Raw genomic sequence first — 126,940 nt, 5'->3', positions numbered from 1 at the left:
ACCCCTAATGTAGTGTATCTCCTCATTTGCGATTGTGATCAGATGTATGTTGGCTGTACCACCCGCCCGGTACGATTACGTATTCAGGAACATATATCCAGATGTAAAAATCCAAGTTTGGACCTCCCACTGTATGAACATCTTAGGACTAGACATGTCTCTGACAGACCCTTTCGATTTTCTGTTCTGGAAGTTGTTCCGAGACCGGGTTTTCACAATCGGTTCCTCCTCCAGGCTGAAACTAGGTGGATCATTAGGCTTCGGTCCATGATCCCACATGGCCTTAATAATCATTTGGAACTCTCCTCTTTTTTATGATCCTCCCTCCCCGCTCTTCCCTGGGTGGTTAGCCCTTTTCCAGCCCTTTTCCAGCCTTCTCCTCCCCTCCCCCTCCCCTTTCTCCTCCTCCCCCCCCTTTTCCTCCCCTTCCTCTGGTTAGTGGTTGTAACCATCACTACTGAATAATATCTTGTATATAAAACTGTTACTTACCTTGTGTAAATTTACTTGCTGTGCTGTGTCTTTAAAAAGAATGCGTGTATGTTATTATGGTCCCAACCTGATATATTTAAGCGTTTGTATTGCCCCACCCCCTATACTCCGCATATGTTGGATAAATTCCTGGGAGTTTAAAACTGTGATTTATGATGTAAGTACTACTTGAATGTCTTCTTGTTATAGTTTTTTTCTCATATAGCGATGCATATTATTGCTTTTGTGTTACTCCTTAGATATTATGGCCTGATGAAAGACGTTATTAGGTCTGAAACGAGAAAAAGAGAACAATCTGGCCGGCTTACGCTCGTTGCCTCAGCTCTCCGTTCCCGCTTACCTTACAGCGGCTCCTACAAGCGTTGGATTGAGACGGCTTGTTGTGTTTGGCCTCAGGGCTTAATTAATTTGCTCCCGCTCATGTCACAGCGGCTTTTGTCTCGGCTCTCCGTTCCCGCTTACCTTACAGCGGCTCTTACAAGCGTTGGATTGAGACGGCTTGTTGTGTCTGGCTTCAGTGCTTAATTAATTCGTTCCCGCTCATCTCATAGCGGCTTTTTTTCAAGCGTCGGACCGGGACGTCTTGCTGTTTTCTGCCTCAAGTTGCTTTTATTGGCTTACCTTCAGCGGCTTCTACACTCTTTGGATCGGGACAACTTGTTGGACCACGGCAGTTACACACGTCTGCTGGGGCCACCGCCCCCTTTTTTCATGTAACTGGGGACTATATCAGCTATAGCTATTATTGGCAATAATATTGTATATTTATTGTTTTCTGGATTTAATGTTCCTTGTATTTTTGTATTACACACTAAACTTACAGGAAGTGGTTAAATTGCCTTGAATATTTTCCGCCTGGGGTGAGCTTTCTTTTGGTGTGTTGCGTGGTTGTACTGCAGTTTAGCTCTTCACCCCCCTTGTAATTTTTAGGTTCAGGTAGCCGGCATAAGGTTGACTCAGCCTTCCATCCTTCAGAGGTCGGTAAAATGAGTACCCAGGTTCCTGGGGGTAAAGTGTAGATGACTGTGGAAGGCAATGGCAAACCACCCCATTAAAAAGTCTGCCAAGAAAATGTGATGTGACATCCCCCCACCCCATGGGTCAGTAATGACTTGGTGCTTGCACAGGGGAATACCTTTACCTTTTCTTTTAGTAGAAGGTATGACATGGCTTTTGGTTCTGGAAGCTGCTGCGAATAGATTCTACAGTTATCTGGTTGCATACCTACCAGTTTCCCATAGAAATGTCATAAACATATACCTCTTAGCTTTCACAGCCTTTTAACCCCGCTGGTCACAGTTTTTCCCATAGGTATTTGCAGATTTAGGATTACTTCATGCATCTGTTGAAGTGGACTGCAGCTCACAAAAGCTTATGCCACAATAAATGTATTAGTCTTTGAAGACCCCTTTTCATTTTTCTGCAACAGACTAACAGAGCTACCCCTCTGGAATCATAAAGACAGGAGCATAGCAACAACTTACACTACCATCCTAAGAAGATTTATTCCAGTCTAAGCCCATTGAAATTAATGGCGTAATTCTTCTTAGGATTGCACTGTTAGTCATTCAGTAATCATTTATGCTAAATTTCAGAGCTTGAGGGGAGAAAGCAGAAAAAACATCCCTTTCTTTTCTAAGCAAAGTCTGCTGTCCTAGGAAACCATTGAACCAGCAGAAGGATCCAGCACCCATCACTGAATTTAAGGAGTTCTTTCATCAAACATTATCTCTGAAGAGAATGAGTGGACAGAGGACCAAGGACAGGGCAGCTTGGGGAGAGCATCCCATTCTCAGAGACTTCCACTAGCTGCTGTAGCACAGTGGTTATGTGGTTTGGCTGCGAATCACTTAATCAACTCCCACTACTGCCAGGAGCCTTCAGTAAGCCCCTCCTCTCAGCCCCAGTCCCCCAGCGGTCTTGTGGGGATAATCATAACACTAACTTCTTCACTGCTCTGGGTAAGGCACTAATCTGTCTAGAAGAGCAGCATATAAGCACAGTTATTATTATTACTACTCCTACTCATAAACAGAAACCAGTCTTTGAGTATTTGGGAACATTAAAATGAAAACATTGAAACTGGAGAAAAATTTTCTTCAACTGCAGGTGCAGAAAGGGGAGAGGATGAGCTCATGCAATGCAAGCACCACAACCCATAGCAGAAATAATAAGATAACCAATTAAAAGCACTAATCGCACATATTTGCATGAAGCACTGAAGGAGTCATTTATGGGAAGTATTATAAGGGTGCCAAAAATAGAGAGTCAAAGGGGAAGTTATTCCTGGCTTCAGGCTCCACCTATACCGTGGGCTCAATGTCACCACTAACACGGCCTTTCTAAGCAGACTTACGCCCTTCTTGGTCCATTCAAGTCAATGGGCTTAGAAGGGTGTAACTTTTCTTAGACTGAACGGGAAGCCTAAGTTTTAGTTCTTCAGCTGTTTAAGGGGCCTGGTTCTTCAACAGTTGGGCCTAACAGCAACCTATCTTACGCGGATGTTTTGGGAGTTGAACACAGTGAAAAACACTTTGCTAATTAACATGTTATACAAAACAGTAATAATGGACTATATTGTAACTGAACAAAATAATTATGGCAAGGGGGTGCTTCCATGCCCCCATTTCACAGCCAAATAGTTCTCACATCTCCAAGCCCTCTCAGCACTTGAGCTCAACGGTTTTCAAGACTGAACATAAGAAACCACTACCAAAGCTCCTTCTTTGCCTACAAGGCTGATTACTGGCTTCAAAGCTCTGCTCAGAGCCCCCTTCAAATCTCCCTGGTTCCTCAGCACAGACGATACAAATACATTCTGTCTTTTAAAAATGCATTTTCCCCTGTCTGAAACTGCCCCACCAAGTGTTCTGGATACAATGCTATTTCTCTAGTCCTCTAACATAATGCACCAGTGCCTTATAATTTCCATCTCTTAAAATAATCCCATCATACACTGCTGTGTAATCAATGTGACAGGATCCTTGTTCAGGAAAAAAAGTCATTTGCTGAGTAACAAACTCATTCGTCCTCTGAAGGGTTATCCGACTTCAGCACACTAAACAGGGACACAGAGATGGAGGTCAATTTAACCTATTTTTCCCTGCACCACTTAATATTTCTAATAGCCTCTATATATTATGTTTTGCCTTATGGGTAGCATTTTCTACAGGGTGGTTCTCTTTATCGTTAGAGCAACAGAAGTCAGCACAGTACAAATACATACACTCAAACAGGGTGGTAGGTGAAGACAGAGAAGGAAAGAAACTGATCTGCGGTCAATTTCCGTTGTTCTCCCAAGGATTTCATTTGGGACTACACTAAGTATCCTTCCGTTGCCTAGTCCATTGTATTTATTTATTTGCAGGCATAAATCAAGCACTCCATATTTAGTTTCTATCAAACAGATGCCTCACAGACGTTGCAAGTCAGCACTGTAAAACCAGGGATTTAATTGTTCGTGCAAACCTTTCTCTGAAGTTAAACACCTGCATCCATCATTGTTCATATACCTCCTGACTTTTTTTAAAAAAAACACAAAACCAGTTAGCTCTCAGAAATTTTTTTTAAAAGGCATCAAAAGCACGACTTAAAGGCGGTGCTTTACAAACCAGGCCTAATACGATCACCGTTCATTTTCCTCTCCCAATTCCTATAGTCCTTCCCTATGGAATCGAAGAGACTGCCATTTCTCAGGAAAGCCAGTGCAACATGCCCTTTACTTGCAACCCTCCCACTGAAATCAGCAGTGCCACAAAGCCCTTGACGATGCTGAACAATGCCACGTGAGAGTTCAACACTTGCAGGAAACGGAGACCTAAAAAGGGCCGGGAAGAGAGGAGACAACAGTCCGGATGACAAAGCAAGATTAACACTACAGGCCTGGAGAAGGAAACCAACACTTTTAGGCTGGCAAGAAAAGGAGGTCTCCCCTCAAACACGGAAGCCCTCCCCCCGCGATTTCCTTTCTGATGCCCCCGGCTTGCAGGTAATGATGCTGAATCATTATCAGTACCAGGCTGGGCTCTTGAACGGGTCTCTCCCCTTGGCTATCACCCGCCTCTAGTAACGCAGCATCAGTTCCACCCTCAGCCCATTTGCAAGACGCAGGCAGAGAGGGTCTGGCGAGAAGACATCCATCCCTTACAGTTTGATATGCACGCTGGAAGGGCAAGCTCCGAGGGCGGTGGAAAGGACGGCTTGCGCCAGTTTACCTGCAGTCCAAGGCAGCCGCGCGTCCCCCGAGGCTGTGATTCCCTCAGCTAAACAACTGCCAGTCAAAGAAGGCAAACTCGCCTCGCCTGTCGCACCCGTCCCCGACCCTTTCCCCTGCACCAGCAGCAGCAGCAGCACCTGCTCCGGAGCTCGCCAAGCCTGAACACACGGGCAGGGGGAGTGTTGCAGCAGAGCAGGCAGGCCGGAACGAACCACTACTGGACGGGCGGCAGGGAGGACAACTGCAACGGGGGGCGAGACGCGGGCAGGCAGACGCCCACTCTCTCGCGCAAAGCGAAACGGGGTGACAGGAGGGGAGTGGGCGAAGAAGAGCGTTAGGCCGCAGGCTGGTGGGTCTGCCAAGGGGGGAGAAGCTCTTCTCCCCGGATCCCCCTCCCCTCTTTCCCCCGGGAAATGGACAGCCCCGCCTCGAAAGCCTCTGCCGGTGCTCGCCCGGAGAAGGCGAATGGCTCTGCGCTCCCTTCTGAACTGGTTCGCACCGCGCAGGCAGGGGAACGGCTTCGCCCGCACACACGGTCATTCTCGGCGCGTCATCCTCAATGGGTTTAAAAGCCCCACCGATTTCCTGCCACAGTAAGCGCTCGTTAGGGTTGCCGCTCAGCTGCGCGTGTGGACGAGGCGTTCCGATTACTCACCCGAATAAGTCTGATTCGCTGTTCTCCGGCTAATGTCTCTGCTCCCTCCCTCGCACGGTGACGCCCTTACACCCAGATAGTAAAATCTTTCAAAGACCTGTCGGTGGTGAAAAGTGAAATGCTTCCTCTAACACACGCACCGCAACAATCTTTTAAGGCATATTAACTTGCCAACCTCCAGGTGCGGCCTGGACTACAGAGATCCGTTTCCCTGGAGAAAAGGGCCGCTTTAGAGAGGCAATCTCTTACTGGCATCACGTCACTTCTGAGCCGCCTACCTCACTGGACCCCCCCCCCCCAGATCTTCAGGGATTCCCCAAGCCGGAGATGGCAACCATGTAACAAGTAGATATTTAAAATATGCATTTTCCATTGCAAATATGGAAATATAATGGTAGTTTTTCTGCATTAATTAGTATGCAATATAATGCTCTTAAGTGTATGATGACAAAGAACCTAACTTTACTCTCAAACACCAAACTTTTTATTCCCAAATCCAGGGGTAATTTCGTAGAAAAAGAGCTGGAGGAACTCATTAGCATAACTCATTAACATATGCCACCCTCCTTGACATCACCAGAAGTGTGTCATTAGCATAACTGATTTGCATATGCCTCACCCCCTGACATCACCTATCCTGGAGTTTTGGACCCTGGCTATTCAGGGATGAAATTGGGCCCAAAATGGCAAAAAGGTGCTGATAATGGCTGAAAAAGGGCCCAAAATGTTCAGGATCGGGCCGCTGCTGAGTGGGAGAGTGATCTACCACCCATCAGAGGCCTGATCCAGGCCGTTTTGGCCCCAATCCAGGCTGAAACGGGCCCAAAATGGCCAAGAGTCAGGTGGGCGGGGCCACCTGACTTGTGACCTCTTTGGGGAACTGCCGGAACTGCGTTCCTGCGCGTTCCCCCTCGAAATGAGCCCTGCCCAAATCTATTCCATGGACAACTAGCAAACACTCCCCTGCCCCATTCCACATATAGGTAATTGTAGTAGAAAATCACAACACAAGACATCAGAGGGAACCTCTTGTGCTTCCCATATCACCTCCCTTCTTACACTCCAGCAATATAATGGGTCTCACCGTGGTCCCAAATCAAAACAGCCTTGTACGCCAAATATCTAATGAACTTGCCCTCCCTCCACTAGTTTCTGTTCACGCACACAGGGCTATAAGAGAATTGTCAATCAGCCTGCTGCTAAAATGAAAGGGCAGTAACAAGTGAGAAACAAGCGTGTACCTTCTTCTGCTCTCTCCTGCTTTCCATATTGATTCTTTATTTTGAGCAATGAATGGCATGAGAACAATATTGAAGATGAGAAAAATGAGCATAAATATAATATGATGAGAATGGAAAGGTCAAGCAAAATTGGGTCACTTTCCACTTATGTTTAATCTAGACTCTTAGAATAGATCATTAAGTTTGTCTTCTATTTGCAGGTGCAGAAGGGGCTTTTAGTTTTTTTCACTGATAATTTTATTAGACAAGCCCTAAGGCATAATCATTTGTTAGGATTTTGAGTCTTAGATTTGGCATTCCTTAGTTTTTCCTGCAAATTATATTTAAATTGGATTAAAAAATAATAATACACATCTCTCTTATTATAACCATACATTATTAAACCATATGCATTACAAAAGTCCAGTCCAGTAAGCCATGCTGTAGTGTTACAGTATGACTTGGTAGGGAGACAACAGGAGAAGGGGGTTCCTAGCAAAATCATCACATCTGCCCTTTTGCAAAGGTGCAACAGGAAAAGGGTAGAGGAGCAGAGAGTTGGGGCAATGGCTCCGGTGAGTGGCCCAGGAATAGTGCGGGGGGCGGGGTGGGCTTTCCTGCCCACTCCTATGCTGCTTGCTGCTGCTACCACTATAATGGAGGCATGATTGCATGTTCCATTTGGGAGAAGCCATACTACGGATTCTCTTGGTGTGCCACTTATTCTGCTGCTCCACTATCTCTTTGTGTGAGGTAGCAGTGATGAAAGGCCCGGTCTTGTTGTTCTTGGGAATTTCAATATATACACCAAGACTACTCCTAGCTGGCATGGCTCAGGACCATTTTATGTCAAACAAAGTATGCATAAGGATGCGTACTCAGTTTTGGACAAGAAGATCTGGATGTGGAGGAGCTTTCAGTGGTTCCTTTGTCATGATTAAATGCCCAAGTGGTGGAGAAGCCCCACTGACCCATGGGCAGTGCTCCATCTTGCCCTCCAAGGCTTCTAGGCACTAATGGCTAGCTGATCCCCACCCAACCCCATGCCACTATTCTGGCTTTTCCTGTCCTCAGGTGTTTTCTCTCTCTGTTCTTCGGTACACCACTGCCACCACCTGGCCTTTGTAGGAATTGCCCACTGAGAGGGCCAGGGCTCCCAGCTCCCCTTTCCTGCATTGCCATTATGAGGCCCCACCTCATGCCTGCATCTCATGCTACCCAGTGTCTGGTTACCACAGGGATTGCTTACTGCACTTATGCACCACTGGGGGATTAGCAATTTGCTAGCTGACTGCCCCCCCCCTTCTCCTGGTACACATTTTAAAATAGCATGTTCAAACAGTGGAGGTTTAGGTGGTACAGAGAAAAACTATCAGCGTTAAAAATTATAAAACATTTATTAAAATGAAAGTAGCACAGCAAGAGATTCAGCAAGGGACCCAAAAGAAATGTGTAAACATGTGATTCCTCTGCCCTTCACTCTATACATGCCCTAGCATCTTTTGTTCTAAGACAGGCTTTTAAACTTAAAAGTTAATGTTCTGAAATCTTCCCATTACATTGGAGTCTTTGTTCCTGCCTGCAGCCCTTCACATGGCAATGGCGGCCATCAGCAGGCAGTTAGGGTAAGAGCACTTTCTCCCTAGGTGAAAACAGCCAAAGAGAGCTTCCCTCTCCATGCCAAAGGCTTTTATTATCTCTGTTTGCCCACCTCCTTACGAGTCAAAGAAACCTTTCCTGAAATCTCCAGGAAGAGATTTTCTAGCATAGGGGTTCCCAATATGAGGCCCATGGATGCCATGGTGTTTGCCAAGACCTTTCTTGACACCTGTCAAGTGCTCTTAGAAAATGGGTGGGGCCAGATAGGGTTTTTGCCAGCAGGGCCTTTGATTTTCCCTGGGAGATCTGATTGGCTTTGCAGATTTTGGGCACCTGCCACCACAGCATAAGGATCTAGTTAGCACCAGAAAACAGATGGACCTGAGCTTGGGGGAATTTACAGTTGTCACTGCTGGTGGTAGGATTGCAAACCTTTAGATAGTGACTGGATATCTACTGGAATGACAACTGATCTTCAGGTCATGGAGATCAGTTTCCCTGGAGAAAGTGGCTGTTTTGAAGGGTGAGATTGTACCTCGCTGAGGCCCCTTCCCTCCCCAAACTCCACTTTATCCAGGATCCACCTCCATAATCTCCAGAAATTTTCCAAGACAGAGCTGGCAACCCTAGCTGGTGGTCCTGTTGAAGTCTTGGTTGATCTTTGGAATGAGGAAATGGCCTGAGCCATTAACATGTTCTCTCCTAAACTCATTGGTTCAGCTCCCTCTTGTATTGTTTGCCCAAGCATTTGTTTAGTGGTTTTGCTTAGATATGACTGTAATTTGTGATACTGCTAATCTATTGCAATATTGTCTCAGCTATTTTATTGCTATTTTTATCATCTTTGCTGATTGTTTTGTTGTGATTGATTTAGTCACTGTTCCTGCTGTTTTAACATTCAATTATTTATCTAATTATTTTATTGCTGCTGGATTTAGTTTCATTTTAGTGTTCTGCTGTTTTTATTTTTATTCATGTTGTTTTATTGAGTTTTAAAATAGTGTTTTATTGTTACTGTAAACAGTAGAAGGAGGCTTATTGTGATCAACTCTCAGGGAGAAGGGGAAGAGGTCATAATAGCCCACAGTCAACTTTTATAAATGCTTTGCAAATAGAATGGAAAGTTCTCAGCAGTGGAGTCATTCCTAGAAAAAAAATTAAAATCTTCCCTAGATTATTTTGATGATCCAAATATTCTTCAACTTGTCTCAAATATTCCATCTTTGGGAACAGTTGGGAACACCAAAGCTTCTTTGGCCTAACTTGAAATTCTGGTGTTAAATGTTAAGGCCCTAAATGGTTTGGGATCAAGGTACCACAACTACTGCTGGTCTGCTGTAAGTTTTCCTGGAAAAGCTCATGATAACAAGAAAGAAAACCAGTGCAGTTTCTTAAGTATTAAAATTATTTTAAAAATATTTCAATATAATTTAACACAATTGTATACTTGTATTTGTCTTCCCATACTACCACTCTTTCCCCCACCCTTCCCATGTTTCTTTCTAGAAATCTATTAGCAGCATACAACTCAAATTTTCATATGCTATCATATATGAACTATGAAAACAGGAGCAAAAATAATATGTTTTAGATTTGTATGCATATCACTGCATTTGAATTCTATTAGTCTCCTCCCAGATGGTCAAGAAATAGATGCCATGTCCTCTTAAAAGGTTCCAGTGTATCCCATTTTATATACCATCTGCTTGTTGGCTTCCAGCGCTTAACATATTAAATTATGATGGATTCATCATAAATATTAAATATTAGTAGATGCAGAAGTCATTTGGGTATATCTTTAGCTCTGAATTAGCCTACTTAAAGACTCCATCTATGAACAAAATGGATTGTAAATTGACAAGCACCTCTTAATATTGAAAGAAAACTTCTGTTTGGGGGAGGGGGTGTGTCCTTTTCTGCTTAGGTCCACCTGCTTTAAGGATGCTTTCCTGTGTTTTGAGACCTCCGAAGGCCTATCCTCACCTTGCCCTTCCCTCCTCCTAGGTTCGGGGGTCTAGTGGTTGAGAGGCTCACAAGCCTGTGAGGTTCTGGTTTCTTTAACCTTTCTGGATCCTTGGATAGGTAACTATGAATCTGCATCAACTTGTTTGCTAGGAAACTGAGCTATTTACTAGAAAGGCAGGAGGGTGTTAGGACAGCAAGTAGTGTATTAATATTCACAGTTGGTGACATACATTAATCTTGCTCTCATATGTGTGACCTTTTGTTTCAAGTGTATTTACAATGCATAATGATTTATGGTTCCTCTCGCCACTACCCGATGTGTCTTATACTGGGGACTTGTTTAGAACTGTACTGTACATTTGTGTCTTATTTGCTTAGGCGCTGCCTGTTTATGCATCCTATATAATTTGGGGAAGCCATATACATCTTTCTGATGGTTTTGTATTCATGCCTTTTCATATATATACATGCACCATATAGTTTGCTTTTGTAGTGTATTATGCAATAGTGCCTTCTAATAAACCGTTTAATCTGTATCAGTAACACTTCAGAGTCTGTGTCTTCCTACTACCAATTGCATACTAACCAGGGTGATAGGAATCCATAAGAACACTTCCTGCTTCCAGGGATCAAATTAACAGGAGTATCTTTTAAGAAGAAACATGACGAAATCACATCTGGCAAGTACCTGAGGCCTCAAGAAAGTTCAAAGCTTTAAACATCAGATTAATAAAAAAAAAATTCTCAACGATTTTTGTAGAGCACTTGTTGTGGAATGAAAGTTCAACACTTATTTGGAAATAGAACATTCCACTCATCTGTGATTACATTTCTCTGGAGTTTCCCCCTCCCCGCATAAACAGCCCTCTAGCTGTTGACCATAACAGAGATGCACATGGGAGGCACAGGTAATATCTTATTGAAAATATACCACATTTAAAATCCTGAACTTTTTAAAAAAATGACCATGGTTACATGCCTCTAAAAACGGTTAAATATTTCAGTAATTCATGATGATTAGTTTTACAAAGAACCAGCCATCCATTTCCTGTTTTGTATTATAAGGAATAATGAAGAATCTGATCTCTACAGAGCAGTCACATTTGGAAACTCCTTCATCAGCATCCAACTAGGTCTACTGGAGTATAACTGACTTGGATTATCAAGTGACACATGGATGCCTGACTGATTTCCCTGAACTGCCACCACAGAACATGCAAGCATATATGAAGAGTCTCTTCAACCACTCTCATTGCAGTTATTTCTCAGAACTCTACATGTTTACAATGAATCAATCATTTCCTATAGCCAGAGCTCCCCAGTGTTTTCTATTATGCTCTCTGAGTAATATCTAATTTTCAGTACATAAAACTATATTTAGCAGTTGAAAAAATACAGAAACAAATCTGGTATACTTTTTAAAAGCAGAGTATATTTCCCTTCATATAGTGGAAGTAAACTCCAAAAGCACAAAGCAAATAGCATCTGAACAAACCAAACCACTCTATCATTTATACTAAGTGAGTACTCACAGTCTGATTCAAGCAACTCTGAAATGACCTAACCTTTCCCATCAGGTTCAATTCCCAGCTTTGTCAGAGGCCACATGTAGGTTCACTGATGTTTACAAAAGTTGTCCTAGGCAACCAAACAGAACATGAAGATTTAAAGGGACCACTTCCAAACTAGATATTATCTTCTCCAAATATTATTTTACCGCATGTCCCTTTCTTTAGAAAACTGTTACAGGAAATAGATGCCATGAAAACAAACCAACTAACCACAAATTCTTCTCCTTCTTCCTCTCTTGAAAAAGAAAAAAAACCAACCCAAGTTCCATGTACAGGTCAAATATCTTAGTATGATGTTACTTTTCAAAAATAGCTAGCTTGGAACCATACTTTAGAACTGTCATAATTCATTTTCTAAGTATTTTTTAATTCCTCCTCCTTCCAGCTTAATGCAGTACCTCCACCTCTCTTCCACAGTTGTGAATTCTCTCAGGGCATTCCTGAATTATTTATCTTTTTATTACTGTTATTTTGTAATCATGCTATTACAATTATAATCTGTGAAATAAAATGGTGAGCACAAACTTTGGCTTGCTACAAAGTGAAAAAGAGTACCCACACACTCAGAGCCACCAAGAACTGATTATTAACTTTATCTTTAAGTGCCCAGAGAGAAGTGGCCAGCCATTAGAAAATAGAAAGTAACAAATGGGGGAATCACAAAGATTTGCGGGGGGGGCATCTAATTTTCCCCTCCCCTGCCATGTCCTCTTTCCATGTCCCTCACCCTCGCCCCCTGGTACTGCTTCCTTCTCACCTTCCCATCTACCTTTGTCTGCCCTCTTCACCTTTCCCCTGACCCTACTAACAGCCTCTCCCCTATGGCCCTGTTGTTTGGTGCTGGCTGAGCCAGGCCCAGTTGCATGGTCTTGTGGGAAGTAATTCACTTTTCCGTATATTCCCTTCCCCACACTATTTTTCCCTCCTCCTGGCAGCCCCTACGTGCTCACTTTTCATTACGTCCTTCACTCCTTCAAACCCACTTAAAAACTTATTTTTCTGCCCCCCCCCCAATTTTCATCTATATTTATTAATTTACTTCATTTATATTCTGCCTTTCTCCACAATGGGAGCTCAAAGCAACTTACATCATTCTCCTTCCTCCATATTATCCTCACAACAACCCTGAGAGGTAGGTTAGGCTGAGAGTCTGTGACCCAGTGAGCTTCTACAGCAAGTGATGATTCAAACCTGGGTCACCCACATCCTACTTTGAAACTCTACCCACTGTTCTACACCGGCCTGTGTAGGGGGGCACTGCTGTTCAACAGTAGCAAGCAGCAGAATCCGGGTGTGTTATGCAAGTCGTGTGATTGCTTCTGGGTCTGGATCCAATAAAGTCTCCTTCAAAGACCAAAATAGCCCTGGAAAGGGCTGTGCCCCCTCGCCCTGCATTTTACTGGCAGAAACCAAGCCTGGAATACTGACTAAACTGTTACAATTGTTTAGCAACAGCCACTGAAGGCATCTGGTTAAAGCTACAGATGCTCCTTTTATCTTTTTTTTAAAAAAAATATTTTTAATTTAGTTTTCAGATTTTTCTGCAAACCTGGCACATTTTTCAGGTGTGTAGGAAGATCTGTCTTGTCCATTCACGGCCCCCATCTCTAGATTATATACTCTAGATTAATATACTAATAGCCAACTGGCCCACTGATAGGGTTGCCAGCTCCAAGTTGGGACATTCCTGGAGATCTAGGGGGTGAAACCTAGAGAAACCTGGAGAAAGTGGGGTTTGGGGAGGGAAAGGACCTTGGCATGGCATAATTCCATAGAGTCCATCCCCCAAAACAGCCATTTTCTCCAGGTGAACTGATCTCTGTGGCCTGGAGACCAGTTGTAATTCCAGGAGATCTCCAGCCACTACCTGGAGGCTGGCAGCCCTACCCACTGATCACGGCCACTTGGCTATTAGTATATTAGATTAACTAGGCTGTAAGCAAAGGAATTAAAGGGAGGAAAGCAGAACTTTTGGTGTGGGGGACTAGGTTCGATAGACTTTAGAATCTTGCCTGTGGGAATAGATTTTTAGTGGGGAAATAAGATGCTGTCTCAGATGCTTCATGGAGCCACTTGCAGATGAAAGTGGAAAAGGAATCCCGCAGCAGCACAAAAGAGCTACAGTAAGAAATCACTCCTAGGATGTCGATCTCTATGTTTCACAGTTCATATGCATTTAGAAAACCAGATCAGCCCCCTCTAGTGACAAATATTTCCTGTAATGATGCACATACAAAGGTCACATTCAGGATAAAGGCTTTATTTAATACTACATATTGCATATGATACCATATATGTGAACAGACTACCATACCTGCTTGGAAATCCACTAAAGGCAACAAAGAATGGGCAATATGGGTCCAGAATCAAAAGTACTGTAACTCCTAGTGGACAGATAATTATCACAGAAAAAAAGACTATAGAAGTCTAACCATATTTGCTTCAAGCTACAGTTGAAATTTTACTGATTTATCCACATAATCAGTTTCAGGGTCAGAAAAATAAATAAATAATGATGATCCTTTTTGATGGAGGACTATATATGGGTAGCATTTTAGTTTACTGAATTTTGTTCTATGCTGTTTTTATGCACCTGCCTTGTACTTATGGATAGCTTTAATACTGATAATTATTGTTCATAGGGCTCCTAACAGAATAGGCATGAAGAAAGATGTCCTGGCTCATTAATAAAAGCTTAATTTGTGGAAATGGACAGCTGAAGCTTTTCTTGGCATTGAAGTAATTTATGTTTTTAGGCAGAAAAGTGCATATTGCAAAGGAGGCACAAAACTAGCTCACCACTGGCTGGGAACCCATACAGCCAAGTTGTCAGAGTGGCTTTGATGCACTTGGATTGTAATCTGCATAAACCAGAAGTAGTTTATTATGGCATGAGTTTTCATAGACACCAAGCTGTATCAGATATTGTGCTGGAGGTGTTGACAGACACACCCAGAAATGATCTGATATAAAGTAAATCTAAAGGATATAACAACTGAACACTACTGGTTAGGATTACCAGATCTGGGTTGGGAAATTTCTGGAGATTTGGGGATGGAACATGGGGAGAGACCTCAGCAGGGTATAATGCTATAATCTAAACCTCCAAAGCAGCCATTTTGTCCAGGGCAATTGATCCCTATCATCTGGAGACCAGCTATAATTCCAGGAGATCTTCAGGCCCCACCTGAAGGTTGGCAGCTATAATAGTGGTTGTCACCTATGGATCACAACTCAGACCAGCCAATCATGGCTAATGATACCCCTCTTTCCCACGCCTTGGGTGGCAGACCTTTCCTTGTTTACAGACACACACATACACACCCCAAACTGAATAAATAACCTAAAGCAGCTTCTCACCAACAACCAACAACAAACACAGGAACCAAACCCTGCAAAAAACCCAGATGCCAACTTTGTCCCCACATATATATGGGCTATATTATTATAAGCTATAAAAAAGGCCAGCTATATCATGTTGGGTTCACCAGTTGCTTATCCTCAAAAGTAATGTATGCTATCATGATTCAACAGTGCCCTTCTGCTCCCTACACTGGACAACATGAAAGAACTATTGGGCACAAAGCTGATATTAAATATAACTCCTATGGGCATACACTCCATGCAACTGATGAAGTGAGTTCTGATTCCCAAAAACTGATGTTGAAATAAAGTTTGTTAGTCTTTAAGGTGCCGCTGGGCTTCTGACTGTCAGTCTCTCATTTCTTTTGATTGTGAGGCTAGCATCAAATTAAGGCATGTTAAACAATACTCAGGTTCCATTAGAAATGTAAACAATTTTTGCCCCTTCTGGTGTTAGCATAGCTAGCATGGCACACAGGATTACAGATCTGTACAGCTGAGTTACATATGCTAGGAGTGGCATGCAAGCATTTATGGGGTGGGTCTCACTACCACTGTAAGACAGTGACTAACATGGCTGTTCTCCCAGAATTCCGATCCACCTGGTCACTGCAAGTCAATTAACACAGCATGTACACTGCCTGCATTCAGGCTAGATTAAAATATGTTCCTAGTAGACATGTTCACATTTTTTTGTTATTCACTTACTTATCTATTATTTCTTTTTTTAAAAGATTGTGCTCTCTTCTGCCTTTTGGCTCAACAAGACCTTCAAGATAGCTTACAATAACCATGTAAGCCATGGTGATTTTTTTTACACATTATCATTCAAGCAAGTTTCTGGAGTGTGCAAAATGATAGTCTGTTTTTGTGACAAATTATTCACGTGACTTTTTCTCCTCTTCCAGCCTATTTAGAACCCTGACAAGAAACAAAGAGGCTTGCCCCAAGCACAACTGTTGTGTAATTTGGCCCTCTGAGTCCTTGGGGACAGGAAGATTTGAGTAAGCTGCTCTATGCTCTGAGCACAAGCAAGCATCTCTCATACCCCAGCATAAATTATTTACTCTGTTCCATTTTCCTATCATTTGAAGCTGCTCTAGTACTCACTGATCTCTCTCTCTCTCTGGAAAGCACCATATATCCATCTAAGAAAGATGAAAGAGATTATTTATGTTCCTCATCAGTGGCCAGAGAAGATAACAATTTCTAAATATCTTAAAACAAACCAAGCCTTTCTTGCAGTAGGAGAACTTGGAAATCGTCTTATCAGAGGACTATCTTTTTTAGATTCTTACTGTGGTTTACTTTCTTGTATTTGGGGAGGTGTAACATTTACTCATTTCCTAGATCTTCAGGGTAGCTCTTTTTTAAAGTATGAAGGGTATTACCTAAAATTGTATTTGTATACATTATACTAGTATTACCCTGAAAAACAGCCAGTATCTCACAGTGCTTCACTTCTAAGAATATAAGGAGAAATATGCTTTGGTGTGAGCTTATCTAGGTCATGGGTTAAAGTAAAAATGGGCATCTGTTTTCCTAGCAAATGAGACTAAGTGGCAGAAGGCATTAATAATTTATGTGCTTAGACCATCGATTCTGACTCTTTCTTCAGTCAGTTGTGCCATACTGCTTATGAGGAAGAATGTATTATGCTGCTTATATACATGCATGCAGTTTATCTTCTATAGCAGCAATGCCATTCAAACCCATTCTTTCTCTGTAGGGCACAGTTTACAGTTTGTTTTTTAAACCAGGATGTAATTAAGGAAAAGTATCAGCACACTTGATTTTAAATGAGAGGCTGTTATTTGCTGGCAAGCTAGTTTAGACTTGCTGCTGCTTGTTTGAGCTCTGGCAAAAAACAAAGTATACTTTTTAGTGCGGTATAAATAATCCAATGTATTCATTTTAAATATTCTAATGCTGTTCTGTTAATGACTTCATGGCATTTTGTTTTTATAATGTTTTACTTCAACAGTTACCTCAAGCAGGAGAAGCGGCATAGAAATGTCTGAAATTAAATAAATCAACAGGCAGCCAAATAATGAATAGTAAACTTTTTCTTATGCCCCATCATGGACTACCATGCCAGTAGTAGAAACTTAACATGGTACCTCAAAAGTCTGTGTAAAACAAAACATGGTCACAATAATCCGTGTACAATGTGTTGTTGAATTGTAGGAGTAAAGCAATAATATATTTTTTTCAATGTCAAGCTAGAAAGCCCCATGGTAGTTGAGAAACTACAGGTGAGGAGAAAGAAGTCACAAGGATTTGGGGCAGGCGGAGAAAGCCAGTCATGTTGGAAATGTCTGGAAATACAATTTGTGTATTCTTCTCAGAAAAGAGAATAACATTTTTTTTAAAAAAAGTTAGAAGTACAGAGGGAAAGGAAACCAAAATTGAGAGAATTTGCAACAAATGTAGATTTTTTTGTCTGAATTTTCTAGTGGGTAAAGAATTTGGTACTATTACGAGATAAAATCATGCAAGCACAGACTGGGGCCAAACCTCCTGAAGATGTGCTATTGAGTTTGACTGTAAAGTACAAGAAAAAACATTTGGTGAAAGGAAGTTCCCAGAGAAGATGCAGCAAAAAGGATAAAACAAGGACACCGAGCAGTGAACATACACAATTCTCGGTGTAGATGTAATATATAGTGCAAGAGGTCGTATAATGTAGGCTTGGATCTTATGGTACTGTTCCCCTTATTCTTCTTTCCAGCTGCTATTGGAGGTTTCCACTTCACCCCTTGCTTCTTCTGCTCGTACTTCCACAGGCATAAGTACACCTTGAGATACAATGTTAGCCGGGAAACCATTCAAAAATACAGAGTTTCAACTCTCTACATTAGGGTAGTTTTTAAACAACAGTTCCACAGAGATGGCTTCTCCCAGGCAAAGATAAAATTAACAAACCCTCTCCCCACCACTTTTCTCTCTCTCCCATCCTGTCCCTTCTCTTCCTCCACCAACACCCGCCAAAGGTGGAGCTTCACTGCTGTGCTTCACAGGGCATCAGAAACCTCAATTTACAACTTCAAAAAAAGGGGGCTGGGGAGGAGAGAAAGTGAGCGAAAGACAGAGAGCCTTTCTTTGTGCAAAAAAGGGATGGAGGGGAGAGGAGGAGGAAGGGGAGAAATGCACCACTCACCATGGCGCCCACCTAGATCTGCAGCACTGCGGAGGTGGCGAAGAAGGCCACGCATCCAGCCAAGGGCTAGCCACAGCCTCACAGCCAGCAAAGCGCTCTCTCTGTCTCTCTCTCTCTCTATCTCTGTCTTTTGGACAGAGATAGCAGGGACTGGTCCTCAGAGGGTTTGTTAATTTCATCTTCACCTCCAAGGAGCCATCTCTGCCAGCTCTGTCTTTTAAAACTACCCTCCTGTGGAAAGATGAAACTGTCAAAGCCTTTGAACTATGCTTCCTGGCTAACATTGCTTCTCTCTACACTTGAGCTTCCTCGTGTAAGAAATCTTGTGTAGAGACCTCATGCCTCAGAAAGTACTAATGGAAGAGGAAGTGAGTGCTACAGCAGAGGGAAATCTCTGCAGTGGCTGGAGAGTAGCATGAGGGGAAGAATATTATAGGATCCAAGCCGTATTTTTTATGCATAGCTTGATTTTTCCAAGAGACTTAAAATGCAATCATATGCAGAGTTACTCTGGTTTAAGCCCATTGTTTTCACTGGGCGTAGACTGGAGTGACTGTATACAGTTGCTCTCCAAGATTGCATTATTTAAGCATGCTTGAGGGAAATCCCCACTGCATACAGAATACTTGTTCTGAATAAACATTTATGTATTTAAAATGTTCTTCCTTAGCCGTAGGCTTTTGAAATGGTTTCCAATATATATCATAAAATCACAATACAATAAAACCTTAAAACCATTCTTGAAAACAGTGTATCACAGTATCAACACTAATGCATCTTAAAAGCCAGCAGCAGTGTAAAAAGATTTTAAAAACCAATACATTCACCAGACAAAATGTCTCACCTGTTTCCTGATCTGCTGCAGTGAAGAAGGTATTCCAGAGGCAAGGAGCCAGCTCAGAAAAGGTACCTGCCCTCTTTGACTTTCAAAGAGGAGTTTTGTTTTAGAATTTTGCTATCTCAGGTAGCAATCCACTCACTTCTGACGGTCACTTGAAGCAGGGCCTCTGATAAGAGGACAGCTCCTGTATCTGGACTGCAGGTCGACAGGTTTAGGAATACAGCTCCCAACCCTGGATGGAGCATTGTTGGCGCTGATGCTGACAGTGAAGAGCCTGGGCGTGGATGCTTCCCTGTCAATGGAGGCCCAGCTCATGGCAGTTGCCAGGTCTGCATTTTACTAGCTTCGGCAGTTCAGGCAGCTTGTTCCCAATCCTTACCTCTCAACAAGCGACCTGGCTACAGTGATCCAAACAACGGTCATCTCTAGATTAGACTACTGTAACTCACTCTACACAGGGCTGCCCTTGAAGTAGATCTGGAAATTACAGCTGGTCCACAATGCAGCAGCACGTATCCTCACCGGGACTCCAGTCAGGGCAATTATTAGACCTGTCTGGTGCCAGCTTCACTGGCTCCCAGTTGAGTTCCAGGTCAAGTTTAAGGTACTGACTATGACGTTTAAAGCCCTAAATGGACTGAGACCTACATACCTGCGGAACCATCTTTCGCTGTATGTTCCCTGGAGGACTCTTTGTTCAGCTGATCACTATCTTCTGGTGGTCCCTGGCCCTGAGGAGGTTCACCTAGTTTCAACTATGGCCAAGTGAAACTCTCTTTCCATCAAGACCAGGGCACTGTGGAACTTATTACAGTTCCCCTGGGCCTTTAAGATGATGATGTTCCACCAGGCCTATGGTAGTGGCTGAGGTCTGGGCAGGCTATCTGGTCAGACTCTCTGCTGTGGCCTTTGGTCCACTCAGACACCTATACCTGCCTGACCTACCCTCTTTGACTTTCAAAGAGTTTTGTTTTAGAATTTTGCTGCTGCTGAATATGGTCTTGTAGTTTTAAATTGTACATTATATTTTGTATTGTGTTCTTAATTCTATATTATATTTATTGTTACTGTTTTTAACAATGTTGTTATCTGCCCTGAGCCTCTTCACAGGGAGGGCGGGTTAGAAATTTAGTAAATTAAATTAAATTAATTCATGCCGTCTTTCAAGTACCCTGGCCTCAAGCCATTGAAACCTTTAGAGATCATAACCAGCACTTTGAATCGTACCCAGAAGCAAACAGGCAACAGTGGAACTTCTTTAAAACTCATAACATAATCCATAGTGAATAATATCTGTCAGCATTTTATACTAACTGAAACTTCCAAACTGTTTTCAAATATAACTCCACATCAAACACATTGCAACTATCTTGTCTATTATAGAAGTGAGCAGCACATGGACATGGTGCCTAAAATGTAATTCTCAGGAAGACTGTAGCTAGCGCACCAACCAAATTCAAGCAAAGATGCTTCATGCCACAGCAGCAAAGCGAGTCACTCTTTCAAAAACAGATCAAGTCTCACCCTGAAGCTGTACTTCATTTGGCATACAATTATATGCAGAGTAGACACCTTAATTCCTGACTGGCAATGTTATCAGCAACAGCACCACCACCACCACGTCTGGACTGCTCTTCAGTTTATTGGTCCTCATTCAGTTATCAGCTCTACACAACAAATCAGAACATCCGTCATCTCACCTGATTCCAACGAAAAGGAATATCAGAGGTGAGTGCCATTAGCACATCAATGACACTTTATTCTAAATGGCTAGATGATCTCTTCTATCCTTGTTGTTGGTCTGCCTCTCTCACTGAGAGCCAAGGTGGATTGTAGTAGTTTCATTTAGATGTTAAATAGTATAGAGAAAAGAAAGAACCTAGCAGAACTCCATTGCATAAAGCCCAGTCTCTCAGTAGCAACTGAGAATAAGATGATCTCATATTCCTATTATCTTCACAAAGGACCTAGGATGCAGTAGAGTCTACAGAACTATATAAACTACTAGGAAATGTCCCCTGTGAATACAATGGGAATTTCCTCAGAGTAAACATTCCGAAGATGCATGCTTGACTTAGAAGTAAAATGCTCTTAACCACCACTAGCACGGCAACTCATTTTCTGTGGATTTCCTTACAAGCACTTGTCACCAATTCAAAATGGAGGGCGGGGGGGGGGGGGAGATCAGGTAGTAGCAACTGGTATGACTTGCTCTGTCCATGTGATAGAACTTCCTTCCCTTATCACTGCTGTAGCATCTAAAGGGCTCCTAAAGCAGTCTTTGGTCTTGCTTCTAAGGGGACACAAGGGCAGGCTATGTAACTATTTGGAAAGGAAAGAGCCTCTCTGAATGTAACACTGGTGCCTTAAACCATATGCTGTATTAGAAGATGGTTTGTTGCTAAGGACTGCATTTCTGCAATTGAACTAGGAGCAAGCTCAGCTTCTAGGAACAACATTTTCAACAATGACAACCATTTATTGACTTGCTGGAACCAGACAGATCAAGATGGGTAGCCATGTTAGTCTGTCTGTAGCAGCAGAAAAGAGCAAGAGTCTAGTAGGGTTTCTGAAGAAATGACCTGTGACTCACGAAAGCTCATACCCTACCACAAATTTTGTTAGTCTTATAGGTGCTACTGGACTCTTGCTCTTTTCTACTGGAATCAGACAAATTACAAGCAGGTAACAAGCAAGGACTTACAGGGGGCATTTCATTTTCCCCACCCCAACTATTTCTTCTTTCCATTCCCTGAACTTCCCCATCACCATTCTCCTTTTCCTTCTTTCCACCCATCAGTCAACCTACCTTTATTTGCCCTCTCCCCCTTCAGTCTTCCCTCCTTCCCTTCCCCTAGCAACCTTTCCCTGGAAAAACTACTGTCCCCTTTCACAGTGCCAGCTGCCAGGCCAGACCCAGTTGCTTTGTGGAGAACCCACAAGGTCTTGCAGGGGGAGACCTCATTTTCTACTGTATCCCCCCTCCCCATGCTATTTCCCTCTTCCTGGCAACACCCATATCCTAAGCTTCTCTTGCTTTCTTTTCACCCACCAAATAATCTACCTTTTATCTACCCCCCCCCATTCAGCTATATTTATTATTTATTTACTTCATTTAAACTGCTCCCTTCTTCCCAAAGGGGACCCAAAACAGCTTACATCATTCTCTCCTCCATTTTCTCCTCATAATAACCTTGTGATAGTTTAGGCTGACCACATGTGACTGGACCACAGTTACCCAGTGAACTTCCATGGCAGTGATTTGAACCTGGGTTTCCCAGATCCTGTTTGGAAACTCTAACCATTACACAACACTGGCTTTTGGGGGTGATTGCTGTTGAATAGTAGCAAGCAGCCAGGCCTGGGTGAGTCAGGCAAGTTTCATGGCATCAAGTTTCTGGTCACTGCTGCCAGGTCTGGGTCCAATGAGTCCTCTCTCAAAAGCCAAACAGCCCTTTCCCCTCTCTCTGCTTACTAACAGATACCAAGGCTTGAAATCTGACAATGATGTTGTGGTGGCCTAGCAATGGTCACTGAGGGCATTTGTTTCTTAAAGCTACAGATGTGCTTCTATTAATTGGAGTAGTTAACTTCCATTTTTTAAAACTTCCAATCCCCTCTCCTCCCGATTTCAGATTTTTCTGTAAACCTGGGGCATTTTTCAGGTTTGTAGAGAAATCTGTCTGGTCTGTTCATGGCACTAGTTCCAGATTTAAGTATCCATAAATATGACCATGTTGAGAATTAGATATATTGATAAGATTGCCCCAGGGGCCCAATCTGGGGGATGGGGGGTCATGGGGAGCACGCTGAGGAAATTTGCTCTGGAGCACTTCTGTGTCTCACCAGAAATGACACTGTTCCCAAAGTGATGCAGAAGTGGACCCAACTAGTGCTGGGGCCCAATTTTAATCAAATCATCCCCCTACAGGGGCCTTCATTTCCTTGTCACGCCTAGAATGATATCATTCCTGGCACAACAAGGAAGTGTTCCGGATTATGCAGGAGCACCCTGCGGGGCTCCCAGGCCTTTCCCCAGAACCCCCCCCCCCGCCTGCCCGCCAGGAAAGTAGTGGCAGGGGGATGGAGGCTGGGAGCAGAGGATTTCCATTGGGAGTAGAGGATTCTCACTGTGGAACAGGATCCCTATATATTGATTATACAGCAAGAAGTATAACAATGGCCATTTCCACACAGCTTACCTTATTCTGCAAAACAGCAAAATCTCGTGAGAAGACGCTGTTATTGCACAAGAAGACGCGATAACAGTGTCTTCTCGCAAGATTTTGCACGAGATTTCGCTATTTTGCAGAATAAGGTAAGCTGTGTGGAAACAGCCAATGTAATTAATAGATTAAAAGGCACATTTTTTAAAAAAATCATGTTTGTTTTGTTGGTATAAATTTTCTAGTTCATAAAAAAATGAAAAGTAAACTTGTACCATGATATCCACAGATATTTACCAAAAGCATTAATCCCCAGCATGCACACCATAAACTGCATAAGAAATGGTAGTTTACATAGAATCTAACTGCTACTGGAATATTAAATCCAGGAGAACAAAAAAAAAAGACTGCCAAAGTTGAGACACAGCTCCCCAAAACTGTCTTTTAGTGCTGCCTTCAGGGTCACAACACAAATCACACACACCCTAGACACTGTAACCAAGCTTTTGTATTTCCCATTAAGAAGCTGATAAAATGGTACTTGGACAGATGTGGGCTGTTCTTCCAAGGTGAGTTCAAGTACAAATAAGTAATTCTAATGTTTCTTCAAACAAGATCATACCCTTGTTTCCCATATTAATTAAACTGGAAAATGAATGATCCAGTGTTGTGCAGTACTCACAATCATGAAAATGGAATCGAATCTCTACTGTGCCCATAAGCATGCACTCCCAGAATTAAGTCTACAGGAAAGAGTAAATAAATTACTTGAATTTGCGATGTTAAACATAAAGGGCCACTGCAAATTCTATTTAACTCAAAGTGAATTTCTTTCTGAGGATCTCACTGCCCTGCAGTGAAACCCTGCTGCAGATAAAAAGAAGGCAAAAAATTACGGATGCACAGCAGTGAAAAAAATGTACTTTGCATATACTTAAAGCCACTCCTGCTATTTTGGCAAGAGCTTCAATCTGCATCAACAGGCATATGCATCTTTCTGTAAGTGTATTTATTTAAAAGACCTACTGAGTGCAGTGGGACTTACTTCCAAGTAGGGATCCAATCATATGTAGGAATGAGGAGCAGTGCAGTTTGATGGTTAAGGTGTTGGGAGAGAACCAGGCTTGAATCCCCACTCTGTCATGAAGCTCACTGAGTTCTTTGGGGGCCATCTCTTAGCCTAACCTACCTTATGGAGTTATTGCAAGGATAAAATATAGGAGAGGGGAACAGTGTAGTCACCATGAGCTCATTAGAGGAAGAGAAGGCAAAACTGATAGCTGGATAGGCATAAATCATGTCACTAAAGTCAGTAAGACTTTACACCAGACTCTAAATATGCATAGGATTGAAGCTCCTTGGCCCAACAACACCCATGCTTACTGAAAAGGAAATTTCCTTTTGAATTCTATGGGAATTGCGCCAAAGCAAATTCCAAGTGATTTTATCAATATTTACTCAGAAGTAAATCCATCTGGATTCAGTGAGATTCACCAAGATTCCAACGGTTTTTTATACATGTTAGCGCAGGAGTTAGTGAGTGAACGTACTGAGGGCTTATTCTCAAGTAAGTGTGTGTAGGATCGAGACCTCTGTCAGCCTGAGCGCTAACCATAACGGTAGGCAGGCAACTATTTGGGATGGATTAACCCAGCGGGGAAGGGCGTCTGTCATCTTGTGCGTCTGCGGCGTCGTAGGGATTTCTTTCATCTTCCCCCGGGTTAAAAAAAATTATAAAATTAATCAACTTAATCTGAAAACCCTCATCTGCTTTTGTGAGGAGACAAGACAGTCAGGAGCTGGGAGAGAAGCAGCGGCAGAGGGACGTCGAAGAAGGAGGCGCTTCAGCAGCCGTCATTTCCGCCGTGTGTGAAGCGGGGAAGGAGGGGGGCTAGGCAGGCTGGCAAGCGCTTCTCCTCTAGTGCTGAGGCCGCCCGGAGACCCAGAGCGGGGAGAGCGCGCGCAGAAGCCGAGGGAGAAGAGCGAGCGCGGAGGGGAGGGAGGCCGTCGGCCGGACCGCCGAGTCCCGCTTGACACGCACTCGGGATTCCCGCCCTTCCCCGCTGGACGGACGGAGCGACCCGACCTCCCCCCGCTTGCCCCGGCCCGGCCATGGGGAACGCAGCCACCGCCAAGAAGGGCAACGAGATCGAGAGCGGTGAGTGAGGGAGGGAAGGGGCACGAGAGGGCCAGCGGCGGCCCTTGGCTCCGCCGCCGGCGGCACTTGAGGGAGGCTGACGGCTGCCCTCCCCCCGTCCTCCTTCTCGAGGTGCACCGGGACGGCCAATGGCAGGCCCTGCGGCCTAGCTGAGCGGGCTGCGGCACTGACTGAGCAGTCTCCCCTCCCTCCTTCTCCTGGCCGGCCGGTGCAGGCCCGGTAGCCGGAGGCTGTGGCCGGACCGACGCCGAGGTCCTGACAGTTTTGCGGGCCTGCTGAGCACTGGGGAGCCGCTGCATCTCCCTCCAGCGCCGGGCTTTAGAAGTAAGCGGCTTAATCCGCCTCTGCCAGGCTCAGAGCAGCTGCAGAAGCGACGAAGAAGCCTTGGTGCCCCTTGGTTCACCTGTGACAGCACTTGAAACCTCTTCTTTTGCTCCAGTCTCCCACTCCCCACTTAGGTTGTCCCACTGGAAGAGGTACTGGATTAAAGCGGGCAGGCACGGTTTCCTCCTTAGTTTCATCTCATCGGTCTTGGTTTCTTTTTACAAACTCACTGGGCTTTCAAAAGGAGCTGTATTTACTAACCTTGGTGTCAAGGCAAAGAGAGCTGCAGAATGATGCAAACTGCTCTGTGATTGATATGGTACATGTGTGTTTCCTTCTCTTTTTCTCCACCTCCCAGTGGTGCCACAAAACAGTTCCTTAACTTTTCCCATGTGATAAATTCACCAACTAGGGGGTGGGGTGGGTAGATGGGAGCTCCTATTCCCAGCTTTTGTAAGACAGTGTTCTTTCAGCATTGTCCTGTTGTGAAAAAGTGCATATGAATTGTTTTATCTCTTTGTGCAAGAAAAATATTAAGAGTTAACTCTTATTTCATGCCAGGCAGTGTAATACTAGAAGATTAGTCATACATGATTTTTGTGGGGGCACTCTAAAGATAGTTGATATAATTTTTGACAAGTTTGTCTATTTCACTGTACCAGCATTCTTTAAAAAATGCAGAATATATTTTGTGTGTTATTGAAAATAAAGTTTGAAAGCTAAAACATGTTTTTTCCAGCTTTTTGCAATTTACCTGTATATCATTTTTGTATGTGAGGTTAGGAATACTGCAGCAGTCTCAAATACGGATGTGTTTTATACCTACAGCCAACTCCAGTGCCATTACTTTGGCCAGGCTTACACATGCAAAAGAATGAGGTGGTAAAATGGCCTGCAGGTGTTGGATTCCCATTTTGAATATCATTTTATGTTAAAAAAATACCATGCAGATAGAAAGCTACACTAGTAGGTAGAAAGATGTTGCCCTTGTCTTGCTTGCTGGTCTAGTTTTCTGTTTGCAGGGAATTCTTGGCATAGGGGAACATAGTGATCCTTCACCTGTCGTCTGATGTAGTCCATTCTCTTACCTCATTTTCCCTTCTTTTGCATGTATGAATCATGTCTTAGACTTGACAAGAATAAGAGTAGAATGTAAGATTCCAGTCTTGGTAGTAAAGTAACTCATTTTCATGTCATATTTTTATCTTACAATGAATTGTAATGTTTGGATTTAAAACTAGTTTTGACACTAATAATTTCATATTTTCTTTATTAGTTATTTTTGTAGTTTAGACAATTATTGTATTTAACTGTAAAGATTGTTATGGATGCAGAAAAGAATAGGCTTTGTTGTTAAGAGGTGGTTGGATTTATTACCTGGTTAAATAAATTCCTTTGGCTTGTCATAATAATGAAGGCTTGCAGCAATGTCCAAGAAAATCCAGAGAGGATGGCATGTATGAAAATTCTGAATTAGAGTAGATTTACCTTAGAGGACATAAATTCTTCATTGTACTTGATTTCAATGTATCATTAACCATCCATGGTGATTCAGAACCAAAGTGAGGTGTAAAGTACCTAGGGAGATAAACATTAAAAAGATAGGGATACCACACTGTAGCATTTGTCTGCTTTCCATGTCTCTTGCAGGTGTCTGATTTACAGAATCCCATGCATCTGAGCTGCTTGCAGTCCTCCACTCTGAGCAGATCCTGTGGGGCTCTATTATAGCATCTCTTTTCTGTCACATCATCTTCTTACATGGTACATCAGTGGTTCTAATCTGCTGCTGTACAGCAGACCAATCTCTTGAAACCAGGGATTTTTCTTGTCTTAGAGTATTGAGCAATGTTGTTTGTTCAGGGCCCCAAGCTGAGCTCCACTCCAACTTGTTTTGCTGGAAAAAAATGTATGCTTAGGATTTGGAAGATGGGCTGGATACTCAAGGTATTGAAGGTCCTTAGCTTGAGATGAACTGCCTGTCACATCACAATATGCCCCTGACAGCACTAGGAACAGATGTGAAATCTGGAGCCAAGAAAGGAGTCGTTAAACTTCCTTTCAAATATCTTAAAGAGTCTTGTATATGATTGCTGTACACCATGTTATCCATTCACGCAGATAGTTACAATTGTGACCTCTTAGAAATGTTCATAATGTGCCTGGTTATTCTGGCCTACAGCTAATATGCATCACATTCTCTCCCCTCCTGGTAAACCCACAGTTACATATGATTTACAATGTTTAGTGCACAAGCGGACCTGTGACTTTTTAGAATATGTAATAACTGCAGTCTTTAACTGCTCTATGCTGGTGGTTGAAGTGTCAGATATTAAGTTGTTAGCTGGGTCCAGTATATGGCTTCCCTGGTAATAATGTGGCTTGGAAGTCCTATGCAGCACATGTGTGGTTCAATAGCAGCACAACTCCTAGGTGGTACCCATGTGATCTCTCATATATGTAGGTTGAGAGTTTGGAAAGCAAAGCATATGTGATCTGTCTAGGAAGGAGGTCCTTGAGAACCTTCCCTGGTAAGTCAGGAAAAGGGAGAGGAAATGTTAGAGTTGGAGTTCTTTGGAAGAGAGTGGAACTGAGATTCTCACCAAGTTGAAGACTTCTGAGTATGATTTACAGGCTTTGGAATATAAGCTACTCCTGCTATATGATACAGTGATTGTTGATTACAGGTTGCAGGGAGTGCTATAGAGTGCTGTAGTTGAAGGACCTCACTGAGGAGAGAACTCATAATATATAATACATAAGATAAGTTTACACCGTATGTATTAGGCGTAAGGGCTTTGAATAAGTTCTATAGACTGAGAACAGAAGAAGCCAGTGATGACATCAAAGGAAATTAATGTTGATTATTGTGCCCTTGATATAGTAATGCAGCTTCTATTGAAAACAGTAATTGTGTATGCCAAGGGCATTCTGCAGTACCTTGAAAGACAATTAAGGGTAACCTAACACTGTTTATTTAGTAGATTTATGTAATGTATCAGGATGCTTATTGTAACAGTGATCAGTAAATTTCAGATAGGTAGCCATGTTGGTCTGCTGTAGAACAGCAGGATTTGAGTCTGGTGGCACTTTAGAGACCAACAAGATTTTCAGGATATAAATTTTCAAGAGTAAAATCTCCCTTCTTCAGATAGTGATCAGTAAGGTATATGCAATATAATTGTTGATCTTAACACAATTTTGTAAAACTTCAGTTCATTTTATACATACCGTAAGTGATGCTGAGCTTTTAGCCAGAATTATTCGAGTTACCAATGATGCATTTACTATAGCTACAGGTAATATAGTAATAATATTAGCAGTAGATGAATAAAATACAAATCCTTTTATGCACTACTATACCCAGAGGTACCCAGTTTCCTGGGGGTAAAGTGTAGATGACTGGGGAAGGCAATGGCAAACCACCCCGTAAAAAGTCTGCCAAGAAAACATTGTGATGCGATATCCCCCCATGGGTCAGCAATGAATTACTTGGTGCTTTCACAGGGGACTACTTTTACCTTTACCTACCCAGAGGTGTTTACTGTGCTGCTTAAGGTACTGTCCATTACATTTTCAACTTGGATTGATTATCAAGAAAGTACATCTTAAATTGTGATTGGCGCCCTGCAACTGCATACAACATCTAGTTGCTGTGGTGGAACTTAACATCCTAAACATCTTTGTGTGAAAGCCAGTGTCAGCCTGCTTCTGTAAGTGTATTGTTTTCTTTCTTTGCAAGTTCACAGTAGTTTGGATCAAAGCTAGTGGCATTATCTACAAGCGCTGAATAAAGTCTAAACTTAGTATATATCAGGGAATGTTTTAGAAAGGAGCCATCCTAATAGAAATGGGAAATGTCATAAATTGTAAATTACATGACATGTGACAGTTGTTTTAAAAAAATAAGGGAATTAGAGTAGATGTTCACTATTTGGAGAAAAAGCTATGCATGCCGTTCAAGAATACAAATTTCCTTATGTAGGTGGCTTTAGTATGCGCCATATTTTAAAACTGGAAGTTGGGCCAAAACTAATGGGTTGGATCTTGCAGCTTTTCATCTGGTGCAGGATTTAGGCTGGAATCATTTAACTTTCTAAAAGGCTGTGTCTGGGATTATAGGAACCAAGTAGGTTAAAAAAAGCCGCATAGGATGGAGCTGCAGTATGAAAATAATTGGCAAAATTGTTCTGGCATCAGGTAGGATCCATCCCAATATTTGTTCATGCACATTTTATTTGATATACAGACTAAAAGTAATATTTGTAGTATTACCCAGCCCCCTGCTTAGCCTGCTGTGCTCCTCTTTATACATAGAAAGCTCTCTATTAAGGCATACTAAAGGTCCATTGAGTCCAGCATCCTGTTTCCCACAATGGCCAGCCACTTCGGGGAAGCCCACTATCTCTGCATGAAGGCTGTAGTCCTCCCCTGCTGTTGCCCGCTAAAACACCTGATATTCAGGAGTGTTGACAGATTAATTTGTATAGTTCCCTAAAGCAATCTATGTTAGTAGTCCTCACTGCAGTTTTCTGGCAGTGAATTCCGTAAGTTAATTATGTGTTGGGTGAAGAGTTTCTTTTGTTCTGAAACTGCTGCCTGTCACTTTCATTAAATGATCTAAGTTCTAGTATTATAGAAGAGGGAGAAAAAAGTTCTCCATCTCCATACATGCATGACCTTATACACTTTTTACAAATGTCTGTACATCAGCTTGTCTTGTTTGTATCCTAAAATACCGTGAATGATTTTGCCTTTCTTTGTAGGAATAGTGCAGGGCTATCCTTCCTGTAGTTGTTGCAAATAGCTACTCAAAGGAAGCAGAGTCAGCACTATCTATAACTCGGTTTTCTTGTTGTTACTAGAGGAGGTAGCCAAACAGATGTCATTCAGGGAGGGCAAGTGAAAATAGGATGTTAATGCTAAACGATGGTTGATACTGTGTTTAGGGATGTCAGAAGACCCCTATGGCTATAGTGTGTGTAATCCTTAGGGAAGTAGGAAATGGTTGTGCACATACAACTGTGTGTTGTGTATTTTAGGCACAGATGATTGGCTTGCTTTTGCAAACCCCACACCTAGTACACAAAGCTGTTGGAATGGGAGTTATAAGTAGGACAGACTTACTTAACAGAAATGGTCATCAGATACGTCTGTATTTTAGAACAGAAACACTAGCTAGACTTCACCAAGTTTATTCCTGTTACAGTCCTGCCTCAAACCCATTTTAGAGATAATTAAAACATACATGAGATGGCAGCATATTATGGTGGGCTTATTTTTAAAGAGAAAAATAGGAATAGGAAGTTTGATATATCCACAGAAAGGCTTCTCATCTCCTTGTATATCCAATATAAACTCCTTATCAGTTACATACTCTCAGCCTAACAAACCACATTGCTGTGGTTTGCACTTTCCCTACAGATGAGGACAGCAAGCCATGGTTTGTTTGTAAGCCTGACTTGGTGGGGTAATACAAACTTTTTCTTGCTGTTTTAGTAGAATGCAGACTGTCTTGCTGATAAATTGAAGTAATTAAAATCATAGTGCAGGGGGTGAAGGAGTGCCTGACCATGATAATAATATAATAATAACATTTGATATATATCAATTTTGATATATATATATATAAATTGATATCAAAATTGATATCAATTTTAACTGTTCACCGCCCAGAGCCCCTGGGATGGGCGGTATATAAATTGAATAAATAAATAAATAAATACTGCCCTTCAGGACAACTTAACACCCACTCAGCGGTTTACAAAGTATGTTGTTATTATCCCCACAACAAAACACCCTGTGAGGTGGGTGGGCCTGAGAGAGCTCCTAGAAGCTGCGACTGACCCAAGGTCACCCAGCTGGCTTCAAGTGGAAGAGTGAGGAATCAAACCTGGTTCTCCAGATTAGAGTCCCACGCTCGTGAGTTTGTTGTGTATGTTAGGGCTTGACAAATGGTAAATGCCATATTGCCACGGTGACTTGAAATTTGATCATGGTGACTGCTGCTTTATGTGAATGCAAACCCTGCATTTTTATTGTCTGCTGATTTGGCTGGTGCTCCTTATGACAGCTCTTGTTCATTCCCCCTCCCTGGCTGTAACCTGACGGACTTGTCTAGCTTCAAAAAGTTTAGCCCTACCCCAACTGTGAGAATGATGCAGAGTTATCCAAAGCTAGCAGCGTTTCCTCCCCCTCTGCTGCCCGTTACTGCAAGTGAGGGAGAGTGGACAGGAGCTGTTGGAGCAGCAGCAACCAGCCTATGAGATAATGCTCCTTTAAATGCAAACTCTTCATCTTGGAGCTTGACTGCCAACAGCTTTTGCCCATTGCCCAAAGCCATAATCTGAGGTGGATTCTGCTAGCTTTAGAAGGCTTTGCCCTAGCCTGAATGGGGCGGGTTAGATATTCATGGCATGAAAAGCATAATATCACATTAATATTGCATTAATGCACCTTAAATACTAGTTGCTGGAAGCTTGAAGAGGTGTATATCTTGAGAATGGCTCCAGTGAAATCTTAACAGCCTCCTGGACATATTTGTAAATTTACCTCCGAATCCTTTTTGATAGGTTACTGAACAATTCTGCAGCATTTCATAACTGGGTGTTAGAAGTTAGCTTTTTGTTGTGGTGATGATACTGTTTCGTAGTATTAATAAAATTTTGAGAAACTTTGAGAGCTAAGATTAGATTTTGTAGAAGCAGTAAGAGTTCCAACTAGAAAAACTATGCAAATACAGATTTTTGTTCTCTTAGACCATTGAATAAGCATGATATTAACAGGAATAACAGAATTTTAATGTGAGGCTTGTAAATAGACTGACAAGAATATTCAGTTTACCAGGCAGAAAAACATCTTGTTGGAAAACTGATATACTTGTTTTTCCCTAGGTTATTAAAGTTCCACAAAGGACAAACATGTTGCTAGATAGGCTAGGAAAAACTTCTATGTTCTAGTGTGATGACTTTTGTGAAAACATTTGCAAGTATGTATAAATATATATCCAAAAATACCATACTTGTAGCTTAGTGTAAAAAAAAAATTCTTTCAAAAGACTGCCAAAACTATAAATTGTAGTTAGTAAACAGTTTTTGAGTTTATCAGACTGTAATTAATCTGTCCTGACCTGGTTAACCCAGACTAGCCTAAACTTGTCAGATTTTGGAAGGTAAGCAGAGTCATCCCTGATTAATGCTTGGACAGGAGACTATCAAGAAAGTCTAGAGTTGGTATGCAGAGGCAGACAATGGCAAACCACCTCTGAATGTTTCTTGCCTTGAAAACCCTATGGGGGCGGGTCACCATAAATTGTCCGTAACTTGATGGCACTTTACAGACACACAATTAATCTGAAATGCTTTTGCTTACAAGCCATATTGATGTCAATCAAACAATTTATCATGGAAGCAGATTTGCAGAGGAGAAGTACATTGATATAAGGTAGCAGAGGATATTATATTCATTACTGAAGCTGTATCTCCCCGTTTAGTCTACCGGGTCAAGAGAGGGAGGGTTGCTGAATGCAGGTATTGTTTTTGATTATTCTGTAATTTTTTTTCAGTGCAACTGTGACCTCTAAAATTTCAAACAAGGCAGCAACTAAGAGTGTCAGTGATTAAGTGATTCTTTTACATCACATCAACATAGTCTTGGTGAAGATTTACCTTAGTATATAGTCTTCCATGCTCTGAATTCATTAAATTTGAAATTATTCATTGCCCTTTAGAGTAACTTTGAGACAGTCCTAGGCTACATTCAGATGTTACAGTGATCTGCAATTTATTAAATAGAGGTGAGGCAGAACATTTTCTAGTGCTTTATTTTTCCATAGATTATTTTTCTAAAGGTTAATTGTTTCCTAGAACTAGTAACAGCCATTTGTGTTATAACTTTTTCTAATCAAGCATTTCAGTTCAAGCATTTCACTTGTAGTAATATTAAAATATTAAGTTGGATTGTGATCAGCTGGAAGACCAAATGTCTCTTTTCAGAAGTCAGTTCTTTTTTATCTACTTTTGGTATTATATAAGAGACTTGGTTAAGACTTTCTGGTATATATTGCTTCAAAAGGGGGAGAATGAGAGGAGAACAAGAGGCGGGTTGGCCTGCCTCATTTCATCTGCCCTTAATATTTCTGAATTGGAAGTGGTGGCCTCTTTTGACCTGACTTTGGCTGTTTTGATGTGATAGATATCTCTTTCACAATAATATCAACTTATATCCCCCTAACTCAGAATCAACATATTCCGACCGCTTACTGGCCCTCTTTTTTGGAAATTTACAATAATTTTCCCATTGGTTCCATAATTATTCAATCCTTATTGTAGGTGTAGGTATGTTAGAATTGGTCAAGACAGTGAGTGTCTCATCTGAAAACGGCTAGATTGTGGGCTAGAGGAAACCATTTCCCTTATTTTTATAATCAATTGGTTCTCCAAAGATAAGAGAGTTAATGCTGCAGGTCTTAAATTGTTTGATTTTTTTTTCCATGCAAAGATGGTTGGTTATTTTAAATGGGCAAACTGAAATTGTTGGAATAGGCGATTTTACTTTCTTTGGTCACAAGGGGGCCAGTTTGATTATTTTTATCATTACAGTAGATCATTTCAATCTTGTTGAGAGAGTTAATGTGGAAGAATATATGGGGGGGGAGAATTTCACTCAGCCTTTGCACCCCTGTGAATATCTATTTGTGTTATAAGCGTTTGTTCCATCTAACTGATAAGAGGGCATTTACACGCTGCATTTGATGGTCTTCCACTGTTGAGGAGGTAGTAATTAAGCCGGTTTACTTTGAAGAATTCTGGGAAAGGGAGAGAGAACTCTTTATGAGTAACCTAAAGAACAATTTTAATACTCCTTTATATTCTTTATTTAATATCTTTGAACCTTTATATACCAAGCCATACTCAGACTTTTAAGATGTCGAAAGACAAAATAGCTGGTTTGATGGTGAGTGCAAATTCCTAAAGCAGGCAATTCATCTCAGACATCGTGAATGTAAAAGGAATAATACACTGGGAATTATAAAGGAATTGCTGAGCCTTAAAGGCCAATATAGGAACACATTAAACAGAAAAAGAGAGAGAGGAAACGTACAGGATATGGGGCCTTTTGATTTCCACAATAAATAACAACGATTCTAGACTCCTTTGGTCATTGTCCTCTAGAAATTTAGACAGAAAACTACCTCCCTCTTTCTGTATTTCTGCTTTGGGATGGGTGTTATTTTTCAAGGAGATATTCTCCTCTGAAAATCCAGCCGACCACCCCACCCCCGAGCAGGCTATCAGTAAGATGGAAGTTATTTCCAAGATTATGCATTTACACTCAGGGCAAGTCCCAGGTTTGAACTTAGTGCCTAATAACTTGTTTAAGGCTAACCCAGCATGATGGGCTACGATTTTAGCTCCAGTTCCCCCCCCCCCGAGAAGATTCCCCCAACTTGAAAACATTCTATCATTGTTCCAATTTTTAAGAAAGGTTCTATGTCAGATCCAGCAAATTATCATCCAATTAGTCTTGTCTCATCAGCGGTAAAGCTGTATACCTCATATATATATCTCAAATTAGGGGAATGGATATCCCTAAACAGTATCCTTGGGTGGGAACAAATTGGCTTCAGGAAGGGCTTTGCACCCCAAGACTATTGTCTGTTCTTAACCCACTTAATCAAAAAAAATACACCTCCCCACCTAGAGGTAAACTGTACGTCATATTTATAGATCTTAAAGAGAGCTTCTGACACCATACCTAGGAACAGACTGTGGGGAAAACTGGAATGCACTTCAGTTGACAAAATATTGCTTCGGCTAATAAAAAAAAAATCTTTATCCCCCTTGTGTGGCTGAAGTCTGCTGTGGAGAAAAGGGAGAACTTATGGAATGTATTCATCTTAACAAAGGAGTGAAGCAAGGTTGTCTCTTAACACATGTACTTTTTAATTTGTGTTTGAATGACCTTGCAACAGCCCTTTTTTCAGCAGAATTCTATCCTATGTAATTATCCTCAAAGGCACTAACTTTATTCCTCTATGCAGATGATGCCATTATGTCCCAAACTCAGGTTGGATTGAGAAGACTTTTAAGTTGCCTTTCAAAATACTGTGAACATGAAGAACTCAAGATTAGCTATTCAAAATCGAAGGTTATGGTCTTCTCCAAAGCCAAGAAAATTACCCCCTCAGTCTGGAGAATTGATGGTGTTCAATTAGAACAAGTCTCTAAATTCCCTTACCTGGGCATAGTCTTTGATCCCCTCCTTAACTGGCAATCTCATCTTAAATTTGTAACAAATAAAATTAAACCTTTGGTATCATCAACCAAATGCTTATTTTTTTTTCCAAGGGAGGCAAATATTATCCCAGGAGGTCTGCATGTATTTCATATGAAAATCATTCTACAACTCCTTTATGGAGTTTCAATATGGATTCTCCAAGTAAATAAGAATTTAGATTATCTACTTTGCCGTTTTCTGCGATGCATCACAGGGACCTCAAAATGTATAGCTGGGATAAGTGTAAGATTAGAACTGAGTCAGGGTTCTGTTGAAGCCAAAGCATGGCTGCATGTGTTCAAACATAGGGTAAAGGTTTTCTTCTCCACAAAGAAGGATGGTCTGCTTTACGAGCTAAAACAGGATCAATACTATTCCCATCAGATGCAAAAAATAGACAAGGAACTAAACAGTCTCGATCTAGTAAAGGATGATATACTGAGACTTGGGAAAAGTGAATCTTCACTAATTATCAAGAAATGTATAAAAGATCCAGATTACTCTAGCTCAGTTATACAATCTCAAAGAGTATGCTCCACCCAGTTCTTTGGCATCCTACCATCTCCAATAATCCCAGCCTACATTAAACGCCTAACAGTTCCTCACTGTTGCAGAGCATTTATGCTTGCACATCTGAATGCTCCTCTTTCAGCAGTTTTGTATGGAAGATACTGCAAAATGCCTTACTCAGATAGACTTTGCCAATGTTACTTGAAAAAAGTCGTATGATCCGTATGATATTGGAATGCCCTCACTACAATTTTTACCATGAATCGTGAGTTGCTCCTATTTTAACTAAACTACTTCCTACTGTATCAAAAGATAACATAGTTTCTTATTTGCTGGTGGATAAAGACTCAAGGATCATGCTGGCTTTGGCCAAGTACAGGGGTGGCCACACTTGCTTAATATAAGAGCCACATAGAATAAACCTGAGATGTTTGAGAGCCACAAGACATGATGCATTGAAGTGACTTCAGAGGAAGAGGCGGGTTTGGGGTAGTGCCTTGAAAGTGACATCACAGGAACGGGTGGGGTTTTGGCACAGTATGCTGGAAGTGACATCATCAGAAGGGGTGGAGCTTGGGAAGGACTACCACTTGACCTTTGATCTGGAAGTGTCATCACAAAAAGTGATGTTATCCTTGCAAGGCACCACCTCCAAAGTATTCTGGCTCCACCCCCAAAGACCCCAGGTATTTTTTTGAGTTGGACTTGGCAACCTCAATGTTTTATTGGAAATACATGGAGAGAAAGAAGGAAGGAAAAAAGGAAAGGGAGGGAAAGACATGGAAAGACAGAAAGAAAGACATGGAAAGAAGGAAGGAAAAGACAAAAAAAGAAAGAAGATATGGAAAGAAGGAAAGCTGAAAAAAGGAAAGAAAGACAAGGAAGGAAGGCATGGAAAGATATAGAAAGGAAGGAAGGAAGGAAAGTAATACATGAAAGGAAGGAAGGAAGACATGGAAAGATATGAAATGAAGTAAAGAGAAAGGAAGGAAGGGAAAGATTTGGAAAGGTATGAAAAGATATGGAAAGAAGTAAAGCAGAAGGAAGGAAGACATGGGAAGGAAGGTATGGAAAGGTATGGAAGGAAGGAAGGCTTGGAAAGATGGAAAGAAGTAGGAAGGAAGGAAGAAATGGAAAGAAAGAAATGTAAAGAAGGAAGGATGAAAGGAAGGAAGAAATCAGGGAACGAAGGATCACAAAAGTGGAGCCACACAATCTTAAAGCAAGCACATGTCCTCTGAAAGAAACGCACTCCCTGCTCCTCTATCCCAGCTGTCCTGCACACACTTATGGGTGAGCCAGTCCGTGCAACAAATGGGGCTTCCACCCATGCAAAAGCATTTCGGCGCAGGCTGCGTTTCATGCCATGAGCAGCTCTCGCCAGCTGCACACTTGCCTACTTAAGACTGGAAGTCCTGAGCCTCCTCTGCCTTGGCCACTTCCTCACCGCTTCTTCGCTCCTCCCTTTTCCCTCCCCCACCCCAAGTGTCCTTCCCGGGCACTCACTGCAAGCATGGGGCTGGCAAAGCTCAGTGCCTGCAGAGGAGCACCCAGCATGGCAAGGGAGTGTGAACTGTTCTTGGCCCTGGCCCGCCCCTTCCTTGCTCCAGCATTGGGAAAGAAAGGAGAAGCACACTAGGTGCATAGGTCGGGAGAGCGGCTGGTCCACTCTGCCCCTTAAAGGAGCCTGGGGGAGGAGTGAACTTGCAAGCCTCCGGGAGCCACCAAATAAGGCTTGAAGAGCCGCATGCGGCTCGTGAGCCACCATTTGGCCACCCCTGGCCAAGTATCTCCACTGTATTTTCCTTAATAAAGATTTCTTATCCACCGTTCAAGATCACTGGATCAAAGAATCTTGAAAGAAAAGGAAAAGAAAGTTCAAGTATTTATTGCTATTGGGACATAAAGTATAACCTCTGGGAAGTGGAATGTGAGTCAGTTGTACATTTGTCTTATCTTTGTTCCATACAAAGCCTTTAACTGTTCCTAAAACTTATTTTCTGTAAATGAATCTTTGGTGGTTGTTCTGTTCCATCTGTGGGTCATCAAATCAAAAGTCCTGTGGGAAAGGAGTATCTAATCATATTATTAAGTGCCACATTATTAGGGTCACAAATAAAAGCCCTTTAGGGGACACAAAGCTACATGCTACCATTCAGTTAACAAAAATCCCTTCCTTGTTATTGATATTGTGGTGGCTGGGTTTGAAACAGAGGGGAAGGAGATGCCAGAATGAAAGGGGGAGGGGAATAGGACAGTATTCAGTTCTGGGAGCCTTTACATCAGGTCTTCTCCCTCTGAGGCGGAGGACATCTTGGGTGATTCCCACCATCCAATCAGGGAGGCAGGAACTAACTTTCTTCCTCTTCCTGTCTAGCCTGTGGGACCACCCTCTCTTCAGTTCTGTTCCTGCCTCCAGGGAGAGCAGTTCTGCAGCAGACTAGCTCTGCTGCCCTTTTTTCTCTTTATCTCTTATTTATCTTTCTTCTTCCTCAAATCATTCTTTACCTTACTCCTTACTTACTTCATTACCTTACTCTCCTCCCATTTCCTCTTCTTTTACTCCTCTTGCCAAAGAATGAAAAGAAGAGGACGAGATGGTCTCTAGAGAGTCATCGGACTCTGAGGAAAGCTTCATGGAGAAGAATTTGGGCTGTTCCCACGGAGAGCCATCCTTCCGGTGGCGGGAACAGGCCCAGCCAGCACCAGCATGCCTCTGAGGCTGTATGGGTTCCCTGGCAAGGAGAATATGGGCTGTTCCCATGGAGTGCCGTCCTACCGATGGCGGGAACAGGCCCAGCCGGCACCAACATGCCTCTGAGGCTGTATGTGTTCCCCGGCAAGGAAATGGCCTTGGAAGAGACGCAGGCCTCTCAACAGCCCCGTCTTCCACAGAGGGAGCTTGTTCAAACAGCGTGCCTCAGCCAGCCAGCTGAGAACAGCGCCACCTGGTGGAGCTCAATTTTGGCGGGAAACAACGCAACGCACTTGCCAATCTCCTGGCAGGAGAAACATGGCTGAAACATAATCCAGACACCCAGAGCTCCAGCCGACAAGCCCAGGAGGGCCACGTAAGTGTTCCCCCGAGCGTGTTATATCTCCAGAATTCCTGTCAGCAATTAGACTGACTGTGAGGGAGGAAATCCTGTTACTTTACCAGTCAGAAGCACCTTGGCCCTATAAAGATTCCAGGAATCTCCTCAGCCCTGGCTCCATGTGAATGTGCCCATGCCAATCTCCTGGCTGGAGATTTTACAGCAGGCCTTTCCCCTTTGGATTTAGCCCTGCTTTTACAACAGGATCTAGCCCTGCCTTTCCCTGTCAGATGGGTAATGTATAAAGGGTGCAATTTTGCCGGTGTCTTTGAACCTTTTAACTCTTAAGACTAACCAGGAGAGAGGAAATAGTGGTGTGGTGTCTACCTCCTCCTCCCTCCATGAGTAAGGCTGTAGCTCTGTGGAAGAGCTTCTGCTTTGTATGCAAAAGATCCAGGTTTGTTCCCCATTAACTCCAGTTTAAGAGTTTAGGTAGATGAGGAGAAAAACCTCTTTCTGAGACCCTGGTGACCTGCTGCCAGTCTGAGGAGATAACACTGACCGATGGTCTGTGTCAGAATAAGGCAGTTTGCAACGTTTATCAGTCAGGGATCCCCACGGAGCAGGGGGATCGCCCTCAGATAGAGTTTGTAATGACAGGGAGAAGGATGAATTCCTTCAGATGTGGCAAAGGAAGAAATATCCCTACCAGAGCAGTCAGTCCAGCTGTCAGAATCTGAGGTCTACCAGAATTTACACCTAAGACATTCTCAGCCTTAGAGCTGTAAAAATTAGCCTTGGGGGAGTAGGACCCTTAGACTGGGAATACCAAATCCAGCCCAGGGAAACGAGTCACTTCCTCGTGAAGGTTCCTCAGAAAAGGTCCTCCCATTTCCAGAATATTTGTGGAGAAGGTTCAAGGCTGAGTGTTCTACACCATAAGCCAATTAATAATCCTCAAACTTGGTCCCCCCAAAAAACTGTACTTACTACCTTTCTTTGCTATGAGTTGTTGCAGGTACCTGCGATGGAACCTCCAGTGGCTACTCTTCAGTCATCTGGGCTCTGGTCAGAAGATGGGTAAGGATCAGTCAGAGACCACTTAGACAAGAAGAGAGAGGCCATGCTAACAAGAGCTCACGAGGCCATGACCATGGCTATTAAGGCTACAGCTATTGTCTCTATTGCCTCAAGAGTGTCAGAAGTATGGATCTGGAAACTGATCCAACTCCTCCTGTACAACAATAGCTGCCCCCATTGAAGGGGCAAACAGAAATGTAAGGGTCAATACCTTCAAGGCAGACATCATCCTGGATACATTTACCTTTTTCTTCTAGGATTATGGTCTTGACAGCAGTGACAAGCTGGCACACTTGAGTAAGAGCATGGCCAGCAGATTCACACTCTAAAAATATCATCCTGGCTTACCTCTTTCAGAGAGACAAGCTATTTGGGGGTGCCCTGGGAAAGATCTAGATTGAGACCTAGGACAGAAGAATGTGTTGCCAAAAACACTCAAACAATCTGAGAGGAGATCCATTGGACCTCAGCCTTTTATTCATAACACGCACTACTAAGGTCCAGACAAGATTCCAAATGGCCATCCTGAGGTTAATCTAGGCAACCCTTTAATAAGGGGGGTCTTTTTAAGACCACACTTGTAGTATAGCGGTTAAATAACTGAACAGTGATGCAGTCCTCTGCAGGTTTACTTCTCACTGCTGCCATGAACTTTCCATATGGTCCTGGATAAACCAGTCCTCTCAGTCCCAGCTCTCCAGCTGTATTGTGGGGATAATGCTTACCTTTTCCCAAGATCAAACAGACAGTTCTCCACACGGGGAAAGAGATCAACTTTAATACCCAGATCTCTAAGACAGAACTTGCTAGCTGTCCCGTGAGAGGCCAACTACTCTTTACCATCAAGCTTAGGTTGACAAGCAGGCAGGCCTTACACATAGTCTCACAAGGCTATTCCATACAATTTGAAAGCTGCCCTCCAGAAAGGGGTCTACTCAATCTTCTTCTCAGTCCCTAAAAAGAATAGGGACTGGAGGGTGTTATTAGACCTCAAGTTTTTTGAACAAGTTTATCAAATTATATCACTTCTGAGTGGAGACTCTGGGCTCCGTCGCAGTGACTAATCAATCAGAAGAACACATGACATCTACAGATCTCACAGAGACATACCTCCATGTACCAATTCTGACAGCCCATCAAAATTATCTAAGATTTTATGTTTAAAAAAAAAATTAAAATTAAAAATAAAAATTGGCAGTTCTGAGCCATCCTGTTTTGGCCTGTCCGTCACACCGAGAGTATTTACAAAATTCATGATCAACCTCATCATATGTTTCAGAGACAGGGGGTATTCATGTTCACTTGTACCCAGATGATCTCCTGATCGGTTCAAGAGAAAATCTCACCACAACACTCAATTCACCATTCAGTCCCTACAAGCTTGAACACCTGGGTTAGATCACAGTCACCAAAAGGGTTTTTTCTATCCCTCACCAAAGAAAAGGTCAGGAAGACCAAACTGCTGACTGAGACTGTCATCAGAGTGCATAATCACTTCTCACAACACTACTGAAACTGATGGGTTGGCTAGTTGCTACCTACAATGCAATACCTTTGGGGTCGTCTATAGGCAAGACCACTTCAGACCTTTCTTAGATCTCATTAACAACAGATCATGGAGAAGACAGATCTTCCCATTCAGATACCACTTCAGATCAAAACCCATCTGAGCTAAGGTCACCAACCCAATACAAAGCAAAAGATTCATGATCCCTCGAGAACAACAAATATTTACAGGTGTAAGAATCAGGTTAGGCATGTCTCCCTATCAATGACGTAGGAAGGGGAGCAATTTGTCTGGCCCTGCTCCAGTTCAGAGCTCTGTATGGACAAGGTTGCAGACAAAATATATATAAACAAGCAGGGGGGATTCAAGACCTTGAAGTGACACAGGTGGCAGCAAGGATACTTACCTGGGAGGATGGTCATCTAGCTTCAATCAGAACTGTACACATCAAAGGCATATCCAATGCCCGGGCAGACTGGCTGAGGGGAGAACGGGAATAGTCCCTTAAGAAACATCTCATAACATTGCACTTCACAACACCTCATGAACCTGTGTGCGCCCCAACACAGCCATCAACTACCGGGGCACATGGCAAGATTTGTTCTACTCACAAGCAGATGCCCTGACATTGCAGTGGCCATTAGGCCTCCTCTATGTATTACTACCCTTACTAGTAACAGACCATGCCTTTCCACCCTCCAACAGATGGTGATATTTCCACCTTTTACCCTACTGACCTCTTCGGTCAAGTTACAGCAGGGACCAATTTGGCTCCCTCATTTAGACTTACTCTGCTTAACCGTGTGGAAATAGAAAGGAACGCCTTCCTAAGATGGGAATATTTCTGAGAGGTGACCAACACTCTCCTAGCATTCAGAAAACAGTTTATGCTCAGAATTTACAACTCTTATTGGGAAGCCCTCACTCAGTAGACATTTTACACAGCCCTGACCAAGCATCCATTTGAACCAGTCAAGGATGTTCCCCTGAGAAGGCTGAGAATGAAGACTATTTTCCTTATTATGTTCGCGTCTGACAGAAGATTTAGTCAGACCTGAACTCTGTATCTTTCCCATTATTAAGGTGATGCCTCGTACTGTCTTCCAAAACCGTATTCCAAACTGCATAGTTTGCAAGAGATAAGGCTACCATATTTATACCTGTACCCTAAATAGACGAGGGAGAGGCTCTGACACAACCTAGATGTCAGAAGGAGGATTAAGGCCTCTGCTCCGAATAGTGCAAATTAGAAAGTCAGTCTTACTGTTCTTAAATATATCTCATCTCAGTTTAGGGAAGAAAATGTCTTCAGCAGCAGTAGATGCCAATAGCAAAACATACACTATCGAAACTCCTAAAAACTCTTCGCAGAGGTTCCTTGTGGAATACCAGCTCACTCTTTGAGCAATGCTACTACCAGTGCAGCGTTACACGGGAACACTTTTGTAGAAGAAGGCTACAAGTTTGTCAGTCTTGACCTTATTAAGATGCTACAAATCGAATCTATATGATTCAGCGGACACCGACTGTAGTGGAAAAGTACTGCAGTGCATGATCATGGACGAAGACCACATCCCACCCAGAAACTGGAAACTGCTTTGGGAGCACCCAAGATGTCCTCCGCCTCAGAGGGAGAACGGACCTTTGGACACTTACCGTGAAGGGTCCTTCTCCTCTGAGGAAAGGAGGACATCTTGCCCTCCCCGGGTCTCCGTCCTTCTCTACCCTGCTGCCTCATTCTTATACCTCCTCCGGGTTATGCTTTATTTACAGTACATGTTAATGCAACAGGTGTTTTTTCTCTCAGTATTAACAGTTGCTGAATGATAAATTCAATGTTACTGCTTTGTGGAGTCACCTGAACTGAAGAGAGGGTGGTCCCACAGGCTAGACAGGAAGAGGAAGAAAGTTAGTTCCTGCCTCCCTGATTGGATGGTGGGAATCACCCAAGATGTCCTCCTTTCCTCAGAGGAGAAGGACCCTTCACGGTAAGTGTCCAAAGGTCCGTTTCCCTCAGCCCATCCTCCTTATCCCTCCTCCTTACCCCTTCAGATCAGGGCTACACCACAAAGTCATTGGCAGCCCAAACCATGTACAATATACAAATAATATAATAAAAGTGGAGACAGCCAGGTGCTAACCATCACAATACTTTAAAAAATATTTGCTAAGTAAAAAATCAACATGGTAAACCAGACCCTGCTCTGTTTCGGCACTGAATAGTTTTTTGGAAAAATTTTCAGTTCAGAAAACCAACATCACTCTTATTAAACCATTGTTTTTGCAGTAAACTCTTTTAGTTACAAATCCTGGTTTGTGTACTAACCTTGATTTGTTTGGGGGTTTTTTTTGGTCTCATCTCCACTTCCAAGCAGAAGAGACAACCCCCCTATCCTGCCATCTCTGTGGTCAGGAAGCTGCAAGATCAGCAGCTATGTGCTGCTCTACAGACTCTGGTTTGTGAATTCAGCTGTGTCAACAAACCAGAGGGTTGAATAATGGAAAATCTCTAATGGGAGGGATTTCCAGTAGCACACAGGGTCTTCCTCAGTCTCCATTGCAACCCCAAACACCATGGGATCCCATATGAACAGGATAAGGGGAGCAGTTGGAAGTCTGCAGCAGAAGGGGAAAAAACTGGTGAAATTTTACACTTGGATCCAGTTAGTACAAACTAGGAAACTTTGTTTATCTATTTATATCCTGTTTTTCTTCCCCTGTGGATAAATAAAGCCAATTCCAGCATCATTCTCCCCTCATCAGTCTTGTCCTCACAACAACACCCTCTACCCCCACCCCATGAGATAAGTTGGGTTGAGATAGTATGACTCATCCAAGATCCACCCAGGAAGCTTTCTTAGCAGAATGGGAATTTGAACCTAGCTATCCCAGATCCTAGTCTTACATTCTAACCACTACACTGACTTTCTAAGAAACCAATCTTAGTTTGGTACCAACCAACCAACCACATCCCATTTGCTTGAATGCCTGCATTCAGGCATCAAAACTATGTGGGGTTTAATCAAACCATAGTTTAAAAATGCTGATCTAGCTATACCAGTTCAAAATAGAGGATCCCAGATTAGATCCAGGAAGCTGGATACCGATGGGTCAGATTAAACCAAGTTTATTCAGTTTAATCTAGCAAATGCTGCAGGCTGGCTTCTCCAAGCTTCCTGTCCCCTTCCTAGGTATAGTGGGAAGAAGGCAAGACTGTCTTCCTCAGCCTATGCCTTCATGGCTCTCCATGGTCCTAGCTCCCACCATCCCCGTGCTGTTGTCCTGCCATGGAGCTTGCCTTGGCTCTTCAAGCCACTTTGTGCCACTGCCCTCTCGCTAGCTGCTGTTTTGCCTATGTTACTTGCTTTTCTGTGAGAGGGCTCTGGATTCCCATCCTGCCTCCACCTCTGAACTTCAAAAGAGCTCTTCAAGCCACCACTGGCTACCTTTTAAACTCCACAGATTGTCCAGCAAGCCTCACCCCCACACTTCAGTTTAGGATTCTCTGGTTTGACAGTGAGGTTCTCTGTTTTGATATTGGTTCCCTTGCAGTAGTTTGGTTGTGTTGAGCTTTGTTAGCTTAGCTTGTATTGGAACTGGCTTTTGGACAGGGGCTGCCTTTATTTAAGGTTTCTCTTTGCCTGGAAAGCCTTAGAAATGCTTCCCCCATAGGAAACAGTGGAGAATGGCTGGAAGCACCTTGTTTGGGGGCCCATAGAATTGGACCCCTGGGTCCAATTTTCCTGAAACTTGGGGGTATTTAGTGGACAGAAAGGAGTAGGTTCCCTGAAAATTTAGTGAAAGTTACTAAATGCCCTTCTTTCTAGCCCCTGGATAGTTTCCCCCACAGGGAATAATAGCCAGATAAATTTGGAGTTCTCTAATCTTACCAAATTGGATTAGAGAATCTGACCTGGATTTCAGGGGCACCAAATTTTTATGATATTCCTGATACTCAGATCTGGACTGAGCCAAAAAATTTTTTTGTTGCACACCCCTACTTAAGATTCTGATCCTCCAAATCTGTAGAATCATCTGTTCCTATTTATTAATATTGTCTAGTTGCTAAATGTTTATGAACTGTAGATCTTGGACTGCAAAAAATTAAATTCCTAATCTCTAGCTATAAGTATCTAAGTATGAAGGCTTCTGCGACTTTACCAGACATAGTTTTAGCTTTGTTCTTGAAGTACTACTTCTGGTGTCATTTGAATGCTGGTGGCAAGTAACAAGGACATTAGTCTAAAATGTAACCATCTGGGTGAACTCTTACTTTGGGATACCCAAACTCAAGATGCACATAGTAAAGAGCATCATATTGCTCTTTACTATAACTTCCATCAGTATCATGGGAACAAGAACAATTCCACATTCGGAAGTAACTACGTGCAAATATTGTTTGCATGAGTACATTTTAGGACTAGCATATCCAAATTGTCTTGATGATCATATTGCTCGCTTTATGTAGTTGTTTTGTATTTTCTCATATTGTAGTGCTTCAGTTTAATTTCTGCTGTTATCCAGTCTTTTGAGGCTATTCAAGGTAACTTAAAATGAGCTGTTTAGACAGTGCAGTGGAAGCATATATTTGGTGCTTCTGCTGAAATGAATGGGATGTGCCTTCAAGGAAAGATGTCTAGGGTTATGTTTTAAGACTCCTCAGAACCGAAATAAATCTAGTTTCCCACTACTTGCCATTTTTTTGGATAGCAGCCAGAGTCTACACTGAAGCTTTAGGATGCAGAAAATACATACGTATCTGTCAGAAGTCATATGCATAGAATAGTATGTAATCCAAGTAGTATTACGTGAGTTTAGCTCTATAAATAAATGTGTGTACTGAAGCACAAAGATACCTACTGTACCCATTTAGGCTGAAGTCATTGTATGTAGAGATTGTATTATAGTTGTGCAAATAATAGCTTACACATGTGGTGTTACAATGGACTCTCCTTATTCCATGCAAAACAGTAAAAGTAAAAAATTAGGTTACTTGATGGCAAGCTAATTGATTAATTTGTTTATTTCAAAGATGTGGAACTGCCAGATTTGAGCCAAGTGGCACCTTAGAGACCAACAAGATTTTCAGACTGTAAACTTTTGAGAGTCAGAGCTCCCTTCTTCAAGTGGCTGGGAGCTTTGATTCTTGAATGCTTACACTCTGAAAATCTTGTTGATCTCTAAGGTGCTACTGGACTCAAATCCTGCTGTTCTACTGCAGTGCAGACCAACTCAGCTACCCACCTAACTTACCTGAATGTGCACACAAATATGCTTGCTTTGAAAGTTAAGGTTGGTTTGCTGGTGAAATATTATCAATTGTCTGGTAATACTTTGACTGTGGCGCAATATTCCAAGAATGCCAGGGTGTAGGTAACAGCTTACCTTTTAAATTTTGTTACGGTTATTTGTTAGCAAGTGCAGGAGTAAGAGTCACTTGTATTTAACCCTATGGGTAGTAAGTGCCAAACATCTCTTCTGGCCACCTGCTGTAAATTGGCTCAGAGGCCTTTTAAAAACTGGTTTTTGTTTAATAGTTCCTATTACTTTGCTTTGTGTATTAATTTCATTTTTTAAAAAAAGAATGGTAACTAAATTGGACTTGATTTTCTTGGATAGAAGCTAAAAGAAAGAGAATTCAACAACTTATTTTTTTTAATGGAACTTGCATAATGGTGGCTGCATTCCTAACTACAAACAAACAAAAACAGACTTTTGAAACAATATTTTTTCAAATCACAGGCTATAACTTGTGGTTGTGTGTGTTTTGCTTCCAGATCATGGATTAATCCTGGTTTGGATGCAACTGAACAAACCATAGTTTGATTCAATCCATGACTTGTCCTCATATGTGAATGAACTGTAATAATTCATTTCATTTTTTTAGAAGTTGTATTTACAATAAGTCAGCTTTTTATAATTAACATAAAATCAATTCTGGTGATTTAAGTTTTTTGTTTGATTAAAATTTCAGATAAAGTTAATGCTGGACAAGTATTGGACTGGTCAGTTGACTATCTTGGGCGTTCAAATGGGCAGCACTAAGCAATGACAGCCCCTTTGAGCAAATGCTTTATTGTGTGGCTTGTAGATTTAAAATAGAACTTCATATAAAACAAAGACTCTTCATCCTTGTCTGCACTGCTTCAAGGGTGATCTGGAATGAAAAGGGGTTAAGTAGTGCGTTCATGTATAGTGCAGCACACTGTGTCCTTGTGCCATCCCTTCCCTGCTCTCTGTGCCCCGTACTTTGCCTATTCCTTTCTGTATTATAATGTAATTTGCTTAATCTAATGATTTTTCTTTTAGTTGGACTGTTCTGTCTGTTTTACTCCTTATCTAAATGATAATAATTTTTTGGAAACTTAACAGTTGCACAGTTTTGAAGCTTTCATGGGAGATTTAAAGTAAGCAGCTAGAACTAAGCACATTCCACCTTCCACCAGCTAAGTTAACCCCAACATAACAGCCTATTGAGGCAAAAAGCAAGCAAGTTGAATGCTTGTTATGAGAAGGCTAGCAGAAGCAGGTGGCAGAACACAACTATTTTGTCAACAGTATAAATTTCTCTCACACAGATGTAATATGTATTCAAAACCCTAGGAGATGCCATATTGCTTTGTGTTTAACATTTTAGCATAAAAACTGTTGGTTTGGATCCTATGTTTGCTTCAACTTGTGTAGTACAGTCCTCCGTTATACGAACAGAAAGCACATAGCATCAATGGGCCACTCTATACAAGCAAAAGGATTTTTTGGATCCTTGCTATTAAGTTAGTGATGAAAGTAAAGCACATCACTTGCTGAGAAAGACAAAAGATTCTTTCATGGCGGGGGAAAAAACTCTAGGCGGTGTCCTGAAAGCTTTTCTATCCTTTGATATTTCCCATTATTCGTAAGAGAAATAATGCAGATAATTAAATTGGGAGGAGTTAGGAGAAAAGTAAATGAATTCGATCCTAAGAATCTGGAATAGTATTTCACTTTCAGACAAGTTTTGTATCCTTTCGTCTGCTGCTTCCCTTGAAAAATCAGAAGTAAAAGTTGGGGCACCTGTAGAATGGCTTTGCTTGTGGCACATATAGCTACAGCTTGAGAAAGCTAATAATGGACAACACCCCACCACCCCCCGTCCTCAGCAGAAGTTCTTTCCGCTTGTGGAAGCAGTACTTTGGCTTCAACCTAGCCTCTTCATAAATGTTAAATGTTAAAAAAGTATGTTTCCTGTAGTAGAACTACATATTGTGCATTATTATGTTTCTAAAGTTATAAGCATGAACACTTAATTACTGACGGCTGCTTCCAGTTGATTTTAGAGATCTTCAGTATATCCATGTGGCTTTAACTACTTTTCCCTGGAGGATTTTTCTCTTGGAGGAGAATAACATTCTTTCAAGTGCCTCAATATTTACAGTGCCTCTCAATTGATTTGTTTCTATTTATTGTGCACAGTTATATAGTAAGTGGCTATTTAAAGTCTTCGCTTCAGCTTCTCACTAGGATTTGTGTGGGTGGGCACTTGAACACTACTTTAGGAAGTTTCATGTTAGCACGGCAACCCAGCCACTGATGTCAAATTTGGGTTTAATATTGGCATATGAAACTCAAGGGTAGACTGTGTTTACCATGTTCTAGCGTTCTCTTCAAGTGTTCACATCTGTCATCATAATACCTTTTAAATATGGAAGTGTTCTAAACATTATGGAAATATGCAATGGAACGTTATAACACAGAAATCAAGTGGAATTTTTATAACTGCTGGCTCAAGAAGCTTGACTGGATTAAACAACACAGTAGTGGTTTGTGCTGCAGCTGCATCTGAAACAGCATCATACAGTCCAATCCTAGCCATGATTGTTCAGAAGCAAGCCCCACTGACACAATAGCAAATACGGCAAAATCACACGCACCTGTACCTGTCAGTAGAAAACAGTTCTCCGTATAGTTGTTATAAGAGTTAATGTTACTTTCAGTTAGTAGAAGGGATGGCTTCATGATGTAGTAAATTAGTGTGCAAATTTTTGCTTAGTTTGCTTTTAATCTGGTAGCTTTTTCAGAATCTGACTTTCCCAACACAGAGTTGTTATCCTAGAAAGCCAAGCTGTTACAAGTGGAATAGTGTGGTTGGTTGGTTGGTCGGTTGGTTGGTTGGTTTCAATTTTTATTCCACCTTCCCCGAGAACTGAGTACCCCCGAGGGGGGGGGTCAGTTCTCCCAAAGTGATTGTTTCGCTTTCCTTCACCCATGTCTTGAGTAGTAGTTGAAATCTTTACACCTTCACATCACATTCCAATAAAAGGTTTCATTGGTTCTTAGCTCTATTTCATTTACCTATCACGTATATTTTTTAAAAGAAATGTACATGGTTTTGTAATAGAGTCTCTGGAAAGTTAAATGCCAGAAATTGCCCATCTGATATTTCTTTCTGTTTTTACCATAGTAATGGAAGAAACAAGGAAAGCATTGTAGATAGAAGGAACTTTGCAGTGGAGCTGTTTGTAAGATATGTTCAGAAATGTTGAAAAATTGATAGCTTGCACAGCGGCAACCTAAACTTGGTGAGTTTGAAGGTTGTCTTTGTCAGGTTAAAGAGTTCATTATTTTGATTCTAGAGAGTTAATAACAGAAAGAAGAGTGTATACTGTACTTTGATATCACCGGCAAATAAGTCAGAAAAGTTGTTAACTTTTCTGTTCATAAGTATCTGTATTAGTCAGTGTAGTGCATTGGTTGCATGAATGGGGGAGGGGAAGCAGCTTTTAATTCATGAAAACTTCTTTCCTTGTCTTCTGGAAACAGTTGTCAGCCATATGCAGCCAAGCAAGTGACTATTTACAAGCTTGCATGTTTGGCTATTTCTCTTGTTTGTCTAACCTATTAGTGATATTTCAACTGTAGTTGAATCCACCTGCATGGCTTTCATATTAGACTGAATTTGTCTAATGTTTTTATCTTATTAACAACACCACAAAGAACAACTGGTGTGATTTATAGGTTAAGGGGAATCTGGGGGAAAAATGGAAACAGCAGAGAAATGAGAAGGGAAGGAAAACCATTGTGGAGAGAACAGACAGATGAACAAAAAGAGCAGGAAAAAACACTCCTGGATTTCATAGACAATACTTTTTAAATACTCTTTAAGTTATTGGCTTATCTCAGTGGATAGCTCCCCCCCTCCCCCGTGTTTTAAGTCTGTGCCTCCAAAAGGTCATGAATTAGCTAGTGATCTGAAGTACATATTTTGGCCTGCTTTCTGTGCTGTGGTAAGCACCCATCTTAGAGTTTAATTAAATGGAATTAATTTCATAAGGTATCAGTTTAAATTCCACTGAGCCCTTGATGTCTGTCATAAAATAGGCACTAATTCAAGGTGCCTTCCCCCAGCCACTCAAAGAATCATTTATCTGCCTGCTATTTAAAAAAAACTGTCCCTTGGCAAAAATGATATGGCCAACTATCGCCTAGTCTCTAGTCTGCCCATTCTGGGCAAAGTGATTGAAAGAGCAGCAACTCCAGGTCTTCTTGGATAACTTTTTGTTCTGGACCCTTGTCAGTCTGGTTTCAGACTCGGCTAAGGGACAGAGACAGCTCTGGTGGCCTGCATCTGAATGTAGACAAAAGCCATGCTTCTGTGTTGCTCCTCCTGGATCTGTCTGCAGTTTTTGATACAGTAGACCATGCCATCCTTTTGAGATGTTTGGAGGCAGAAGTAGGTATCAAGGGATGTGCCTTGAACTGGTTTACATTGTTCTACACTGAACGAACTCAAAAATCATTCTACATGGAAGGAACTGTTGGTGACCACCTATCTTCAGTGTGAGTATGAACTTGTGGGGTCCCACGAGGCACAATCTTGTCCCTCTGTTTTTCAACCTCTATGTAAAGCCTTTAGGAGAGAACATTCATAGCTATGGAATTGGTTGTCACCAATATGCAGATGATATCTAGCTCTATATTTCACTATCTCAGTCTTCTAGTAATGCTAGAATGGTCTTCAGTTACTGTTTCACAGCTGTAGTCAAATGGCTGAATGCAAACAAATTGAATCTGAACCCAAACAAGACAGAAGTGATGCTGGTTTAGAAGGCAGTGGTCTTGAAGGATATTGTGCTGCCTGCTTTTGGTGGAATTTAGTTGACCTGTGCATACTTGGTTAAGAGATTAGGAATTATACTGGATCCAGCACTGCTGCTAGAGAAGCAAGTTAATGCAGCTGCAAAAAAGGCTTTCCTCCAACTCAGGCTAGCCTGGAGGATGGCTCCCTACCTTGACACTGTTTAGCTGGCCAACTAGATTCATCCCATGGTAACATCCAGACTAAACTACTGTAATGCACTCTACATGGGTCTCCCATCAAAGGTCAATTTGGAGACATCAGTTGGTACAGAATGCTGCAGCTTGACTACCATCAGGTGCTAGGCAGAGCATGTATATTACCCCGTTCTGCAGTCAATTTATTGGCTACCTATCAGCTACTGGGCTCTATTCAAGGGTTTGACTGTCATATACAAAGCCCTTCATGGCTGTGGCCCCTCATATCTGTTGCTGTGGTGGAGCATAGGGAGAGAGGTGATCTTGCATATTTATGCTTATATTTGGATTTTTGCTATCCATACCCTATTGTATTGTTTATTAATTTGTGAGTCCCAGCCATTGACCATATTAATCCTACACTGTGTAGTCTGCTTTGAGTCTTAGTGAGAAAGGTGGACTATAAATAACATAAGTAAGATAAATAAAACCTGTGCTTGTTCTTTAATCAACATGGCAGTCCTTCCTGCTGAAACAAAGTTATTAACTTGCTATTTGAATAATTCAGCTGGACTCTTGAATATTCACAGTCTTTTCCAGTGTTATGATAATAAAAATTTAATAAAAATCACTCTCAAATGGCTCTGGGCAGTGGAAGCAGTGTTTTAGTCTTCAAGGGCACTGCCCTTGGTATCTACAAATAGGGGATCTGTAAGGACTTGCGGGGGGCATCTCATTTCCCCCTCCCCTACCATGTCCTCTTTCATTTCCCTGGCCCTTCCCATAGCCTCTCCCCTTTTCCTGTTTCCCTTCCCATAGCCTCTCCCCTTTTCCTGTTTCCTCTCACCCACCTTTGTCTGCTGCCTATGGTTCAGTTGCATGGTGGGGAACCAGGGTGCTTTGCTTTGCCTGTATCCTTCCCCACACTATTTCCCCTTTCCCTCTTCCTTGTAGACCCCATATGCCTACCTTTTCCTACTTCTCTCCTTTAAACCCACTGAACTTACCTTTTTATCTGCCCCTTACTTTTATTTATCATTTATTTATTTCATTTATATACTGCCTTTTTCCACAACAGGAACCTAAAGCAGCACTCCTTTTATACTGGGAGTATAACTGAGGCCACTTGATAAGTCTCATACAAAATTGCAGTTTATACATTTCTTGTATTAAAAGCATTTATTGCTCTACTGTCACCCCTCTGACAACACAAACATTTACTCCCCCCCCCCCCCAAACACTGGTAAATAATCCTGCCGTTTCAGCTAGAAAGTTTTGGGTCTTTTAGCTTTCAAGTAGATGAACTTTTTCAGTGTCCTTGGATATGCTTTTATTCTTGTTGCAGTCTTTTAAAGTAGAATGAAGGCTGTTGTAAATCAAAAAAATTATGCAGCTTTGTTTTCCTAAATAAAATGTCCATCAAGTAACCTTAGCAAAAATGGGAAACTTTTTTCAGAGCGATTTAAATCTGCTTTTTCACATAATGATTTAAATTTAATGCACTCTTGAAATGAGGATTTCCCATTCATATACCAAATATTTCCTGTGATTCAAGTGAACAGAGAATCTGTTCACACTGGGCTCTGGGTCACATCCTTTGAATACTGCCACTGCTGAACTTTGCTGGCTTTGATCTTTATAAACTGGGCCCATCTTTATAATGGTCGTTGTTCGTATTCCATTGCTGTATAATTTCTCTTTTCATTATTCATGGTATCTTTATTTAGTGGATAAATTCCCTGCCTTTTGAAGGATCTGAATGTAGATCTTTTCCTATACAGAGAATATAATTGAAGGGTAGTAAAATCTGATTACATTAGATCTGGGGGCAGGAAAGGAACATGTGTACTACATTTATTTTTATGTCTGCTTTAAGTAGTTTTTGAGCCAGAAGTGCATGATTAAATGGGAACAAACAAATGACAGTGCCTGTGTACAGACATAGCAGAACAGGAGATGCAGCACATACTTCTTGAGCAGGATGAGGGTTGGCTTCCTCCTGCATTTGGTGTGCCAACAGTAGGCATACTTATAAGTGAATTGAATACTTAATTCAGTCTATTTTGCTCTTCACATCAAACTTCAGGTTAGCTGTCTGCTGTTTAAACCTTTTTATTTTTTGCACAATATATTGATTAGTATTGCAGGTTTTAGAAAATTTTCTCATATCCTAAGCAGATTGGCATCTAATTTAGTATGTTTGATTTGCATTTAGCAAGTAAAAATATGTCCTGTTAATTTTACACGCAGTGTAAGTTTTTCTAGTAGTCAGTGTAGCTGAATTTGAACTAATTGATTTGAAGAAGAATTCAGCAAAGCACACTTACTGTGGTTTTAAATGTTCAAATATACTCAAAACTATTTGGAAATTATTTGTATTGGAAGACCTGTCAGGATAAATGAAGAGGAGAAGTCATGGGGTATGTTGTATGAAGCAGCAGACTGCAAAGGGTATTAAAATGATCTGTGTTCTCTTCTTGCCTGTGATGACCTAGATTGGCCTGGTGGAAGACCACCTTTTCAGGAAGTGCTGACAGATGGGCAACTCTAGCTTGTCATTATGGGATCAAGTAAATACACTCAAAATGAATATTATACCTTGAATGATAAATGTTTTGTGTGCAACTCCATTTCTTATATTCTTATAAATATAGTCATCAAATTAATATTTTGTTTCAGAAATTTGTGGGGTTCATTACCACCTCAGATTTCTTTAAAGAGGATACAACTTTCAATTAACTGAGGATTTGGTATTCCTGGTCTTAGTTTACATCATCAGGCATGTTTGTTAACTTGTACAAATTATTCAGATACTCCTCTCAGTTGGTTTATCCATCTTGGGCTTTTCTGGAGGCTTGTTGTTTGGAGACACTCTTTAAATGGAATATATTAGGATCTACTTATGCAAAAATGGATCCTGTTCCTTCTGTAGTTAGAGAAGTATGACACATAATATCATGAAAATATCAGTTCAACCCATTCTAATGTGCTAAACCAATATTATGGACCAATCCACATTTAAGAATTGGGAGGAAATCTTTTTTATGGAAGGCTTGGACAGACATGAGGATTTTTATTTTGGATCAGTAGATAAGCTATGATGAAATTAAATCCAACAAAGACAAAGGTCCTGTACCTGGGCTGTGGGGCAGCGGGAGTGGGGATCTAGCTCCCAACCCTTGATGAAGTGCTATTAACACCTGCACCAATACTGAAGAGTCTGGGTGTGACTCTGGATGCCTCAACTTTCACTGGAAGCCCAGGTCATGATGGTTGCCAAAACTGCATTTTCCCATCTGCTTCAGGCTAGGAATCTCACCCCCTATCTCTTCTCCCATAGTTTGGCCGAATCTACACTCACTCACCATCTGCTTATCTTGCGCAGTCGTGGCAATTGGGTTCATTCCGCTACCATGCTGTGCATCATCACATTCACCCTTCCAGTGTGTCTTCATAGCGCAGTCATTTCTCCACACGCCACTGAGTAAAGCGTTACAGTGGGCGGTTCCATCCTCCACCGTCAGAAATGACGGCGCACGTCACTTCCCTTTTTTTAAAAAAAAAAAGGTCAATTTTCCAGTATACCGATATTCCGACTTTTAAGAAATGGCAATGTACCCTCCCCCTCATCTTTGATTGGCTCATTTTTTGCTCATCACAGACCACTTTCTAACAATTGGCTGGTTGGTATGGTGGGCAAATTTGAAATTAGATTGTCACATTAAGGCATTGTCCGGAAATTCTGCTGCTCAGAGTGGTTTTCTGCTTTTAGTAGTTAACAACATGGATGCTCAGAGTGTGATATTTGTGATGATGGCTCAGATTGTGGTTGGCATGCTTCGCAGCACAGCCATGTGACACCACAAGATGATGCATTCTGTCTTTCACACATGGTAGAATCTCCCACCTGCACCCTAAGTTTTCAGGAATATATTTGTTTTCCGCACCTGATGTTTACTGGAGACGATCGTTGTGGGAAATACAAGATTGCTCGACTTGGCTCCTCACGCTCTTAAAAATGACGGGACACAGTAGGGAAACAGTCCCCGTGTGACATGCACATGCTCCAGTGACCGTTTCTTTTCCTGCTCAAATCGCTGCTCACTACAGTTGGTTTACCGGTATTCCGACCTTTCTGCCCTGTGCAAAAAAAAGCTGGGGGGGGGGGGAGAAAATGGATTTCTGCCACTATAACGTGGTTTGGAAGGAAGGCACAATTGTGGTGCGGTGATGGCGGGGAACACGCGGAATGGGAAAGCGTGTGAGTATCTGCATGAACAGCGCACCACTTGCGAAAAAGGCGCGGAAACAAAAAGGACGTGTGGTTTCGGCCTTTAGCTACAGTGATCCATGTGATGGTCTCCTCCAGGCTGGACTACTGTAACACTCAATGCGGGGCGACCCTTGAGACTGACCTAGAAACTGCAGCTGGTCCAGAATGTGGAAGCACATGTACTTAGGGCACACTGTTCAGCGCACATATACATCAGGTGTTGCATCAACTGCACTGGCTCCCAGTTGTATTCTGGATCAAGTTCAAGGTTCTAGTTTTGATATTTAAAGCCCTAAGTGGACTGGGACCAACATATCTACAGTACCGTCTCTCCTAATATATCCCTCAGAGGCTCTTGCGTTCCTCTGATTAACATCTACTGGTTATCCCCAGCCCTAAAGATGTCCGCTTGGCCTCATCCAGAGCAGGAACTTTTTCAGCTCTGGCACCAACCTTGTGGATCACTCTCTCAGTTGAGATCCAGACCCTGCAGGATATACTGCAGTTCCACAGGACCTGTAAAAAAGAGATGTTCTTATGGTTTAGGCAATGGCAGCTCATTTCTTTTGGCCCTTTATTTTGTTCTCCTCTGCTTAGTTTCTTGGCAGATTTGGTACTTGGTGAGCCACATACACTGTATAAGGTGAGCCCCAGCAGTGCTGCTAATACCTTGGAGGTTTACCTGACTCCCTTTGCCGGAAAAGGGCCCTTTCTTCTGAGTAAAATAGTTTGATGTGCTGCTGTTCAGAACATATTCCAAAGGTTTCTGTTGGAAGAGGAGGACTCAGTGCTGTCCCTTTCCTCAGGTTTCTGAGGGGGACAAACCAAAGAGTTAGAAAGACAGAGAGGTCAGGGCATCCTGTTTACTGTTTACAGATCAAAAAGATAGCCAGAGCAGTAAACAGGATGCCCTGACCTCTCTGTCTTTCTAACTTGCTATTCTCAGGACTTCCTCCATCACATCCTTCTCACTCTTCTCTTCCTGGCTTAGTTCCAGGCACCATCTCTCTCCTCCTCCCTCTATCTTGCAGGACTTGTCCTAGCATCCATATGTATCCTTAGACTAGATAGGTAGATAGAATCTATCTCTCCCCCTTTTCTATCAGACTATGGAGTTCCTACAATAAAGAACTCTTTATTTCCTTTCTAAATATAAGCAAGTATATGCATTATTTTCTCTCCTGCACGCACACCAGTTAGAAGAACCAGCTAACAACCACCTCACGCTTCCACTGCTAAATCATAAACTCCACTAACGGCCCAAACATGGACTCCTTTAATTAGGTTTCTGGGGCCAACATACGATTTATTTATCAGGTTCCTATTCCTGACTTGATTGGTTAGCTGATGATATCAACGTCTTTTGAATTATCAGAAATTTAGATACATAGATTTAACTTACTTTTGTAGATATGAGGAACCATTAACCCAAGCCTTGCATAATGCAGTTCAGGGCACATAATTCAACACAGCTGCCGTTACTGTGACTTAACAGTTGCTTAGAAGGAGAATTATGACAGTTACAGCTGCTTCTCCCTTGATGGAAGATGAAACCCTTGCTAAAATTCTTGCTACTCACAAGCTTTAAAAGGCCTTGGAAGTCAGTTGCTTGTTGAATCTGGCAAGACACCTTTTACTGGCAGGGTATACAATTCTCCTTGTTTGGATTTGATTCTTTACAATGTAACCTATTTGTATTTCCTACTATCAAGTATTTAGTGCACTATCTCTGAGAGAATTTTGCTCATCTATCAGTAATGAATTTTCTAGGCAACTTTAGTGTCCTTTTTAACTGTAGTTTTAACTTTTGAACAGTAGATGCCAGTATATATCTTCTGAATTAAAATAGAAATGTGGCCAATGCTGCCATAGCAACAACTTCCTCTTGGTGTTACTATTTATAGAAATGCTGCTGTCTCATCTTTACATTGCTCTTCTGCTAAAGAGACTTTCTAAACAGTTTTAAATGCTCTGTTGGCAAGTTTTGGATGTAGGTAGTCCTCGAGTTACTTTTAAATACTTATACATTAATAATTGTTGTTAGTACTGCTATATTTGTTAATATGGACCCAAAGATCCTCTTTAGGCAGACCCACGAGAGATTTTGTAGCGTCTGGAGAGATTATTGTTTTGAATGAGCACATTATAACCTGTCCTTGGAAGTCTCCTGGGCTTTCAAAAGCAGTTTGCTATATTCCGTGGGTGGCTTGAGTTTAAGAAATGTGAGGCAAAAGTTCCTTGTCTATATGGAACTAGTTGTTGGGATCTTTGGAACTCAGCCATAGTGAGGCATTGAGCTTGATATAACTATAAATCTTGGTCATTTTCATCACAGATTAACATCAAGTACATGTATAAATAAATTATACTGAATTGCAAAATTAAAATTCGCATTTCATCTTAAAGTATTTCTCCTCACTCAGTTTGGAACAATAGCTGAACTACAAAATATGTACCTTATCGGAAGTTATGAATGATAATTTTACATAGTAAGGTTAGTCCATCTCATCCATTTTTTAATCCCTCTTCAAAAAACCCTGTTTATCCCATTCCCTTGATGCTTTCATATGAGGTTATTAATGCATAAAGTAGACCTTAGGTAAAATTTTCACCACAGCTGGGTGTGGGTGGAAATAAATATGTATCACATTAGAAATACATTCATACTGAATAAAAATGAACCATTTGAAGTGTGTGTACCTACCACACTTTAGAATTTTCTTTAGGGCAAGTACATGTTTTGTTCTCTCTCCTCACTTAAAACACCAGGCTTAACACAATCCACAGAATATTCATATTTCCCCTTAACACAGGCTATAATGCCAATACTATATTTTTAAAAAAACATTTTGAGTTTTTAAAAAGTCCTATAAATTTTAAAATTATTCAGTTACCTTTTAGCACACTTTATCTTACACTAAAAATGTTTTGCATATTCCTGAGAAACAATGCAGTAAGTTTTAGTATATTCAGATATTTCAGTTTTGCCACCAATTTTAGGGAACAACTTTGGAAAAAGAATTACTGCAGTGATACAGTGAAGGTCTATATGTTTATAACTAAGGCAATATTGTAATGGACTTCTACAGAAGTTAAGAAATATGTGGTAGAATGAAAAAGGGGTCATAGCATATAAATAAATAAGCTTAACATTTTCCCCAATTTCTCATAATTCCATTATTGCTAAAAAAACAACAACCCCTTTTAAAATTTAATATTGGCACCAGTATAGAAAGCGACTCATTATAAAATTAATTCATCCTCCACCACTGAAAGATGTGAACTTAAGTTTATATATAAACAAAGAGTGACAAGAACTTCATGCACATTTATTTTATGTTCACAACAAAATGTTCTGATGAGAAATGATAAATAAGCTTTGTACTTCCACTGAAAATTGTCAGACACTTTAATAAAAACATTGCTGAAAATGCTAAATGTCACAATCAAATTTCTAGGCACCATGGTGACTTAGCACCTGGGATTTGTCAAGCCCTTGAGTAAACAGGACTCCAGTTGTACCTTTAAAGACTGCGAAATGTATCTCAGCATAAGTTTTCCAGTGTCTGAGCTCATTTCATCAGATGTGTTGGTGTGTAGATTCATCAAGCTAAAATATATATGTTACAGGAAAGGATACGGGAGAGATACTATAAAGAGAGCCCTGTTCAAGACAATATTCAATTCAAGGAAGATTAAATTGATGAAGAAGTAAAAAATACTCCCAACTATTATTAGGTAGACAAAATAAAAACCTAATGCTGGATGAAATGAGATACACACATAGAGTAAGAAGTTACATAGGGATATTGGTGCAATGATTAACATTTGTAAGAAGTTAGATATCCCAAAAACCCTATTAAAGGCCTATTGGGGATATTGTCTTGAATTTGCATTCAGTTCCCCCTTTGAAGTTCCTTTGTCAGAGAACTGAAACTTTTAGATTAGGAACAGAATGCTCCGGAAGAATAAAATGTTCTCCTATTGGTTTCTAAATATTGTAATGTTTAATATCAGATTTATGTTCATTTATTCTACTGTGCAGGGACTGACTCATTTGTCTAACCAGAGCATAGAAGAGCAGTGTAGATGTATAATGACATATATTGCATGAGAAAGGCCTACTTAGCAATTGCTCCTGGTCTCTAGAGTCCCTTCCCTTGGGAGGTATTTGTCTCATTGCTTCTCTCAACAAACGGTTCTCCCTGAAGAATTAGCAACAATGCACTATTAGTTGTTGTTCTTCAGTTTTTTCCATCTAGATTTCTATTCTGTATTTATTAAATGCTTAAGAGGCAAACCAGAGATGATGCTTGGCATCATATGAATGGAGTTCCTACCATTTTAATCTTTATTTGGGGTCTGTCTCTGGTAAGGACTATGATAACCTGATAAGACCCAAAGGTTTGCAAACCTCACCAGGTTGTCTGTCAAGTACTCTAGACTTAAATAGAAAAACCTATTTTTAAATGATTGCACATCAAATGTTCATGCCACTCTGTTCCTTCACCAAAGAACTGTTGCCAAGGTGAAGCTGTAACAGTTACTCTCCCTATGAAAACAAAAAGGCCAGTGTAATGATTTTAAGTAAATGCGTGCATGTGTCTTTAAATGCTTGGTGTGATATAGGTGAAGCATAGGGGTGAAAGAGGGGGATGAGTAAGTGATGACTGAGAGTGTGGGCGGAGTGAATGCAGTTTGAGAACTGAGTATGTGGGAAAACATTCAGTCAGGGAAAGAGAGGCTAGCTGTGTGCTGCCATAGCATGTTTAAGTATTACTGAGAGAAATATAACCTATGTGGAAACCTGATCTAAGTATGTTTGTGAAAGAACATTCAGTCAGAAGAAAGCAGGCAAGCTGTGTGCAGTCTGAGTAAATTTAAGCAGTTCTGAGAGAAAGTTTGAGTCGGAAGAAAAGCAGCTGTGTGCTGCCTGAGCAGTTTAAGCATTTCTGTGAAAAATATTTAGTGAGGAGAAGAGAGGCTAGCTGTGTGCTGCCTGAGTAACTTTAAGCACGTCTGTGAGAAATATTGAGACAGAAAAAGAGGCTGTGTGTGAAGCCTTAGAAGAGATTGGTGTGAATGAGTTTAAATGAAGTAACTTTAAGAACCGAGAACTACTTTTATGAAACCGATACGCTTCTTGAAAAAATAAAAGTTTATTTTGTTTTTGTTATATCCAAGAGTAGCTGTCATTGCTATATCCCATTCCTATCCTCAGGGCCACATAGAACCACGAAGGAGCCTGACGCTTAGGCATGTTAACAAAGGGGAAAAGTTAAATAAAATATCTTGGAATATAATATTCCTGGTGGCAGCAATCTACCCAGAGGGTGTAAGGGAAAGATTAAAGGTAAAATCTACCCAAGAGAAAGTAAGGGTCGTAACAGCCAGATTTCCTTATTACTCCACCTGAGCCAGTACCTCATAAGCTTACTGCTGGAGAATGTCATGATTGGCCTGGCAGGTTCCCATTGATGATGGTATAGGACTGCCTCGAGCTGCTTCTCAATATTCCCTTTGGTCCTGCTGAGCCAGTCTTCCCATCTCGACAGACAAATTCAGCCACAGATTTTGTAGCCTTATCATAGGATTTCTGTATGTTTTTCCTACCTTCTCCCCAGTGAAAAAATCTTCCTTGCCTCCACCCTCACTCATGCACTGGATCTTGAAATTTCTCCGCTTTTATCTTTCTTCACTACTACTTCCTGGAGATCTTCTGCTTTACAGCTGCTTCTCTCAATTGCCAGGTTCCATACAATCAGCTGTCAACACTTGGACAAGCCTTGTTCTGATTGGCTGTAGAATTCCAGACTTTAGCATCCTTTCTAACTGAAAACTTATTCAGAGCTTGAAAACTCTGCTTTTGTGACCTTTTAACCTCCCTTTAACAACAGTCATTTGTTTCACAGATTGAAAATACATTGGAAAAATTTGAAACCCTCTTGCTATCCCCTTACAGATCCCCTAAACATAAATAAAACAAAAATTACATATATTCAAAAATTATTACGAATAGTATTTGTTTTTCTTGGAGGACTTATTTCTTAACAAGAACTATTGCAAAAGGTTGGGGGCAGGGAAGCTTAAGCCTCCCCACAGATGTACTGTGCCCCACTTCCCCAATAATCTGTCCTTAGATGAAGGGGGGAGGATGTGTGCCTGTTACATAAAGAAGACAAAATGCTAGTAGTTCCATTCACAAAATTGTCCACATTATTTTGGCTAGACCCTAAAATGTACTGTTTTTAAATGTTAACCACTTTGAATGTACTAATGTTAATAAAGAAGGGTAGAAAAGTATAAATATGACTGGTACATTATAGGGAGCTCAACAGGCACCTCCAATACACAGGAGTTACCTTGTAGTTTTCTTAACATGAATGGTTCTGAAGACACACTCATAGCTTTTCATCTGCAGTACTGGAGCTATCAGTTTAAGATTACGTATAGTTAATAAACTTAAACTATACAAAATTTAGACAACTGACTACTGTTAATTATAAAGCATGTATGTATATATACACACACACATACTTGTTTACATGATCTGGTTTTTAATAACCGCTTTTGCATTTAACAAGCTTTATCTTGTTCTCATCATCATCAGCTTTGTTTGGGAAGAGAAAGTTAACATGCAAACAAGATAGTGGGTTTTTTTTTTACTAGTCACCACCCTGAGCTGATATCAAGAGGCATTTGCTGAGAATAGCTCCTTGAAGTTTGGTTTTATATTAACAGGAAGCAGAACAGCAGTTGCGGTTTTAACACATTGCATACAGGAAGTCTGACATATGCATTGTACTTAGCTACTTAGAAGGTCAGAATGTTTTTGCTTTTTAAAATATACACCTAAATGCATATAAATGGCAACTCACAGAGAGTTATCGGGCAGCCAGAGCACGGGGACGACTAGTGCTTTGCAGAGACTGGAAGGGTTTGCCAACAGACTGTTTCACAGGCACTCCAAGAGTTCTGCAAATGAACTGAAAGTAGCTTTGGAAAATGAGTCTTCTCAGTTCTCTGAACTTACTGTACTGTGGGACAGATCAAGTAAGTATGATGGTTACTTAATTTGTAATAGCAAACTATAGAATATTTAAAACTAACAATAGAAAAACATAGAAAGGTAAATTGCTCAATTAAACGGTTCTGCAGGTGGATGAAGTCTTGTAGTTTTGCTTCTTAAAATACTTGGCAGGCGGCAAGTCACAATACATATTGCTTGTCAGCTTTTTGTCAGTCTATTGGTATCTTGTATTCTTTAATGTTTAGTTAATGTTTCTATTATCACAATATATATCCATATCCTGAATGATTTCTAATATAAATTAACATAGCACATCTCTATTGTAGAAAAGTGGTAGTTTTTTTTCCAGAAAGCAGTGTAAGTTATACTGTCTCTCTAGAGAATGTCAAGAATGATAATATAATAGATATTATGCCAACTACACTGGCATTGAACTTTAAAGCCCTCAGATGGTTAGGATTCAGAGTACATGAAGAACTGCCTCCGGTTGTATCGACATGCCCAAATTCTGAAGGCAATGAATGGTGCCTTCCTGTGAAAACCAGATAAGTCAAATACAAAGTTGGTCCTAACCCATGGGGAGGGCCTCTTCTTCTGCTGACCCCAGACTTTGAAACTTCTTCCTGTAGAGGTGAGAGTGATGCTCTCTCTAAAGTCTGTAGGAGCAGGCTGAAGATAGTTTTATTCCAAATGGCTTTTGAACTAAATTGAGAGAAGTAGTGCTGGCCAAACTGGGTTTATGTCTGATTTTCAGTTTTAATTGTTGTGGTTTTTAAATTATACTTCTTGTAAAACGGATTTTAAATGGCTTGTCAGCTCCTTTGTATGAGGGTTGTAAAGCAGGCTATAAATGCTCTATAATAAAATAAATTCTGGAAGAAAAAGGCACTATTTTTATGATGAACCACCTGATTTTGTGAATAATAAAAACTCAACAGTTTTTATTGTAAGCAGTCTCTTGAGATTAAAAAAAATGCTACATGCAGTTAATCCAAGGTGGGCCAGTGTAGAAACTTTTTTACATTGATCAGAAACTATTTCACTTATTCTGTAAGAATAAGAAGGTGTTATTATGTTGAAGGGATTGGGCGGGGGGTGGCTTTCAGAATTCTTAAAGCCCTAAAAGAAGCTGCCTTCCTCAATGCATTTGTAAAAACAATGTTTTCCATTTGGGGGTAGAATACTAAAGTACAGAAAACATGCTTGCTGTTGGTTAACTGGCTTTCTTCCTGTTCCCAGGGAGACTACCTTGGTCAATAGTAAATGGTTACTTCCATTTAATTTCACCCTGTGTTGAACTGCAAAACTCAGTTTTAGGACAAAGAAGGTACCCACTGTCTTAGTGGTCATGTGTAAAATCCATTTCCATCATCTTTAGCTAATTGCAGTCAATTCTTAAATACCTTTGATTTGGGTGCAGAGCTTATAGGTCAGGTGTGTCCATGTAGACTTGATTCCTGATTTTTGTTCTAGAAACTCAACTGCATAGTTGTAACTGTTGCACCAATGGTAAAAAATACCTGTGTGTGTGGTTTTTGGGGGGGAAACTGTGCATATGCATACTGTGCAAGTGCAGTTCCACCCACCTTTATCCGCAAATTTACCATGTAGCATCTGTTCAAGTGACTAGAAGTTTGTAGAGTTGTAGTTTTTAATTAGTGAAGAGACTGTGTATGTACCTACTATACTGATGCCAAATCTGTTTGCCCATTAAAATGCTTAAACCAGAAATTAAGTAAGGTTAAACTTTTCAAGGATCATTAAGATTGAGCCTCTTATGAAGTATTTGAATTAAAGTTGAGAAATACTTTCTTGTCAAACTATGCTCCATTTCGTGCATAAGCCTTTCACTCTATTTTAAGGCATACTTACTTGCATGACCTGTTTGACAAGGAAATGTCTGCTACTTAAATCTAGTGAACAAGTTTGTACATCAGAGGACATGAAATAACTATTATGCATGATGTATTGTCGAAGGCTTTCACGGCCGGAGAACGATGGTTGTTGTGGGTTTTCCGGGCTGTATTGCCGTGGTCTTGGCATTGTAGTTCCTGACGTTTCGCCAGCAGCTGTGGCTGGCATCTTCAGAGGTGTAGCACCAAAAGACAGAGATCTCTCAGTGTGGACACATTATTATGCATGATGATTGTATGCTAACATTGATGCTAGCATGATGAGCTAGGGAAAGTGAAAATGATTTGTATATGAAATGATTTATATGTAAAATGTAAGCAGAGGATACTGCACAGTTTCATGGAAGCTGTTACCATATTTATAGTCTAGGACTATAGTCTAGAATAGTCCTAGATAGAATTTCTGTACGACACTGTAAAATATTCTTATATTTAAATGCATTCAAAAAAATTGTATTTCAAAGAGGGCTTCTGGGCCAAGTGGAGAATACCTTCTCAATAAAATAAACATTCCTCTCACAATGATTTTATCCTTGCAACAACCCTTTGAGATAGGTTGGACTGGGTGTGAGAAACTGGCCCAAGGTCACCCAGTAAGCATACATCTCAGAGTGGAGATTTAAAGCTGGGTCTCCCAGCTCCTAGTCTGAAACCCTACCAATGATACCACACTAGCTTTTGTAAAGTGGCTACTGTTGAACTGTAGCAAACAGCTGGACCTGGCTGAGTCAGGCAAGTCAGGTGGTAGTAAGTTGTGCAATAATTGCTGCTAGGCCTGGCCCCAATGAATATTCCTTCAAAGGCCAAAATAGCTCTAGAAACAGCCCTGCCCCTCTCTCTGCCTTTTACTGACAGAAAACAAGACTTGTACACTAGCAATACTCTTGTGGTTACCTAGCCAGAGACACTGAGGGCATTTGTTTCTTAAGGCTACAGATGCTGCTTCAGTTATTTTGGTGGGGGGCGGGGTTCAGCTTTTGGTTGTGTGTGTGGGTTTAAGAATTCAGATTCTTTTTTGCAAAACTGTGGGTTTTTCTCAGGTCTGTAGAAAAATCTCTTGAAAGTCTATGGCCCTAGTCTCTGGATTTATATATCCCCCGACGTTGGTGTCATGTTGATGTATTAGCTATATTGATGGATTATTTGAATTAACTTACTTCTGAAACATTGGATTGAGGCCTAAAAGGTAAACCCTAGTATAAGAATTTAGCAATAGTGTGGAGAGATGCTTCACTCAGACATTCCGGCTGGAAAATGCTGTGGTGGGTGGCAACCCTCCATTGTGATTGCAGGAACACTATTTCCCGGTGCAGCAATATGAGAGGGAGCTGACCTCTCCCACATTACAAGAGAAGCAGAAATGGCCAGAGGCACTATCAAAGAAAGGCACTATCATAAGAACATAAGAGTTCTGGAGGACCAGACAAGTGGTCCATCTAGTTCAGCATTGTGTTTTACATAGAAACCAACTAGATGTTCTGGAAGGTCAACAAATGGCATAGCTGCCCAGGTGTTCCTTTGATGTTGCCTCCTAGCACTGGTATTCATAGGCCTACTGCATTTGAATGTGAAGGTTCCCTTTAGTCACCGTGATAGTGCAAAGCAGGAGCAGACTCATCAGAAGACTGTAGTATTAGAACCTTGGGTTAGACTGTAAGGAGCGAGTAAGGTTGAGGTAATTCTAATAGATTACTTTTAATATACAGCTGGATGGAGGCTTTATCCTGTATAGACTTTTCCTGCCAGTGTATGGAGACTCGATACACAGCTGAGACATTTTCTTTGGGAAGTATGAGGAGGAACTAGTGCTTGCATTACGGTAGCAGTTATAGGAGACTAAGTGTTTCACAGAAGCATGTTACTAAAGTCATTTATCAGATAATTTTGTTTCATCACTTGAACAAATTATAAATGTGCATATTGTTAAAAGAAAGTGCTGATTACTGTATTTCCTTTCCTGTCTAAATCTACTGCATGTTTAATATCAGGATCAACAATTTAAAAGTATTGCAATTCATTGACAGTATGAGTTAAATGGGGTTCTACAAAAGGAGAATTGGTGCTAAAAGCTTTTGTTTTATTAATTGTTTTATTAATTACTGAACATTGGTTTTATTAATTTATTTATTTAAAATTATTGTAAAGCAGAAATACTAGACCAGCTGTTAAAGGATATTTCTAGGCACTGCACTGCCTCAGTTTTTTGATGAAGTACACATTTGCATATGGAGGGTTTGCTACTAAAGGATATTGCTGATTATTGTACCTTATTGACTGCTATGTTAAACTTCATATAGAGAACTTGTAATCTTTAAAGGATAATATTAGATTCATATGACTTCATTGCTATTGGAAGGAAAATTAGTTGTATGTTAATCAATGAAATTAATATCCTAAGAATTTGTTCTTAAAGGTATTTTATTTATTTATTTTACATATCGCCTCTCCACCATATTTGGTGCTCAAGGCTATTTACAGCATAAATATAAATACTATTAAAATAATATGAATACAAATATTGAAATCAGCAATACAGTATTAAAAGAGAATACAAACATTAAAACCCATACGTCTAAAAGAACAGTGCCATCACTAAATCATACCCATGCCCTCTTATCTATAATAAATAAATCATGTGGAGTCAAGCCAATAAAAATATCTGAATCAGCCTCCAGATGCCAGACAAATCATCTCTGCTTTGCACGCTCTCCAGAATGTCCCTAAATCCCAGAGGGAGTGTTCACATCCTAAGAAAATTTCTTGGTGAAAATGTTGCTTTAACTAGTTGTTTGGATTGCAAACCATGTTGGAGAACAGATTAGTTTCCTATGGATGTAGATTAGATGGAATGTTTGAAAGTTATTGATTTTTTTTATCATGGGATAAAAAGCTACACAAAAGGGTAATTCTAATGTGGAACGTGAACCAACAGATTTCTCTTCAGTAATAAGTTATTAGTTTAAAAAAAATCTGGGAAGGAAATTTTTAAAAATGGAAGAGCGTCAATTGAATTTAAGATTAGATGAAAGAGATTAATTAGAATCTAATATGAGAGAAATACAGTAGGCCCTCACAGTTTGCAACTCAGGATTTCACTTCGTTGCAGTCTGCAGTTTAACTGTGTGGTACAACTAGCCCTGCACAGATAGCCTCTCCCCCTCTATGTGCTCAGTCAATGCATGTAAAGGGAGCATGAGTGTGCTTGTGACACTCCCTCCCTCCCTCATGATCACCTCAAATTGAACAACTGGTGCTGGTTGACCTGTGTGGCATAGTCAAGTCACAAGACTTCTAGATCAGGACCCAACTGGTCTTGGGTGTGCCTCTCTGGATCAGAGGGAGAGATGGTGGGGAAGTAGAGTGGGGGAAAGGAGCAGCAGTTTCAAGGAAGTTTTGGGCTTCTGGTCCACCTCTGGACCGAGATTTCACAATCTGTGGTGGTCCCAGAAATGGATCCCTGTGAACAGTCAGTGTGTACTAAGAGAATAAATGCATAACTGAGTGGAGCTGTGAAAAAAAATAACATTTGATTCTAAAGTTGAGGATTGTAAAAAGAGACAAAAAAAACTGGAAAACATGATTTCCAGATAAAAATACCAAAAAAAGAAGAAGAAGAAGAAGAAGCAGCAGGAGGGGAATGAGATGGTCTAGAAAATAGAATAACAGTAGAAAGGTTGGAAAAAGTACAGCATGAAACAAGGAAGTTTAAATTTAGGAGGAAGTCCAGATTGTATTGGGAATAATGATCTTGTTAGATTTTTTGAAGATGTAATTTTGGATTACCTGGAATTGGATGATGGGGTGACAGTAGGCATTGAAACAGTATATAGACTGGCAACTTAAAATGCAATGGGACAAGATACGCAAGAGATATTCTTGATACATTAATATCCTTAAGAATAACAGAAAGACTTCAGTGAACAGTGTGGGCACTAAGAAATTTGTGATTGTTAATCAAGAAATTATGCTATTTAATAGCATGTATTCAAACATATACAAACATAAATGTTAATTCTCTTACAAAAAATGAAGACTTGTAAGATTAAATGTAGATAGAGGATTCCTTATAAATTAAGTATATATCGTTTGAACAATAAGCTCAACAGTTCTTAGGAAGAGTAATTGTTACATGTTAATTATCTTAAGGTTGCTCAGTGACTACTATATAACAGTTAAGGTGAAAGGTTACTAATATGGATTTATGAGTCTTTGTAATAAGGCCTTTTAAATGTTTGTCTTTGAATGTAAAAGTTCTTAAGTTTCTGAGTAAATGGAAAAATCAATGGTGGATTTGGTTGTAGAGGCAGAAGAATACAGAGTGATGATAAAATAGCAGATATTGGAACAAATGGAATATCTTAAAACTCAGGATTTAAAAGGTTATATAAAATAGAGAGGACATCAAATTATACTAATTAGATATATTCTGAGTTCAGTGACAAGTTATCAAAAATATTGGCAGGGATTCTTGCAAAAAATCAAAAGAAAAAATGAGTACCTTTTTTAAAGATTTGATAAAATGGTTCTAAGGAAGGAACTAATTCTGAGTAAATACTAGCAGATATTAAAGCAAAGCACAAGTAAGTAGCATATTTCCTAACAATACCCAGAAAATACCAACCAGAGCTATTCCAATTTATCTCTAAACTAAAGGTGTAAATATGGGGAACAGAAGTGAGTGTCTAGTATTTCTGACTAGCAGAGAGAAGCAGAATGCCAGCTCTCTGTATGGTGCAGTTTGAATTGGAAAATAAGGGGAGATAGATAAGATGGGAGGCAAAGATATACTTTTCCTATTCTGCATAGAAAGAAGGAAGAAGGAGGATCCAGTGCATTGAAAGCCTGTTGAAGTCCATGGGAAGCCCACAGGAGACTATGTGATTTCAGCAAGAGTAGACATACTATGGGGCTGGGGTAACAGGTAGGATACAGAAACCAGCTACAAAGTTTGGGGGCTGAGGTGTGGCTTTTATGCACCTTTATTTGCATTGAGAGGAAGACAGTGTGTCTGCTGTGACAGGATTGTATCCAGGCTAAAAACTTTGAATCTGATTGAAAGATTTGAATGTTAGGGGAGTTGAAGGTAGAAAAAACTCCAGATATGGGGAAAGTATGGAAAAGTCAGCCTGGGATGAGTAGTTTACCTGACAGGTGGCTAGCTAGGTAGGGACTTGATCGTTTTACCTGAGTGGCAAACCTGATTAACAATCGTCAGGAGATATCTGATGCCCTAACCTTCCTTATGATTAATTTTTCAGGGAACTGCATTGTAAGGAGATTCCTTGTTGGTCCTAGAAGGCTAATTATGACCCAGCAAACTCCAATCTTTAAACATGGCCTGATTTTTGATGACCCTCAGGATGCTAAAGAATCGAACTATCATCAAGAGAGTTTACCTTTTGTCCATTTTTGTCAATAAGGCAGATTTTCTGTTTCTGCTGCCTGACTTTAATGTCTCAGTTTGATGTGAAACATGGACTCTCTCTCTCCTGCAACCCCAGACAACATCATAGCTCCCACCTCTGGGATGCTTTAAGATTGAGCACACGTATGCTTATTGGAGTCAGGAGCTACTGCATTCAGGCTAATCAGGATTGCTTAGTTCCGTGGCCTCTGAGAGTCATAGTTAGCCAAAAGGACTAATTTCTGAGTACAGTTTGGGATAACCTGGTTTGCAGGGAAATAATCGGGGGTGGGGTTCTTACTGGAGTGAGGGAGAAGTTGCCTTTACTCTTGTTAAAGGAGGGGTAAGAGCTGGAGATTCCTCACCCAAGCTGGTTATGTGGCCACTGGAATCATACTAAAATATTTGTACTACTGTTGCTACTAGTTATTAAATTTATCAAAGAATCATCAGGTGTGCTTGCATGACCAATCATAAATGTACAGGTAAATCTGATTAAAAATACATACTAGAAAATTGCACAGAAAATCTTTTAACAAAAAGTCTAGTTGAGGAAGTGAATAAAACTAGCCAGAGTTTATAGTAGAGAGTCCTTTGAGGACAACAGGGAGAGAGACAGAGAGACAGCATTACAAAACTGAAGGTATGACACTGAGCCATACCTTTAGTGGCAATTTTGAGAACAATGGGATGATTTGACTCAGAGATCCTCAACTGTCACAGAGCACTTAATGTCCAGATTACATTAATGGTCAGTGATTGCATACCATGTACCAGATAATGACAGGAGAGGAGCCTTTACTTTCCAACCCGGTGGAGCTTGATTTCATTAGTCCTGCTTTGCACCTTGCCCTTCCTAGTTTCTCCTGCAATAAGGTTTTTTTCTTCAAAAGTTGTCACTGCTGCAAGATTATTGCTGCTTCTGGCAGTACCACTGCTGCAAGATCCATCTTTAGACACAAAACATGGCAATTGATCTTCATGTTCTGTGCCTGCTTTTCAGGGACTGAAGTTTGTTCACGGTGTTCCACATGCAGTTGCATACATTCAAGCTGGGAGTGGGGAGTGTGCAGGTAAAAATAGGGGGGCTGGCAACATGTTTATTTTTAACAATGCTTTGTTACATAACTCTGTGCATGAGTGCTTTGAAGTGTCCCACTGAGTTCTGTGGGACTTACCTCCTAGATAAACCTTCCTAAGCGGCTATTAACACTACTAGAGATCAGAAAAATGCAGGCAATTTCCCATTCATGTGTAAATATAGCAGGAGTTGGTGTATTTTTAAAAAATAAAAATGGAGTATGTAGTGAAGGGTGCTAAATCCTGTCCCTGTGGATTATCTTGCTGTGTCTTACTACTTGGAAGTATTTTTCTGCAACCCTGGCTTACTTCCAGTATCAGAGCCTAATTGGGAATAAAATGCATTAGGGAACAGAAAAATAAAGCACAGCGTGGGGGCAGCATTTTGTTCTCATCACCTTAAGAATAAAAGAAATTAAGGATAAAATGTTTATAGATTGCTTCTGCTTTTTTGTTGCACAAAAGTAGGGAAAAATTGCATATACTTTTTGCAAACAAAGAGAAAGCTGTGTTCATAGTTATGTGGCATGGTGATCCATGCTGTGATTACATCCAAGTTAAATTACTATAATGTGTGAGGCTTCCTTTGAAACTTAGAAGTTTGGAAACTTCAGTCGGTTCAAAATGTGGTAACTGTGCTACTATCAGAGGTAGGAGACTGTCTGTATCACACCTGTGCAGAAGGATCTGCACTGGCTGCCCATCTATTTCTGGGCACAATTCAAAGTACTGGTTATTATCTTTAAGACCCTAAGTGGTGAGGAAAAAGAGTACTTGAAGGAAGATTTCCTCCCATATTGTCCAGCCTATCAGGTAAAATCTGCCTCACAAGACAAGCTCTGTATGCTCCTCGCCCCTGCCTTCAGAGAGGGCTTTTTCAGTCGTGGCACCTTACCTATGGAATGCTCTTCTCTTTGAGGCTTACCTAGTATCTACACTACCTTTTAGGCACCAGGCCAAAATATTTTTCCCCAGGCTTTTAATGGTGGGGGCTGTTTGTTAATTAAAAAAATCAATTTTACTCTGTTTTAGCCTGAGACATATTTAAGACCTCGTTTATGCTGCTCTTTGTTTTGTGTGGCATTATGCTGTGGCTGTGTGTTTGAATGCTAGGTTTTAACAACTTTCATGATTTTATGTTTTTATCATGTTTTATATTTATGTTTCTTTAGAGAGGTGGCATAGAAATGTTTGCAATAACTAAGCTGACTTCTTTACACTGTGGTGTAATACTTTACACTGTAGAGATGGGCACAAACAAAAATATGAACCAAAATTTGTGATGAGCCAGGCCGGTCCGTGGCTCGTGAAACAGCAGTTCGTCAGATCCCATTTCTGACGAACCGCCTCGAACTTTAGACTGGTTCATTTTTGAGTTCATCACTGCAGACAGCCTGGCGCCGATCAATCAGTTTCCTAGGCAATAGGGGATGGACTTCCTGCAGACCTTCTGCTGTCCCAGAAGTGATCTTCTGCTGACCCGGAAGTGGTGATTTGCTGGCCCAGAAGTGACATTTTCACAAACCAAAATGAACCAATTTGTGAACCAGGGCAGGTTCATGAAAGTTCGTGGTTCGTGAAACATGACGAACCACAAACCGCATGGTTCTTTTTTTTTTCCTGGTTCATGCCCATTTCTATTACACTGTATTACATTTTTAATTTGTTAGCCACCTTGGTGGCCCTAATGAGAACAGATAGGTGGGGGTCTCAGTTTTGTAAATAAATACATTTTATTATGAAGCACAGCCCCTATTTATTCTCTCTGTTTACATGGAATACACGGAAGTTTATGTCCACCAGTTTTTGAGAAGCATGTTCTCCATGAAGTATGCTTCAGTTCACAAAGTCTAGTAAGTGTCAGTGCTTGCTAAATTGATGCTTAATTTAAACTCCTCATCGCATAAGCATTACATTCTGGTGGTCTAGTACATGTGACTGGCTAGTGTGGAGAAACAGGATACTGGACTACTTAGGTCTCTGTCTAACCCATCAAGGCCACTTTTAAATTCTTGCATAGTAGCTCTGTACAGGCAAGCCATCTTTAAATTCTTTCATTAATATTATTATCTAATCTATGGTTGAATGTTGGCTAAAAAGGATGATGCAAATGTGCCATGATATGGACTAACCATGTTTAAGGGTTATGCCTGCACTGAGTGGGCCATGATTAAAGCAGTTTTTACACATCTGTAACCCACTGGCAAAGTGGCAAGAAGTTGTTGCTGATGTTTACTGAAACTGTGGGCAAGACATTATTCAGTAAGCTTAAAAATGCTTTTCTGTTTGGAATCTTAAACATAGTTAATGCTAATCCTAGTTACCAGAGCCTTGGTGCTGGTTAAGTGTGTATGTACTTGGCCAGTATCAGACTTGCTTCTTGACAGGTTTATTATGTTCAGGTCAGTTTTAGTTTTGTGGGTGACACTGGGAAAACCACTTTCTGTTTTCCATTGATAAAATGAGAATGGAGCCATATTTTACAATGTTACTAATATGCAAGACACAAAACATAGTACTTCATGTGCATTAAATTATTTTATTTTGGAGCTTCTTTATCAGAACCCCATAAAATTGATAGTAACATATCAGTCATATATATTAGGCATGTTTGTTGTCCCTGTCTGTAGTGACACAATCACAAAGGACAAAAATTGTGCTCTAGTAATAGTTTCTAAACATTTGATACGTTACAGAGCTTCTGCTATAAAATTCTAAGTTGTATGCATGGGAAGAAATATTAAATTAGACAAAAATCATTTATAAAATGTGAGAAGAGATGTTGTGTACATGAATCTTTTAAAGCTTTAGGAAGAACTGCTGGTTGGGTGCAAGTCGACCGATAATTCTCCTCTAGGGTTGCTATGGAAACAAGCAGTGCTTGATATAATTGAGAACATCTTAAAACATCCTGGGGTGTGTGTGTGTTTCTCTGCCATTTTGAGTTTCTTTAAATGTGTGTAGGTAATGCAGGCTCAAAAACAAGTTATCAATGAGTGTCACTATTGAGGTCCTGAATATTGATCTGCCATTCAGTGCTGGCATTTTTATTGGATAGTTTTCATATCTCAAGCTGCCTGAATGAAGCTCCTGGATTTGTTTGTCTTCTTGTTCTAGTGGATGTGTTTATAGAGACAATGCTTCTACTCTGAGAGATTAAATAATCCTTTTAATCCCTTTATTGGACAAATATTACTACCAACATGTTTCCCATATCTAGCCTTTCAACATGAATGGTAAGTTATTTCCATTATTGTTAATGTTACAGTTTTTCAATCAGGAGTTTGGCTGTCTGTTTGAATAAATGAAAATATACAAAAATTGTAGTCATACTATAAATTAACAGTGGAGAGTGGGTTGTTTGTTTTTTGTAATGCAGCTGTTATGTAGTTCCCTTTTAAAATATTCAATATAAATCAACAATGGTTTATTCTTTTAAATATTAGGATGCTGTGTTTTGTATCATGCAATAGAATGTAAATTTATAATACAGCTGATGGTGTAGCGTATTCTTTTATATTATTAAAGTCTACATAAAAACTTGTTCAAATATTCTGAATTTCATTTTAGTTAGCTTTGTGGTTTCTTTCATAAGCCACGTTTTATAAGAATTTCTGCAGTGTTTTCGAATTGGAGGTTGGCTTCATGATGTGTGAAGGGTGAATCTTAGTTCTCTGATTACAGAAAATATGTCAGAGATACTAACCCCCATCCTCTATTTATGGTGAAGGAAAGCAGCTTATGTGTTTTTGTCTGGGTGCTCATCCTTAAATTAAGGTGCTGACATTTAAAATTGATATGGTGAGGTAATAAGGCAGTTGTGATCAGCTTGTCAAACTGAATTTTGTTATTCTCTTCTAGCTTACAACATAAATTATTTCAGAATCATATTTACTTTACAGGAAAGCTGATTATTTCAGTAGTTTAAAATGTTAAAATTTAAACAGCAAAACAGCGTCTAGATTTTTAGCAGTTCACATGGCACTTGGTAGCTATCCTGTAAAAGGCAAGATGAGAACAGAAGAGAACTCGTGCATTTTTGCAGGCTTGTTGTTTTTAAGAATTGTTGCTAAAATAATGTCTTACTAATGTTCCAGTCCTCTAGTCATGTAAAAAACATGAGTTGTGATCCTCACACTTATGACCTTGTAACTTGGTTACTGCCTTGTTTTCCATCTTGAGTCGGAGGAAAGATAAGGCAGGATAAAAATCTCAGTGGTTTGACAAGGCAGTGCACATGCAGAAAAGGAATCTAATTTGGACAGCTGCCTAGTTTACTCATGGTAACTGTTTATGTATCTACCATTGTAGACTGTAAAAATCTTGCCCATAAGGAACATAATCTGGTAGGTTTATTCTGTTTCTCCCAGGACTTTTACAAAAAATTAGGTAAGAAGAAATTTAGTGTGCTTTTGAGCTTTTCCTCCCGTTCATGTAACATATTATATTAAAGCCTTTTTTCATCATCTATCATCATGATCAGCATCATCTTGAACAGAGCTTGGTTTTGCTAGAGTGGTTAATCAGTTTGCAGAAGCAGGCTTTGGCCTGATCCAGCATATATATTGTCATGCACTAGAGAATACTGTACCTGGATTTTAAAATCTGCATTCAGCATCTGATGCAGCACATGGATGAACTTGTAGTGTTTTTGGTTCCATAAAACCATCACCTTTTTGAGAGGGACAGCTTGAACTGAATCGCTCCTCAATCAGATGTCTACACTGACATCAGAGTGGATAGTTATGGCCAGGTCTGTCAGTTTCCTAGTCCCTGTGTGCTTAGTGTATAAGAAGTCTTGAGCCAGTGATTATTATTTTGGAGAGATTTCCTCTGTTTTTAGCTACACATCTAGTATCACCTTGCAGGAAGGAAGCAGCCTGGGCAAAGAATATGGTGGCTTACAGTGCAGTTTTAAGCAGAGTTATGCCCTTCTAAGCACATTGACTTCAATGGATTTAAAATAGTGATTCAGGTTAAGATTGTACTACCACTCATAGAGACTGAAGTAAAGGCTCCAGAGTTAATTGAACACACACAAACTATATGTCTCCTCTTCCTACTATTGCTGCTCTATGATCTTTCATAACATTTGTGTGATCATCCAGTCCATTTTTGCCCTCATGATATTGGATCCACATTTCTCTTATTTGAGGCTGTTGAAGTATTGTAGATGCATGCATGATACCTTTGTATGATGGTGAGTTTCACATTAAACTGATCACAGATATTCGTGTCATTGGCTCAGGTGGGCTGTGGTGCTGGTGTGATTGTTCAAGATTTTATTACAAAATTAAAAGAATGAAGCTGTCTGTATAATGTTGGTCAAATGGAAATGTGGCAATGAAGGGGTTTGAGAGTTCATATACAGGAATGTGTGATTTGCATATTATTTTATGTAGACATACACTTCTGTATATATGTATGTACACGTTTTATAAGATCATTTTGTTTTGTTCGGCATATCTTCAAAAACTGATACTGGCCCTTCTACCTGTTCTTTGTGTTGCATGTTTGTGTATACGTGTGTTATTGAATTATTTGTATACCATTTTAAATTTAAATTGTTTTTAAATGATTTACATTTGTTAACATATTAGCGTTTGCCACTGAGGGGGATTCTATTTGGGTAGAAGGTAAGCATACATATGCTGTAAAATAAATTAATTAAAAACAGAAGTGTACACTCTTCTTATAGCTCTCCACATACATTGTTTTCTTGTTTTAAGTATTTTAGTTGTATTCTGTAAATCATAAACTCTTCAATTAGATTAAAATTAAAACAGACTAAGACTAGCCACAGGAAGTAATTGTTTGAATCTGAACACTTATAAAACATATATGAAAACCCATGTTCCTAACAACATATGGGAAGGGGGGGAGTTCAAACTAATCTAGGCCAACAAATCTTAGAAATTAGCAAGAAAAAAATCCTCCCCTGTAAAAAGAAAAAAATTATAAACTTTTCTGTCATTCCTGTATGTGATCATTGGGCAAACAGATATTTCTCAAAAGTATTTAGTTGAAACAGTTTAAGTAATAATTTGAGATTAGTGCCATGTTTATAAATGCACATTTCTCCCTTTTCAGGATTATATTGACAGCCACATCTACAAGGTGTGGGAGTGTTTAAATCTAACTGTTAATGGTACTCATCGTGGTCACTTATCTGATAGCTGTGGAAAGTTGTCTCATCAGAGCATATGTTCATGCCCTGAACCATGTTATCAAATAATAATGTCTCTACATTTGTTGTGTTGGTTAGCTTGGCAGTTCTGTCCAAGGATCTATTTTTACATGGATGTGCATGTTTTGTGTGCCTCACTGATTATAGGTTATGAAATACCTTGGTTATATAATGAGGGGTGAGTGTGTGTGTGATGGCCAGAAGTTGACATTAAATCTTACTACTAAAAGATCTACAGTACTAGTTAAAGCAAGGAAATAACAATATCTGAAAAGTATCATGGAAACATAACTATAGGTGTGGATGCCACTGTGTATAATAAAAAGTTGTATAGTGTTTGTATGTAAATAAATTAGACAGAGTGTTCTTGTTTGACCAAAAATGACCCCTATTTAGGTGCAATTGATTCCATTTTGGAGCTCAGTTGCTTTTCAATGACTTCCTTGAGCTTTTGACCCTATAATTACTATAGAAATACATGCTTTGGGAAATTAGCATATTTATGAGGGGCTTTTCCCCAAAAAAACTTCTTTAAGGGACTTGTAAAAGTTGATAGATAAATGTTTGACAATTGCTGTTGTTCTTTAGCTACAATGTATTGTCACATGTTCCATAATCTAATTCTTCCTTGCTGCTGAAAAACCTGCCAGAAACTAACCCAGCCAGTTATTGTTTGCATTTGAGTTTTTTTCTCCTTCAGCAATTTGTCTCCATTAGAGTGCTGTTGTACACATCATCCATGAAGTCACTGCAATACTTGAAGTAGTACATTTCCCTGCATTTTTTAAAAAAATCTGAGCCTTAAATATAAAACTGAGTGGGTTGAAGCTTATGCCGATTACTTTCTGAGACACCTCACACGTTACTGCTGCTGCAACCCTTCACATGTATAAAAATTGTGAAGCAGCCTTTATTCCCTGAAACTAGGAAAAGTTCAAAGTATTTTGGGACTTCGGGCTTAGTTGGTCATGGTACCATCGTCCTGCGAAGGTGGACTGATCCAAAAACGAATGGATCACATAGGCTTCCAAATCCAGAGGAGTTAGCCGTGTTAATCTACAGTAGCAAAATAGCAGAGTCCAGTAGCACCTTTAAGACTAACCAACTGATGAAGAGAACTGTGATTCTCGAAAGCTTATGCTACAATAAAGTTAGTCTTAAAGGTGCTACTGGACTCTTTGTTATATAGGCTTCCAGAATACTCTTGGGGATTTTGAGTCTCCATGTTGATTATATGGCTATTCTTTGTAGAAGGCCTGGCAGTCAAACTTGTGGAGGAAGTGTCTCTTCCAGGTTCTTCTGGGGAACCCTAGGACTGTACAGCAGGTACTTAAGAAGCAGGGGTGGGTTGACCATTGTATTGCTTTCCCGAATGAAGTTGATAGGAACTCGGGAGCTGTAAAATCACTTGAACCCTTGCCCCACTTCTAACGCTTAGGATAAAGTAAAAGTGCTACCTTTAACATTGTTAACTTCACTGTGAGGTGGTAACTTGCGAAAATCTCTGAATGACGTTATTTATTTATTTATTGTGGAAAAGCCAACTCTTGGTAAAACAGACTAGTCAATTTTTCCATTTTTGGCCAAAGCAATTGAAAGAATACCGGCAAAGCAGCTTCAGGGTTACCTGAGTGATTCCTTTGCCTTTGACCCTTTTCTATCAGGCTTCAGGCCTAGCTGTGGGAATGGGACTGCTTTGGTTGCTGTGGTGGATGAGCTCCATCTGGAGCTGGATAAAAGAAATACCTGGATTCTTTTGGGTCTCTCTGCTAGTTTTGAAACAATGAACCACACTGCTGCTGCTGCTGCTGCTGCTCCGATGTCTTGAGGTCACAGTGGGCTTAAAAAACTGTGTTCAATTGGTTTGTCATCTTTTGGGTCTGAATGAACTCAGGAAGTCATGGACAGCCTTGAATCTGTGGGATTGAATCTGTCCTGTGATGTTCCACAAGACTTATCTAAACCTTTTAATGAGATTATATGCTAATAATATTCAGCTCTCTATTTTTTTTAAATAAGCCACCAAAAGTAGCAATCTTTGTCTTGGGCTGTTGCCAGCCATGGTCAAGTGGCTGAAGTATAATGAGCTAAAACTGAATATAGGTAAGATGGACGTTTCAAAGCTCACTTTAAAAGGTGTGTTGCTTAATTTTACTAACTCTACAAAAAGCTTAGAAAGATTATTAGACTCTGCCTTGTTTGAAAAATCGTATCAATATGGTTGTGAGAAATGAATTTCCCCCTACATCTTACTACCTCTCAGCTACTAAGCATTGCTGATCTGGCTACATTGAGACATGCTTTAGTAATTTCAGGGCTAGACTAACCTAGCGTGCTCTGTGTAGCACTATCTTTGAAGAAGACTCGGAAGTTTCAGTTGACTTTTTAAAGAATTATATTTACGTTAGTTATAATCCACTTTTCTCACTGAGAAGGTAGACTGTATCATGTAAGTTAAATACAATCAACAGGGTGGGGCATCCAGTGAACAATGCAATAGGGCTTGGCTTGCAGAAATCTGAAACAAAAATGAAACAAAGCATAAGCATTTAAACATGACACGTTAATGCAGAAATTATAAAATAGAAGCATACATACAACAGACAGAATAGACCACGCGCTCCATCCCTTTGCCAAACCATCTCTCTGAACTGTTCCTTTACAATACAGCCATAATTCCTGTGTGAAAAAGCCTTCCTGAATAACTCAGTTTTGCATAGTTTGCAGAAAGCCAAGAGGGAGTGGGAGACCTCCTGATCTCATCAAGCAGGTCATTCCATAAGGTGAGGACCACAGCAGGGAAAACAGAAGTATGGACTTCTGGATCCAATTCAAGATTCTGGTTCTTGCATTTAAAGACCTGCTATAAATCTGTGGGCCATCTCAGTATTTTAATTATTAAATAAGAATCTTTCAGATCTCTTAGGGCTTTATTATTTCCTTATTGTATTATGAGAGAAGTTGTGGACAATAACGTTTATCAAGTTCACAGTGTAGGCTCCCCCCTCCTCCAAAATATGAAAATGTAGAAAGGATTTCTGTAAAAAGGAGTTTTAACTAGTAAGAATGAGATCCAGGTGGTAGCTCTTATACTTCCAGTTTAGTTGCTGAATGTTAAACCAGAAGCACAGGAAGTCAGTAAAATGTATGTGTTAAAGGATGTACTTCTTTATTATTAAGCTCTGCCCAGCCTTGTGGATTACATGTTCTGTACTGTTCTGTGATATAAATGAGTGAATTCAGACATGCTTGCTAGATCAGGGTTTGAGAGCATTTTAAAAAGAAAAATGTAGCACATCTGCTGTAGATAGTATACCTTCTTACAGAAAATTTCAGTTATAATCTGTTTCAGGCTTTGATTTCATGATCTTGTGATTTTTATTAAAGTTCTCGAATGGATATTAAACTGTGGTTTGAAAAAGGGCATTCTAAATAACAAGTGGAAAGTGGTATTTACCAGAGCAGATGGGGATTTTAGATTCAGCAATGTAGTCTGTTTTTTTTCTTAAACCATGAGTTATGTGCAGGGAAGGCTCTGTTCAGCAGTGTTGGCATGCTAACACTGTGCTAAAGAATAATCTGCCTAGTACTCAGAATGTGCACACATGGGAAACAAAAGGGGAAGGAGCTGTGTAATTTATAGCCCATAATAAAGGCCTGTGCAAAGAAGAGTTGGAAGATTCCCCCACCCCACCCCGTTCATAGATTTTTTTTTGCTTCATTGTGGATTTATGGGGGCTAATTCTTTAATAAGAAATTTTGTTGTAACAAGATTATGAATTAAACCCCCATATTTAGCAACTCTAGTTTCCAAATTTAAAAGATTAAGTTGTTTATAGAAATTCTAGAATAATGTATAGTTTTTTGTAAATATTTAGGCATAATTTACATAATAATTCAGCATTTAAATGTCCACTCATTAATAGCCGTTTAATTCTAATTTCCAGGTTTGGACTATAGAGTTGTCCCTTCAGTTGTAATCAAATTATTCAGAATAGTGTAAGATGGACTAGACATGGGCATGAACCGGGGGGAAAACAAACCACGCGGTTTCTGGTTTGTTCAGTTTCATGGAATACGAACCACGAATTTTGCCAAACTTGAGCTGGTTCGAGGGAGGCCAGAATGGGCCCCTTCACACTCACAGCCAGACTAAACCAGACCTTCCCAATATCCACTAACTACCAAATTTGCAGGGGAGCTAGTCCTCACTGTCCTCTAAAGACACCCCCCCAAGATTCAGAGAGATTGAACCCCGGGAAAGGCATGATCCATGGGTTCCCCTCCCCTTCCTGTCATTTTCACTTCACAGTAGTTAAAACTGGAGTGTCTGCTGGCAGCTACTTTGAGGGGCTGGCCCTTTTCCTAACTAGATGGGCCAGGATGGGAGCTCTCTAGTTGGCAGGGACAGCTGCCAGTCAAGTGTGGAGGCCTCAGATTGGGGGCAGCCAAAAGACTGCCACTGTTGCCTGGACAATGGATTGAATGGCGCCAAAGTGTCTGGCTTCCCGAACCGGCAATGGAACAGTAGGAAAAAGTTCTTTGTTTCATAAAAACGTGACCCTACGGAACATTTGTTTCTTTTACGACGAACCAGCCATTCCGTCTGGAATTTTGTTCCGTGATTTGTTTCGTGCCCATCTCTAAGATGGACTGACTTCATGGCTCATTGTAATGGTTAGCATGGAGGTTAGATATGGAGTGAACAAACTTGTTAAATTTGTGAAGAAGTATATGAGCCTGCTTTTCAGCAGTCTTTATTATTAAGGCATAATGTTATTGTGTGCATTAAATATTATTCAGGGGTTTACTTCTCTAATACTTGCCAGCTATGTTTTTAAGTGTTGATGAGAATAAGATATCATCTTCCCAGTGCTAACAAAAAATCTGAGTTTTGCAGATAAGTTAGGGACCTATTTACAAACATGTTTCAATCGTCCTGAATTCTTTATAGTACCATCTGTCTCCTTTCTTTTGCTCCTGCTAAAATTGGTTCATGCTGTTAGTTGTCACATAATCTAGTGTTTTTGAAGCTACCAAATCTTGACATGTTACTGAGCTTTTAATGACTTCATTACAGTGCATGTGTATTACAAACATGGTTGATGGGCTTATTGAGAACTTGTTCTTCTAAAACAAGGGAAATGTGTAGTTCACGAGAGAGAGTGCAGATATACCTATATTATTCTAGCATGGATTTCTACTGACTTATGCTGTTAGTTGTCCAGCATGATAAAATATATCACACCTATCCCCCTGCCCCATAATCACTTGCTCTGCCTAGTATTTGGCATTATTTATACAGACTTTTATATTAAATACATTTATGAATAGTTAGTTGAATGTGCTGCATTATATTCAGTGCAGTTAGAAAAAGGAGCAGTCCTTTAAAATTGCCACTTTATCTATTGCAGTGTGACTACCTAGAAAGCAATAAGCTATTTAAATTTTGACCAGTGGTTTTAATTATTTTATGTAATATTTTATAAGGTATATACCATTTTCTGATAGAGCTTAAATTTATTTCTGTGATAGGCAACATATACTTTATAATGAAATGTGGAAACAAAGTTTAAGGCCGTGGTGCAAGAAACCAGTAGCTATGTATAGGGTATATCTGTACAAATAGCTAAAAGTTCATCATCGTAGCTTCTGTGCAATCCCAAATGGGGTCTGCACACGCACAGGCCAGCTGTGGACATTCTAAAGCTCCGAGAGGCATGAGACTCACTCGACCTTTTCACTCACTTTTTTCTCCTGTGCAGCTATAAAAGGGTGGATGAGCAGCTCTCTCCCTCAGTTCTTCTTTTGCCACCATTGAAGAAACATGTCTCTTCCATGCCCCTTGGATTCTTCTTGGATGTGAGTTTAGAGTGTTTGATTCCATGCCTTCAAAGGCCCTTTTCAAGAAATGTTCCCACTGTGAGACCAAGATGGCCCAATCTGATGGCTGTGGAAAATGCCTCTTCTGTTTAGATGAAGGCCATGACACTTTGAGGTGTGCAGTCTGTAAGCAGCTTACGCCAAAATCATGTCATGAGGGGATGTTATGGCTGAAAGCAGCACTTTGGGAGTTGGCCCTTAAGAGTTCCACCCCTCCAGATCAAACAGCTACTGAGAAGGAACTGCAGTGCCCTAAGTGGGCCTCCTTAGTTCTATCATCATTGTTTGTCCTTCCCACAGAAAACCAGAGATTCTTCAGTTCCATCTGATACTACTAGCCAACTGGAACTGGCATGCCATCATAGACGCCATTGAATCCAATATTCTCTATGTGACTCCCTTTACTTACCAGGTATTATCCCAACTCTTTATCCCCCTCACTATTTTTTCCATAAGGAAGATTATGTGCCTCTACATTCAGAACCTAGATGCAAGTCAGTCTTCAATAGTTCCAACTACAGTTCCAAAGGAAAATGTGATTCCAGACCTTCCATTGAATCCTTCCACTAGTCAGATGATGACTGAGATGTCAGTTCTGATTTTGCTTTGGAACCATCACCTCCAGAATTTCTCATAGAGAATACTGCTTTATAGCTGAGTGAAAACCTCCATTTATACACTGAAGACTTGGTTCACATGACGAGGTCCTTAGAGATGGGAGTGAATTGTTCTGCTCCAACATGTTTGGATTCAGTATTCAGAGTCCTTCATTTGGAAGCGGCATGTCTGTTAGCATTTCCCATTATGTTTGATGTGACCAAAGATGTCTAGGCCATACCAGCTTCAACTCCAGCGATATCAAAGAAAGACACTATGTATAAGGCCAAACAAGAAGGGTCAGGTTTCCTTTTCACTCACCCTCCGGCCAACTCTATTGTGACATCATTCCTCTAGAGGACAGGCGTGCAGAAAAGTTCAGGTCATTCAGTTCCTAAAGAAGACAGAAAACTTGACATATTGGGTAAAATATTCTGTACCTTCTCAGCATTATCCTTTCGTATCGGTAATTATGAAGCCATTATGGCCTGTCACCAACTTTTCCTATGGGACAAGACAGGCCCCTACTAAAACCTTATGACAAGCCCCCAAGAACCTCCAAGAGGCTCTAAGGCTCTCTAAGCAACAAATTAACACTGCTAGACAGATTAGAAATTGCTCATCCAGAGCTATAGCCTCTACCATAATAATTTGTAGACATGCACGGCTCAGAACCACAGCCCTAGCCCCTCACCATAGGATGAGGGAAGAAGACATCCATTTTGATGGTTCTGATCACACAAGGCACTGAAAAAGATAAATGATGATAAGGTAAAAGCTAAATCACTAGATATCATGCCTCTTTATCCCAACCCTTTCAGGCAAAGATACCTTCCTCAGCCGTAAGTCCCTCTTACAGCAGATACCATCAGTTTAATTCTCAGCCAATGCATACCTCTTCCAGAGGGTCTCAGCAACCTCCCTTCACTACGTCCACTTAACCTCACAGGAGTTATTTCAGGTATAAGTCTAAAGATTTTTGTGGGCGCAGTCCTAGACTCCGGTCAGGCCCCGGGTCGGTGGCGTCAGAGCCTTAGGGAGGAGGGTCTTCTAGGTTGACCCTTGAAGCCCTGATATGCCCTGAAGGCTTGCATTCACCTTGTACAAGGCAAGATTGTAGGCCTCAAAATTAGAGGGGGGGTTTACAGCACCCGTACGCCCTCTCTCCCTCCTCTGGGTTCAGCTTCTTCCCTCTATCTGCCCTTCGAGCTCGTTCCCAGCTACTCCTCCCCGGCGTTCCCCCCTTTATAGGCCCGCCCTGGGGAAAACTCCCTCCTCTCCCCCCCCCAGCTGACAGATGGCTGTCCTGGCCTGTCCAGGCATTCCTGCAGCCAGCTGCCGCCTCTTGCCTCACCCCAGCATCTAAAGCCCCACTGCAGGGTGGGGCTGGCTGGTCCACACCCCTTCCACCTGGCCCGGCGTTACCTGGGCCTCTCTCTGCTCTTCCCCGTTCTGCCTTCCTCCATGCTGCAGCGGGGTGTAGGCGTGTCAGGGTTCACTTCCCTGGCTGCGCCTGCCACGATGGGCTCTGGTGCAGCGGCCTGCACTCGGGTGGCCATGCCTCGTCCCCTCATACCTGCCACGGGGGCTTGGGGGCAAGTGGCATTGGCCAGCCCTGTCCTGACTGTGGCGGCACCCAGTGGCTCCTGGCTGGCCTTTGCTGCTTCTGATGCCTGGGCATGGGCGGCAGGCCCCAACAGCCGTGCACCGCTTCGGAGGCTTCTGCCACCCTCTCAGTTGGGCCCATCTTGGTGGCAGCAGCTCTCAGCAGCTCCAGGCTGGGCTGCACCACCCCTGCAGCCTCCACAGCCCTTAGCAGCTCCGAGCTGAGCCACACCGCCCTAGCAGCTTCTGCAGCCTCCTTGCAGGGCATCGGGTCCGTCCCGACCTCCCACTCCAGACAGGCTAACAAAGTTTCTTCTCACTCTGAACAAGGTATTCTCATGCAGGTCCCAGAGCACAAAACAAATATAAATGTTAAGTTTATTGGCCTCTCTGATTCTGATAGTTTCTTTTGCCAGGCTCCTCCAAAAATGGTATGTCAGAGTCTTTCACCCACACTGTCAGAACCTGTACAAACGGTTCTCTGTCCCAAGGTCTATCCACAAATACCTGAAGTGGTATAGTGACATACAAAATCTTCTAGTGGTCACTCTGTTTGGTTCCTCCCCAATTCAGATTTCCATCAATACAGATACATCCCTATCGGGGGGGGGGGGGTTCAGGACCACTCGGGTAAAATGTGTATGGTTCCCCCATGAATCATAACTGCATATCAACCTTCTCGAGCCCTGAAGGCTCAAGAAGCTCTGATATGCCCTGAAGGCTTGCATTCACAGACAATACCACTACCATGCATTACTTAAGCAGACAGGGGGACACAGCCTACCTTACCCCTCTGCTGGGAGTCCTCAATCATATGGGAGTGAGCTATCCAACATCAAATCATTCTCTCTGCCATACACATAGCGGACAGAGCCAATGTTCTGGCAGATGCCTGTTGTTCCAAAACTCAGGATTATAAATGTCCATTCAGTTGAAGTTTCTATGCCCTGTTTTTTCAAAGTGGGGCACTTTCCCCATAGACCTGTTTGTCACACACCTCAACAAGAAGTTTGCACAGTACTATTCAAGAGCAGGAAAAGTGAAGGTCTTTCTCTGGGATGCCTTTGAGATTGCTTGATCAGACACTCTTCTGTATGCCTTTCTCCCTCTGCCTCTTATGACTAAACCTCAGCAAAATGATAAACAAAGGTTCCTTAGCAATTATAGTAGCTCCATACTGGCTGAGGCAGAACTGGTTTGCCACTATCTTCCAGATGGCTCAAAGCACAATTCAACAGTTTCCAGTGGGGGAGTGAGTGGGGCTTACATAATTGGTGGCAGCTGCATGATCCAAATAGAAAACCCACAAGTTGATCCCACCAATTATGACGGAAGCCTCACTCACTCCCCCACTGTGAGGTAGATTTTCCCTCTAAAATGTTCAAGATTGCTTGCTGTGGCTGGGCACACTCTGGTAGCATGTCTCTAGGTATAATCTTAAGTTTCTTTTGCCCCACACTTTAAAACATATATATTTTTTAATTACATCCCATCCAAAATATATTGGGTAGGGAGAGAAGCAAGAACCCACATCTTCTTAAAATGAAATGGCACTAGAGGCTGAGTAAAGTTCAATAGGAAACAGCAGGTTTATTAAACTGGCAGGATTGGTCTATAGGTAGGCAGAGGAGGAAAAGCTGAGGTAAATTTTAATTGTAGAACAGAATACTTCACAAGCTTTAGGCACAATAATCTTCTTAAAGCATAGTTTCGGTACACAAATCTTAAAGTGAGAGGTTAGTAGTTTCAGACTTAGGTTACATTAACAAGGTTCCTTCATAGATTTCATTTCAAAACTTAAGGTGATCTGACTTCAGTACAGTACTCTTTTCCTTTTACACCACTCCTAGGGTCCTCCTCGGAGCCAAAACACCTTTTTATTTATTCAATTAATTAATTCAGTTTATATTCCGCCCTCCCCACATCAGCAGGCTCAGGGCGGATTACAATCGGTATAGTAATTTAAAATACATATAACTTTAAAACCAATAAAACCACATAAATATTTAAAACACACAGCAGCAGACTTCTCCAATAACCACCACCCAACCATCTCCAAAGTATTTAACAGGCTGGGTGAATAGGGGGGCATGTTTTCCTCTAGTCGGCCAGTGGGGAGGCCCAACCAGCATCAACCATACGCCTGGCGGAACAGCTCCATCTTGCAGGCCTGGTGGAAGAATAACAGATCTGGCCGGGCCCTAGTCTCTTTAGACGGAGCGTTCCACCAGGTTAGAGCCAGGACCGAAAAGGCCCTGGCCCTGGTTGACACTAGGCAGGCCTCCCTGGGGCCAGGGACCATTAACAGCTGTTTGTCTCTGGATTGAAGCATCCTCTGGGGCTCATATAGGGAGAGGCGCTCCCGCAGATACGCCGATCCCAGTCCGCATAGGGCTTTATAGGTTAATACCAAAACCTTGAATCTGATCTGGTACTCTACTGGGCACTGGGCAGGAATTTTTCTTCAAAAGACATAACCCTGATCACTTGGCTGGAGGGGAATCTCCTTTCACTACCCACTTCCTCTGCCAACAACATACCTCCAGTTCGGTCTTATCTGTGCAAGTTAGTGCTGGCTTTCACACTTAAGTACTTTAACCAAAAGTCTTCTTTAAACTTAACACTGTCCTAGTTAGGGCAAACTTTTCCTTTTTCCTTACACAGAGGGTCCTTCTCAGATTCCAGACTTCCACTCCTCCAACAATTCTGTCAGCACCAATTGTTACCTTCTCAATGGCCAATCAAAGAGAGGGGAGAGCAGCCTGTCAATCATTCTCCCTTCAGGCAATATTTTAACCCTTTCCCTTCCATTCTCTGCGTGCTGCACTTAGTAAACCTTTCATTTAAAAGCCCATTCTGTCACACTCCAGACCTTCTCCAGGACAACACAATTCTTCATCACAACCTGGGCACTTTAACCATCACGGCCTGGTTCATCTCTTCCCCGGACTAACATTTTCCTCCCCAGTCCAAAAGATCCTTTTAAAAGCCAGGAAACCTTCTACCAGGAAGTCCTATCTGGAAGAGATTTTCCCTTTGGGCCAGAACTAACAGTTTGAATCCCACCTCTTGTTCCTTATTTTCCTCCTTATTTTCTGTTTTACATTATTTGGTTCAGGTACAAGAGCAGCCATTTCTACCTATCATGACAGTATAAAAGGGAAATCTCTCTTTGCCCAGTCACAATGCAAGTCCTTTGTTAGAGCTCTAGCTAACCTGTACCCACCCACCCACCCCCAGCTTCGAGGCCCATCCTTCAGTGGACCCTCTTCGTGGTGCTAACCTCTATTATACACAAGCCTTTTGAACCCCTAGCTACTGGCTCGTTCAAAATGCCGTCAGCAAAAACTACTTTTCTGGTGGCCATAATGTCAGCTAGGAAGGTGAGTAAATTGCATATCCTTAGATCCGACTCATCTTTTATTAAGATGTTTACACACAAGGTCATTCTCCATCCAAGCCTCCCCTTTCTCCTTAAAGTTGCTTCTGCATTCCACATGATCCAGGCTGTTGTCCTACCTGTCTTCTTTTTTTCTGACAGCTCAGGATGACACAAAGACTCTTACACACTCTGGATGTTAAACATGCGTTGTGTTTTTATTTAGATAGGACAGCTGCCTTTCAAAAGGACCTTTAACTTTTTTTATCTCATTTAAAAGGAAGAAAATGGGTCAGAAAATTTCTGCTCAGACTATTTCCAAATGGATAGTGTGGCTCATTAAGACTTGTTATGAAGAGTGTAACCAACCTTGTCTATTCCACATATGCGCACCGTCCACTTCTTCAGCCTTCAAACCTGACATTCCACTGGTTGATTTATGCAAGGCAACCACTTGGTCAACACCTTCTACATTCATTAAGCATTAAGCCATTAATGTTGACTCCAGACAGGACACAGCAGTAGACAAAAGCCATCCTGAATAGTCTTTTTAACTGAAGAGCTTCACACCTGCTAGGTAAATCAGTTCACTAATCTCCCAAGTGGGACTGCACAGAAGCCACAATGATGAAAACAAGGTTGTGTTTTACCTGTAACTGTTGTTCATTGAGTGGTCTGTACAGGCATGCGTCTTCTCTTCCTTTTGCACCAGTGGCCTAGAAAACTGAGGGAAGAAGCCATTCACCCACCTTTTTATAGCCATGCTGGAGAAAAAAAACTAGTGAAAAGGTCATGTGAGCGCCTCGTGCCTCTAGAAGCTTTAAAATGTTCACAGCCAGCCTGCGCGTGCACAGATCCCATGTGTGCCTGCATAGAAGACCACTCAATGAACAACAATTACAGGTAAGCGCAATCTTTTCTTATAACTTCCATTTCAGTTACTTGTGCTGTGGAATTGGCAAACAGCTTTTCAGTTCAATATGTGATTTGTATATGGTTGTTGCAGATAAGCCATCTTGGGCTGTGCATGCTACCATTCCATCAGAAGGGAAGGTCATCTTCCGTTGTGCATGCTACTTCTACCACACCTATTCAAGTATAATATAGCTTTGTTGGTTTTCAACTCTTACTTTACAAATCTTACCTGTTCCTTCTTGTTATAGAAATTTGAGTTTTGTCTCAGTTTGTCTGTGTTTTTCCAGAACATTGTGCAAACATGTGGGAGTGCATTCTGATGTCCATCCTAGGGGTGAAAAGGGAGTTGGATTGAATTTGATTTCTGTGTACCTCCTGTGGAAAATGTGTAAAACTTTTTTTCTCTCTTCTCTTTTCTTCATCACATCTGTGCGGGTGAATGTTCCTGCAAATCCTTGGTGAAACCTTTAGAAACATTTGGTATGCTCATTATTTCATTAGAGCCCAAAGTCATTGACTATACTATACAATTATGAAAAAGAAACAAACTAAAATTACAAAACTGAAGCATGGCTAAAATGTGCACTTGGTAATTTAAGTGTAGTGATGGGGTTTCACTGCATTAAAGAAATCTTCATAGACTTTACAGAGTCCACTTTCTACCAAAAAGGAGAAGAAATACAAAGGGATTGATATTTTTATGGTAACCTGTAGCCATCGTCAGTTAGAAAAATAGTAGCCCTTGATACTTGTAAGGTTCTGAATAAAAGCATATTTGTAATTTTACGCTAGGTTCAGATGCCAATTAATCATCTGTTTAAAGATAATGCTACATTTGATGAAAATGCTAATATTTTAATGTATTATACATTCAAATTACCATTCCATTCCAGTTGATGTTCATGACAACATGCAGTACAATAAAAAATTATTCAGAAGCATTGAAAGCAATCATAAGACAATCAAACAGTATCTACAGATAGCTTTTTAAAATGAGGTTTATCTCAAAGTGGGAGGCAATTTTCAAATGAGAGCACCAGACAGATATTGTGAAGCAGACTGTGCCACAATGTGGATGCCACAGCAGGCAAGGCTGCACATAGCATCTACACAGGAAAGTCTAGAACATAGAACTAGTTGCCTTCTGTGAGCTAGGAGGGAAGTAGCACATTTTTATTTTAACTTTGTTAAATTTATAGTCTGCTTTCCCCGCAAGGGAGATCAGAAAAGATCACAACAATTAAGATACATAAAAGATAAAACACTGGTAACATAAAAATAAATTACATTTTCTTACAATATTTTAAGTGCAGTGCACATATTGCACAATCCCATCTTCAGTCATTTGGGCCCATGGGACAGGGTGGCAACTATCAAATGAACAACAGAATCAAGGGGGCACCCCCCCCCCCTTGTTAGGAGGCTAGTTGTGTAATGTGCCTGCCTCAACCACCATAAGCCTGACGGAACATTTCCGTTTTACAGGCCTGGCAGAATGATAACAGATCCCACTGGACACGAGTTTCCATAGACAGAGAGTTGCACCAAGTTGGTGCCAAGGCCGATAAAGCCCTGGCCCTTGTTGAGGCAAGACAAACTTCCTTGGAATCAGGGATCATCCGTAGATGTTTATCTACAGAGCACCCGCCAAGAATATAGGGTGAGAGGCGGTCCTGCAGGTACACCGGTCCCAGATTACTAAGGGCCTTAAAGGTTAAAACTTTGAACTGGATCTGGAACTCCACCGGAAGCCAGTGCAGTTGGTGCAAGACAGAGTCCTGGTCAAAACACACATTAGGCTGCATTCTGGACCAGTTGTGATCTCTGGCGCAGGCTCAAGGGTAGCCCAGTGTAGAGTGAGTTACAGTAATCCAGCCTGGAGGTGACCTTTGCATAAATCACTGTCTCTATGTCATGGATCGGAAGGAATGGGGCGTAAAGACAAACGCATAAAGTATTCATATGTAATGTGCTGCAGTCTACTAATGTTGCCTTGAACTGTGCTCAGAAGCAATTTAATAGCCTTTAAAATGTGGTTAATTTCTCTGCCTTGGAGAAAGGCTGCTGAGTCTCATTGAATGGTGTGGTGGTGGTGGTGGAAAATGCCATCAAGTCAAAACTGACTTATGATGACCCCTTGTAAAATATCATTGAAGGTTTAATTATACAGGATCTGTAACTACTTAAGTGCTAAACAATCATAAATATTTGAGCATTTCCTTATTAAAATGCCCTCATTTTAAATGCTGTATGAGTATAAACCAGCTGCTAAACCAGAATATTTTTTGCCATACTTGGGGTTATGTAGACCATTAACACTTTAAATGTGAGATGTTTAACTTTTTTCTAGCAGGATTTTCATCCAGGAGTACCTTAGAGAGCAACAAGATTTTCAGAGTATAAACTTTCAAGAGCCAGATCTCCCTTCTTCAGACAGGAGTAGGAATGAAGATCCCTGACCCTTTATATCCCAGCCAAAGCTGGGTTGGGTGTTACAAGGGAGGGCATCAGTATGTAAAGTTACAATGCAGCTTGATTAGAGCAGAAATTAGCATCTGTAGTGAGATAAGAATCCCAAGCATCCATTCAGCCCGGGGGCAAACATTGTTCTGAATTTGTGAATAAACTCCATTTCAGAAAGCTCACATTGAAATCTTCTCTTGGTCAGCAGCAAAATATCCTGGAAGATTATAATGTTTCCCCGCTGGTTTTGAGTGTTGTGATTTCTAATGTCAGGTTTATGTCCATTTATGTACTTCCTGTGTGGATTGATTCATGGTCAGGTTTATCATAGAGTTGGGAGGGACCTCTAGGGTCATCTAGTACAACCCCCTGCACAATGCATGACATTCACAACTTCCTCCCCCATCTCACACCCCCAGTGATCCCTGCTCCATGCCCAGAAGATGGCAAAAAACCTCTAGGATCCCTAGCCAAATTGGCCTGTAGAAAATTGCTTCCTGACCCCTAACTGGTGATCAGCAATACCCTGGGCGTGTAAGAAGGGGCCATGAGAACTTCACACTGATGTAACCCTTCCTGTTCTCCCTCTCATGATCTACCTAGGTTCACAGAATTAGCATTGCAGCCAGATGGCCATCTAGCCTCTGCTTAAAAATCTCCAAAGAAGGAGAGCCCACCACCTCTCGAGGAAGTCTGTTCCACTGAGGGCCGGCTCTGACTGTAAGGAAGTTCTTCATAATGTTTAGCCGAAAACTCTTTGGATTAATTTCAACCCATTGATTCTGGTCCAACCTTCTGGGACAATGGAAAACAACATTCCATCCTCTATATTATCATCTCTCAGTCATCTCCTCTCCTGGCTAAACATACCAAGCTCCTCCAACCTTTCCTCATAGGACTGAGTCTCCAGTCCCCTCACCATCTTTGTTGGTGGAGTGGAAGTTGCTGAAAGCATGGGGGAATTCCTCCAGTTCTTTTTTCCCGTGTATCCAGTTGATGAAAAAGTCACTAATAAATCTCAGATACAGGAGAGGTATTAGCAGGTAGGCACTGAGAAAGTGCTGTTCCAAGTCAGCCATGAAAAAGTTGATGTATTATAGTTCCATGAGAGTGCTCATGGCTGTGCCGTTAATTTGAAGGAATAAATCTTCACTGAATATGAAGTAATTGTTGGGGAGAATAAACTGGCAGAGCTTTGTACCAATGTCAGCTGTAGTATTGTCAGTGATGGTGTTCCTAATGATGTGTATAAGCACTAGAGAAATTCTACCAGGCCTTCATTTTCTAGATACAACTGTACAAATGCCAACTTATAGTAGAAACCTACATATTGACAAACAACCTACATGCCTCCAGTCACCATCCCAAACCAACCAACCAATCGATCATCTATAGCCATGTTCCACATCAGTTCCAGTCCCACTGACATAGATTGTCACTTGCAGAATCTATTACAGATGTTTTTGAAACTACATCGCCCACCTGATGTAGTAAGAAAACAGATTGACAATGCTAGAATAATACCAAGGGATAATCCACTATGAAACAGGCCCAAACGAAACAATATTAAAACACCACTCATGGTCACATACAGCTCTCAGCTCAAACCAATTCAGTTCATCATCAATGGCTTGCAACCTATGCTGGACAAGCATTGGGAGGCAAACCTTTTCTTGCACACAGGCAAGCCCCTAACCTTAAATAACTTCTTACTCATAGTAATGTACTTCTAAACACTGACATGAACTCTGGGAAGATGCCAGCTCTGTCCCCATACTTTCTCTGACAGCATGATCACTGAACCTAACAACACCACTTATACCATCTCAGGATCATTAACTTGTTTATCTTCCAATGTTATATATGCTATCAAGTGTCAGCAATAGCCTTCTTCTCTCTACATTGGACAAACAGGTCAGTTTCTACACAAAAGAATAAGTTGACATAAATCTGATATCACAAATCACAACACTTAAAAAGCAGTGGGAGAACATTTTAATCTCCTGGGACATTCCATTGCTGACCTAAAAGCAGCTGTCCGCAGAGAAACTACAAGGGGAGATTTCAATATGAGATTTCTGAAATGGAGTTTATTCAAAAATTCAAAAAAAAAATGGACACATACACCCCTTCCCCGCAAGGCTGAACAGAGAGTTAGGATTCTTATCTCACTTCAGATGCTAATTTCTGCTCTAATCAAGCTGCATTATACCTGTATACCTTGTAACACCCCATCCATCTTTGGCTGGGATATAAAGGGTCAGGGATCTCTATTCCTACTCCGACTCTTGAAAGCTTGCTCTCTGAAAATCTTGTTGCTACTGGACAAAAATCCTGCTGGAAAAAAATTAAACATTGCACATCCCAAGTATTAATAGTCTACATGACCCCAAATGTGGCAAAAATATTCTGCTCTGGCAGCTGGTTTATACTGACGCAGCATTTAAAACTAGGGTATTTTAATAAGGAAGTGCTCAAATATTTATGCTTAATCTTCCAGGACATTCTCTCAAAAGCTTACACTGTGAAAATCTTTTTGGTCTCTAAGATACCACTGGACAAAAATCCTGCTATTCTACTGCAGACCAACATCAGCTACCCACCTAAATAACCTTTTTCCATTCTCCGTAATTAGAATCCATATAGTAAATTTTTCAAAGAAGCAAGGATGAAACAATGAAACACTTGATTTCATTATTGTGGAAAATGTCAGAGGACTGCCAGAACCATGCCACGTGTAGATTTTCCATGTGGATTTTCTACGTGGATTCTTTGCCCTGGGTTAAAATCCTGTGGAGTAGTGGATTTTTTTCCTGCTTCCTTATAGCATCAGTGTGCTTCCATGAACCTTCCAGGTTTTGCTTTTCTTTCCCAAACCTGCTTTGCTGTGAGATACTGGGAAAGATGAGAGCAAAACCTGAATGCCTGCCATGTTGGCGGGAAAGTTCAGGTTTTCCTTGTCTTGCCGACATGGCAGTAATTTTTTCTGCCCCATTCCTGCAACAGTCATTTCCTCTTTGCCTCCAATGGTTTTTTTTGTTTTTTACTTAGCAATTGAATATCATTATAACAGCCTGGGTAGCAAGTTCTCTAAATTCCCAACTTTCTTTTAAAAAATTAAGTCTCTAGCGCCTGCCATTGTAGAGAGTTGCCTTTCCTCTTATATCTTTGCAATGAAAGAGTCTGACTTTTTAAAATATGGCCATTGTGGTAGGGAAACTAATCACATGGAAGTCATGTTGCTGCTGTGCTTTATCAATAGCCATAGCAGCAATATCCTGCTATTTTATAGGAATAGGAAAACCACACAAACCATCAGCTGTGTGGGAAAACCATCCTCTGCCTTAGTGTGTGGAAGGAGGATATGGACTTGTTTCCTGAGCAAGTGCCTGTTCTGCACTCCTCCTGCTTCACATGTTAAATTACTTTTGAAACGGTTTCAAAAATAGTTTGATACATCATGGTGATGTATTTGCATACTGGTGAGGGGGGAGGTAGGACAAGTCATGGAAAGGGGGTATAAAACTTTAGACTTGACCAGGAAAGATGATTCTCTCTTTCTGCATACATGTAAATCTACCTCTGGATAGTCTTTAAAAATGGAGGATACCCACCAGGAAAACTTTGGCCCATGTTATACCTTAGCTGTTTGTTCATGGAAAAGGGAAACAGATAGAAATTAATAACATTATTGTATCCAATCTGTTGAAACACTGTGGACCGAAACCACCGCTCATGAACAGACACTAGTGAGATTGCAGGGGGTGAGGGGAGAACATTCTCCAGTCCTTCTGGGGGGATCCTCTCTCCCAACTCACCCAGCTACACACACCACACTGTGGCTGCTACAGATAGCCCCAACTAAGCAAAACATCTTAAGGAAGGTTGAACAATATTACCCTTGTCCTGTCTATTCCAGGGAAGAATCCTACAACTGTTGTGCCTGGAAATTACACTTTATTTCTTCTAGAAATGTAGAATTTTACAGAAGAGTGTACTCTGGCTGTTAATGATCTCACAGGGTTAAAATGTAAAATTGATCTTGAATGACTGTATTTTAGTGCACATTTTACACAGTCACGCAGAATATCACTAGAAATGCGTAGTTCAAAATAGTCTTTGACTGTGGGCATCTCTAATGCACAATTTTGTAACCCTGCGTTTTGCCTCTGCTTGCAGTAATGCTGTGCACTCAATTCTTCAGCTTGCAAACAGCCTTTAAGCAGAAGTGATGCACTGGAGCAAGAACTGTTTTGCTCTCCAAATACCAACAGGAAATATTGTTAAAAATCTGCCTCCAGTCCATCTAAGTGATCGGCATCACCTTAAAGCCTGCTTGCGTGTACAGTGTGGCCGATTAGATTTAAAGTTGAGTAGTATGGTGCTGAGATATATTGTAATTCATAAGCTTTAGAGAGCTATTTAGAGCTACATTAGAGAGTTTGCTTTTTTTAGTGTGTGAATTCAAGATTATTGGCACTCCTTTAAACAGCCTTCCAGTAATTTCAAGCAGTTCTTACTGTAGTGAAGTGTACTAAACAACACTGTATTTTGTGCTTTCAGTGAAAGAGTTCCTAGCCAAAGCCAAAGAAGACTTCTTAAGAAAATGGGAAAGCCCTCCTCAGGTAATTAGAATCCTTATGCTTCCATTGACATATAATTCAATCCTGTATTTTTTGAAAATAAAGAAAAACATGGGCAAATGTTCACTCCCATAAACCAGTCAAATACTACACACAGGAGAAGTCTAGGGAAACAAGAGTGTACTAAAGACTCTTAATAATTATTCCATCCCATGAATCTTTTTTGTGAGAAGATATCTGAATGTCATCTATGTACTGTGATTATCCATATGAGGTACTTGAATGTTTAGCCAATAAAATATTGGTCAGCTCCTAAGAGAGTTCATAACTGAGTGGTCAAATTTGAGGTCTGTTTCTCATTTTTTTATTGTAATAGTCTTAACAGAAGACCTGCTTGTTCAAACAGGTGCCCAGTATTTAGTAAATCCTTTGAACCTCATTGTCTGAATAATTGTTAATGCTATTAATCCTTGGTTTGGGCTTATGTGCTGTGTCCCATTAAAATTCTGCCTTGTGCAATAAGGACTGTGAGCATTTTTTCCCTTCTCAGTCTCAGTACTTTTGATTCAAGCTAAAGGTTTAAACTGTCTATACAAAATAAGATTTTTGGTGTGGAGTTGCATGTGCTGGAGTTGCATGTAAATCTAGCCACCCCAAATATTGGTAGGAGAGTGCTCGATCTGGATCTGGGTATCAGGGATACCATAAAAATTCGGTATCCCTGAAATTTGAGTCAGATTCTCTAATCCAGTTTGGTAAGATTAAAGAATCCCCAGTTTATCTGGCCATTATACACAATGGAGAAAAACTATCCAGGGGGGTAGGGGGACATTTTTCAAGCACACTCCACCAAATTTACAGGGAACCTACTCTTTCCTGAAGCAAGGGACTTTGTTGCAAGCCCAACACAACCTGTATCACTCACAGAAGGCTAATGGGGAAACACCACAGAACAGAACCAAATACCCTGCAGCAGCAGAACTACCAAGCATATGGCAAACAAACTCAGTTGTTGTAACTTTGTAGAAGATGGATCCCTGTCCCGTGGAAGGTGTCCCGTCTTTGCAGTCTGCTCTGCCACTCTTACTGGTGCTAAGGAGCCTCAGGATAAAACTGCAGGCTGCAGCAGTCCTTCATCACTGACCATCTTCTTCCCTCCCAACCCTGCAATGAATAAAGTTAACCTTATACACAAGAACAACACAACGGCAATTTCTAGCTTTATTTTGGGTGTTTCTGTGGGTTTGCCTCTGCTTGTTTGCGGCGCTTACATGGTGTGTCAAACTCTTTCCCCTAACATCTTTATTTGAATCTTCCTGCTCCTGTGGCAAGGGAACACTATTGCCGGAGCTGCTTTTCTTAATGTTTTACACAGATTTATGTCAGGGCCCAAGAGTGTGTGGGCTGGTGTTTTTTGAGTAGAGGAGAGATTCCAACTTGTGCATTTTAGCTCAGAGGAAAAAGGAGAAAGCAATGCGCAGGGCTCTGCAAGGCAACCCCTCATTATTGCCTCCACCAAATTCTGGTTCATGCACCTCACATTCCCAGAGGGGCTCCATCTCCAGGGATATCTTGGGAGTGACCATGGGGGAACCTTACAGAGAAGGGAAGGTGTGGGGGACAGCAGAGCTGGTTCCTCCTCTGTCCCCTCTGCTGGTAGTGTGCCCTTCCTGGCCTGCATACACCACAACGCCAGCAGAACTCATCTCTCAAGCAGGTGAGCCTCCCGGCCCATTCAGCAATGCTGCCTTTGATGCATGGTGAGAAGTTGCAATTGGTTCATGATACCCTTTTGTGGTCTTCTCATGAGTGTGCTCACTGCTGGAAAAAGGTTTGAACATCCTGCATCTTGGTCCAGGAAAGGGTCCAGCCTCCTCTGAAGCATCTGGGTTAGGAGAATGACCGACCCATGGTCATCGTATCAGATGAGACATGAAAGTGAAGTCCTTAAAGGGTTTAAAGACCTCCACTGTCTGGGAGATGGTCAACCATTCCTCTTGGCTGAACTGACTCTCCTCCCTCCAAATGTCACCTCGGAGAGTCACATCATGAGGGCAGTCTGCTTCTCCCCCAAACACTCAAATATGACATGGGTGGAGTTCCAGCGAATGCTCTGGCATATCTGGCAGGGCCTGCTTCTGCTGGAGTTGTTGGTCAGTTACTTTCATGCTGCATGAGAAGTGACTTGTGATGCACTGTCATCTCAGGATGAGACACTGGTACTCATGAGTCACAGTGTCTGTTCTGGGTTAACAAGGCCTACACCTAACCTATGTTAAAACCCCTTTTGAAAAGTTCACCTAGTTCTCACCTCTTACTGGTGAAAATCAGTTTCCCCCACAACCAGCACAAGAACTCTCAACAACAAATAATAAGTAGCAACTCTTGCCTTTAAACCAGAAGAAGCACAAACAATAAGTGAAAAGCTATTATCACACACAAGAACAAGTCTATCCCTAAAAAAATAGCAAGCAGCAGTAACTTTCTTTTTTTTTTTTTGAAAATTTTTATTTTTTAATATCTAACATAGAAAACTACAAAAAACTACAAAAATACAAGGGAAAGAAAAAGGGGGGAAAAGGGGAGGGGGGCTGGAAAAGGGGGAAGAGCAACATACAAACAATAAACACTACACTACATCTCTTGTATTCCCTTCATGCTGCAATTTTTCTTAAAAGTTAACTTTCTAACATGCGATCAGATTAGTAGATCTTATACAGTACAAGCCATATTCCGGATCAGATCTTCTTCCCCCCCCCCTTGCGTCTCGGTCTCAATTCTCTCTGCGCAGCTGGAGCAGCTGTGCCCGCTCTCCCCCCCCCCCCACCTTCCCCTTCAGACTTTGGACGTTCGTCTTGATGGAACTCCTGATGATTGAACAAAAAGTCTGTCAGCTGGGCTTCCGATGTAATCTTATAAGTTTGATCCTTATAACTAAACAAAACGCCTGCTGGAAACAACCATTTATATTTCACATCACATTTTCTCAAGAAAGCCGCAAGTCCTTTATACTTGAATCTTCTTTTAGGAGCCAAAAATGGAACATCCTTCAAAATTTTAACCTTGTTGCCCAAATAATCCAAGTCCACATTGTACGAATTATATAAGATGGTGTCCCAAGTCTTCCTAGATGAAAAGTCAATAATAATCTCGCGAGGCAACTGCCGCTTCATTACATACTTTGAAGACGTCCGCCGGACCTCCAAGATGTCGCTTTTTAACTCTTCTTTAGTTGCCTCTGCGAATGTCGCCAAAAGTCCAGACACCACATCTTGTGAATTTTCATTTTCCTCCTCTTTTACATTCTGAAGACGCAGTACCATTTGGGCACGGTCCACTTGCAATCCTATTAATTGATTCTCCAAAAGCTTCACTTCCTTACTTGTTGCTTTCATGAGTACTGCATTCTCATGCGCAGACTGCTCTGCTCTGGTTGCTGTTTCTTTAATGGCTTTCACCTCGCTCTCCACTGAATCAACCTTTTGCCCCATTTCATTCAGTTTCGCTACAAAGGGCTGCACAGCATCGAAAACTGCTCGTCTCAACAACTCTTCCAAAGTTTCCCCCTTCCCCTGTAGCGTCGCCATCACCGATTTACTCTTTGCTGGGCTCTGCTTTTTCATCGCCATCTTGGTGGGGGGGGACGCTAACTGAGTTCCGAAACTCGGTAAAGGGGGAAGAAATCCGCGCCTTCTTAGCTTCAGCTCCCACCAATCCTTCGCATACGCTTAAGAATCAGAAGGGATTCGCTTACTTACAGGCTTTCACCTTAAATCTGCTTATTGCCGTTCTCCATGGCCCGGCAGCACACGCGGTGCTGCGCAAGTCTGCCGGCCTCCATTGGAGCAAGTGGGCAATTTACCCCCTGCATTACTTCCAGAGGGTTCTTCCCGCGGCGCCCCGGATCCAGGCTCCCTCACTGGGAGTCCTGGAGGTTAACCCTCGCGGGTCAACCGCCCAGTCAGGCTGCTCAGACAGTTCCCCCCGGACCTGTGGAGAGGAACGTCCGACATGGCCGGGAAAACGAAACCGAATCAAGCAGCAGTAACTTTCTTGCTTGCCTTTAAGCTAGCATGGAAGCAACAGCAAGAGAAAAAAGAGTTCCCTCCTGCCCCTGAAGAACAGTTGGCAAATAAATGAACAACAACCGCAACAAACAATTTAGCAAAAGCTAAAGCTCTCCCTAACAGCAAAAACAGTTTTTAAAGATAAAGTATAAGAAAAAGCTTGGTCCTTCTCCCACCTTACCCTATCTCTCTGAAGCATCAGGTGACTCCTCCTCCCTGGCAACCCTTCCTCCCCCAAAAGACAGGAAAAAACTATGTCTATATGACTCTCAAACCAGGTAGAAGTTCTCCAGGCAGGCAGCAATTCAAAAGAGCCAGGCAGGTAGTGAAAACAAGGCAGAGAGCAGCTAGAGACCAAACACTCAGCACAGTCTCTAACTCAAAATGGAGTCTGTACTCTGCGCCACAGATGCTTTTAATCTCCTTTGTAGATTTGAAAAAGGCTCTTTCCCGTCAGAGAATCCTGATTGGCCAGACAACCAATCTCTCTCTCACTATTGGCCAGTCATTTACTCCCCTCCAGCTGCACTCTCCCCTCCCTCTTCCCTCTTCAATGCTGAGAAAAACCCAGGAAGACTTAGGAAGCCTGAGAAGCAGCCAGCCAATAGGCTGGAACTGTATTTGCTGGAATAAATTGAATTGACATAGTTTAATCTGGCCATCTTGATCCAGCTATCCCAAACTAGTTCAGGATTCTCTAATGTGAACCAGCATAGCCGGATTATGCCAAATTGGCATAAATCTGGCTATATAGTCAGTTCAGGAAAGCCAGGTTGCACACCCCAGATATTGGCGACTCTCATCAACAGGGGAACAGGCTGGGTTTCCCCTCCTAGCTCAGCAACTTCCAGATTGCATCCTTGTAAATATCTCTCTAAAAAAAATTAAGGGAGCCACTCGCTTCTGCATAATAAGGACCAGATTAGGGAGAGCTGTGAGAAGTTTTGCTGGGAGCAGGAAGGAAGGTGAACTAAATCAATTCTGTATCCCCTCTCAATGATGTTTCATTGTGTAGTTGTCCCCTACAGCAGAGTGTCGTACGTTCCACAGCAGCCTCATTGTGACCAAGGGATAGTGGCTGAATCAGATGCATGGAATATAAAATACACAAATGGGGCCCATAAGGACTTGCTAGGGACATATCATTTCTTCCCCCACCATGTCCTCTTTCCCTTCCTTGACCCCTATAGCTGCTCCCCCTTTTCCTGCTTTCTTCTCACTTTCCCACTCACCTTTGTCTCCTCCCTATCTTTACCTTTCTCCACCCACCCACCCCCAGGCAGCTTCTACCCTATGGCCCAGTTGCATGGTGCCAGCTGAGCCAGGCCTGGTTACATGGTAGGAAACCTACAAGGGATTTCAAGGGGTACTTTACTTTTCCCTGTATCCCCTTATCCACACTATTTCCTCGTTCCCTCCTCCTGGCAACCTCCATATGCTCACCTTTCCCTACATCCTCCTCTCCTTCAACCCCACTAAACAACTTACCTTTGAAGTAGTTATTTCTCATTTCTATTCATATTTGCAATGTAATACAATATGCTATTCATCAATAAGCAAATTAAGTAATGTATGGTTGCTACTATATTTTTTCTACTGTATTTTTATGGAATGGTTGTAAGATGTGTCTTTTATATTTTATTGTCTGTTTTATGATTATTTAGAATACTGCAGGTTTAGATGACTTCGAGAGGCTAAAAACACTTGGAACTGGGTCATTTGGCAGAGTCATGCTGGTGAAACATAAATCCACAGAACAGTATTATGCCATGAAGATACTGGATAAACAAAAAGTTTGTATAGTTTTATATTAATAATGTGGTGGGTTTGGTGAATACTGTCTTCTAAATTCAGTTCAGTTCACTGCAAATCTGATCTGTGATTATACTGTTTCTTTTACATGGATTATTCCACCCTTGTTCAACAAGGGGAAATCAAACCATTTTACATCTATGGTAGAAAAATGGCACCCTGGTTTTCTCTCTGTTTAAATTGTGTTATATATAGTTACCTCAGTTGAGTAATTTGCTCAGCTGTAGCAGTAGAAAAAAGCAAAAGACCAGCAACAAACCAAGATGCCAACTTTGCTCTCATACAGATCCTAGCAACACCATCAGTGGACCCAATAACATCAACCATACTATCTCAAGTTCATATTCCAGCTCATGCTCTAATGTGATTTATGCCATCAAATGTCAGCAATGCCCTTCCACCCTCTGCATTGGACAAACTGGACAGTCCCTTTGACAAAGATTTAAGAGACATAAGTCTGACATCAGAAATCACAATATTTCAAAACCAGTGGAGGAACACTTTAACCTTCCAAGACAGCTGATGATCTAAAAGTAGCAGTTATACTGCAGATGGATTTCAAAGGGAGCAGAGAGACTGCTGAATGACAACTGATAATGAAGCTCAAGACAATGCATCCACCTGGATTGAATCGAGACCTGAGCTTCTTATCTCATTACCAATGCTGACCTAATCCAATCACACCTGCCATTGTCATTCACCGGCGATTGTTGTTTACCTGCTATTGTCATTCGGCTTCTGAAATCACTCCACTCTCCAAGATATAAGGACAGATGGACTCACATTCTTGCTATATCTGAAGTGAGCTGTGTCACACAAAAGCTCATACCCTGAAATAAATTTTGTTAGTCTTATAGGTGTTACTGGTCTCTTGCTCTTTTCTACTGCTACAGACAGACTAACACAGCTACCCATCTTGATTTTACTCAGCTGTAGGTCAAGAAACTTTTATACATTGTTCCTGGGTGGAAGAGGTCTGCCATAAATTAGAGGAAATAATAGTACAGGGTAGATCTAGATATGGGGGATAATATATATTCAACAGAACTAAAGAAGTGCACATAAATTTGTGATGTTTAGAATGGAAAAATCAATCGGACTGGCTTATTTTGTTTCTCCTTGGTTGTTAAAATGTTTAGCTTTTTTGAGTTGCTAGTAGCAAAAAATTATGGAAGTTTTTTATTAATGTATCTTAACATATGAAATGTTTAAGTTCAGAATTTTGTTACTCATACTGAATATTAAAATGATATCAGGGTTCAATATTAATTGTACACAAAGTCACACTCCATGGTTTCACTGGCTTTTGGCCCTAGAATTCTTCATCAAAGACTATGCCAGAACCTACCAGTTCTTTGGGAAACCTTTGGATAGCGTTTCACACTTCTGCCCAAATGTATCCCAAAAGCCTGTGTGTCCAAATGTAGTTTACAAATACTTTGTTTATTTAGGATATTTGAATGCCTCCTCTTTTGAGTCCTGCTCAGGATAGCATAACAGTTAAAATGTAACAATATTAAAGTACAAGCCATTTTACATAAACAGCATAAAAATGATCAATTAAACAGAAGCAGACTATTTAAAAGCTGGTAAAATAAGACCCTTAATAAAAAGGGTAAAAAGATGTGTTTTGGCCAGGCGCCTCAAAGAAAGTAAAGAAGGCACCAGGCGAGCCTGAAGAGTAAAGCCATTCTAGAGGTACCTCCACAGAAAATACCCTGTGTCTAGTCTCTCAACCTAACTTACTTCTGAAGGTTGGTACACAGAGAGCAGGACTTGAGTGGTAGATCTTAACTGACGGACCAAATATGGCTAAAGTGTAATTCATCTAACAACTGGTATAACGCTTGATCCTCCTACTTGTCTTCTCCCTTGTTCTTGAGCTCTTCCTGTTGTTCTTTTATTGTGGCTCCAGCTAATTCCTTCTGCCCTTTCTCCAAGGAACTCATGGCAAAGAAATTATGTGGCTTTGAAACGCTGGTTGAAATGAAACTGTTTGAGGCAGACTGTTATGGCAAATAGTTTGTCTCTGTCCACATAGCTATGGTACACCACATTTTTTTCCAGTGGCATAGTGCAAATTGCTCCATCTGTGTATAGAGCTGTATTATGCAAGTAGCTTGCTGTTAACCTCCTCAAGCTTGTGTTTCACATATTAGCTGCATGTCTTACATGCACATAAGAATTGACCCATATCAGTTACCTTATTTGCACAGTATGGGCATAATGTACAGCAAAATAGTGTTGGAGAACATAAACACCAAGACAATGGCTGCCTCCTTTGACTAACCAGCACAGCTGCCTTTTAGATGTTGCTTTAGTTGCATGAGTCACTTACCCTTAAGAACTATCAAGTGGCTGGAGGTTATTTAAATGAGCCAAATCACATTAGTCCTTCACAGAGAATAAACACTACTGGGGAGGGGGTGCTCTTTCCATGACAATAGTCCAAATGATGTGGTTCCATCCATTTGACTAAGTCATCTTTTCTCAAACACATGGGAGCATCTTGTGGTGAAGCAGCCCCTTTGTCACTGGAGACTTGTCTAAAGAGCACCACAGTTGCCCACCTTCTTAAGTAATTGCATACTCTTGTTTATGGGTACAAACCTGAGAGAGACACTTTGTTTCTCATTTGAAAATTTTGCTCTTTTGGTAATTCCCAGTTCACTACAGTCAAGAACCTTGTACTATTCAGTGTATCCATATACCCCTGCCTTTTCCTTTTTCTCTAGCTCAGTACAATCAAGGTAATTAAATTATCAAAATGTAGCAGTCTGTTTAAGAACAGATGGAATGTTGTATACTATCAGGCATCTAACAGGCTTTGCTGAACACTGCCAAACTGCCATTATAAATCTGCCTGAGTTACCATGCTATCTATTTTTATCCCTTCCCTCATGCTTGGGTATGATTTTAAACAGTCTTCACCAAAAGAAGGCAGTCATGCTGAGCAAACAAAGAAAAAAGGGAAAAACCTAGGCAAAGTCCTCCAAACAACAAACTTTAATGAGCTTTATGCAACAAAAAGGGGCTCCTGTAATCTTGCCCCAAAAGATACACTTTATATACCAAGGAGGCAGCAGTTCCAAGCTTTATTTATTTACTTCATTTATACCTCAACTTCTCCCCAGTGGGGACAGAAGGCAGCTTATTTCAGTTTCTGGCACAGTTCTTTTATAAAAATCTAAGTGCCAGTCCATGTTTTCACCATGTTATGTGAAAGGTTTTTTGAAACAGAACTTCAAAGTAACTTCCCTCAGTGGTACAGGAGCCACAGCAGCACCATTGTTTCCCTGTGCTACCAGAAATGTTCAAGACAATGTAGAAGCAGCCAGTACTGCAGTTCCTTCCTGGATTAACTTTAAGGCAGTTTTCTAAGGGTTTGAACTAGATTTTGGAGCAGATCTTTGCTTATTACCCAATGGCCCAGGAAGGAATGATCCTGCTATAGCAGATCATGTACTTTTGTGGTAAGGAATCCAACACAACCTTCCCTTTCAACTGTCTGCTCTGCCCCTCCTTTAAATCCAGAGCAGTCAGCCAAATAACCACCGAACTGATAGAATTACTGTATTAATGGCAACAGGACTTGGTACCAGAGAAGCAGAGCTGATGACTACTAGACCCCTTCTATTATAGGTAAGCAGATAAGCCAGTTGTTACCAATAACCACTACCTGAAGAAAGGCTTCAAACTTTGCTTAGTAGAGTAGCTGGATCCACCTAATTATAAGAGGTCTGTATCATTTGTATAACCGTCAAGTATCCCGTACGCTCAGCAGATCAAAAAATCCACAGTGGGGCCCCACAGAGCTAAGAGAGATTTCTGCAAAACTGTGGATACTATCAGTTGTATAGAAAAAAATAGTTTTATTGGAAAACAAAGCAACACCTGCCCAAAACATGATGATCAACGTCTACATGTGTGCAGATGTTGCAGGGTAATAATGTCCCAAATTAAACAAATGGGAGGGAGTGTTAGCAGCAGGGAGGAAATGAGATTACCTCTCTCCCACAATTCTTTGTGGTTTGTTGTAATAATTTTGTTAATATATTCAAAACATAAGTAACTTAAGTAATGAATGGAAGACAGAAATCAAAAATTAAGGGATAATAAATTATAACTCTTTACTTAGTCGTTCATTGTGTTGCTTAAGCTTGCAAATAAGAATCCTTTTTCCACAGCTGGCTGATCTTAGGACACTTCACCCATGCTTCCTTCATTAATATAATTGTATGAAAGTGTTTGACGATAGCCCACAACAAATATTTCAGCATTTTGAACCATGGATCAAAAATCCCTCGTCTTTAATTCATATTTTCCTTATGAGATACTCTATCATCTGTAAACACTTTCTTGTCAGCTTGAAACCTCTTCCAAGAAGGGAGAGAAGCAAAATTAAGGAACTATGTATGGTTGCCCAGTGATCAATTATACAGTCAATTATGCAATTATATCATCTTTGTGTTCTACAAGAAAATGTGAATTGGTTGCCTAGCAATCAAATTCTGACGTACCTCTTGTCATCCTAATAAAGGGGGGAGTTTGGAAATGATCAGTGAAAGCAGAGGGCATCCCTTGGACTAAATTTGATCCATGGTAGGGGACTCCTACTTAGGGAACTTGTGTTTGTCAGTCCCTAATCAACTGCTCTAAACATTCTTGCAATTATCAGTTCAAGCTTTAAAATTTACATTAAGACACTACTTGCTAATGCAGTTATTGCTCCTTCAGATTTGTTCGGCACAAATAGTTTTGCAAAACCCTTACCTCTATATGCCATCAACTTAAGCCTGATCCTAGTGGTGGTGATCTATAGTTTAAGTTAATAGGATAAAATGAAGTCTGTCCCAAATTAATAGTTCTTGGGATTGGTCCTCACCACCAGTTCCTGTTGTAACATTAGGACAAACATACAATAAAGTACATCCTTTTCTAATGTATATGGGGAAAATGAAATAAGATTATTTACTGCTTCAAGAGTTAGTGATTCTTTCTTTTGCTGGCTCTCCCAAAGTAATTTGATATTACAGCTTTAACAAGAGCTTACTGTGTATAGCAATGCTTACATTTCTAAAGAAAATGTTTCTGTTTAATTAGGTTTGCATGAAGCAAACTGGACCTAGATTCTTGTTGTAGTACGTGTAATACACAAGCCATCTTTATTAGAGTAGTTCATGATGTTTCTTTGTCAGTCTCAGTGGAGAACCAAAGATAGGATAGGCATGGAGACTCCATGATGCATCTACTGATGAAGCAAATTTCTATAAAGTGGAAGAGGAAATGTATTAATGTACAGCAGTCTTAGTTGTATTGCAACCTTTGAAGTACAGTGGCTTGGATCTAGTGTCCTGGTTTTATCGTGGCCCTGAGGTGCTAAGCACTTTGGCTTACATTACTAGTTCTTGCTAATCAGCCAAAAGCATCTAAGCACCAGAGGAATATGCTGTATAGCAGAGGAAAGGCTGAAGAAACAAGGATCTAAGCCAGTACACCCTACTTTTAGGGCTGCATGTGGCTTTTGCCACCATCTTCAGCATTTTTGCCTTATGTTCTTTCTTTCTTTTATAAATAGAGCTTTGACTTGTTTGGAGCCTTTTTGTTTGTGCAGACTAAGGAATTTTGTTTTTTCATAGGTGGTCAAACTGAAACAAATAGAACACACATTGAATGAAAAGAGAATATTACAAGCAGTGAACTTTCCATTCCTTGTAAGACTGGAGTATTCTTTTAAGGTAAATTCTAAATTAGAAAATATCACCAGGATCACATTTTCTCAGTGTAGCTTTCTGTCCATTATTAGATTGTAATAGTAAAGTTACTTGAGTAAAGGGAGAAATAATTTTAGACTTCCTAGTTAATAAACCTACAGGCTGTCCTCAGATGGATCAAAAAAGCTCCATGGCAACCTGATGAACTGTGACTCACAAAAGTTTATGCTTGAATAATTGTTGTTAGTCGTTAAAGGCTCACTGGAATTTTTTGTTTTGTTGCTTCAGACTAAAAGGGCTGCCCATCTAGAATTAAGGCAACCTTTAGAGACTAAAGGAGTAATCTTAGAGAAGCAAAAAGCCTACAGATCACAACTCCCTTTATTGTTAGGAGAACACTCACATGTATTCTAAGATAGGATCAGCTGCAATGACACACACACACCCAAATTCCAACAATGAGGGCAATGTATTAGGTCTGGTCATTTTTTACTTAGTGATGAGTGAAAAGTCTCCTCCACCTGATAATTCTTGTAGGAAACACTTGAGGAGGGGAACATACCTTTTTCTGAGATTTGTCTTCTGACTTGTTCTGTTGGCATATGTGCACTGATAGTGCAGCAGAGTGCCTGGACATTGCTTCCTGGGAATCATGAAGAAAACGCATGTCTTCGTGATGCATGAATATTTTAGTTTCAACTTTAAAAAATGTCTCTGCAATAGTACAATTTTTCTTCTTGTATATATTTTTCACTCTTCTGCACAACTGTGCCCAATTCCAGCAAATCTGAAAATAATAATACCTCTTCTAGGGAAGCAGGTGAACTGACTTATGAATATACATCTACAAGGCAGTCAAAGCCAGAAAAGAACTTTAAGGAGGAATGATACTTATATCAAGGTACATTCAAGCATTAAACAATAGGCAAATTTGTATTCCACACTAAGTGAAGAAACTTTGGCAAAATCACCAGTTTGAGTTCACAGTCAGAACTGAATGTTTCCCCACCTGGATCTCCAGACATTTCATTCCCCATTCAGTACAAGAATGCACGTAATTATTTTTCATTAATTAAAATGCAATATACTTGGGATTGTCTAAGAATCCCTGAGTAACCAACTGAACATTCTTCATTTTCCCTTAGGACAATTCTAATTTATATATGGTTATGGAATATGTTCCTGGGGGTGAAATGTTCTCGCATCTAAGAAGGATTGGAAGGTTCAGGTAAGATGGAATAAGGAAATTAGAATGAGTGAAAAATTGTATTAATTGAAATGAGAAGAGGGAGGAGACTTGATAGCCGTGCTTAATTTTTGAAATATTGTCTAAAGGTTCATTGTAGAATATAAACTTGCAGGTTTTCTGGGATGGCTTTGAAAAGCACATTCTCTAATACTTTTAGCAGCTGTCTGTCTGTACATCAATCTTATTTTATAAACTCGATATGAGAAATTACTTCAGGAAATACTCGTTTGTAGGAAAAGCACAAATCTTAGTGCAATCCATTTCAAAATACATACTCTAACATACAAAACTGACCCATTGTACTCTTTTGAATGACTACTGATAAAAGCCTAATTTTTTCATTCTTTCCAGTGAACCACATGCACGATTTTATGCAGCTCAGATAGTGCTAACATTTGAGTACCTCCATTCACTAGACCTCATTTACAGAGATCTAAAACCTGAAAATCTTTTAATTGACCAACAAGGATATATCCAGGTACGATGCAAGCAAACATTTACGCATGAAGTTTCATTATTTTTAATATGGAAGTAGTGTGCTTTAAATGGTGCATTGTAAGGAAATTTATGGAAAAAAATAACTTTTAATTGTTTAATAGGCCATCTATCAAAAGGAGTTCAGAAGCTTAATTCACAGTGGTTTACAATTTCAGTTGATTTTAATCAAAAGTGAATTAACAAATCCATATGAACCACTGCTTAATGTTAAGTGTAGCATGCCTTTAGGGGTTATGTTTGATTAATTCTTAGCATGTATGTGGCTTTTAACAGAAGTTGGATTACCTGTTGTGATTGCTTTCTGGCTTGAAACTATACATAAAATTGGCAATGAACTCATTTTGAATTGACTGTAAGATATGGAGCTTCTTTTGAGGTTGAACACTAATGTGTGTGTGTTTTTTTAAATACTACTAGGTCACAGACTTTGGATTTGCAAAAAGAGTAAAAGGCAGAACTTGGACGTTATGCGGAACTCCAGAATATTTGGCACCTGAAATAATTCTCAGCAAGGTATTTCAAAACATTTCACAAGATTAAAGTTTTAGAGAAGAGATCTTGTTACCAGAACTGCTATTTTATAGGGGAAATTAGCACGCAGTTCAGCTTGAGCTAGTGCGGATCTTTAACCAATGTATACCAGAGTCAGTCGATCAGATTATTCAGACAAGAAAGAGGAGGCTAATATTCAAATAAATAATGTTTACTAACAGTGTTGCATATGCCTGACATAGCACTTACATACAGCAGACATACAAGAACTCAGAAATAAAGGTTGGCAAGTTACAGAGACATTTGCATTAGCAGGTTCCCACTTGAAATCGATGGCAGAGAAAGGCAGTACATTACCTGATCACAGCGAGAAGCAGAGATTCCAGCAGCAAGGCTGGGGATGGGGCATAGCGCCTGGCTGAGCCCAGCGCCAGGCACTGGGCATGGCACCAAAGCACCGAGCCCTTAGTGTCAGGCAGAGCGTGCTTAAATTATCAAAAATGTACCCTGGGTTGGGGGCCTTCCAGGTGGTTCTCAGGAGGTGAAATAAAAGCTTGATGGCTCTATAACTACCGCTAATGGGCCACTTTAGGGTCTGAATGTATGATTGTGACACCTTAGGAAGAGGGGACAAAGGAGGGGAGGGGAGTGCCGGGCAGGTTGATTGAATCTGTCAGGAAGCTGGAGTTGTCTTGATGGCATCTGCTCTGGAATGCGGTGGTTGTATTGTGATGTGTCCATTAGGTGTTCTGGGCAGCCAGCACGTAGCTTCCATCTCAGGGCAGCTTCCAGCGATATGCATATCAGGGTGAGGCTGGGCTCCGTGGACGTGACAGGAGCCTGGTCTCGAAATGGCAGCTTCAGAGCAAACTGTCCATGGTGGTTCTTTGCTGCTTGGGAACATGGCTTCTTCCTTGGCACGTCTCGTGGGCTGGCTAGCAGGCTGCATAGCAGCAAGGGCAAACCCAGTGACCGTCCTGCAAGGAACTCCTCATGGGAACTGACCAGGGGGTGCCTGGCCAGGCTCACGGAGGGTCCCTCCAGCTGGCACTGTGCTGCTAGTGGCATGGCTCTGGGCCCAGGTGGGGTAAGTGTCCAAGGAGGCAGGAAACAGGCATTGGTGAACACAGTCCATAACGGCAGGAGGCAGGCATAGGCAATGTTGCCCCTAACAGTCTTTGGCAGATCCTCAAACAGCAAAGCAGGAAACTGGCACAGTTCAGAGTGGGCTCCATAACAGGATGGGGGTGTCCCTGGCAACAATTTGTAATCCCAAATTTACTAACTTGGAAGCAAGGTCTTATGAAATAACTGAAACACAAGCAATGAGAATTGGGGATAGCACAGTTTTATTAATGGGATATAGCTGTATCATCAAGCGTCAGTTAACTTTGACAGCACTTTACATTCTTGATTGAAGTTGATTTGAATAAATCTCTAAATATCCCATGTCTCAAATCATCACTGATGAAGATAAGCTCTTAGTTTCATACGTAAAATATATTTAGCACTTACGTGCCTGCAAATTATTTCAGAAAGAATTTAATTAATGTAGCAGCAAATTTTAAGTTCAATTGAATGCAAGCTATTAAGCATTTTCAGTTTTTTTTAAATATTAATATTTAATTGTAGAAACAATATCTGGAAATATTTGGAAAGTATATTAAAACTTTGGGTGTTTCCATTTTTAGCTTAGCCAATAAAATTACCATATCCTACAAAAGAATTAAGCAGATAAAGTATCTACATCAAGTGGTGATGAACAGTGTGTTTTACTTCAATTGATATTATTCACTGCTTCTCATGTAGAAGTGGCCTGAAATGACATACACAGAGTTATCTAATCTTGTATGGTGACCCCAGCCTTTCGCATATCCTGCCACCCACCCTAAACTTCCCCTCACAGGTTTGGGGCTTTCCAGGGAGGTAAGGGCTGGTCACTTCATGCCACTTGTCTGGCCTCCAGTTTAGTAGACAGAGAGCCCTGACTCAAATCCTCACAGGGTTCATTCTCTCCTCTTCCAGAAGTTCAACCAGACAAGCAGCTTCTTCCCTGTATTTACCTCCCCTTGCCAAGCTACTGCCCAGGGCTATTGGGAAAGGGGAACTTAGTTTATTTTCCCTGTATATGCTGCCCCATTTACTTAAACTTGTCCCATTTAACATGGCCGTAGCATTTGATTTGTCTGTGTGTGATATTTTCCTTCACCCAATAACTTCAAGCTAGATATGGGCACGAAACGGGGAAAAATGAACCCTGAGTTTCATGGTTCGCCACATTCCATGAACCATGAACCACGAACTTTCACAAAATTGTCCCATTTCATGAAACGATTCGTTAGGTTTGTGATTTGTCAGATCCCGGGGCCCTACAACGGCCCCCTTCATACCCAGAGATGCCAAACTCACAGGGAGACTTCAGCAGGCTCTCCTCCAGTCACCCTCCAAGTTTGATGAAGATTGCAATATGTTGACTGGGAGACCGCCTCCCTTCTGTCCCCCCGGATGCGACAGACTCAGGGGTGGAGGGTGGTCTCTGTCAAGCTAGGCCCCAGAGCCCAGCAATGCCCTGAGACTGGGGTGTGGTGGAAGGAAAAAGGCACCCTCACTCAGGGGTCATTTCATAGAAAAAGAGCTGCAGGAACTCACTAGCATAATTCATTTGCATAACTCATTAGCTTATGCCACGCCCCTTGACATCACTGGAAGTGATTCCAGCAAAACACATATTTTTAAAAATAAATGTTGCAAGTGCACACTTGACATCTGGGGAGGGGGGAAACATACAGTAACGAGCAGGAGTGCTTTTCTAGACAGATTAGAGCTCACAAAGCCAGCAAAACACAGATACTGGGGAGGGGGGGAGATATACTCACCACCACTTGCAGGCTTGGAGGAATGCCCATGCAGGCCACAGCAGTGCCACCTGGCTACGGGGCCTGCTCCAGAGGCCGCCATGGGCCGTGTGCCACCTTGACCAGCCTACCGGCTGCAGCAGCGCTGGCTGGCCATGGGGCCTGCTCCAGAGGCTGCCGCGGGCCACCTCAACCAGCTTGCAGGCTGGGAGAACAGTCCATGCAGGCTTCAGTGGTGCCGGCTGGCCGCAGGACCTGCTCCAGAGACCACAACCAACCGCGCGCTACCACAACCAGCCTGCAAGCCAAGAGGATGGGCCACGCAGGCTGCAGTGGTGGCAGCTGGCCGCGGGGCCTGCTCTGGGTAATAATGGGGTGCTGCTGCTGCCACCGCTGCCGCCTGCTGGGGAGAGGAAAAAGAATCAAGTGGGCAGGGTCACCACCCACGTGATCTCTTTTCAGAGGTTCCACCAGAACAGCATTCCGGCACGCTCCCCCTCAAAATGAGCCCAAGAACCTTCCCAGCAAGGACAAGAGCAGAAAATAAGAAAGAGGCTTTTCAATCCCTTTTGAAGCAGCAGCAAATCCAGCAAAAAGCTCCCAAATCCACTCTCTCTCTCACTCCAAGTCCCAGGAACAGCTCCTCCCTCTTCCTCTGTCTACTGGAACTGAAAGCAGGAGGCACAGAGCTGTGCCTTATATAAGAAATGCTCACATAGAGCAGAACAGGAGCTCTCTGGTTGGCAGACAGGCCTGCCTAACAGGGTTTGGAGGGATGAGATTGGTGTTCCCATGGCTACAGAAGGTCCGTCTCCCCCTGCCCATTGCTCTCATAGAACAGAATGGGAGCTCAGGTTGGCAGGGAGAGCTGCCTATCAAGATTATGTGGCCTAAGATTGGGGTTTCCATGGCAACCAAAGGTCTACAGACATTCTGGGCCTATGTTGCCTAGGGAATCAGTGGGTCGGCGCCAGCCTGTCTGGTATCACGAAGCATTCACGAATCGAACAAATCAGCCCCAAAAGTTGTGGATTTCCTGAAAAATGTAGCCCCATGAAACACGTTTTTGTGATACATGAATTGGCCCGATTTGTCATGAAATTTGATTTGTATTTCGATGCGTGCCCATGTCTACTTCAAGCCAGCCAGGGTTAAGCAAAACAAAAAGAAAATTTATTTACAAGATGGAACATAGGACATTGTTTTTAAACTCATAAATATAATGGGGTTAAACAGGGAATGTTTCAGTGTAACAGAACAGGTTTGTAATCATCCAACAAATACCTCTGCTGCCTTCTCTCAGCAGCATCCAGAACCCTTCTCTCTGGCTCTCACCCCAACGGACTCCAACTGTCCGTTGCTCAGCATTCTCTCCCCTTTCATTGGTTGTTTTCTCAGGAGAGGTGAAGCTAAAGCCAGTCCTGTCCGTCACATCTTGTGAGACTAAAAAGTTTCTTTATTGCACCCTTGTATAGCCAGGTTTGTTGCTATTAACATTAAGATTTTATTAAAAACTACTACTAATGCTAATTGTAGAAATTCTTCTTTACCAGGGCTACAACAAAGCAGTGGACTGGTGGGCTTTAGGAGTGTTAATTTATGAAATGGCAGCTGGATATCCTCCATTCTTTGCAGATCAGCCAATCCAGATTTATGAAAAAATAGTTTCAGGAAAGGTAAGCAAGAACTGCTGCAATCTCAGAAAAATTGTGGGGGATGAATTCATTCATTTGTTTTAGCCATCTTTTTTCATGAGTGTGTGTGTGTGTGTGTGCCCTTCTCTCTCATTCTTCATGTCTTCACTAAGAAGAAGAAAAGAGGTCGAGGAAGTTGTTCATTATAAGTTCAATTTTGGGAAATGCCGTGACAAAGGAAGTATTTGCCAAAGGAAAACTGACCATACTGGAGAAATAGTGATAGAATTAACATTTTAGGGGTGACTGAGTGTATATGTTTTCTTGGCCAGAAAAGATAAGACTAATTTCTGATTGACTGACCTAGTTCCCCTGCTCTTTTATACAGAATGGTGTCTAGCAGTGTGCACTTTGGTTCTGAATACAGATTAAAATCAAATTTTGGTTGATTCAGTAAAATCTGGGTATTCTTAATCAAAACTCAGGTATCCCAAATTTTTACCAAATTTTCAAAAAGAATTAGTAAAATTCAACCATTGTTTTCTATGGGGAAATCACTCTGGGAGTGGTCTGGAGGGGTCATTTTCCAGCCAAATGTCACCAAATTTGGTGGGAACCTACTCCTAACTGCTCTCCAAAGTTTCATGAATATTGGACCCCGGGGGCCAATTTTATGGGGCCCCCAAAAAGATGTCCCTGCCCATTCTCCATTATTCCCTATGGGGGAAAATATCCAGGGGCTAGGAGTGGCATTTTTCAAATTTTCAGGGGATCTACTCCTGACTGTTCTCTAAAGAATTCCTTCCCTGAACCAAAGTGAAGGAAGAGGACCAGTACCACATCAGAGAATCACATCCATTCCACCCAAACCAACTGAAGCAAGAGATACTGTTGCAGTTTAGCCTAACAGAACCATTGTTTTATGAATCTGTTAAACACTGGCCTAGACTAATAAAATTGTTGTTTTTTATATCATTTACAAAAATATTTTCTATTTCACCAAAAGACATTGGCTTGGATTCTGTGAATGAGTTCTGTGAGCTCTAAATAGTCTCTGCCATGGAGTGCACTTCTGCTAAAACTTCTGGTTTTGTGAAGGCCTGTTGATATTGAGCAAATTGAACGTTTAGCAGTGGATAAAGTATGCTCCGTAGCAGACTATTTAGCATTTGTGGGCACTTGTTCATAGAATCCAAGCCTTAAGGTCATCAGTTTTTCAAAACACTATTACTGGGAAAAGCTAGCTTACCTTTTACGATCTCTTTAAACCACATTTCTAATAGTAAAATTTTTATGTTGCTGTTCTGATCATACTCTAACCTCCAAGAGTGTTAATTGCCTATATCTGAAACATATTAACTCAAACAACCGTCATGCCAAACCACAAGCCTTTTAGCTTCTGCCAATTTGTCAGGCCCTTGCTGAAAAAAATTAGGAATTAATCTACATCCTGCAGAGTTTACAAGCTATTTTATAAGATATATTTTCTCCCTTTGGCATTATTGGCAAGTGTATAGATGGTTCATGATAATGCATGACCTCAGGCTTAAAAGCTACAGTATTTGTTTCCTAAATGATAGGTGTACAGCAATTTGAAAATAATTCTAGAAATGAACTCCTAAGTTTGTTTCCTTGATTATGATGCCCGTTTGTGACATGTTTAGTAGCCCACAACTACAATATGGGAGACAAAGTCATTTCCCTGCTCAAATCTGGATACATTTTTTTCAGCAGCAGACCTGTATAGGAGGCCAAATAAGGCTTCTGATTTAACCCTTTTCCCCATAAAATGTGGCTAGGCAGATTTTTTTTATGCTGCAGGATCCAAGGAGCTACTTGAGGGTAGCATGTGGTCTTCTGCCTCTCCAACAGAAGTGTAACTACTTCAGTCTGAAAGACCCCTAAGACATGGTTTTTAAAGTCTTAGTATGCACTTTGGAAATTGCTGTTGAAGAAACGAGGCATCCATGAGCATGTGGAATTAGTTTAATAAATTCTCTGAATCTTTTGGCCTTTACTATTCTGACACTGATAATTCCTAGGATCTAAGCAGAACATATGAGCTATTCACCAAAACTAACCAGCTCCTAGTTTTGATTGGACCTTGTAAACTTCACAAGTTCTCTCTGTAGCTGCTGTGAAATAGTCATGCTTGCCTGGAGTGGAGTGAGAGATGGTACAAAAATCCCAAGTCCTAATGAATTGGATTCAACACATCTTTTATATGGTATTTTTAATGTGAATTGAAGCTCAAAGTGAAGTTTTGTCTGGGGGTTGTGTTAGCTTTTAGCAGCCCTGATAATCAGATGCTGTTTATGCTGTGGAAGATATTGCTAGCAGTGATAAAGCTTCAAGAATTAAGCAAGATTAATTAAAAGTACCATTTCTTAGGATAGTATCAGTCACAATTATGCCCATTGGTAGAACTTAAGAGCAATCATTGTTCCAGCAGCATTGTGTAAAGTATCTTTTGTTGGCCTGGATGTGCATAAGCAAGTTCATGTTGGATCAAAGAAAAATGAAATATGTAGCTCTTTAAGGTGTGGAATAAGTATATAGAATAACTGCTGTTGCCTTCTTACAGTTAACTACTGCAACTGTTATTTCACCTTCAGCTTCAGTGCTGTATCGCCCTTTGGGTGTTCTGTACTTTCTTTTCCCTTGCACAATGTGATCCTCCCTGTGGAGTGAGCTTCTGCAGTATTAGAAGCTGTGTGAGGAATGGACTCTGTAATGGAGGACCATGTTGTGCAAACAGAAGGAAAGTATAAGCCCCAGACCTAGTGGTGGAATTAGACGTTGAAGCATATTTATAGCTGCTGCTGAAAACAGCACTCCCAGTTCACCATCCTCCTCCTCTTCCATGATGAAATCTCATCATAATTCAAAATGTGTGACTTGACCACATTGTCAGTTTGCTTGCCCTACAGCTGCTCTCTTTGTGGGTGAGATTTCATAGTACAGTGACAGCACGCTATGCATTTCATGATGCTAGGTGTTATTGAGGGGCAGGAGAGAAGTATATATGGGCTGCTGTTTTGTGTTGCTTCATCCTAACCTCACTTCATCCTCAGTTGTAGGAATAGGCTATCTTTCACAATCTATATTACAGTTTTATTTCTAAAAGAGAAGACATCTGATCTCCCTTTTATTTTGAATGCTGCATGTGTTGCCGTAGTAAATATGTGCTATGTCTTGTAGGTACGATTCCCATCACACTTCAGTTCAGACCTTAAGGATCTACTAAGAAATTTACTCCAGGTAGACTTGACCAAACGGTATGGAAATCTCAAGAATGGTGTAAATGACATTAAAAACCACAAATGGTTTGCCACTACAGATTGGATTGCCATTTATCAGAGGAAGGTAAGATTATTTCTCTTTGGGATAAAATTACTGTCAAAAGAAAATGGAAGGCAAAGTTCTGTGTCCTTCTCCAATTAAGGTTAGCATATACAGCGCTTTTAAAATCTAAATGCAGGCTTTTCACCTTGATCTTGAGGTACTAAAATATTCAGCTAGGGAAACTCTCTTGAAACAAAAAGGGAGTCTTCTGGAACTTTAAAGGCTAACAGATTTACTCTGGCATAAGCATTCACGGCCTAGAGCCCACTTCATCAGGTGTATGTGATGAAGTGAGCTGTAGCTACAGTTGCCAACCTCCAGGTGAGGGCTAGAGATCTTCTGGAATTACAACCAATCTCCAGACTACTGAGATCAGTTCCCCTGGAGAAAATGGCTGCTTTGGAGGGTGAACTCACATCCCTACTAAGCTCCCTCTCATCCCCAAATTCTGACACACAAACACACACCCCAAGGTTCTACCCACAGATTGCCACGAATTTCCCAACCTGGAGTTGGCAACCCCAGCAGTATCCCACAAGTATGCTGCTGTAAATCTGGCATTTTTTTAGAATTCCCCAAAACTCCTTATGTTTGCTGCGAAACAGCAACAAGCAAACTTCTTCTCTAGAGTTTTCTTGAAATGTTGATGTTCTGACTGTTAGCTCTTCTTCCTTTTTCTTAAAAAATGAATACACCCTTTTCCTCTCCTCCATCTGCAGTCTAACCAAAAAAATCCTATACATTTTATCTGTCCATTCTCAGTAAATTAGCTTGATTTTTCCCTCAGCTCATTACTGCTCGGAACATGCAAACATGTTCTTCATTCTTGCACAAAGACAAACAATTGGAAAGAGATGGGTTTATGCATGATTTCTAAAACATTTCCAACTGTCACTAGACCATGTGGTTAAGCTGTGATTAAAAATGCCTGAAAATTATACCATCAGATAATTCTGCAGTCAAATTACATTTTTCCCACCTCCTTATAAATTTTAGTTAGCCATTTATCTTTGAAATGATGTATGCTGGACTGAACTTCTGTAGATTAAGCATATTTTTATGGTCATGTTATGGATTTATTTTATCAATTTTGTCTGTTTTACAGTACAATCCTAAGCAGAGTTACTCCAGTCTAAACCCATTGAAATCAATCGGTTTAGAATGGAGTAACTCTGCTTAGGATTTCATTGTTAGAGATACAAAGGCCTGTTTCTATGCAAAAACACTTAAAAGCTAAATCTCAAATCCAACAATAGTCTATAAAAAGAAACTAGTGGTTTAGCCACAAAACATGACAGTACAGTAGTGGTTATAATCAGTAATGTATTAATTATAGCAAGACAGGCTACGATTATCACTTCAGAGTATTCTTTTATTTTTAAAGAAGCTCTTTTAAGCAAATGTTCACTACCAAATGGGTAATCTTCTCCTCTGCATTTTGAAATATCCATTTAGTACATAATTTGTGTGGTGAAATTTTCTTTTGCCTTAAGCGGTTTTTTTCTGTTTCATCAAAATTTCAGTATTTATTCAAATAAATCACTAATGCTGTGGGGACTCTTAAAAATTCTTGAAACAGTAAGCCATTATTTTCTTCAAGTTCCATTGGGATAGATGTTAGTACATGTTGGGGTACCTATAAAAACTTCCAGGGTGGTATCCTATTTTTTCCTTCTCCATATGCCACCTTACCTGCTTCCTTCTATCCTTTCCACTCACTAGCCCCACCCCCACCCCCTGGTTTCAGGTTTCCTTCTTTCCATCTACCCTGGAAAACTATGGCTCAGCACCATGATGCTAGCTGCTGGGCCAAGCCCAATTGTGTGGTGTGAGGCACTAGGCTCAACTAAATGGTGATGAACCCTCAAGAACTTACAGAGAGATGGGCCGGCTCACCTGGCCATCTTGCCACAGCACCAGCCACCAGAAGGATGCGCTGGCTCACCTGGCCTTCCTGCCACATCGGCAGCCTCCAGAGAGATGGGCTGGCTTGCCTGGCCTTCCCACTGCTGCGCTGGCCTCCACTGAGACGGACTGGCTCACCTGGCCTTCCTACTGCTGCAACAGCCTCTGCAGGGATGGCCCAGCTCACCTGGCTCCAGCCTTCAGAGAGACAGGCTGGTTGCCTGGCCGTCCCACCATTGCAGCATCCTCTGGAGTGATGGGCCATCTCACCTGGCCATCCTGCCACGGCGGAACCCTCTGGAGGCCGTATTGGCCACAACACACTTTTTATTCTGGTGCATCTGTGCAGGTGCACCAGGATAAAATGTGCATCGCCGGCAACATGGTTTGCCTTATATGTTTAAGGATTTTTCTGCAAACCTGGAGCTTTTTTCAGGTTTGTAGAAAGAACTTTGTCTGTTCATGGCTTCACTCTCTGTATTGAAGTATCTTCAGATTTGTCCATGCCGAGAATCAGATATGACAAGTGGGGGACCCACAAGGATTTGCAGGGGGCATATCATGTTCCCTTCCTGCACCATGTCTGCTTTCCCTTTTCTGCTCCCACAGTCTCTCCCCTTTCCCTGCTTCATTTTGTCCTTTCTACCTGCTTTATCTGGGCCTGGTCCCAATGAGTCCTCCCTCATAGGCCAAAACAACCCTGAAAAGGGCCCTGCCCCCTCCTCCTCCCTTTTCCTGACAGAAACCAAACTTGGAATAGTGACTTTTTATTTGGTTGCCTAGCAACAACCACTGAAAGCATCTGGTTAATGCTACAAGAGGTCCTTTAATCATTTTTTTACTCTCCAATGTATTTTTTTTAGATTTTAGATTTTTCTGCAAACCTGGGGCATTTTTCAGGTGTGTAGGAAGATCTGTGTTGTCTGTTCATGGCTCCAGTCTCCAGATTTAAGTATCCTCAGTTCAGGGCCGTTTTGCTATTAGTATATAAGATGGGACAGTGGGAGACTGTTTTTGACACCCTACCAGTCCACACATCTTTTGGGTTTCTCCACTTACTTGTTTTTGCAAACTGGAAGGAGCTTTAAGCAAATATGAGTAGAAACACTTAAACATACTTATCTTTTTTCTATAATATACCAGAGAAGTATTTGTAAAATTGACTTTTCTGAAACTGTAGTATCACATTTTGCGTAGTTTTGAATTTGTTTTTCCAAGAGTTGAGTAAGACAGCTCACCAGTATGATTTTGAAAGGTTTTCTGTGCTTACAGATCTTAAATGTTTTTCTGCATCCACAAAGGGGATGTGATATTCCAAAAAAAATGACCACCATTTTCCTCCCAATCCTATCAATTCTATAATGAATGTATTTTCTTTGATCTAGTCGTCTCATACTTAGCAAGTTTTCTCAGGGTAGCTTTGTTGCAAGTTTGTTTTCTCACTAATTATTTTAGATTGGCATCTACAAGTGTCCATATTTTTTTTCACATGTAGGTAGAAGCTCCATTCATACCAAAGTGTAGAGGCCCTGGAGATACAAGCAACTTCGATGACTATGAGGAAGAGGATATTCGTGTGTCTCTAACGGAGAAGTGTGCAAAGGAATTTGCTGACTTTTAGTACTTGCTGGCGAATAATAGGACATCAGGGCTCATATTGGGATCTTTGCACTCTGTTAACTCATGAGGTGGAGCTGAGACCATCATATGTCAAAACAATTACCTAGTTACTTCATTCCACAAAGCTGACTGAGGTCTTTATTACCATCTTCCATGTGTGCAGTTTGCACCAACCCTTATAACTAGGCACAATTAAGCAAGCACATTTTGTGCTATAACACAGATTATAGACCACTTTTCCTACTTAACCTTTTGGTTTCTGTAATTTCCTTTTGGTTTCTGTGTACTGTTCATTTTTCTCTCTCCTGTCCCCTTTTAAAATGAAGTAGCTTTTTACCCAAGAATGCTCCATTTTATTTTGAACAATGCATTTGTGCGAATGATACTGAAGGTATTCTGGATAGTGTGACTTAGACCGAAGTGAAAGATAAGTGTTGCTTCTAGTCTGTGCCAGCCAATCCTTCTGTGTCTGTCTCATGTCTGAGGCTACGGTTCATAGATTTGTATTTTTTTAGTAGCTTGGACTAAATCTAGCCAATCGTTAGCATTTTTGAAGGTAGCATTTATTGCCATATGAGTGTATGCTAATTGACTTAAACACATCTTCCTGGAGACTGACCAAACTTAGTTAGTATCAAAATTGGACGGCTTGTGTAAGGTACAGTAGCTAGACCCCGTGCCTTGGTTTTCTACATACAGGCAGTTCTTCTCCCTGCCTCTTACTACTTTTTTCTTCCCTGGTATGTAGATATGCCATAAGCATACTGTGCCATGGGAAGCGCAATCTTAATTAAGCAGGAACAATCCCATCCAGCCTGGGCTTTGGACCATATTTAACCATGCTTAATTTACCTTCATTTCGATAAGTAGCTACCTAAATGGCTTTTTATCACCCTAAAACCTGAAACTCAAGGTTTGGTCAGTATTTTCAAACTAGGACTGATTTTTTTTAAGTAATTTCAACGTTGGGGCTCATGAAGTATTTCACATTTCAACCCTTTTTTATTGAAGGGGGAAACATCTTTTTTTTAAACCTCTTTAGCTATGAAGATAAATGGTTTAGCAAATTGAAAATTTAGTATTAAAATATCAATGTGTTGCTAGATAAACCTGGTATTTCTGTTAACTATGAAGAATAAAAGAAGTAAATGCCAAGTTTTTATTCTGGTATACTATATTAGTAAATTGAGGTTGGAGTGCTGCTGCAATCATGGTTCCTAATAGCAGCGCTTCATTTGCATGGAAGAGAGAGACAAAGTTTAAAACTGCCACCATCAGTGATATGGTGTGTCTGTTTCTTTCAGTGAAATGGAATGTATGGTTGTGCAGAGACTCGTTTGGGTTGAGCTTAAGCTTTGTTACAATCTCACCAACTGACTTAAAGGGTATTGCTGCCATGTGCTAGCTTCCAGCACTTTTACACACACTTATTTCAGTGTTTGTTAACAATCAATGGCTCAGCACACAATCTTGTGCTTTAAAAAAAATCAGTACAACTTTTTAGTTGAGCATGAGCACTCAGTTTCTGGTATCATGGTGGCCTGTCTTCTGGTGGCACATGAATATAGCTTAAAATAAACTAGGCTCATGATTTATGATCAATTTACATGTATTCAAGGATGACGTGTTTTTATTAAAACGGATCTAGATTGATATGCAGTCATGGATGTTCTCTAGAATGCTGATGCAGATGAGACTATTGGCATTGCTTCCTTTTAATCTCTGACACTCCTTTAAGAGAACCTGTGTAGACATTTTACAGCCTGAAATGAGATGTACCATACCACATTCTGTATGTCTTTTTAAGTTGTCAAGCAGTTTTGCACAACACCCTCCTTAGAAATCTGTTTGCCATCTTTGCCCACCCAGGTCTACGTATGTGTGAAACAAGCATACGATACTTTGCAGTAGCAAATTTTATGTAATAAATATATTGTCACATTAATAAAATTAAAGAAATTATTTGTATGAAAAATGTTAAATCTTTTGTATTTCATTTAGACTGAGGACATGCTGTTGTATGCTAGCTGTATACGATAAATTCTACAGTAGCTTTGTTGTTTATGGACTTGAAAAGATTTTAATAAATGCTGGAGATCATTGTTTTGATTCTATTATGAATTTCAGCCATTACTTTGATCTAATAACATACAAGATACTTTGTCTTGTGTGTGCGCGTGTGTATTAAAGAAAAAGGGTTGTGAGACCTCGTTTTGGATGTCCATTAAGAAATGCAAGAGACGAATTCAAGCATGTCTGAGATTTCAACTCTGGATGGACATTTTTGAAATACCCTCTTAATTCCTTATAATGCTGTATTTAACTATTAAAAAGTATTTAAAGGAAAGGTGAAAATCAAGATAATTTAAAAAGAAGTATTAGACTGGAAATAAAAGCAGTTTTGGTAAAAGACAAGGAGGTGTCATTCACATCGCATTGGAGTACAATTTTGGCAACATGTTAAATGGCCCTACTATAAATACATAAAAGCCACAAGAATATCATGATGCCTGTATTTAATTTCAGAAATCCTTTCCACCATATGAAATACTGTATATTGACAGTAGAGACTTTTTGATTTTACACAATTGAGGAATTAAGTGTTGGACAGTGTGGTATCTTTTAACTGTACTCTAGTTGTATGTAACTCTCATTTTCAACATAAAGAATTGTATCTCATTAAGTAAATTGCTTCTTTTATTTTCTTGTCAGCTTCATTAAAACCCTTGTTTTTAAATCCTAAGTATTTTATGATTTCTTTACAAATAATTAGTTTGCTTACAATAGTGTGCAATACAGTAAAAATTTCTACAAAAATGCAAATTAAATAATATATAAAACTGCATAAAAGTTGTGCTGTTTCTTTATAAACCAGGATAACTCATGCATTATGCCTTGCACAGGAGTGAACGCTGTAAGTGGGATTCAGGAATTCCTTCTGCAAGTGAAAAGGCAGCTGCATTCACGAGGAGTCTAACAGTGCAATCCTAAGCAAAGTTACTCCAGTCTAAGCTCATTGATTTCAATGGACTTAGACTGGAGTAACTCTTCTTAGGATTGCACTGTAAGTGTGTATTTGTGTGTTGTGTTTTGCCAATTCCTTCCATCACTTCACATTTCCATATTCTTCCTAAGACTCTTTGTGTGCCAGAGGAGTATTTCAAAAAGTTCAAGAAAGCAACAGGGAGGAAAAAGATCTGTCCTCAAGTAGAGTTCCACTAACAGACTTTTGTGGTCTAACTCTCCATGTAATGTGCTGTTGTTGGAAGGTTTTGAAGAGTTAGCTTCACATAATGCATAATAGTTTGGTTTAGGCCTGATTCCCAGTTAAACTAGCAGTGTGAAAGTTACTTTATAGTAAAAGTGGGTTTGGATTCCATGTGGGAAATTTCATTTGAAGTACATTTCCCATTCATTTTAGTTAGGGCAGCCTCCACACTTAAACTCATTTCACTCATTCCATTACTTTTTTTTTTTAACTGCCTAGAAAACTGATGAAGGGTTGAGGTATTGCACATAAAATGGTTTTGTTTTGTAAATGGCAAGTTCACAGCCCAGAAACTGGGAGTTGGTGTGCAAGATACTTCCATGGAGAGGGCATTGTCTTTCATTGTGATGTTGCTGGAGAAGCAGGTTAATGCAGTTGCAAAAAAACTCTTCTGTCTTTATTTAGCCTAGAAGATAGTGCCCTATCTGGACTTGGCCAATATGACCATGTGAATCTATACCACTGTGACCACAAAACTTGACTATTATAATGCACTGTACCCTTGAAGTCAGCTCAGAAACTCCAGTAGGTAAATAATTTCACTGCTCAGTTCCTATCAGGAGCTAGGTGGAGGATACCTATTACACCCATTCTGCCATCACTTTATTGGCTATGTAACAGTTAGTGGGTTCAGTTCAAGATATGAGTTATCACATACAAAGCCCTTTATGGCCTTGTACCCTCAAATCTACAGGATTGCTCCCCCTGCTACGCTCTGTCATGACAGCTACCTTCATCTGAGCAGGGCCTTCTGCAGGTGCTACTGTGCAAACAGGCA

The 126,940-nt window shown here is 40.9% G+C and overlaps 1 protein-coding gene across 2 annotated transcripts; it reads left to right on the top strand.

Annotated features, from left to right (window-relative positions):
* Positions 1-25,134: 25,134 nt before the first annotated feature.
* PRKACB (protein kinase cAMP-activated catalytic subunit beta) lies at positions 25,135-125,717 on the top strand. Of its 2 annotated transcripts, none has more exons than XM_054979648.1 (10): positions 25,135-25,406; positions 97,684-97,745; positions 103,435-103,563; positions 109,222-109,320; positions 110,442-110,524; positions 110,897-111,023; positions 111,461-111,556; positions 115,944-116,066; positions 119,226-119,390; positions 122,770-125,717. In XM_054979648.1, exons 1-10 carry the CDS (start codon positions 25,361-25,363, stop codon positions 122,893-122,895), a joined length of 1,056 nt encoding a protein of 351 aa, XP_054835623.1. In that variant the 5' UTR covers positions 25,135-25,360; the 3' UTR covers positions 122,896-125,717. The 2 variants fall into 2 exon arrangements, with proteins under 2 accessions (XP_054835623.1, XP_054835622.1); XM_054979647.1 differs by lacking the exon at positions 25,135-25,406 and adding an exon at positions 63,531-63,717.
* Positions 125,718-126,940: the final 1,223 nt, after the last annotated feature.

This window comes from Eublepharis macularius, chromosome 5 (genome assembly GCF_028583425.1).
Source record: "Eublepharis macularius isolate TG4126 chromosome 5, MPM_Emac_v1.0, whole genome shotgun sequence".
Lineage (NCBI taxonomy): Eukaryota > Metazoa > Chordata > Lepidosauria > Squamata > Eublepharidae > Eublepharis > Eublepharis macularius.
Note: the sequence above shows the minus strand (reverse complement) of the source record. Positions and strands in the feature narration are given on the sequence as shown.

Bases quoted from the DNA above. Each gene is read 5' to 3' on its own strand.
- PRKACB (XM_054979647.1), top strand. From the start codon at position 63,531: ATGGCAACTCACAGAGAGTTATCGGGCAGCCAGAGCACGGGGACGACT. The intron at 109,321-110,441 runs GTAAATTCTAAA...ATTTTCCCTTAG, and splicing joins GACTGGAGTATTCTTTTAAG to GACAATTCTAATTTATATAT. The intron at 119,391-122,769 runs GTAAGATTATTT...TTTCACATGTAG, and splicing joins TTGCCATTTATCAGAGGAAG to GTAGAAGCTCCATTCATACC.